This window comes from Festucalex cinctus, chromosome 1, assembly GCF_051991245.1.
Source record: "Festucalex cinctus isolate MCC-2025b chromosome 1, RoL_Fcin_1.0, whole genome shotgun sequence".
NCBI classification, from domain to species: domain Eukaryota; kingdom Metazoa; phylum Chordata; class Actinopteri; order Syngnathiformes; family Syngnathidae; genus Festucalex; species Festucalex cinctus.
In genome coordinates this window covers 23,861,839-23,974,198 of record NC_135411.1, presented here as the reverse complement: position 1 = coordinate 23,974,198, position 112,360 = coordinate 23,861,839, and the positions used below count along the sequence as shown (strand labels likewise).

The following is a 112,360-nucleotide window of genomic DNA, read 5'->3' as shown; positions in this document are numbered from 1 at the left end:
GTCTCATCAGCTGGCTCAAAAACGTCAGGAATTAGGGCTGCACAAAATTGGAAAATCATGCAATACGTGATTTTGCTGAATATAGCAATAGATATTGCAATATTTAATATGGATCTAAAGAAATGACTGATGATGATTTTATTATCTAATGAACAAATTATATTTCTCATGCAGTAAAATGTATTGAGTTATTTAATTGTAATGACTTCAATAATGTTCAACTAGTGGATGGTGGTGCACATTTTAGCAAGTGGCTGACTGGTCAAATTCAGATAAAAGCAAAAAATTCCATATGAAACTTATTGCATGTCTGTTATATGCATATTGCATGGGCCAATAGCACGATATCAATATTTTTTCCACTCCACTTCTTCATCTTCTGCTTCTCGTGGTGTTTTTGACACTTCTGTTGTGGTGTCATCAGGTGCATTCTGGGTCCTTTGTCATCTTTGTTGCCTGGTAATAAAAACAAAACCCAAGGTTAGCGCTCAGATTTTTAATTGTCTATCTGTTGTTATGGAAAAATGACAAGATCAACCATGTTTCTCACATTAGTAAAACAATTATTTTGGGCAAACATGTTTATTTCAACAGCTGCTAGTCATGGTGTATGGTTGTCTTGTAACCAAAATGAATTCAATTCTTACGTCAATAACTATGGCATTGGACTGCCAAACACAGTGCTCTTATGTATTCAATGTTTTCTGTTATTCACGATATACCTTTAGTGGTACCAGGCACTAATTACTAAAGAAAAATGGATGGTCTAACATTTTCTTTTCTACTTCTTATACAACGCCACTCATGATGGCATGCATTGTTTAAGATTGTAATGATAGTAGCACGATCAAAAGAGGACAAAACTATAGGATTTACTGACTTAAATACAGTACAGTATTTTGTAACTTACCATAATGAAAACGTAAGTAGCAGGTTAGCCTCTTCTCTTTTTTTTTCTTCTATTTTATGCCGTCATCCAACATCACCATGAGCGCTAAAACTTGTTTTCCCTCCTTCTTCCGCTAAGCAGGAAAGCAGTTAGGAGCTGATTCATCCCGTAACACAACAAAACTTCTATTAAGTAAATAAAAGTCAGCAGAAATACAGACAAAAATTCAAACAGGAAAAGACCGAGTGCTTGTTTAAAAAAAAAAAAAAAAAAAATCGAAGAAGCGCCCATGATGCAACGCGGCGTGACGACACGTTGTCAAAGTTCTGCCTGATTGGATATTAAACAGCCAATCAGGATTTGCTCTCCTGTCCGACTCCTGATTGGTTAAGAATTGTGGCACAAATATCACGCCTCGACCCTTGCATCGCAAGCGTAAATCAAAGTTTCGTACGTGTTGAGGAGAGACGAAGCAAGCGTGCGCGAGGACTGTTTTGTACGCACGAAACACATTTTGTACGTACGAAACACATTTTTGGTACGTACGAAACACATTTTTGGTACGTACGAAACACATTAATGTACGTACGAAACACATTTTTGGTACGTACGAAACACATTTTGTACGTACGAAACACATTTTGTTACGCACGGAATTGTGGCACAAATCTAACGCCATACTGTACTGGATCTCATTAGATTTACCAACTGTTGTCTCTGAGACTGTACATAGAGCTTTTTCTTTCTTTCTTTCTTTCTTTCTTTCTTTCTTTCTTTCTTTCTAAATTTCTATACAAAACATTTCACAGTCAGATGCTATTGAGCTGTGGATTAAATCTAGTGCTAGCAGCTCCCTCTTCAAAACTAATGATTACACGTAGGCCTATGTCTTCATCCTCAAAGCCTGTTTATTTACATGATTGTGTATGTACGTTATACAACCAAGGCATATTTTTCACCAAACGGTGTACAAACATCTTTACCAGCTAAAAATGCACGAAGCGCCTCTCGCTATTCAACATTCAACAAGAAAACGGTGAGTTATTCTGCAAGAACAGGATTAATTGTAGCGTCCATTCGTCCATGTTAGATTAGTTTGTTTTTCACGATGTGGACAGTTCCTGGTTTCGTCAGAGCTGCATATCTCGCCCCCAAACACAATGTCATTATGTGATTGGTCCGAACCAGCGGAAATCAAAGTGCTAGGTACAAGATGTATTCTCCGGAGTTTGTGAACTCATAAATACCGTGAGAATTCAGCTTGCAGAGCAAGGTTAATTGTCTACACTCATCTGTATAAGCGAAGTGTGCATGTGGGCAGCGCGGTGCATTATGGGTAGTCCGGCGAGTAGCCTGCTACCAACATTTCACTGAAAATTAATGGAGTCTAACGGAGGAAGCGCTGATTTGGACCATTTCAACAGTTTGAAAGTTGATGTTTTATGTTTAATCTATTTTAAACATGCATAGCGTGTCATTTCTGACTGCCATCTGCTGGGACACTACAGTTAAGCTTACTTAAGTGCTTAATATTTGGATGAATGTGTGCACTTTACCAGGTGTTGGATTGAGGACACAACACCGGGACACAATCAAGATGTGTAGGATCTTTCTTCACTGAAGGGGTCAATTGGGTCTCGAAGCAGGTTCTTAAATGACCGTCACTCAGTTTCGTTACATACGTCCGCTGGCAAAGCTTTGTGATGCTTCGGTCCGGTCCCTCGGTTTCAGGATATTGACAAAATAATTGTGTGAAAGAAATTTTCCTTTTTAGCCTCTTATATCCATTTGGATCTTTCTTTTCTGCAAAGGTGGGCATCGTCATTGACTGGAATTGACGATTGATGGAAATGCCCACCTTTTGACCTATCAGCGAATGCTTGATAATGCGAAGCCTTGAAAAAAAAAAAATGCACAGACTGAGCACCGAGTGAAGCAGGATTACTTCTGTCGATCGCGGTGAGTGCACACGTTCCTTCTCAATCCGTTTCGGGTAGCTGGCCAGAAGGAAATGTAGAACTGCTGGCTGCCTCCTTACCTGTCGGCTTTGCTTCGAGTTGTATCGCGCTGTGGCTGTGATAAGTCTTTCCTCAAAGTAGATGTGGAGTTTTTAGCCAGCGCAAAGTTTGCAACGCACTGGGTTTTGTAATCTTTAATGGACAAAAAATGCGAAGTAATGGCTGTATTTCCAATGAGCAAATGTACCCGTTTGTGGAGGTCCTCCTGCTCCTCCTCTTCATTGTTTACGTCGTGACGAGATAGGTAGTCTATTGTTTTGGCCAGACTCGTCGTTAGCGCTCGCCGCTCACACGTTGGTACACGTGACCCATCTTTGCGTCTTCCGCTGAGAAACGTGACATGCAATGTGACATCACTCCCAAATGCAAGAGAAACATTTTCTCCTCGAAATTATCTTCTAAATGGACAACAAAATTCTGCATTCTACATACCTTACGAGGTAATATTACTAGTTTGGAAAAATGAACGCATTAGATTGCTCGTTATTGAACGAAAGTAATCATTTTAAAATAACGCATTACTTAGTTAGTGACAACACTGGACGTGAGATGCATGACTCCTCACTTCTTCCCAAGACATCACCAGTAGATCGCAGAATGCTCTATCTCAACACAAAAAAAAAAACGCGTTAACAACTATTGATTGACAGTTAGAAAAATATGAAACATTGTTCGAAGAAAAAAACAAAACACAAAAACAGTACAATAACACCTACTGAAGTGGTTTAGTTAACTGAGGTGATTTTGCTCCAATGCAAAATTTACTGGCTATGCCTGCGACGTAAGCACTCTACCAGTCCCATTTGTCAACACTGCTTTAATTCTTCACGGTAAACTCTCTGGATTTGATATGGAGCTACAGTATTCATTATAGCACAGGCTGTACCGATATACGGTGAAATCACTATCTCATTAGCACTTTTTGAGATCAAGGACCCCTTTGATGTTCCGTAATATACCGCACACAGGTTGGCTAAAACAGTGGTCTCCAAATACCGGGACTGGGCAGCGGCGGAATTAAAGAATTAAAAAAATAATAATAAAATAAAAACTTTACAGTACTTCTGGTTTATCCGAGGCTAATAAAAAACATTTTATTTTATTTTATCTTGAAAAATGATCGGCTCTCACTTTCTATGACAGACTCGACACATGTCAGGATGTTAATTATTTTGGTTGCTAACACTAATACTAACCACTTACCACTGTGCTATTGGTGCCTACACTTTATCCGATTTTAATACAGTGTAGGCTATGTATGTTTGTATAGTAAAGTGGTATGTATAATGTGTGTGTGAGTAATAGAAGCCTTGTGAACGGCCCCCAGCAGAGGGAACTCGTCTAACCTTTATGGTAACCAAAACACCGACAGCTAGGGTTGCCAACTTTCCCATCCCGAAATAAGGGACAGGTGCACGGCACGGTGTCATGGTGGTGTGAGCATGATGTATGAAATCAGTGTATATTCTGATTAGATTCGAAATGCACAAAGTTTGTACATTCTCTTTAATCCTTACTGCAGGCCAACATTATGTAACATACTAAACCTCAAAGAAACCACAATTTGCCCCTTTCCTTAAAAAACAACAACAAAAACAGGTGCAAAAAAAAAATAATGGAAAAGAGGAGCATGACTCACCAAATGTACTTTTTCCATGAATACTTTAACAGCACAGTCTTTTCTTTCTTACAGGTTTATCCATTCTCTCTTCCTAACCGACCGGACAACACTACACATGATTATTATTATTATTATTATTTTCTAGTCACTTGTGCAGTATAAACCGCTGCAACAAATGCACGCGACGATGCCTGATGCCTGTGATTGGCTGACAGGTGCCGTGCTTAGTGACATTGCCGTTTTAGCTGATCTAGGACCTGTAGAGTGCAGTTTGCTGTGTTAAGCGCTGATTGCGAAACTTGCCAGCAAGCTAAATTATTGCAGTATTTGTTCATAAATAGTACGAGAATACATCTTGTATTGCTCCCGCTACGTATTAAGAGTGAGTGTAGGCAACATGAAGCTGTGACGAAACCAGGAAGTGCTTCTCTCTCTCTAGTTGCCTCTCTTACCTTGCAAGATCTCCACATAACGTCACACCCACCCATTTTATTGGCTACGAGCAACTTCCTTGTCACTTGTCAACCTACGGAAACTGCCGTGGTCCAAAAATGGCAAAGATGCCGTTTGCTGCATTTCGTGTAAGAATTGAGAATTATTTTACGGGACTTTTGAGGTCCCGTCGGGACATAACAATTTAGCCCAAAATATGGGGGGCGTCCTGGATAGTACGGTTACAGTTGGCAACCCTACCGACAGCATACTTGTGAAGCCGTATCATCGCCTTGATGGAGTGTGAGAAGACAACAAAAGGCTAGATCTATGCACAGACAGCATAGTACAGTACGTAACACATTGTAAAACTGTACATTGAATTTCATGTATCTTATTGTCATGTAGAGCAGAATAACTTGTCAAATAATAGATACCGTAAATAAAATCCAGCAAAGTATTGAATTCTGTGATTACCGTATACACACAGAAAGTGAGACGTGTGACACCTTCTACCACTCATATTTCCACACATACTTCTTTCTGCCTTGTGACGCCCACAATCAAATTGCCTATGAGTCACTGGCCATCAGTGTCTTAATTTGAGACATAAAGAAATAATCACGGCTGGTCAGTGTGGCCTTGCTAGCTTGTTTATGTATCATACAAGAGTTCATGTCCTTGCTGTTAGCTTTGCCTTTTTGTGTGTGTCTTGGCCCACCCTTGGAGGTGTACAATGGCAACACAGCAGTGAGGGTGTTTGAAATGGAGGAGGACCTTAGGTGGTGAGACAATAACAGAACTCGCTTAACACCACAGAGCTTGTGTTTATTTTTATTGTTAGCACGCCTACAAAATGCACTTGGACGCTAATCAGCAAACTTGAACCAGTGTACCATTGTTATCATTTTTTAAGCACTCATAACATGCAAAAACAATTACCCACTGGCTTCGATCTAGATTTGAGTATCCAATGGGATGTAATGCAAACCTAATATCACAATGTTCCAAAAATGCATCATGGCAGTTTCTGTGATTATTTTAAATTGCTGCCAAATATGCTTCATGATCAGATCTTGTTGAACGTGGGTTTATGTCAGTGCTTCTAATCATCTTTGAAAAATGAGAGCATTAGTCACACTGAAATGAAAAAAAAAAATAAAGAAAAAAATCCTAAATAACTATAGACCGCATGCGGCGTCCGGAAGAAATAGAACGCTTGCGGAAACCTTCCGCATCTCCGCAGTCGTTCCACACAGGAAGACGCACCGCAGACACAGACGCACCGCACCTGGTGTGAATTGACACGTAGACTTGAATGCATTCTATCCTTGTGGCGTCCGTACGGCCGCCGTACGGAGAACGCAGCGCGTCCGTTCTGCAGTCAGTGTGAATTGGGCTTATGGAAGGGTTGACAACCCTTTACTCCCTGTTGCTAACAAGTACTGTAATGTTATCGTCATTTACTGATTTGAAACTGAGAAGGCAGGAGAGAAATTGCAACCACTGTCTGTTCTCCAGCCAACATCTCCAGCTGCTCAAATCTCCATCTGTCCAGTCTCTCATATAACGTCAGCAGGAGGAAGCTGTAGAAAGGAAGGACTCAAGGAGCTAATTAAAATCATGCTTATGCTACTTGAAATAACAACTATTCCCAGGCTTGACTGAGGTGTATTGTACATGTATTTCATTGTGTTCACTTTGACAAACCTGGCAATCAATTCAGCCTTCACTCATACTGTATGTTATTTATAGCATTGAAAATGTGTGCCTCCTCACTTGGTTATAGCCACAGGAGTGTGTAATTAACTTTGGCTGATGCTGCTAAAAGCTCCCGCAGTCCTTCTTTCAATGTGATGTGAGCTGATGCCAATTAAGCCTAGGAAATGTTTTTATCGCTAAGAACAGAGAGAACAAATGCTCCTCCCAGAATGACAAACACTTCACCTCGCTCGTTGAAAAATGAACATTTAGCTATTTTGTATGTGTCACAGCCTATTCTGATTTAGCTGCTTAAATCCATCCATCCATTTTCTTGACCACTTATTCCTCACAAGGGTCGCGGGGGGTGCTGGAGCCTATCTCAGCTGGCTTTGGGCAGTAGGAGGACACCCTGGACTGGCTGCCAGCCAATCGCAGGGTACACGGCAAATTCCTAGAAGTGGGATCTTTTCTTGCTACTACAACCACGGATTAATCCCACAAACCACCAGAGACAGCATTCAGACATTGGATAAAGTATGAACTTGAAGTCAGCATCAACAAAACTCAATTAAGCGCGGATGTTTCGGACTGAGAATGATGAAACTTTACCCGTACCGACTTTAAGTTATTCAAAGGCTTCAGGTGGAAGATTATGACGCTGGTGTGGAAATGTGTGACTCCGTCCTCCACCAAGTCTAAGCTCCAGTTTTGGAAAACTTGTGCTTCACAGCAAGTCCATTTTTCACGAGTATGAACGAGACTGCAAAGCTGGTGGTTTGTTGTGTTCATTGTCTAGCATTGAGCTGTTGTACCATTTCCTCCCACGATGCATCCAGTAACATGACCATCAACACTTTTAAAGTGGTCCTAAACTACAGTTGGAGAGAGAGAAATTTTGCAACACTGCTCAATTATTGCTTGTTTGATTACTCTAAAGCAACCACTGGCTCTTTTGTTGATGCTGAGTTCTTGTACAGGTCTCCGAAATGACTTTCCCTGCTCAAGAAGTTTGGTGTTTACCACTGCTAGTAGTAGCAGGTCTTCCGCTGTGTAGTTTGTCAAGAACAGATCCTGTTTTCAGAAACTTGTGATCTGGGATTGAATGCATTGGAGAAGTGTGACAATTATAAGGCTTTTCAAACGGATGCTGAACAACAGTCAGGACAGAAAAACGTAAGCAATTTTGCAACACTGACTCAATGTCAGTTGGCAAGCTTAAGCTGTCAAATGTTGATGATGAATAAGCATCTGTTTCAGTGATACAACAAAATAGAAAAAAAATGAAGCGTATGGTGACTTTTGGGACACTATTGTATATCTGCATTCTATTTGTAGCCCAAAAACAAAATTTCAATTTCATTTTTGAAATCACAATATGGACACTATTCAGTCGATTACAATATGTTTCCACCCCACGAGCTCAATCAAATATTTATTTTTTTCGCCTTATGCAGATATTGAAAACACCCTTCAGAAAAACAAACAGTCTTGAAGACCTTTAACCGTGTAATGAAAAAGTCACATGCAGCCTGTGAGGTCTTATTGATATTTTGGGTATTTACCAAGATGTAGAAATATCACGAGACATCTTTCAATATTCAAAACTAATTATTAATGAATATACCTTCCTAAACCTCACTACATCCATATGCGACTGCCATGGATGGATTCAGTGGGGGAGGAAGAAACGCAGCAGGGCGCGACTCACAGAGAGCAAAGGGGCGAGTGGAAAGATGGAGGAATTGATAGAATGCAACAGGCAATATTCTGATTAGCCCAAGCATAAGTGGACTCAGCTGCAGAGGTCGGTCTTGCTGGGAGGCAGCAGGTGGACGCGAGGTTTTTCCCTTGCTTTTGTGATGTTTTAAATCAGAGAGCAGCGGTGTGGCGCCGTGAAAGGCTCCACCACATCACAACGCTTCACAGTCCAACAACAGGAAAAAAAAATAATAATAATAATACATTTCAAACTGAAGCAGTTTTCACCATGTTGCTCCGGCATGACTAATGTCTTTGCTCTCTTTTTGAACAATTGCCTGAGACATGAACAAACAATAACTTATTCACAATATTTTTCACAAAATATAAAAGTATTTCATTACTACTTACTCATGCTTATTTGGTACTTTATCAGAATTGATGGTTGAGGCATCGGAGACACATTGTGGTTATGTTCTATGAGTTGCTCTGTGTTTTTCCATTTGGCAACGACTGCTGGGTGTCTGAATCCGATGTTATTTTGGTCATTATTATCATTAGGCAAATTGCCAAAGGGATGGCAGGGGAGCGCGGGGGTGTCGGACTTTGTGGAGCTATGTAAAGCCTTGACTCAAACGACTTTGTATTGCTGTGGAGGGTAGATTAAGGTAAACGAGTCCAATTTTAGGCTGAGGTTTCTTCTTCCACATTCTTTGTAAGTTTGAATCGCACGTTTAAGGGCAGATATTGCTGCTATGAAATTGACCTACACTGCAGGTAAGGTTAAATATCTCAAATAAATGGAAGACATTCTTCTTCTTTGTCTAACTTAAAATGCAGATTTTCTTTTTGTACTGTATCCTAAGGTCACTCAGAAATGTTCATTTATTTATTTTTTCTATCAAGTTTTCCCTTCACATGACATTTCTTTACGTGGCTCATTCCAGTCGGCGCCACTCAACACCAGCAAGACGCTTCCACATCAGTGCTTCACAGTGGCACAGCCCGCTCAGTGGTTAATGAGCCGTGTCTGCTTTCATCCGGCATTTTCAATCACGGCTCAAGAGTTGAGTTCATTTGTCATCTGACGAAAGGGATGCACTTTTTTTGCTCTCTTTGTTCCAATGCAAGTGTGCAACAACATAGTTGTGTTTTAATTGCCATTATAACTACTGGAGCATTGTTAGCGCTTTTAGAGTGATCGACCTTTGCAAGCAATTAATTTTTGAACTATAAGATGTGCCTTTTAACCTGTCCTGTCTTTCACTAACACACTTTTTGTTAATTATGATTTTAACTGCTCGGTAAACTTCCATTCTGTATAATAATGTATAACTTTGCAAATGACTCACCTGTCACTTTTGAAGGGATAGTTTTGGCGACGTACGTGAAACAAAATAAGTTTCCTAATTTTAATTGGTTGTTATCTTGCACACTAGACTTTTGTTTTTCATTACCATAATAATAGCAGCAACGCGGTGAATGTTTACCAAGCTGTACATTTGATGAAGCTTTCAATTAAGTGGAACTTCACTTTTTGTATGACTAAAATGGAGACACTTTTTTTTTCCATCTAAATTTGAGTCCAGTTATTGAACCAAAAATGAATTTTCCCACATTCAATGCATTTTAAATTTTTCACATACAAAGCTTGAATTAAGGAATACAGTCTGTTGAATTGTTTAAACGTTTTACACAATATAACAGAAAGTTCAGAGTGTGTGCCATTTTTGATAAAGAGCAAAAGGAACACTAGAATTTTTAAAAAGAACTCTGGCTCCCTTCTCTCCCCTCCTCGCTGTGTACGCCATCAAGAGTCTTCAACATAGAGTAAGTAAAAGTATGACATGTTTTTGTATGGAGAGCTACACCAGGGGTGTCCAAACTTTTTCATTTGAGGGCCACATAGAGAAACTCAGAAGGACTCAAGGGCCACATAATGTTATGAAGAGAAATTGTGTTTAGTCCTAAAAGATTTACAAATAATTTATTTGTGCTTTTGCATATTTAGAAAAATGCTACAGTATATAAACCAATTTATTAGTAATATGGCAGGAGTGTTATTATAGTTTTGGAATTTTTCATTTTAATTAATTTCGATTAGTTTTCAGGGTGGTTCTGTTAGTTTTTATTAGTTTAGTTCTTTAAAAAAATGCTTAATTTTAGTTGAGTTTGTTAGTTTCAGTATTATTATTAGTTTTTTTTAAATGTGGATTACTTGTGCGCAATATTTAAAAAACATCATGGGAGCAACGTCATCTGAAGGTGCTTTTCTATTGGCTGCTGCTAGATGACATCACTTCTGTGTGACATACTTTCAAACGCCATTATTCCCGTTGATATCAAAATAAATCTACTAAAAATCACGTTTAAAATCATCCCCAAAGGCTCATGCGTTAAATTAATTACCAAAGACTAAAACGAAGGACATGTTTGCTATAATTATCATAGTTAGTTTTAGTTAGTTTTATAAACATAAAATGTAGTTTCAGTTTTCATTTTTTTAAAAACATTTTCGTTTTTATTTTATTTCGGTAACAATATTGTTTTTTTATTTTTATTTTAGTTTTTTAATTAGTTTTAGTTAACTAAAATAACCTTTAATGACACCTGTTTTTCGATACCCTCCCTTCATACTTTGACCATCTCCAAAAATTTTTGTTTTGTTTATTTTATTTGAACTGAGTCAAATGCCATTTTTAGCACATGTCGCGGGCCACTGAAAAATGGACGGCGGGCCGGAAATGGCCCCCGGGCCGTAGTTTGGACACCACTGAGCTACAATTATCATGAGATGTATTATTGTTAATATTTTTGGGTGCTGGAAGGGATTTATATTGTTTCCTATGGAACCAATAAATAACCAAAACTGAATACTGTATATAAGTGAGATTATTTAACATTTTCTCTGCACTGCTATCTTTCAACAAGCCTTTATATACTATTTGCTAGCACATTGATTTTGGAGGGAGATTTTTGTGATTTGGCTTTGAGGTGAATTCGGCCTGGCTGTTAATTACCTGTCAGATAAACGCTGAAGAGCTGAAGCTGACGTGCCAGCCTTGTCTCACGATGGTCTGAAGGAAGGTGAAGGATAAGAAGGCTGATGTGGACTATTGAGAGGCGCAGTCAGGGGAAACAGACTGCGGATTCTGTTGCCTTGCCAACCGAGCCCCTCAGAGTGCGAGGGTTAAATGTAAACGATTCTGTGCCAGTGCGAATATAGGTTGCCATCTGTTTTCTTGACACTTCCTTTCTTACAATTTCTCAAACATGCAAAGAATGTGTGCGTAGGTGTTTTCATTAGAACCCTCCACAGGGAGTTAATTTGATTTTTTTTTCATATGAAAGTAATGAGTGTGTTTAGTCATTTTTAAAATGGAAACAAATAATCAGTCTCATTCCAACTCTTGCCCAAGTTGTAAGGATTTTGTTTTCCTTTTAAATGAAGTATTCAGGTGGAACTAGTAAAGTTCTGCGGTCAGTTTGAAAATACATTTTTTTTCTGACATGTACTCTCCAATGGCGCTAACCGGGATATGCAAAGGCAAGCAAACAGCGAAGTTGTTGCTTAGGAACAGTAAGAAATTACCCAAACTTTTTCTAAACCATCTGATCTAATCTCCTGGAGCGGCATGTGCGTGCGCGTGCATGTGTGTGTGTTGTGGAGGGTGCGGATGGCAGAGTCAAGTTTAGCAGAGGTGGTTTCTAGGCAACTGTTTTGTTTTTAGATTTATACGAAGCGTGTTTGTTTTTCTGTGTCATTAGCTTTAATTTCTCTTCTTTGAGGGATTATTAACTTATATTTGGCGTATGAAGCAAAAGTACTCTTCTGCATAATAACTGTGCAACTATTTTTCCAGTAACATTAAGCAGTGGCAGTTTTTTTTATATATATATTTTTTAATAATGAACCAAATGTGTTTGTTTTGGAAATTACTAGGAATTGGTGTCGCCTTATTTGAACCCAATAAATAGTCTCCATATTCATCTGTAGACTATAAATGCACCTTGATTAGTTTGTTTTGACTACAGCAGTGCCTTTTGATTCATGATGTGAGCGTGCTTGTATCTCAAATCTACGGAAGTGTGGAACTGACAATGTGGAGTAAGCAGTTTTGACCGGGCTAAGTCATTTTAACGTACTGCAAAGTAATTTGAGCATATTGGTAAAACATAAAATAAATGCTAAATGCTAAAAACATTACAGCCCCCCACCCCCAAATAGTATTGACTTGTACATGTGCAATTGTGACATTACCTTATGGCATTATGGGAAAAAACACATTCAAACTACCTTCTCAATACATTCGAACAACTTTGCACTATGTTCGAATGACTTTAAAAATATTTAACTTTGACTTTGCAGTAGGTCGACGTTCAAACTGTATCGTCCAGACAAAACTGTTTACCCCACATTGGTAGTTCCATGCTTCCGTACAAATCATCTTTCCCCACTGAAATAAATGGAAATGCCATTGATCTGTTCCAGTAGTGTGTTTTTAGTAAGAAAAATAACAGAGTTAGGACATATATTAAACAGAATGTAAAGAATTAAACTGTTTTTGCCTCTTTTTTTTCCCTTTTTTTTTTAAATTTAAATATATATATATATTTCCAATTCAATTAATATCCTCCTGACTACCAGGAAAAAATATTGCCCAATAATGTTTATTTGATATTCCCCAATCTTGAAGTAACTGGAATACTGCAAAAGAAATTTTTGAGGGAAAAAAAAAAGTTTTTATTTTTAAACTATGATGTGTCCACTACAGAGGACATTTTTTAAAACTTAAATGCTAGGTTCAAATAGTTAAAATAGTTAAAACAATACTTTAATGTGTTCTTAAGAGTCTTATAGAAAACATGCTAACAACTTCCATCCATTTTCTTGACCGCTTATTCCTCACAACGGTCGCTGGAGCCTATCTCAGCTGGCTTTGGGCAGTAGGCGGGGGACACCCTGGACTGGTTGCCAGCCAATCGCAGGGCACACAGAGACGAACACCCATCCACATGCACAAGCACACCTAGGGACAATTCAGAGCACCCAATTAACCTGCCATGCATGTCTTTGGAATGTGGGAGGAGACCGGAGTACCCGGAGAAGACCCACGCAGGCACGGGGAGAACATGCAAACTCCACCCAGGAAGGCCAGAGCCTGCACTCGAACCTGAGACCACAGTACTGGGAGGCGGACGTGCTAACCACTCACCCACCATGCTAACATTTAAAGCCTAAATTTGTTCAATAATAAGTGTTATACATTTACTTTTCCTCTTCCCTAAAAAGTGCTTGCACTGAGGGAAGCCATTTTCTTTTATGATGCAATCAAATGTAGCAAAGCCCCACCCCTACACATTTGGTATCATTGGAAAGCTCTAAATGTTCTCTGTAGAGCACAAAATTAGTTAATTCAATCATATGCACTGTGTGAGAGTTATTCAGGTTTAAAAAGGTCCACTACAGAGGACAAATTTTAATTGCTGGTAGTCAGGAGGATACTGTGCTGCTCCTTCTGGTGTGTGCGCCTGGGTGCAATACAATACGGACACAGGGATCTACATGAAGGAAACAGTCACAACTGCTCAGTAAGAAACCTTAATGTTAGTTCTCAAAGGATAACGAATATTACTATATTACCTCTTTACGTGTTGCGCCACCATTTCTTTTTAACAATCAATTGTTTAAAAAGTTAAAACACGGTGATACCAATGCCATTAGAACATCATAGACATTTTTCATTGATGTTAGCATTCATCTAAATGAAGTCTCCTCAATCAAATCTATGTTGTTGCTTTAAATATACACAATTTAATTCGCTTAGTTTTAAAGTTTAGTTTGAGAGTAATCAGTTTGAGCCTTTTTTTTTTTGGGTTCTATTATCTGCCAAACTTTTTCTTTTTGTGACGCGAGTTCATTTGAGTTCACTGCCAGCATACAGCGCTCATATCTCAAACTGTTGCTCACAAGTCGAAAAAGGCTGCTCGTTAGCCTAACATTCACACATCTGGTAATACAACGGTACCAATGAGTCATCAAGCCTACAATCTGGCAGACGAAAAAACTGTACTTTGAATTGTTTTTGGTAGAGATAGACCGATAATCGGTCGGGCCGATAATCGGGGCCGATATTTGACATATTGGTACATATCGGTATCGGTCTGTTTTATTAATCTGACGGCCGATATGAGCGATCCATTTAAAACTCCGTCTTTTCGCTTCGAATGCAGCCCAGAGCGTCTCTGTCTGTTATGGAGTCCAACTCCAGCAATGTAACGCCCATAGCAGCATTTGATTGGTTAGCCGTGCAAGAGCCAGAACCAATCAGTAGTGTATGCCGTGTATCACAGTAGCCGGTCACACACGCACCCACGGACACAACGCGACAGACACATGCTTCGAAGGTAAGTTAAAAGAGAAGAGACTCCGCCGATCGTTTCACCATGATAAGCTAAACACATTGAATTATGTTGTGTATTAAATGCACTATATGAATGGAGCTGCATTGCCTTGCATTGAATCCCCGCTAGCTAACAGTGGTGTGTTCAGCTTAGCATGTAGGCTAACACCCAGTAGCTAATTCGCTACTTGAACTACTCGGGGAGGGTATCACACACATTTCCACTTAATTAAGTAAATAATGTTTGTTAGAAAGGTTCCAAATATTAACAGTTGTCATTATTATATTGTCTAGTTCCATGTTAAGAGTAGAGTAATGTCATTATATTTACCTCTCGTGACGCACACATTGCATTCTGTGGTCACGTCCACTACTTGTTGCATAGCGGTTATTACGCAGTGAGATGCCACAGTGACACTAAATAGCATTTAGTTACTTTATATTGTGTTTATTTGTCGCACTGGTTTGCCATTGTGTGCCTTAAGCTTCGACGTCGATTTGATTGACAGCTCGTTGTGCACCTCGTTAAAGTCCGCTCCGTAACTAATTAAGTGTCTCAAACACCGTTTAACTACACGAACGTGTTCTCTTCCGTATGTTTGGCATTAGTAGAGAAGTGCACTAAAGTATAGTGTGCTTATTTGCTAGTTTTGTCTCTCTTTTCACGTCATGTCTGCCGTCATTTGGGACATTATCCTCTCAATGGATGCCACTAATATGTAACATCTACGGCCGTAGTCGGCTACAATTAATGTTCAGTGATGTAATTTCGTTACGTGCATCATACTTTGAATAATGAGCTCATGTTTGGTGTGTTGTATAACTTTCTCGTGTGTTAGTAACTATTCATGTGGACAGCTAAGACAGTGCTTGTTAATGTGAATTAGCAATGTTGCAGCCCAGTTATTATTTAGACAAGTACATCTGTGCCATTAAGTGATACAGTACAGTACAGTAGTGAGAGAATAGTGTGCCCATATACACACACGTGTCTATAAGTGTAAAACACATTAAACAGCAGAAAGTGGCAGCGGTCCACCGCAACAATGTCTGTTTAACCAAGTTATTCTTACTATTATTATAACCAAGTTATTTTACTCTACCTTTTTCTGCATTGATTGGGGCATCCTAAGTGGCAGTAAACTACATGATGAAGTGTCTTTTGACAGTTCTCTTGTAGAGAGGAGTAGCATGATATTGCTGTTCTCGATTTAAGATCCTCAGCTTATCAAAACTGTCTATATGGTAACAATAACAATAATTATAATAAGGTCTACAAGAACTGTATGGTGTTCAGGGATGAATAGTTTTTCTCATGGAATTTTTTTTTTTTTTTTTTTTTGCTGTAGTAATAAGTAATGCCACAGCTGATGCACATTTTGAATGACAGGGTTCCTCCTATTACTTCAAAATATAAAAATATAACATTTATAGAATAAAACTACAAGTATCCCAAATGCTATAAAAGGTAATGTCACATTGGCCCCCACATTTAACTCCCCCCGCCACCAACGTCTTATTGCAGATAGAAGGATGTAAAATGAAAAGTGTAGTGTGAGAATCCATTGTAAAGAACGGTTAGGGTTTGCATTATTCAAAAATTTGGTGCCAACATTTTAACTTTTACTGCAAATGAATATCGGCTTCAAATATCAGTTATCTGCCTCCTTGACTACCGATAATCGGAATCGTTATCGGCCCTGAAAAAAGCATATCGGTCTATCTCTAGTTTTTGGAGGGTTTTTATAAAACATTTGCACATGTGCAACGCCAGAAATAGCCAACCAACTACTGTACAAAGGTGCGTACACACTAGGGGTGGGACAAAAAAACGATTCGACTGAACCATCGGTCGTTAAGGGGAGCTAAACGACCGTATCGGTAGCAGACTTGTCAACCGATACAAAATCCGCCGGGAATCCTGAGATACATTGCTTGTAAAGCTGTGGACCGGATATCGCGTTGCTGTGAATCGGTTGCGAGTGAGGCTTTATGGTTTTCATAACAATAGCAAGAGTTCTGCACCGTGCTCTACTTGTTTTGTTTACATTTCAGTAGCAGCACTATTCAAGCTACTTCCGTGTTTACAGAGAGCCAGCAAAGTAGCGCTCAGAGACGCTTCATTCCCCGGATGTTGTAAACATAATGCAAAGACGTTACGCACCTTTTTTGGGGGCCAAAAAGAATAACTCCCGTGACGATCCAATGCATGGATTCAAACGACACAGGTATGTCCCACAGCCAACACACCAGCTAAGCTAAACGCACACTGCAAGTATCTCATTTCTCAGTTTATGGCTCCCTGTCAATGTCTACAACTAGCATGAGCAGCAGGGAACTGAGACGTGCCCGCAATTACGTCCTCAAACTCAAAATGAACGACAGCCCAAAAAACAAAACAAACAGTCGTGATTCCGTTGTCATCATCGTGTCTCAGATTAAAAAAACAAAAAAGATGTCATACATTAACCAAAAATGAATGTGATGGCAAAGAAAAACAAAAATTGTTAAAAACAAAAATTGTTAATAAAAAGGGAAATGCACTTTTGTAAATATTTTTGGATATATTAAGTTGTTAAAATGTGTTTGATAGATTTATTGTTCCATAAGGTGGCTTCATATTTCTTTTGGCTGGGCGGTAGGTTTATTTCATGTCTTAAATTTATGTTTCTGAAATACTTCACAATGTGGACATATTCTGTTTAATTGTGTTGGTGTCTTTTTAAAGGTTAAATATTTATATTTCAAATTGAATTATCATCCTTTTGTTTTCCTGATCCTGATTTTGAATTAAAAAAACAAACAAAAAACAATTATAACTGTCAATAACAACTAATAAATATTTAAACTGATACATTTTTCAGTCATATCGCCCAGCCCTTTGTTCCGGTCCATTTAAATAATTGATTCAATATATAAAAATATAGAAGACATTGTTGTTGTTCTTTTTTTTACACATTTGTAGATACTGTAAAAATTTGTGGTGTTTTAAGATTAATGTTTACAAGCAACAAATGTCACTATAAGTTTTGAATATTGAAATTAATCGTATCGAATCGAAAATTGTATCGTCCCCAAACTTAATCGAACCGTATCGAACCGTTCTGTTCTGAAAGATAATCGTTTTTCAATCGAATCGCAACTTGTGTATCGAGATACATATCGAATCGGCCTCATGTCAGAGATTCCCACCCCTAGACTGAACCATCGTTCGTCAAGGGGAGCTAAACGACCGTATCGGTAGCAGACTTGTCAACCGATACAAAATCCGCCGGGAATCCTGAGATACATTGCTTGTAAAGCTGTGGACCGGATATCGCGTTGCTGTGAATCGGTTGCGAGTGAGGCTTTATGGTTTTCATAACAATAGCAAGAGTTCTGCACCGTGCTCTACTTGTTTTGTTTACATTTCAGTAGCAGCACTATTCAAGCTACTTCCGTGTTTACAGAGAGCCAGCAAAGTAGCGCTCAGAGACGCTTCATTCCCCGGATGTTGTAAACATAATGCAAAGACGTTACGCACCTTTTTTGGGGGGGAGCCTACCGTCAACGCCGTGCTCGCGACACGGCACGCGCGCAGTCGCGCACAACGAGTGACAACATGCAACAGTGGAGACAGTTAGCAGAAGCCGGTGCCGTACATCTCGGTATTTCCCATGGCTATCGAGTCCTCTCGGTGCACTTGTATGTCCCGGGCCGGCGTTGGTACTGCGCGCGAGCCAAAAAGAATAACTCCCGTGACGATCCAATGCATGGATTCAAACGACACAGGTATGTCCCACAGCCAACACACCAGCTAAGCTAAACGCACACTGCAAGTATCTCATTTCTCAGTTTATGGCTCCCTGTCAATGTCTACAACTAGCATGAGCAGCAGGGAACTGAGACGTGCCCGCGATTACGTCATCAAACTCAAAATGAACGACAGCCCAAAAAACAAAACAAACAGTCGTGATTCCGTGGTCATCATCGTGTCTCAGATTAAAAAAACAAAAAAGATGTCATACATTAACCAAAAATGAATGTGATGGCAAAGAAAAACAAAAATTGTTAAAAACAAAAATTGTTAATAAAAAGGGAAGGGCACTTTTGTAAATATTTTTGGATATATTAAGTTGTTAAAATGTGTTTGATAGATTTATTGTTCCATAAGGTGGCTTCATATTTCTTTTGGCTGGACGGTAGGTTTATTTCATGTCTTAAATTTATGTTTCTGAAATACTTCACAATGTGCAAATATTCTGTTTAATTGTGTTGGTGTCTGTCTAAAGGTTAAATATTTATATTTCAAATTGAATTATCAGCCTTTTGTTTTCCTGATCCTGATTTTGAATTAAAAAACAAAAAACAATTATAACTGTCAATAACAACTAATAAATATTTAAACTGATACATTTTTCAGTCATATCGCCCAGCCCTTTGTTCCGGTCCATTTAAATAATTGATTCAATATATAAAAATATAGAAGACATTGTTGTTGTTCTTTTTTTTACACATTTGTAGATACTGTAAAAATTTGTGGTGTTTTAAGATTAATGTTTACAAGCAACAAATGTCACTATAAGATTTGAATATTGAAATTAATCGTATCGAATCGAAAATTGTATCGTTCCCAAACTTAATCGAACCGTATCGAACCGTTCTGTTCTGAAAGATAATCGTTTTTCAATCGAATCGCAACTTGTGTATCGAGATACATATCGAATCGGCCTCATGTCAGAGCTTCCCACCCCTAGTACACACCGAAAGACATATTGACGCAAAGACACCTCATTGAACTGGTGCTTATTATCGTAACCCTGTCATTTCATTTTGAGTCCTAATTGGCGATATGAGAGGTGTTTAATTAGGGGCTTGCCAGTGGATGTTACACATGAAAAGGCCAAGTTTGATCATATAAATATCCTAATTAAAGGTCTCCGCTAGGATGACATGACCCCCACATCATCCAATGCCAATACTCATGCATGTGTGTTTGCAAGAAGACATCCCACTGCTTCAACTGCAGGGGATTCTAATCTGCAGTGTGCCTCTTTCTTTTTCGATCTTAGCGTGTCATTTGCCCTTGCGCTCCACACAGTGCTGCGCGTAATGTCAACGAGGGCCGTGTGACATTTTCATTAAATATACATATACCTCCCTTATTCAACTTGACTTGACAAAATCCACTAACATACGGTATACAGCGTAAGCACACATTTTAAACTGCACAACATCCAATTAAAAGAGGCAAATTGCTTGTCACATATTTTAAGTGTGGCCCTATCTGAGTCCTCAAATCTATTTCAAGATGCTGTCCTAGAACAGAAATTGAAAAGCAGTTCTTGACCCAAATAATACACAGCACAAATAATACAATGTTATTTATTATTATATAAAAAGACTTTTCAAACCTGAATCGTAGCCGTTATATTGAGACAGTGTAAGCGTATTGTGATGAGAGAATTACAGTAGGCTATGTTATGTATATAAACATGTTGCATATACACATGTACATATGTATATCAGTATCTATACAAGTGCCTCTCAACAAATTTTAAGAATACTGTACTTTATCTTTTATACTTGTTCATTTCAAACCGTGAATCTCAAACATGATATAGACTCACGAGTCTCGACACACACGGAGAAATACTTCATGATTTTATTGTTGTTATATTTTTGATGATACAGGAAATCAAGAGAGACCCATTGAAATAATATTTAATATAGTACTTTATTTTTAATTGAATTGAAAAAAAAACCCAAAGCTCTCATAAACGATGAAGTTTGAAGTTTATTTTGAACATGTCATTGTAAAAACAAAAAACACACAAGTAACACAAAAGCTACAATATAAATATTCCAAATGAAAACATGAACTCGTCCCAAAAGGATTAGGAAAAAGTCAAACTTATTTAGATCCTAACACTAGCTTGACATTACCAATATAATTTGATAATAAAAAACTGCAGACCAGAATACATACATAGCTAGCCAAAATAATAATCCCACATTTAATAAAATAAAATAAATACAAATTAATAAATAATAACTAAATTAATACATTAATAAAATACAATTAATTTAATGAGGAAAAATGATCCGAGAGACAAAGAGAAAATTGTCTGCAGCCACACAAATGTCCGTGTATTTCGCTCATCTTTTGGACATACGCTTGAACAATTTCTTACAGTTAAACGCCGCCATCCGGTGTTCAAAAGTTGGAACTACAGCCTTAAAAACAAACAGTACTCGACATAAATTTTCATATACACAAAATAATTTACTTATGCGTTTATAATGGCCATTTACGACGGCACAGCATTTGCATTTCTTGTTATTTCGTTATTTCCGAACAGTGTCACACACCACACATGCGCATTAGGTGGGGCTAGCAAATGACGTAAGAACGGTCGTTGGTGTCATCAGCATGTGGTTACTGCGAACGTCTTCCGTGTTATTTATTAGGCGTGCTCGGGAGCAGAGGAGTGACTCGAACCATGGTAAAGCATTTAATCCAATATGAATTACTGCATCTAATTGCGCAATTTTGTTGTTAATGAAACGATTCATTTAGCCACCGTCGTCAGTGCGGTTACAACGACTTGTAAGCTTTGCTGCTATTTTTAAAACGTGGTGTAACTAAAAAATAGATCCGACGTTGGTACAATTTGCTCTTTCTTTATTGATGGTGAACTGTATTCATGTTTGCACCCTGTTGTTTAGTCATGTAAAACGAGCTCTCGTCTCCTGGGTTTGTGTAATGCTTATGTCAGGATTTGTGGCGTTATCTTGTTATGCTAAATGGTGCTCGTAGTTGTACAGGATTTCCCAACCTTTAAAGCGCATACTCCTATTTTACATTGGAAAAAAAATCACCGAGGTTTGCAGTAAATAATTTCACAGCCAACAAACGAGCGTCACTAAAGTATACATATTGAAATAATTCTGTTCTTTCAATTTACTTTTTTTTCCCCGTATAAAATCTGGGCCTGTTTAGTTGAATATAAACCTGACATACATGAGGAAAGACACCCAGAGACAGGATTATCTCTAGATTTTGATTTCTTAACTACTGTAGAATGTAACGATGTATCAAAATGTCTTGAGATATGAGTTAGATGTATCTGTGCAAAAAAAAAAAAAATCTCTGAAAACAGATTACTATGTGGGGGGAGTCATGTGATATGACTGGACAAAAGGTTACTTAAGTTTTAGAGAAGTTATTCATGAGCAGGTTTACCGTATTGTTGACTCACTGGTTGTCTGTTTCACTATTGCACATTGAACTTGACCCTCCCTTTTGCTTCCTCAACTTTATGCAGTGTGCACAAGTGGGTGACTGGCAAAGTGCCAAGTCCGTTTATGAGTTCTCTGCCAAGGATATCGATGGCAATGAAGTGTCACTGGAAAAATACAGGTAAAGTGTCATTGTGCGTGACATCATGACATAATCTATTGTTATACTTGGACACAGGCTTAAAAAAATAGTGGCTTTCATACTTGGCAGATGTTCCCAAACCCAGATAAAAAAAAAAAAAAAAAAAAAAAAAACGGGCATCATACTCTGTAGCCAAACGTTAACACCTCTCACCTCTGAAATCATAAAAACAAAGAATCTCTAAATATATTGCTGATCTGTACATTGCTCTATGTTTCTATAACAGGGGTTACGTGTGCATCATTGTAAATGTGGCCTCCAAATGAGGAAAGACCAGAGTAAACTATACTCAGCTTGCGGAAATGCACGCTTCGCTTGCTGAGAAGGGTTTACGCATCCTAGGATTCCCGTGTAACCAGTTTGGAGGACAGGTAACTAGTGCCCAGTGTTGGTTTGCTGTGTTGCATTGGTCATCATTCATCAGCATCTGGTTGACATGAATGCCCGTTTGCCCTCGCACTGCCCCTTTTGTAATAGGACACAAATCCCATAGCTATTATATTAAGGGATGCACCGGAACTGTTCTTGGTGACAATATTGCTCGTCTTTACAGTACTTGTGAAAATACGGAAATAAAATACACCAATACTTTTAGGCATAGGTGCCAAACTCGGGACAGTTAAAGATTCTTGTATTAGTATCTTATGCTGTATATTTGTGGTGACATGTTTTGTTTCTGGTGATGGTCTAGGAGCCCGGAACGGAGGCGGAGATTAAAGAGTTTGCCAAAGGTTTCAATGCAGATTTTGACCTCTTCAGTAAAATTGATGTGAATGGGGACAACGCCCACCCACTATGGAAGTGGATGAAAGCACAGCCGAAGGGAAAGGGGACCTTTGGAAAGTATGTTTTCCCGCAAATAACATGAATAAATATTCTGGTGTGGCTATCAGAATAAACAACCAGTAATTTGATGTGTGTGGTTAGCATCATATTTTAGCAGCTTTGTTTAAATTACACTATAAAGTCTTTCATCAATGTGTTAAATGCAGCATAGAAATGGTAAAGCAATAGATTAGATGCTGATGGAATTGAATGCAACAATTTCTGCAAGTTAACCACATTATTTAATGAGGAGCAGATGCATGTCAGATCTTCAGAATAAATGTCATCACATGCACACTTTTAGCCACAGTGTTAGGTACACATGCAGAGACAGAACTGGACAAAGAAACTGCCTTTATAATGAAAATGACTTGGCAGAGGCAACATAATACAAAACTGAGCATTGTTTTTTGTTTTTGTTTTTTAATTCATACTTTGTACAGGTGTACCTTTTTATGCGTCATGCAAGTTTGTTACTATTTAACCAGTGCCAACAATAACTAATGACTAGAGTTGGCTCAAACTTATGGAAATGTAGACAATTTACATAATATTTTTCCTGTTGCTTCCTCATTCAGCCTCTCTCTTGAAAGTGCTGATCCTAACATGTCTGCCATACACACAAGTCCAAACTATTCATTTTTAATCTTGTTAGATTGCTGAAAATGATCATATAAAACTGATCAGATTTTTTTTCCCATGTTTTCACAGTAACATCAAATGGAATTTTACGAAGGTAATTTGCTTATTCGGAGCATTGTAATATTCATTCCCAGCCATTTTTTTTCTAGGCTAATCAAGCCCATTATTGTGACTATTTAAAAAAAAAAAAAATTCATTTCCTTGACAGTTTCTTATAAACAAAGAGGGTCAAGTGGTGAAGCGGTACGGTCCAACAGACGATCCCAACGTAAGTGGCAGTGGTTGTTTTCAAAGCTGTCGATTGTTCAATTCACATGAAAAATAAATATACATACTTGTTTTGTTTTTGTAGGTGGTGGAGAAGGATCTGCCCTCTTACCTGTAATCCGACCATCTCCGATGTGTATGATCACTTGCGGATCTCCCATATGGACTTGAGGTTGTTGTTTGTGGGTGTCTGGACGAATGACGTCCTGTCTGCGAACCCAATCATTGGGACGGACAGGTCTGATGACTCAGCGTGCAACTCCTCTCCAGACTTCCTGCGTCACCACCCTATAAGACCATATGAGAAGAGATTTTCTAGCGATCAAATACAAGAAAAGTTTGAAAAACTATAGTTATAACAGCCATTCCTTCTATGTAATCATTGCTGTGTGGTGTTTAGAGTTTTGAATACATTCACGATGCCAGCTGCTTGTTTCAAGAATTAGATGCAATACTCCACTGACATCTGCAAACTACTGATAATGGCTGCACTGCACCCAGAAGCTATTGCTGCAATTTCATTTCAAATTTATGACTTTTTGTTTGCATTCGCGTGCTTGTGAGAATCATGGGGTCTTGGCCATTATGGTTTTCATATACACATCAAGCAAAAATTATGCTGATCTATTATAATTGTCACAGTATGAATGTCAGTCAGTGTTACTTTGCAAAAAAAATAAATTTAAACGTGAATTATGTTTTGTCAGATGCACAGTTATTGCTTCATTCTCATTAATGGCCAAAGTACAAATGACAGATGTATGCAGCTTGGAACCTCTGTAAGACTTTTTGTATAGAGAACACAACTAGTCAACTCAACTTTATAAAGTACTATAAATCAACCATTGCTGCATACAAAGTGCTGTCCATGGAGTAAAAAGCAGTCATTAAAAAAAAAACAAATGTTAACTAGCATTATAAAAATAGTTATTTAAAACTGAAGTTGCCAGGGAAATATTTTCTTTCATCATATTCTGAATCTCATGTGCCTTACGGAGGTTCAATCCAAAATATTTTAATGCTTGTATAGTATGGGACAGGAACAAATAAATGCTCTTCTAGATGGCATGGCAGATGGTACAATTAACTACTGTATTTGCCTCTTGCTATTCACACAACAAAATAATAGTTCTTGTTTCTGTAATGTGTGGTCAGTCAGGGGAAGCAGTGAAGGCAAAGCCTCACCTGCATGTGAAGAGTTTAAAAAAAATAACTATTTACTACGTATGCCCTGTACTTGTGTTCAAATATATGAGATAGCATAGCAACAGCGCCATCTATTTATAATACTACTACAGTACAACAACTGTGGAGGCTTTTGGCAAGTGTTTTTTTCTCCCCATGTGTCTAATGTATATGTTGTGTTTTCATACACTTGGAGAATAAATGCAAAACTCCCGAACAGTTTGTAGTATTTTGACCAAAAAAGATTTGAGCCATATTGCCGGAGGCAACACTGTATGCAGTATTTGTCGACACTACTGTACTCTAATAAAGTCGGACTAGTTCTGAGGGACAAGTGCATGGACTTCATCTCGTAAAGGTAAGACAATAAAACGTTTTTAATTTTACATAAAATGAGACATTCGGAAATTCTAATTAAATACTACATTTTGATAATCAACATATTTTGATGACAATGGAAAAAAATACCTTCATCAAAATGGTTTCCCTCTTGTAGCTTTAATTTTATTCGTGTAATGTGACGAAAAAAAAACTTACCTGTTAGTGATTTTCATCGCCTGAAAGTTTATTTTTATTCATTTATTTATTTTTAGGCTTCTTAAAAACAGACCACATAAGTAGTATCCATGTTTTAAAATGCAGGAAGTAAAAGTAAAAAGTCAACCGAAAAACAATTACTCAAAAAATAGTAACGAAGTATTTCTACTTCGTTACCTTCCTCCAACGACAAGAAATATAATAGCTTCATTTCTTTTCGATCCGTCCTTGGATGTTCTAAACACATTTGTCTCATCTTTTTCATTTGCACATTCTGCTTGACTGTGGTTCGTCGTGTTAGCATGAAATGATGACGCGGTGATTAAACTGAAGATGTGTCTGTAACGCCGCTGTACGTGGACGAGCATCCGTCGCGAGTCAAGTGACGCGCAGTAGCAGCGGGGCGGCTGAAACGACGATGACGTTTCATTTCTCATACTGGATTCTGGTTCCGTATTATTGAACCACTTTTCATGTCCATTGTTAAAGTTATGTAGGCTGTAGTCCCGTGACGGTCTTTCTCCGACCGCCGCATCCGGCTCAGCTAACGTCATGGAGCTGGACCAAGTGACTGCGGAACCTGGCCGGAGGAATGACGAGGAAGCTGGGCTCAGTCTGCATCTGGACCTCGCCGACACAGGTGTGAATTTACACGTTTGTTGTTTTTGGAAACACCCCATATTGCCTCATATAGTAGTGAATTCGCCATTTTGTATAGTGTAGTCTGTAATGTTTACGGACTGTAAGGGTTTACTGTTGGGAAGGGAGCTGCCAATACTTATGAAATAACACATTTGCTGAAATTACTTTTAGTTATATTGATATTTATTCATCTCCGAGAGATAGTGATCATGTTAATTATTTCACGAGCTTTTTCACAACATCATATGAAATTTTATTAATTTAAGAAACTTAGTGGTTCTCCAACTTATACCAAGTACCAATGGCTCACATTAAATTAGCACAGTACAAGCCTAAAAGTGTTCATTAAAAAGAACGCCCCCCACCTTCCTAATGAGTAAAACTAATGCTATTTATTATTGTATGACACTGTTACATTATACAGGCTGAACATTAGATGTGTTTTGCTGTTTGAAATGCATATTGGTCAAGCTCTCACACTTTTATAATATAACTCAGTACGTGAGCTTGGTGACAGGGTGGACAATTTTGGTTAATGTTAGCATTTTAGGAGCTCATTGTGGCATGATTCAGTTAGCAAGGTGATTGTGTACTGTTTTTAACAAATACATTTCAAATTTCTGAAAGTGTTTTGTTTTTTGTTTTTTTACATATAGCATTTGATATTTCACAAAGACAGGGTGGAAATGTTAACATTGACAACATCCAACTGAATCACACATAATGTGATGTGATGAAAATTGCAAAATCTAAACGCATATTTATTCTGCAACTATCCACTGTTTTAGCCTCCATTGAAGAAAGCCAAATTGCTGTTGCTAATGTCATGAAAGGGCAGTTTGGGGACACATAAATATATTCAAATTGATTCTGAAAATAGAATATACATGATCAAAATGACTTTATCATAAAGCAATATATAAAAAGCAGTCTATTATTAAATAACTATTGTAGACAGTAAAACCATGTAAAAAAAAAAAGATCTAGTACATGGTAAATAAAAAAAAAAACGTAATTGAAGCGCCTATTACACTGTAGAAAGCACAAAATCAGGTACATCCAATGAAAAATGAAGGAAACACATTTTACGACACTTATCATTGTGCTGTGGGCAAATAGTTGGACACATTTACATGTTGACTGAGTGATATGACATAGCCTCTTATATTTGCTTAAAAACTCACCTAACTGTTTTTGTGCTCATTAGGCCAAAGCAACAACAGACTGGCTTTGTTTGGCACCATCTGGTGGCATTTTGGTGCTGAAGTTAGTTGAGGAGCTTGATTTAAAAAAACAAACAAACAAACAAACAAACAAACAAACTATTAAGGGTGTGTGTCAATTACTATTACTAGTTTATTAGGAAATATGTGAGGTATACACGAGGAAATGCCAATTTGAGGTACTGAAGCTGTTCAAATGAATAATATATTAGATTGTTAGATAAAAGCGTATCACAAGTTCAGTCACATCTGGTGTTCTGTTGCAAAATGGCCCACAGTGGCTTCTCCCCATTGACTTGTTTACGATGCTGTCACCGAAGACTTGAAAGCTCGGAATAAAATTAGTGGAGGGTAAAAGATGTGGACGGATTGGATGCATTGTTGTTGTTCATATGGATGCAGGAACATGAAACCTGTTCTTGACACCTCCCTACATACAGGATACCCTTTCTCACCCCCTCCTCATCTTTGCATGTCTTTTTTTCCTCCTCCCTGCCAGATCTGATAAGTGCCTTACGTAATGTGACATGGAATTATAGCATAAACCAAGCACGCTAATCCCCTGTTGGTATCTGTTCCAAGAACCACTGCAGATACTGAAGCAGAAATAATAATATGCAGATTTATGATGTTGGTGCAAACATAAATAAAGAGTTACATCAGAGATTTCATTGTGCAGTGTTAATGTGTATATATGCATAATATGGTGCATATGATTAGCATAAATATACTAGATTACGTTTCTTGTGCAGAACGCCAAATGCATTTTAAAACTATAGCAACAGGATGGCCTAAAATGTAGTGGTCAAAACAGCTTACACCTCATCATGACACAAAATTCTTTCTTAACCCTAATCCTCTGTGTGTGCCTCTACCCAATCTTAATCCTCATTGTTATGCTTGACAAGCTTTGTCTCAGGATTAATCTGCAGGTTTGCACGTCTAAGTGAATTGCATTACATAGAATTGCACCTTTTTAAATACTTCAATTAGAAGTTCAATTAATCAGAAATTGGCAGATAAAAGATTTACTTGGTTGTTTAGTGTTACACTTGATGTGTAGGAAGGCACTGCAGAGTCCTGAATAATTGTATGCAAGTTTATAATATTGTGAATAATTCAACTGCAAAAAAGGAGGTCATAGCAAAATGTTTGCCAGGAAGCTTTGGGGCGATAATTTTTCTATACAAGCTAATAGTTTTATTACAGTCGTACTCGTGCTCAAATTGGTGCAATGGAGTCTGTAAAAGACAAAAAAAAAAAAGATAACACAAGGTAACATATTGATGTTAAATAATTTAATCTAGCGTTCAGTGGCTAATTAGAGCATATTGCAATGCCCTCGTTAAGGATAGACCTAGCCACGGATGCTTTTTCATACTTTATTCAACAAACTGCGATTTGCTGGCAACCAGTTCAGGGTGTAGCCCGCCTGCTGCCCGGAGCCAGCTGGGATAGGCTCCAGCACCCCCGCGACCCTTGTGAGGAGTAAGCGGTTAAGAAAATGGATGGATGGATATTCAACAAACCTAAGCAAAGTAACACTTAAGCACATGTATACACAAAATGCAGATTAGTCTTCAACACTCATTCCTGACACCCACGTCACTCACCAGGCAAGGCACCACCATTTAAAACCATACTCATTCAAAGTCACAGATATCTATGATAGAGGACAAAAATAGTACTTGCAAACAAAACTTTTATTCGTTTATTCGATGTGATTTAATCATCAGTAGAAGCTGCAGGTGTTGAAGTTGTTTTCTTTGTGCTTTGTTTGCATCTGCATATCCACGAATGACGAGTTATTTCTGTTTTGTCGATCTGCCATCAAACCTCAGCGATGAAGCAACATCTGCTGCAAACGCTTTGCTTCAACATGGCTTAAAAGTTCATTATCCCTACTTTGTACTTAATCTTCACCCTGGCGTAGCCTAAAAAAAAATTGCGCATGACGCTGCAAACCAAGCAATTTGTTGTTCTTCGAAGTAGTTATTAAACCCTTTAGTTTCCCTTTGACTTCCTCCATTTCTGCTCTCTATTGCCATGCGAGCCAAAAAACAGGACAATCTTCTTGTTGGCTGGACAAACGTCCCCTAATCCATGTGTGTGGTTGGTTAGCAATGTGATCTGATCTCCAGACGTCAGCCGGTGGTGCGACTCAGATTAAGGAGGAAGTCAATCCAATAGTACCAATGTGATTCTTGCAAGAATAGTAATCTGAAGAGTGTCAAGAGCTCTGGTCTGATTCCCTTTTCATTGACATTTAACTGCTTCACATTTCTGTGTGGGAATATCAAACGTAAACACGGAACTCTTCTGCCGGTGAGTTAAGTAATAAGGGTGACATGAGTTGTGTTTCTGTTACATACCAATATTGCTAACCATGTGTATATGAGAGTAAATTCCTCCATTTTGACTTCCTCCAGGTGTTCAAATACATTTGTCCGTTTTTTGTACTTTTATTGAATGCCTTTGTAAATAGTTGTGCTGTGATATTTGTCATGTGGGAAGCAGGTGAATAAATATTGAATGATCCAACCATTGCTGCATGTAGCAGTTAGAACTGGACAAATAGACAAATAGATGCACAATTGTCCGCTTCAGCCTGATCGCATTAACATTGGATCTTGTATTTCCCCTCCTGTTTGTGTAGATCCAGCCAAAAGGGGTCAAGTAGAGGTGAGTGTCCTGGTTCATCTCAATATAGGCTAATGTCTTGTGTTATAAAAATAATAATGAACTCTATCTTTTGATACAGATGCCATCCCCATTTGGAGCAGGCCAAGCTCACGAGAAGAAGATTGGCCACAGGAGAGTAGATGCCTCAGGAGAAACAACATACAAGAAGGTTGGCTTTCCCTCCTCCTCATCTTTTGTTATTTTCTTCGAGTAAAACTGTCATTACACTTTGTGGTTGTTTTCACTGTTATTGTGTGGGATTGTGTCCATGATTCTCAAGTAATGCGATGTAAGATTGGCCTCAAGATTCCATCAGATGCCCTCCACCTACATGTGACAGTCTTGTTTTATCTGCCGCCCCCAGACCTCCTCCTCCGCCTTAAAAGGAGCCATCCAACTGGGGATTGGATATACTGTCGGCAATCTCAGCTCCAAGCCCGAAAGAGATGTGCTCATGCAGGACTTCTACGTGGTGGAAAGTATCTTCTTCCCCAGGTGAACGCTCGTGTATGCGCAGGGAACATGTTGGCCAAAGTGTGCAGCGTCTAATCCACTTTCATTTGATACATCCTGTTGTCGCAGCGAGGGCAGCAACCTCACACCAGCCCACCACTTTCCGGACTTCAGGTTTAAAACGTACGCCCCTGTGGCTTTCCGCTACTTCAGGGAACTGTTTGGAATCCGGCCAGATGACTACCTGGTAATGTTTTTAGTTGAAAGTAATGTTGTGCCATTGCAAAAAGTAACATTTTTTTTTTTTTTTTAAATCATATATGGATATATAAATGTTAAGTCAGCATTTCATTTTGCGTGTTCGTATTCTACCCTATACACCAGGGGTGTCCAAACTTTTTCCTCTGAGGGCCACATACAGAAAAATAGAAAGCTGCAAGGGCCACTTTGATTTTTTTTTTAAGTTATTTATTAACACATTCATTCCCAGACCAGCAAAAAAAAAAAAATGCATCATTTGATGTCTTTTTCCGTCAATGGCAGTGAATGAGTTAAACATGGTAAAAATCAGTGAAGCAATTATAAATTGTTGATATAATGTACAGTTACTTATTGAAAACTGCTAACAGTCACAAGGCAAATAGTGACCCCTGTGTGCCACTATAATAGATACGCCTCTCGACTGAGCAGCAGCTGAATCCCAATTTGACATTCTGAACCACAAGAACAATCGGTCGTCAACTGACCACACTTAAGAACCATTAATCTAATATGATGTTTTCACAAATTGGACCTTGACACTAAGCAACAAGTGGATGAAACAATTTTTATTTCTGAAACTGAATTATTAGCTGCAAATTGGTGTCTTTGCATAGCTAGAAATGTTTAATCCACCCTCTTTTTTTTTTTATTAAACAGCATTGAAAAATTATTTTTAGTATTTGCCGTGGGCCGCCAAAAAATGTATGGTGGGCCAAAAAATGGCCCCCGGGCCGTAGTTTGGACACCCGTGCTATACACCATTTTTCCTTTTTCATTAAAATTCATTCGGTCAAAAGTCTCATTCTACCCTAAAGTTGAGTTATGAAAACAATCTATATACCAAACCATCATTTGAATCAATCCATTGGATGTGAACTGCTTTACATCCAATAAAAAAAAGAAAAAGGAACATAAAATAGGAACATATGAGGTGTTCTTAAACTTTTGATTAGTAGTGTCCATCTGCACTGGGTGAAACTCTGCATTTTAATTTGTTGCACCGCAAAGCATAAAAACAGCATTAGTAATCATTGCTGCTTCGAGCAGCAATTAACAAGGCTTGAACTGATCATTTAATCCACTTCAGAGATCGACACAATTTTCTTTCATGCGCCTGATAGATTTCTTGATAGCGGCGTAATAGCTCTCACTCCATCACGAGCTAAATATAGTGCACATTTATGTGAAATTCTCTCCGAGTTATCAAATAAAACACCCCTACCCGTACGCAATTAAATGCAGATATCTCAAGCAGAGCTGTTTCACGTGCTGCCACACATGGATGTGGGGTGAGCATGCACATTTGCATGCATGCGCAGACACATGCGGCACTTTAAGCTCATGCTGGCTGCTTGTGCCACTGGAAGATTAGCAGACTAAAGCTTCCTTTTTTTTTTTTAACTCAACCAGGAGACAGACAGACAGTGCACAGTTTGGCATTTGTAACTGCTGGGGTAGTTTTCTAAATAAATCTAAAATTAAATTATATAATAATAATAAATTATAAATCTACATCTAGATTTTAGAAATATATTTTCAGAGGTTGGTGTGGGCGTACAGTATGCATCTGGCACGTAAAAATGATCGTAACATGCCTCCCCGCCATTGCCGATCAGCCCGGGTTACGTTATGCGACCTAAACCAACATAGCAAAGTCCCCCTCCCTCTTTCTCTCTTGCTCTCTCTCTCGTCCCTGCGTGAACAGCCAGAGAGGGCCGTGCATGTTGTGCCGCAAATGGCACGCACTGCTGTCATGATCCCGGAATCGAGGTTGCGGCAGGTTAATACATGCTTTCCATAAACGTTATTTACGTCATGCAAACTCCATGTGGCTATTTGCTCTGGCGTTAGTGAATTAGACGCCGTATATCAATGAGTCTCATTTGCATTGGGGTGGGCATATTTTGCGTCAAATGTATGCAAATTACCTAATTTACATACGCGCAAATAACACCGGCGCACCGTGACGCAATCTGGTTGGCAGCGCACTTAGTGACGAATTTCCCCATCTGCGCGTGTTTAGTGAATTAGGCGCTCCCGGATTGCTCCATGTTTTACCGGTTAGCACCGAATATGCTCCTCAGATTCTTAGTTGGAAAAAACATGAGGAAAGTCAGTTTGCCGGGGTTTTATGGTCTGTGTGTGCTCCTTTCCAGTATTCCCTCTGTAACGAGCCATTGATTGAGTTGACCAATCCAGGAGCTAGCGGCTCCATTTTCTACGTAACACGTGATGATGAGTTCATCATCAAAACTGTCCAACACAAGGAGGCAGAGTTCCTACAGAAACTGCTTCCTGGTTACTACATGGTAAGTCCCAGTCAAAACACTCACAATTGTAAGCGTAACGGAGTTGTAGTTCTACATTCTGCCAAGCTGCATCTAGCCAAGTGTAGAGGGGCTGGACCAAGCTAAGTACTTTTTAACAGGCTTAACGCACAGCAGCATGAGCTAAGACCTTGTGGATGTGTCACGCTGTCCAGCAGGTGCAAAGAAAAAAGTTGAGGAATTGATTGTTTTAAAAATTTTACACTGGGGAAAAAAAAAAAGACTTAAAATATGATTATTCTCTACCTTGTCCTTTCCCAGAACTTGAACCAGAACCCTCGGACATTGCTGCCAAAGTTCTTTGGTCTGTATTGTGTCCAGTGCGGGGGTAAAAACATCCGAGTTGTCGCCATGAACAATATTCTACCGCGCTCTGTACGCATGCACCTCAAATTTGACTTGAAGGGCTCCACTTATAAGAGGCGAGCGTCTAAGAAGGAACGGGAGAAATCCAAGCCCACTTTTAAAGATCTGGACTTCCTGAGTGACGTTCCCGAGGGCCTCAGTCTTGACCAGGACACATACAGTGCTCTGGTCAAAACCCTGCAAAGAGACTGTCTGGTAAGTGAATGAGTTGAAAGTGTGCATTATTCACAATTATCAATACTAGTAAATTGTGATGGTGTGTGTTTCATTCGTGTCAGGTGCTGGAGAGTTTTAAGATAATGGACTACAGTTTGCTCCTTGGGGTCCATAATAAGACGCAAGCACAGAGAGAGCGTCAGTCCCAGGGTTCGCCAGCAGGTGGCGTGGATGAAACGCGGCCTGCTGCGCAGAGAGCGCTGTACTCCACAGCAATTGAGTCTATACAGGGAGGGTCCACATGCAGGGAAACTCTAGACCACGATGACACGTAAGTCGTACAAAGCGCTTGCTTATCTGCATACAAGGGTAACTTTTCCCCTCGGTTGCAGAATGGGTGGCATTCCAGCTGTGGGAGTCAAAGGAGAGCACCTCCTCCTGTTCATCGGGATCATCGACATTCTGCAATCCTATCGGTCGGTATAAGTCCCGCATTTTAATGATTCATTTACTATTGATGCCAAAAGACAGTCACTTTGAAACGCTGTGAGAATTTTAACAGCTTTTCGAAACATTGTGTTTTAGAGGTCAGTCATTTAGGAAATCCCTTGACTCTTTAGAAACAACTAAATCGATGTAAGTCCGATTTTTTGTAACTTTCTATTGGCGTGTTTGGAGTATAATGATCACTATACTCCAAACAAATTTTGTTTTTTTGTTTTTTTTAATTTGCATTTTTTTCTATAAGAACGTATGCTTAGCTATTTTCTGAAAATAAATAAATAAATAAATAACCTATTTATGTTTTTGGAGCTATTTTTATAATGCCCTAATATGCCACCAGATGGTGACAAAGTACAGGCTACATAGGCAAGCAGTAAATGCTATCAAGTATATTTAAGTGATACATCTTACCAGATAATACAAGCTAAGTTTAGCCTGGGTTGTTACTTGAAGTTACGGAGAGTCTTTCTTGGCTCTTTTTTTTTTTTTTTTTTTTTGTGCCGGTATCCTGGCATGCCACTAGATGACACCAAAGCACTAAGATGCCACAAGATGGTGGCAAAGTATATGCTGAGCTAATAAGGCAAGGAGTAAATGGTGTAAAGGAAGTATAATAATGAAGTGATAAGTCAAGTCAAGTTAGTTGAAACTTCGGAGTCTTTCTAGCCCCCCTTTTATATATATATATATATATATATATATATATATATATATATATATATATATATATATATATATATATATATATATATATATATGTGTGTCTGTGTATATGAAAGTACTGTAGTAGCAATTGGTCCAAGGAATTAGCTCTGGGAGGAGCTAAGTTGCAAAGTTTAGCCTGGGTTGTTTGTGGAAATTACAGTGAGTCTGCAACACTTCCGGTGCTTTAAAAAAAATTAAAAAAATAAAAAATAAACAAATAATCTGTATGTCATTCATTTTTAGCGTTAATAAATAACATTGGGCGGCACGGTAGTCGAGTGGTTAGCACGTCCGCTTCCCAGTTCTGAGGTCTCCGGTTCGAGTCCAGGCTCGGACCTTCCTGGGTGGAGTTTGCATGTTCTCCCCGTGCCTGCGTGGGTCTTCTCCGGGTACTCCGGTCTCCTCCCACATTCCAAAGACATGCATGGCAGGTTAATTGGGTGGTCCGAATTGTCCCTCGGTGTGCGTGTGAGTGTGGATGGTTGTTCGTCTCTGTGTGCCCTGCGATTGGTTGGCAACCGGTCCAGGGTGTCCCCCGCCTACTGCCCAGAGCCAGCTGAGATAGGCGCCAGCAGCCCCCGCGACCCTTGTGAGGAATAAGCGGTCAAGAAAATGGATGGATGGATAAATAACATTTTTAGTATTAATGTTGTAAAGGGTATATTTATGTTTTTACCTATTAATATAGGGAATTCTAAAAATAAATAAATAAATAAATAAAGTCGTGGGACGTCAATTACTCACAGTTTTTCACTATTCACTGCAGATCTTACTGTCGTTAGACTCGGGCCGACATTAAGTCACGTGTAAGGAATTTAGATCAAATCAGATTTTCCCATTCCAAATAGATGTGAGCCATGCAGAGATATGAAAGGCCAAAGAAATCAATCCAGCTTTCTACAAGCTGTATTAAAATCTATAGTGTGACTTGTAAATCCATTGATTCTCATAAGTTAACAGTTAACGCCTTGGATAAGTTGACCTAAATAATTCGATTATCTTCCAGCTTGATTAAGAAATTGGAGCACTCCTGGAAGTCTCTCATCCACGACGGGGTGAGTAGCTTTGCCTCGCACGTAACAAATCAAACTGATAAAAGTGCCTCATTTATTTTAGTATGTCTTTTATGCAGTACACATAAAACACAGCGCTGATATCAGTCATTTACTTCCTTTAACGACCCTCAGGACACAGTGTCCGTTCACAGGCCGGGTTTCTATGCTGAGCGCTTCTACAAATTTTGCAGCGGCGTTGTCTTCAGGAAGAGTTGCTGTGAGTTTCAAAATGACAAATGACATTGTATTGCAATCAACTTGATTTCTTAGATACCATTTCTATGTGCACATCCTTCTCTTCCACAGCATTGCGACCATCTCCTTCCAAAAGGGGTCGAGGAACTCTCTCCATGTTGAAATCCAGTGCTGGCGGATCGGGGTTAGCCGGCCAGCGTCTGTCGCAGAGTGATGAGAAGCAAGAAAACGCCGACAACCTGAAGAGCCTGCGAGGACCTCACAGCTTCCTGGTGCTGGAGGACAATGGTAGGCACTCGTTCAACATATGTTTTCTGTCTTTGGCAGTCACATATAGATCATAGAGCTCGTTTAGATCCAACAATAACCCCTGAGCAACTTGACAGCAATCACAAGTAATCAAAGTGAAAAGATGAAGGGCTGTTTTTTCGCTTTGTATTTGCATTGTTTCTTTCTGAACTTTGGCACACTATTAACTTAAATCGTCTCCTCTTGAGTGTTCCATTTTCGGTTTAAATGGGATAAAGTCAACCTTTATTGATCCTCCGGAGAAAGAACAGCTCAGCAGCAGGGCAGCAGCTGTGCCAACAAAATAAAGTACAAGCAAAACTTTCCCAAACAAGAAGTGCATTCTTGAGAGTAGCTCAGGGAAATACATCAAATTCATTTGATTAATCGTCAAGTTTCGAAATCATGAATTCTGGATATTTAAAAGCTGTAGTTTTTATCTTCTGTAACATCCAAATGTTTTTGTGAGCTGTAATTTTGCACAAATGGCAGAATGTTGGACAAGGCATGTTTACAATAGCTACCAAGTACCAACTACTTAATTATGGCATTTAAGAGCAAACTATGAATGTTGGGTTTGTGTTAAAACTGATTTAGAATCAGTATACATTATTGTTGTCTGAAAATTTTGCACAGGAATTATTTTTGAATAAATGAAACCTTTAAATTAGGGATGTCAAATTTAGTGTGTTAATTTTGACTTCATTTAAAGTTCCTTTAACGCCACTAACTTTTTAATATGTGATTAATGGCCGCCCCTTACTTGGAAACCCTGTACTGCGGGAATTTCGCAACGTAGTAGACACGTCCACGTCAAGATTTAGCAGTAATAAAATTAATAATAATGCATATATTTGTGGAGGGTTATTACATGTTAAATATTAGATAGCTCAACATGAAAATAAAACTGCTCTCAGCTGTCTTAAAAATGCAATTATGCCATCTAGTGGCAGAAAAATGACCTAAACACAAATCAATATCACACAGTACAGTACATCTTTTTAATTTTAACCCAATTTTATGAATTATTATGAAATTACTGTATCAATTACTAAAAGATGCAGCCATATTTCTATTAGTTTATCACATTTTCCACTTTCATGTCAACAAGAGTATGAAAACTTAAAAAATATTTTATTGTACAGTTTATTGTACATTTAGAACATTTATATAATTTGCGATTAATCGCGAGTTAACTATTGAAGTCATGCGATAAATTACAATGTAAAAAATTTTAATCGCCTGACACCACTACTTTCGGTAAATGTTTTTTGGGTTTATGAGATTAAAATCAATTAATATTGTAATCATCCTGAATGACAAAAAAATCGAGGTTTTATTTTTTGGCTATATTGCCGAGCCCTACTTGAGAGTATTCTTACATCCAAGCCTCATTTTTCGGTTATGTTTTCCATACGTATTCAATGTCTAGGTTTTTACTTGGCCTGCGTGTTCTGAATGTAGGTTATATCAGTAAATGTTCATAAATTCCATTTTCACAGCGTATCCATTTCTGTCACAAGAATACATGCTCGATGGGCACACTGGAACATTGCAAGCTTTCCAAGTTTTGCCCGGTCTGTATAAATTCCCCTGAATTCCGGAGCTGTCATCAGCAGCGCTGCAATCACTCCCAGAATCGAAGCGGGAGAAATGAAAGACTGCCCTGTGCTTGTGTCTCTCTGCTAAGCTAACCCATCAGTGACTCCACATCTCTTTCTGAAGTTTTGATCGGCAGTTACCTTTTGCATTTTCACAAGTAGTATGGGAGCTGTGTTTATTCGTTCATCATTATCATATCATCTTCTCATTACTGTCTAACAAGTTGTTGTTTTCCAATTAGGGAGAGAGCCTCCCTGCACGCCTCCCTCCTTTGAAGACGCCACCACGGCATCTATCGCCACCACGCTCTCCTCAAACAACTCCTTACCCACCACCCCCTTCGATACACCCGAGCACCCACGCTGCCGGAAACTAATGCTCTCACCCAATGTGGCCAAGTGAGGAAAAATATTGAAAGATTACTCACAGTCTCTAAGCAGTGATATTCTGTTCCTACATGCCATATTGTTGAATCATTTTAGGTCCCACAAAGAGCTTGTTGAAGTTCATGAGAAGAAGCAGGAGACCATAACAGTAGAGGTTGAGCTCAGGTACACGCACACACGGTTTAGTGTGTGATAACATCAAGAGGCGTCTTAGGGCTGCTCGATTATGGAAATAATAATAATTAAATAAATAAACAATTATTTCCGCAATACTTGAAATTAGGGATATAACAATATCCAAACATCACGATACAACATTGTCATGATATGACGCTCACGATACAATAATCACGATATCGTGGGGAGGCTGGCGATATTAAAAAAAAAAAAAAAAAGAGCTCATACTAAAAAAAAAAAAAAATCTAAATATTGTGCTTTTGTACATAACAGCAATGCATATAAATCATCTACAATCGCTAATAACATTTAAATATTGAGGCACTTACTTGTGAATGCATGCACACATTGAGTTCCTCCACATATTGACTCACTTCACAAGTATATTATGTTCCCCTTCATCTGACAATTAGTGTGGATTTAGACATAGAAGGGCCAAAACATACCTGATGAAAATTAAACTGCACTAAAAAAAAACTAGCCACCAGAGAGTGCTAGAACTGCACAAATTAAAATCAACCTGACTTTTTTTTTTTTTTTTTTTTTTAACAGATGTGCCGCTTTTAATATCGTGACATGACGACGACGATGTTGTGGCAGTTTTAATATCCCGAATTCACAATATTGCCGCTATCGTTACACCCCTTATTGAAATCACGATTATTCAAATGTTTATTTATTTTTTGGTACAAAACAAGAAAATGTTTAAGCTTTTAAAATAGTAAGACTAATTAAAAAAAATATATAATTTATTTATAATTTAATAATAATAATAATAATAATAATAATAATAATAATTATAAAATTTATTTATTTATTATTAATAATAATGATATAAGTTCCTTTTGGATGACCAAACGGAAATTATAATAATATATATTTATAATATTAATAATATTAATAATAATAATAACAACAACAACAATAATAATAATAATAATAATAATAATATCTACCTCACAAGGGTCGCGGGGGGTGCTGGCGTCTATCTCAGCTGGCTCTGGGCAGTAGGCGGGGTACACCCTGAACTGGTTGCCAGCCAATCGTTGTATTTTTTTTATTTATTTATTTATTTATTTATTTATTTATTTATTTATTTATGTTGGCAAAAACTTGAAGTTGGAGTGCATCATGTGCACTGTGCAGTAGGACGATCATTTATTTTTTGGAACAAAATAATAAAATGTTTAAACGTAAAAAACAAATACAAAACTATGAAGACAAATAAAATTCTTTGAAACACAATAATTATGCAAGTTTCTTTTGGATGAAACAACATTTAAATTTTAATTAATATAATTTAAATTAAATTAGTTCAAATTTAAAAATTTTAAAAAGCTGCAAATGTATAAATTTAAACAACTCAAGAATGTGTATGTATGTATGTATATATATATATATATATATATATATATATATATATATATATATATATATATATTAGGGGTGTAAATAAAATCGATTCGGCGATATATCGCGATACTACATCGCGCGATTCTCGAATCGATTCAATAATCGGCAGAATCGATTTTTTTTTTTTTTTTTTTTAGGATTCACACCTTGAGCATGGAAGAATGTTATATGAACGGAACATTAAGCCTTAATATTTTATTTTAATGCTGTTCAAACATGAAACAGATTACAACCTCTATAAGACTGAAATTTCAGATAAATAAATAATACATTTTCATATAAATCTTACACTCTACAAGCTTACTGATTAGTATTTTCTAAATTTGAATGAAAAAAAATCGCAACAATCGACTTATAAATTCGTATCGGGATTAATCGGTATCGAATCGAATCGTGACCTGTGAATCGTGATACGAATCGAATCGTCAGGTACTAGGCAATTCACACCCCTAATATATATATATACATTACTATTATGCTGAATATTGTGCTTGTGGCGTATAATTGAAATTGTAATTGAATTTGGATTAATTGCACAGTCCTAAGGTGTCTTAATAATAATAATAATAATAATAATAATAAATGTTTGTCTTGTTTCTTCCAGTAAAATTCCATCCAGCACAGAGCTCACACAGAGGACAGAAGCAACCTCGCCAGCTGACAATCAGCCCAGCTCCGTTCCTCCATCCAATCCTCCTCCTTTCAATCCCTCATCTGCACATTACTCGTCTACCCTTCCTCCCACCTTCCTGTCCTCCTCCAGCGCCGCTCAATCAGCTTGCCAGTCCTCCTCCACACTTTCCTCTTCCATCCGCCCCTCCACCAAAGCACTCACCTCTCCATCCTCCCCCCTCACGCACACGCAACCCACACGTTCCGCTCTAGTGAACCCTTCGGCCCCAAATGCACCCGCGCCGCAGCCGTCCTCGGCGTTTACCCCCGTCCGTCCCGCGTTCCCTTACATGCAAGCTTCCTCTCCCCATCTCCCTGCAGGCGAGCCAATGAGCACTCCGGTGCCACAAGACGCGTGCAATCAGCTGTCTGTCTCCAGCAGCCACAACTCACTGGATGGGGAGGTGCAGGTTTCTGATATCTACTTTGTAAGTTCTCATCCTCACTTTGGTTTTGTGTGTTTTCCACATGTGTGTATAGGGGAAGTAAAAAAATATCAATTATTTCCAGGAAAATATTCAATACGCCACCAGTATTCTAAGGATGGTTTGTGGAACATTAATAAAGCAGCAGAAATACACCCGTTTTTTGTGGCCATTTTGCCACTTGCTGTTGACTGAAAATGACATCACAGTGCCCCAAGGCTATCATGGCCCACCTGTTTTCTGAGTTTTGTCATGTGTTCGCAAGCTGAGCCATGATTGGTCTCTACCGGAGCCTTGATCAACTGTGATGTCATTTTCAGTCGACAGCGAGTGGCAAAATGGCCACTCCGTGATATGGATAAAAAGGGTGGATTTTTCTCCGTCATTCATATTCCACAAACAGAATATTAATCAGAATTAGACTTGTGGGGGTGCATCGACTATATTATTGTAAAGAAAGTTGTTGACTTCCATCTGAAAGCTGGAAGACAGAGAAACTTGAAGAGGGCATCTTGATCAGCAGTCTTTTTCATGCCATTGACAGCTTTCACGTAAGGCAATATTTTCATGCATTGGCATAGAAACAAACAAACAAAAAAAAACAAAAAAAGTAATGTTTAAAAATACTCTGAAATATTTTTTGTAATTTCTTGGAGCCCAATGGTTGATTTTTTTTCAACAAGACAACTTGGGTTAATGGGAGACAATGACACCAGCAGTGTGTTACGTATTCCCAGTGGAGTCCGTAATTTTGTTTTGGTCAACAGAATTGCAGAAAATCTGCTTCATTTACAAAGATAGGATGTTGGAAATGGAAGAAAGGATTTGGGGCATTCTGAAGCGCACCAACATGGTCTAAAAATAGTTTACCAAAAAAAAAAGTACATGTGTGTGCATTTAGTATGACGGTGTATTAGGGCCACGTATAAATATTTTAGAGGGTGGGGGCAATATTCTAAGACAAAAAAACTTTGCGACTTTATAAAAACTCAGAAACTTACGAGAAATACATACAACTTGGACGTTTGTGCCAGCCAATATTTTTCGGTCGGGTTTTCAAATAAGGAGTTAGTAATTTCTTTCGCAGAGATTAACCACATAAGCGTTCACACTTTGAAGCGTTGGGTGCTGCCAGGAACAAAGACGCCTCACTTTGCAAAGGTCCTGGTCCACACCCCGAGGATCAAGCATTTAAGTTAATTTGTACATTCATCCATCCATCCATCCATCTTCTTCCGCTTATCCGGGGTCGGGTCGCGGGGGCAGCAGCTTCAGGAGGGAAACCCAGACTTCCCTCTCCCCAGCCACTTCAACCAGCTCCTCCGGCGGGATCCCGAGGCGTTCCCAGGCCAGCCGAGAGACATAGTCTCTCCAGCGTGTCCTGGGTCGTCCCCGGGGCCTCCCGCCAGTGGGACATGCCCGGAACACCTCCCCAGGGAGGCGTCCAGGAGGCATCCGAACCAGATGCCCGAGCCACCTCAGCTGGCTCCTCTCAACGCGGAGGAGCAGCGGCTCGACTCTGAGTCCCTCCCGGATGACCGAGCTTCTCACCCTATCTCTAAGGGAGAGCCCGGACACCCTGCGGAGGAAGCTCATTTCGGCCGCTTGCATCCGGGATCTCGTTCTTTCGGTCACGACCCACAGCTCGTGACCATAGGTGAGGGTTGGAACGTAGATCGACCGGTAAATCGAGAGCTTTGCCTTTTGGCTCAGCTCTTTCTTCACCACGACGGACCGATACAGAGTCCGCATCACTGCAGACGCTGCACCGATCCGCCTGTCGATCTCCCGCTCCATCCCACCCTCACTCGTGAACAAGACCCCAAGATACTTGAACTCCTCCACTTGGGGCAGGATCTCATCCCCGACCTGAAGACGACACTCCACCCTTTTCCGACTGAGGACCATGGTCTCGGATTTGGAGGTGCTGATCCTCATCCCAGCCGCTTCACACTCGGCTGCGAACCGCTCCAGTGAGAGCTGAAGGCCCCGGCCTGATGAAGCCAACAGCACCACATCATCTGCAAAGAGCAGAGATGCAATGTTGAGGCCACCAAACCGGAACCCCTCCACGCCTCGGCTGCGCCTAGAAATTCTGTCCATAAAAGTTATGAACAGAATCGGTGACAAAGGGCAACCTTGGCGGAGTCCAACCCTCACCGGAAACGAATCCGACTTACTGCCGGCAATGCGGACCAAACTCTGGCAACGGTCGTACAGGGACCGAACAGCCCGTATCAAGGGGCCCGGCACCCCGTACTCCCGAAGCACCCCCCACAGAACTCCCCGAGGGACACGGTCGAACGCCTTCTCCAAATCCACAAAACACATGTGGACTGGTTGAGCGAACTCCCACGCACCCTCGAGGATCCTGCGGAGGGTGTAGAGCTGGTCCACTGTTCCACGGCCAGGACGAAAACCACACTGCTCCTCCTGAATCCGAGATTCGACCTCCCGACGGACCCTCCTCTCCAGCACCCCTGAATAGACCTTACCAGGGAGGCTGAGGAGTGTGATCCCTCTGTAGTTGGAACACACCCTCCGGTCCCCCTTCTTAAAAAGGGGGACCACCACCCCGGTCTGCCAATCCAGAGGCACTGTCCCCGATGTCCACGCGATGTTGTAGAGGCGTGTCAACCACGACAGCCCCACAACATCCAGAGTCTTTAGGAACTCCGTGCGGATCTCATCCACCCCCGGGGCCCTGCCACCGAGGAGCTTTCCAACCACCTCAGTGACTTCGACCCCAGAGATAGGAGAGCCCACCCCAGAGTCCCCAGACTCTGCTTCCTCAAAAGGAGACGTGTTGGTGGAATTGAGGAGGTCTTCGAAGTATTCCCCCCACCGCTTCACGACGTCCCGAGTCGAGGTCAGCAGCACCCCATCGCCACTATAAACAGTGTTAACGGTGCACTGCTTTCCCCTCCTGAGACGCCGGATGGTGGACCAGAATTTCCTCGAAGCCGTCCGGAAGTCGTTTTCCATGGCCTCACCGAATTCCTCCCATGCCCGAGTTTTTGCCTCAGCAACCGCCGAAGCCGCGTTCCGCTTGGCCATCCGGTACCTGTCAGCTGCCTCCGGAGTCCGACAGGCCAAAAAGGCCCGATAGGACTCCTTCTTCAGCTTGACGGCATCCCTTACCGCTGGTGTCCACCAGCGGGTTCGAGGATTGCCGCCACGACAGGCACCGACCACCTTACGGCCACAGCTCCGATCGGCCGCCTCAACAATGGAGGCGCGGAACATGGCCCATTCGGACTCAATGTCCCCCGCCTCCCCCGAGACAAGGGAGAAGCTCTGCCGGAGGTGGGCATTGAAACTCCTTCTGACAGGGGATTCCGCCAGACGTTCCCAGCAAACCCTCACAATACGTTTGGGTCTGCCAGGTCGGACCGGCATCTTCCCCCACCATCGGAGCCAACACACCACCAGGTGGTGATCAGTTGACAGCTCCGCCCCTCTCTTCACCCGAGTGTCCAAAACATGCGGCCGCAAATCCGATGACACGACTACAAAGTCGATCATCGAACTGCGGCCTAGGGTGTCCTGGTGCCAAGTGCACATATGGACACCCTTATGCTTGAACATGGTGTTCGTTATGGACAAACCGTGACGAGCACAGAAGTCCAATAACAGAACACCGCTCGGGTTCCGATCAGGGGGGCCGTTCCTCCCAATCACGCCCCTCCAGGTCTCACTGTCATTCCCCACGTGAGCGTTGAAGTCCCCCAGCAGGACGAGGGAGTCCCCAGAGGGAGCGCTCTCCAGCACACCCTCCAAGGACTCCAAAAAGGGTGGGTACTCTGAACTGCTGTTTGGTGCATATGCACAAACAACAGTCAGGACCCGTCCCCCCACCTGAAGGCGGAGGGAAGCAACCCTCTCGTCCACCGGGGTAAACCCCAACGTACAGGCGCCGAGCCGGGGGGCAATAAGTATGCCCACACCTGCTCTGCGCCTCACACCATGGGCAACTCCAGAGTGGAAGAGAGTCCAACCCCTCTCAAGAGGACTGGTACCAGAGCCCAAGCTGTGTGTGGAGGCGAGTCCGACTATGTCTAGTCGGAACTTCTCTGCCTCACACACCAGCTCGGGCTCCTTCCCTGCCAGAGAGGTGACATTCCATGTCCCAAGAGCCAGTTTCTGTAGCCGGGGGTCGGTCCGCCAAGGTCTCCTCCCTTGGCCGCCACCCAGCCTACACTGCACCCGACCCCTTTGGCCCCTCCCACCGGTGGTGAGCCCGTGGGAAGGGGGACCCACGTTGCCTCTTCGGGCTGTGCCCGGCCGGGCCCCATGGGTGCAGGCCCGGCCACCAGGCGCTCGCCAGCGAGCCCCGCCTCCAGGAGGGGACAGTGTTTCCCAGAGTTTTATATGTATTTATTTCTCTATCTTTTTTTGCTTTGTGGTAGCTCTTTCTTCCTCACTCACTTCCCTCCTCTGTTGCTAGGTCGAAAAAGGGGTTTTGTTACCTTTCACGCTTGCTGCAAAAAAAATAAAAAATGTTTTGAAATGCGCTTTCGTGTTACTGAGGTGTTGTTCAACAAGCTTGGACCAGACAAATTAATGTCCCAGTTCCATCAGTTTCTTTTCTACTATGTGGCAATGTATGGTATGTACCGTATGTATGTATGGTATTGTACATTCATGTTTCCAGAATTATTATTTACACATTTATACTTTTTGGTATTTATTTTTTTTGTACAAGTATCCAAGTTGATGTGTCGAATCTGCTATTCTCTGTCATTCACTTGCATTTACCGAAAGTATGCTGGCTTCTGATTGGTTAGTGTTAGTCAGCTGATAGGGCATCAGGAAGTGTTGGCGCTCTAGCTGCCGTGTATGACCAGTAAAGTTTAAATTAAGAATAAATCCATCTCCATCCTGCCTTTTCATTTTATAAACAGTGTCCCATTAACCACTAACGAATCCTCACATTCGCTCTGCTACGTGTATTTGTCCTAAGTTTCTAAGTTTTTTTTTTCAAGCAAATTTGCCACTTTATAAAGTGGCAAAATTGTGACTTTATAGTGGCAAATTTGCGAGTTTTTTTTTCTCTGAATATTACCCCCCTCTGAAAAAAAAAATAATAATAATAATTAGGGATACACGATAATGCTATTTTCAACCGATACCGATAAAGCAATCATTTAGAAAGTGCCGATGTCGATAACCGATAAGTAAGCCCATATCTGTTTGCAAAATTAACTTGAATACAATTGAAATCAAATTGGTCGATTATTGCCAATAATTATTGGCAAATTTATTTATGATCTGGTTTATCTGTATGACGTCAAATTGGTTGATAATTGCCACTAATTATCGGCAGATTTCTCTATTATCTGGTTTATCTGTATGAAATCAAATTGCTCGATAATTGTCGATAATTATCGGTGGATTGCTCTATTATCTGGTTTATCTGTATGACGTCAAATTGGTTGATAAGTGCCGATAATTATCGGTGCATTGCTCTATTATCTGGTTTATCTGTATGACGTCAAATTGGTTGATAATTGCCACTAATTATCGGCAGATTTCTCTATTATCTGGTTTATCTGTATGAAATCAAATTGCTCGATAATTGTCGATAATTATCGGTGGATTGCTCTATTATCTGGTGTATCTGTATGACGTCAAATTGGTCGATAATTGTCGATAATTATCGGTGGATTGCTCTATTATCTGGTTTATCTGTATGACGTCAAATTGGTTGATAAGTGCCGATAATTATCGGTGCATTGCTCTATTATCTGGTTTATCTGTATGATGTCAAATTGGTTGATAATTGCCAATAATTATCGGCAACTTTCTCTATTATCTGGTTTATCTCTATGGAATCAAATTGGTTGATAATTGCCGATAATTATCGGCGGACTTCTCTATTATCTGGTTTATCTGTTTAACGTCAAATAGGTTGATAATTGCCGATAATTATCGGCAAATTTCTCTTATCTGGTTTATCTGTATGAAATCAAATTGGTTGATAATTGCCAATAATTATCATCAAATTTCTTTATTTTCTGGTTTATCTGTTTGACGTCAAATAAGTCGATAATTGCCGATAATTATCGGCAACGTTCTCTATTATCTGGTTTATCTGTTTGACGTCAAATTGGTCATTAATTGCCGATAATTATTGGCCACCGATATTATCGTGCATCCCTAATATTAATACGTGGCCCTATTACGCCGCCATATTTTAGAAATGACAATAAAAAAAAAAAATGGAATTGTCTTCTAATGTTGGTTTGCCAAAGCAGTTTAGAAGGCTTCATAGCCTTGTTTGTGCCTCTGGCCACATCTTACACAGAGCGAATCGCCTGTAGCGATGAACGTGCATCCTTAGTAAAACTGCTAATATGTCTACATACAGCTTTTTTGTAGGCTCTTCTTCTTTTGCCTCATCATTTGGCCTTTTAAATGTTTTTTTTAACTCACTTTTGCTAGCTTATGGGCTTACATTTTTTTGCTACCGTATCACATGACCGAAACGTGCAGCTTAACATGTATGCAGCGGTACATGTGGCTGGAGACTGCTGGTCTAGATGCCAATTGAAAATAATTGTGGTTGTTTTTGTCCACTGTTAGTTTCAGTGGCTCACTGCAGCAAGGGAGTGAGTCTGTGCTTCCTTTTTGTTTTTCTTTGCTCTGCTGGGTCTCCTTGCAGTGGCCCAGTCAGGACAGCGTGATAGAGTTATGATGGTGAGAAGGAAGGAGGGCTTGCGTTACGGTGTGCACGCACTTAGGGGAGTTTCTCAAGCATGAGGCTGCCACTGCCAGCGGTTGCTGTTTTCAATGCATCAGCAAAAAAAAAAAAAAAAAAAAAAAACTCTTTCCTTCACTGCATGATGTTTATATCTGTCAACCTGCATTCATGGGGCCCGGTCAACGTCATGTGGAGCTCACCATCATACCACCATTTTTACAGTTGATTTTAATTTCACTTCATACTTTTATTTTATGCATCTGGTTTGATCATCTCATTTTTCTGTGTGTGCGTGTGCGCGTGTGTGTGCGTGCGTGGGTGCATCCATCCATTCATTCATCCGACCATCAGTACGCAGATGGCAGATATTGGGTGTACTCTCCTGTTCTTGGCCGCCGTAAACTCAACTCGAGCTCAAGCTACACTGTAAGTTACCAGCATGGGAGTTGGAGTCGTTTGACATGCTGGACTGATCATGCCAGCACTCTGCTATAGGAAAGAAGCTCTTGGACTTGTGGCTCTTCAGAAGTGCGCCAGTAAAATGTTCAAATATATGTAAAATACCTCCGATTTGAGTGAATGTTGAGAGACAGTCATTCAAAAATATAGCTTAGGCTGCAGCAATTATTTCAATAACTTGAAAAATACAAAATACGTTGAAGCTAAAGCTCATTTCATTTTTAAAGCCGTACACATTCAAAGTCACAGATACCACAGTAGAATTTTTAGGATGGTTCCCCAGGTGGACAAAAATAATATCTGTAGCTCACATTTATGTGTTTAATCTTGACTGATTTATGGAATAATAATCAGTAGCATTTAATAACTGCGACCCTACATACTAATATTATGCTAATTTTAACTTTGTATACAGTAATCTCACACCAATTAAATTTTCACAAAAGTACATGCGCACGATGGAGGATTTTTCAAAATTTAATCATCTGTGAGCCATTTAGTTTTGAAGAAGAAATGCATTCCCCCCACCCCCAAAGTAACATATTTAACTGATCATCTCACAATATACATCAGGCATGGATGCGGTCTCAGCAAAAATTGATTATTATTATGTTTTTTACTGTTATAAACAACGATGAGCATTTACTATCATCCAAATAAATAAATACATTTTGAAAAATTCCACACAAAAAAAGAAAGAAAAGAAAAAGAGTACAAAAGTACCGAAAATTGGTACCGTATTGATTCCCAGGTACTGAGTTATTGGAACAGAACCGGTTCAAATGTGGAAGGTACCCATCCCTAGCGACAGCACACTGGGGCAACCTACACACTCACACCCATCAACGGGAATACCAAATTGAGGGCCACATGGGTGGAAGTGCGAGTATTGGGACAGGGCCATAATAATCTTCAGCAAAAAACTAGGTTAAGTGTAAAATACTTACTGTTTTCACTCTTCTTCTTTCAAATTTATAGTTAAAAACAACTGTGCATTGCCATCTAGTGGCTGACAGTGGAATTACACCCAAAATGAAAAAAAGGCCTAACAAAATAGTTATTAATTGTACAAAAAATGGTGGTGATGTGTTAAACATTTTTATTTCATTTTAAATATTTAGCATTTTAGCTCAGCAAGAGTGTCTCTCAGCATTTACATACACAGTTCTGATTCTGAATGAACTTTAAATTTGTTGAGTATTCCCCAGGCAGCTTCTGAAGGACTGTCATTCGTCTTTTTACAATCTCGCATTATGCAACATTTCAAATGTCCTGCCATGTTTTAGATTGCATTTTAATCGGCTTTGGTGGCTTTTAACACGTCTGAGCTGACAAAACGCAGTAGTGAGATTTGAATCTTGTGCACTAAAATGGACAGTCACGTCATAATTAAAGCTGCACACCTGGAACGTCTCATATCGCATGAAAAGCTGGCTTCATATTATCACACGCATACCTATAATAATTCACAAATCTACTGTAATGAAGATCAATTCTGGAAGAAAAGTAAAAAAGTGTAATATTTACAAAAACAAGTTTGCAGCTATAAATGAAACTGACGAGGAATATCTCTGCTTTTCAAGAGATTTCTTCATCCTCTCATTTCTCGCATCACTCTCTTCCTCCTTTCCCTTATCGCTACCCTCTGCTGGCCAAACTTGGTAACAACAGACTCAGGAGGACCGGAGCTGTGTGCATTCTCCTCACTCCGGCTCAGAGGATGACTCATGAGGAATGTGAGACAGCAAGTGCCTATGCTTTATTTGACTTTATTTCGATGTTATCCAATTGTGTCTCTCATGACTTCCTGATTATTGCCTCCTGTACTGTATTTGTCTTTTCAGTCGCTCAGAGGGGATGGCAGCAAGAAGCAAGAATTGTGCGTAGCGCACAAGCTGTGTGGTTTTATGAAACCTCCTAGGCAAAATGCTGATTTAATGATCCAGCACTCTGCTTTGATGCTGAGAGCTTGGGTTGCAAACTTGCATGTGGACTTGCAAACAGATTGACAGAACAAGCTCACATTAAAAGCATTTAGATAGCCAAACTATACTCATGTAAAAAAATATTTATAAATATATGCAAGTAAGAAAATAAAATGCTCAGAGCTGAGATTTTGGACAGTTCCCATGTACACTGTGAATGGTGTGAATATTTTGAGCATTGATGGCACTTTGCCAACAATGGCTATGCAATATGGACACATTCTGTGTTGATTTTAACAACATGAACATTCAGGATGTATCAGTTATTTTTTTGCACTTTATTAATGCACTTTTGAAAAAAACAAGTATAATTTTTCAATCTAGAGCTATTGTATTTATTGTTGTTTTGTCATAATTGTTATAGACAGATATTGTCACAATGTCTACTGATCCACTGTTCAACATGCCTTATTGACTAACTAAGAGCGGGGGGGGGGGCTTCAAATTTAGATCTACAATACAGTATGTATACATGTTTATTCTAAGATATTTCCAGTTTTGAATAAAAGCATAACAGGAGCCAATGAACATCCTTGTATTCAGGTTTCATTATAAAAAAAAAAAATGTTTTGTTAATTGTACATACAATGTAACACATTTGTGTAAGTCTATGTATGCCTCTACATCTGTAAATAACATGGTGAGACAGTCGAAAATTGTATGTAAATGAAGCACGATACTATAATCACCGAGCCTGTGCAAGGGCAATAACATTCATTATGAAAGCTGAATGTTCTCATGAGTCGTGTATGTGCGGTACTGTGCTTGCTTTTTGTTCCTGCCTGTTCGTCAAAATGTTGGACATATTTATTGGTGTCAGCCACCATATTAGCATGTCGACTATGTGAGAAACTGGATGTATCTAATGTTACAAGAGCAATCATGTAGTGAATAAAGGGCATGTAAATGTACTTTAAAGACTTGATTGTTTTGTAAGACAAAAGCATGAAGAAACACGAGCTACTTAATGAAGGTTACAGTTTGGCAGACCAAAATAAAGCAACAACAATGTTACTGTGTCTGGTTTCAGTTTTAGGAAGAAGAAGCAAGATTGGAACGTGATATTTTAACTATAAAAATCACAACACACCTCCTAGCCTCCATAATGGTTTGTTCCACCGAGCCCTCCCACCTCTCCCCGAGTCCCGCCCGACCGAGCGCCATATTTAAATTGCACAGATACCCTTCCGGTGATGAAAAAGACCGTGCAGTCGTGGTAAGTCGTTTAAACGACGACATAAGGAACTCCTACGACTCAATAACGTCACACTATTATCATACCAGTCCTAATTTTTGCTACATTTGATCGTAACTCACTGTTTATATTATTTAGCTGCTGTTCTTTTTTTCTTTCTTTCTAGCTAGCAAAAGTTTTAGAGCACCACTATGCAAGAAGCTTTCAAGCTCTGTGTTGTGTCTTGTTCGTGTGTTAATATTAAAGCAAATATGCTAATTGAAAATCTAACCAACTGGGTGCCATTAACATTATACAGATAAACATTATATTTACATTAGCAGGAGTAGCAGAGTGAGGAGTTTATATATTAATGTGCAAACTAGTATTCACAGAAGAAATGAGTTAATGTGCTTTGCATGTTGTGCATTGCATCTCATATGAAAGTCCAAAAACTACAGTACTCCAAAATCCATTTTTGGTATTTTAGTACTTAAGGCCTGGTTTAGGTCAGAAAAAAATGTATACTGTACTGTTGTATGTAATGTAGAGGTGTTGATGTATCAAAATAACTTGTCTTTCATTTGAAATTAGTAAAGGCTACAGGACCCTAGACTGAGACACTCACCCTTGATGAACAGTATCAATAATTGAATCGGAAGAGCTAAGTTCTTTTCACTTTTTCTCCCAACCCAAGGAAAAGCGCTATAGAAAATTGATGACCAGCATTTCTACTGTATACATGGTGTGATAAATGGAGTAAACTGTTGAAGGTATGTTTCAGCTTTCTAAGAGGTGATGAAAGTAAAGAACAATTACAGCATGGCGGCTTGTGCACCTGTTTTGGAAACGGGCCGTCACAAAGCTGAGCTTTGATCCGCGGGAACCACAAATAAATGCCTTTGTTCTTTCAAAGGAGCGAGAGGCACGGACACCCCAACACGCACACATTGTGTGCGTGTGTGTGTTTGAGGAGACAAAAGGCGAGAGCAAGCAGGCTCAGATCAAGGGTACGTTTCTAAATGTCTTTTGAGTGGGAGACCAAGGCTCACCTACCCAGAATGCCTTGCCTCACCTCTCACAGCCCACTCAGGTTTTTGGGAGCACCTCTTTGCCTCTTCTTCAGTCATCTCCAGCTATTCTCAGAGAGTCGGAAGATAACTTGGCGTGAACCTGCAGTCGGTGGCTCTCTGATGTGATCTCCCTCTTCTGCACGTTCGCATTTTCTTTGGCAAAGTGTGCACGGATCGTGGTTGCGTGCCACTGCGGAATCAACCCCCCCCCTTCCTCCTGCTGCATCTCACTGGGGGATAAAACGTGTCTCTTAAGTTGCAAACAGATGTGTGTGTCTTACCAACGAGAAAGGTAAGCCACGACCTCTCTCTCACACACATGAATAGTCCTCAAAAGTCTGTCAGTGTCTTACGGCACTGTTTATCTCTGGCAGAATGAAGAAAACAACGCCATCGATTTCTAATCCTAATCCCCCTCTACTGGCTCGCTGCTATTGATCATCTATCCATCCATTAATGAGATGGGGGAAAAGAAAAGTGGAGGGCTGATGAAGGACAAACCCAACATGTCTTTTGTCTCCAGCCGAGCGTCCCCCTGTCACTCCCGCTAGCAGCGTCACGGAAAATGCATGCAGGCGTGCACTTTTGATGAGCTTTCGCAAACACAGCTGAGCCGCTTTGCCTAAATATTGATAGTCCATGATATGGATGAATGCGCTAAACATACAGAGACGCACTTATGTACATAGATCCACAGAGAGAGGATTCGATTTCGGGTCCAAACAACAGTGACGGTATGTTCTGTGATAATGAGCCATTTCCCCCTCAGTGGTGATTTCACACAATCTCAGGATCATTTTCTCAACAACCTGATCCTAAAACAACACCAGTGAAGCTGTGCAGATAGAAGGTAATTGCGAATAATAACGTGTGCTCGCCCTCAGTGGTCTGTGTCTTGCTGTAATTGGTTTAAGTTCACTTTGAGCGCTTCGGGCACAAATTTAAGGATTCAGCGTGGTCAGCACCGAGATGAGGAAAATAACTGCAGTGGTCACCTGGTATCTGCATTAGAGATGGGGACACCTAATGACTGATTAAGTAATTGTTGAGAATTCAGTGTGGAATTATTGTTGTACACTGAACTTGAAGACCGATTCTTCAAAAATCAAGATTCAAGAAGTTTAACGCCACTTCAAGTTGACGTCTACTGTCAAACCAAACAGAAAACAAACACAAAAAAAAACATATAATTGCATGTTATGGATTTCAAACAAACAACCACATACGTTGTCTACGAACATGCAATTAGCTTAATGCTAACAAGCAATGCAAATTACCATAGATATGCTAACAAATAACATTAGTGGGTTCTAACTAGGGGTGTTAAAAAAAATCGATTCGGCGATATATCGCGATACTACATCGCGCGATTCTCGAATCGATTCAATTAAAAAAAAATCTTTTTATTTTTTTATTTAATTTTTTTATTTTTTTTAAGAGCTCAGAATTGTTCATTCGGTAGTCTTACCGATTCAACGTCTTATCATCATTGCCTTTTTTTTTTGTGTGTGTGTGTGTGAATCGATTTTTAAACTTCCATTTTTAATGGAAAAATATTCAACAAAACGTCTGACTTCGGGTTAGGATTCACACCTTAAGCATGGAAGAATGTTATATGAACGGAACATTAAGCCTTAATATTTTATTTTAATGCTGTTCAAACATGAAACAGATTACAACCTCTATAAGACTGAAATTTCAGATAAATAAATAATACATTTTCATATAAATCTTACACTCTACAAGCTTACTGATTAGTATTTTCTAAATTTGAATGAAAAAAAATCGCAACAATCGACTTATAAATTCGTATCGGGATTAATCGGTATCGAATCGAATTGTGACCTATGAATCGTGATACGAATCGAATCGTCAGGTACTAGGCAATTCACACCCCTAGTTCTAACCCTCTAAGGCAGTGATTAGTAGGGCTGGTACCATATCCAAACAACAATATGATAAATATTACAATATGAATCTCACAATACCATAATTATCATGATATTGTGGGGAGTTTGGCGATATAAAAAGCTCACAATACTGTGTAAACGCTCACAATATTGCAAAATAAACTAAAGTTAAAAAAAAAAACTCATATTGGGGAAAAAATGCACAATATTGTGTTTTCTTACATAATAATAGCAGTGACGGATAAAGATTCTAGGCCATGTTATTGTCATGCTCTCCTATTGGCTCAGCAGCGCAAAGTATCATGGTCTATGTAGTACCACTAGCAAAAAGTATGGAATCACCAGTCTTGGAGGAGCACTCACTCAGACGTTTTATTCTGTAGATCAAACTCATATAAAAAGCTTGAAACAGTCGTAAGGTCATTCCAAAGTGCAACATCTTGGCTTTCAGAAACACTAAAAGAAATGAAGAGAAATCATTGTGCTGTTCAGTAAATGTTACTTGTATAGGGCAAGTGCAGGGAAATAAATATGGAATCACTCCATTCTGAGGAAAAAAAATATGGAATCACTCCATTTTGAGAAGAAATAAGGACACACCCAGTCAATTTACTTTCCTTCATTGCTCGTTAAGTCAGCAGTTAAAAACAGTGCAGTTATCACACCTTAGAGGGCTGCTGAACCAAGTGGATGGGCAATAATCATGGCCCCAACAAGGGAGATGTCTCTTGAGACCAAAGGCAGGATTATCAAACTTCTTGAAGAAGGTAACTCTGCACATGGTTGCCAAAGATGTGGGCTGTTCACAGTCAGCTGCATCGAAGATCTGGACCAAGTACAAACAGCATGGGAAGGTTGTTCAAGTCAAGCGTACTGGTAGACCAAGGAAGACATCTAAGCGTCAAGACAAACAACTAAAGGCCATATGTCTTGAAAACAGAAAATGCACAACAAGACAAATGAAGAAGAAATGGGAGGAAGCTGGAGTCATTGTATGTGAGAACTGTGCAAAATCGCTTCAAGGAAATGTCAGGCAAAGGCACTGGGGAGATGGCTGTGGTTAAATCTTCAATAAATGCACAAGTTGACATTGACATTTTGGACAGCTTTCTTATCCCTTCAATTGAAAACATGTTTGGGGATGATGAAATCATTTTCCAAGATGACAATGCATCATGCCACAGAGCAAAAACTGTGAAAGCATTCCTTGGAGAAAGACGTATCCAGTCAATGTCATGGCCTGCAAATAGCCCAGACCTCAACCCAATTGAAAACCTGTGGTGGAAATGGAAAAAAATGGTCGACAGCAAGGTTCCGACCTGCAAAGATGATCTGGCAACTGCAATCAAAGAGTATTGGCACCTGATTGATAAAGAATACTGTTTGTCACTCATCAAGTCCATGTCTCAGAGACTGCAAGCTGTCATAAAAGCCAGAGGTGGTGCAACTAAATACTAGTAATGTGTTTTGGTTGTTTTTTTCTTTGGCTGTTTTTCATGATTCCATGTTATTGTCCTCAGAATGGAGTGATTCCATATTTATTTCCCTGCACTTGCTCTATAAAAGTAACATTTACACAACACCACACTGTTTTTTCTTCATTTCTTTTAGTGTTTCTGAAAGCCAAGATGTTGCACTTTGGAATGACCTTACGACTGTTTCATGTTTTTTTATCTTGAGTTTGACCAGGACAATTACAGTTAAATTTGAAAAGTACAAAGATAAAATAAAAATTCTACAAAAAACAAAACATCTTAAGGGCACAAACATATACATAAATGAGGATTTTACTGATATTGTTCGAAAAAAACGGAAAGAACTTATACCAGAAATGAAAGCAGCACGGGAAAGAGGAGATATTGCCTACCTAAAATACGACAAGCTTATAATTCATCCCCGTACAAGCACACCCAGACACTTGCACCAACACAACTCATCAATAAAATGAAGGAAGACACAGTACACTTGATGACGAAAAGTTGACAAATACTAGAATGGAAAATCTATACCCAAACACAAAAAAATTACAAATATTTGATTATACGGAACATAAGACATCTGATCCAGAAAATGGCATTGATCCAGATAAATTTTTATGTAGTAACAACTATGACCTTGCCTGCGAGTACCACACTGATGAGCAATTCAATGTAAATGTAAGTAAGGATTTTCGTGCATTCTCAATCATACATTTTAATAGTAGAAGTCTATATAAAAACTTTACAGAAATTAAAAAATGCTTGAGTAAAATAAATAAATTCCAAATTATAGCCATATCAGAGACATGGCTTGATAATGAGAAAATAAGCGATATAGAAATGGAAGGATATGAATTGTTTACAATGAATAGGGAAAACAGAAGGGGAGGAGGAGTTGCAATATATGTTGATAAGGTTTTCAAATGTAGTAAAATTGAACATCTAACTACTACTGTGGATAATGTAATGGAATGTGTAACTATTGAAGTTCACATAAAAAATATATCAAACGTAATTATAAGTTGTATATATAGGACACCAGGATCATGTCTTGATACATTTAACGATAAGTTAACAGATATCCTTAGTTATACAAATGATAAAAAATTGCGAATATTGTGTGGTGATTTTAACATTGATTTATTAAATCCTAATGGACATCAGAAGACAACTGATTTTATAAATATGATGTATAGTAATAGTTTATTTCCTGTTATTATAAAACCTAGTAGAATAACAATCGATACAGCTACACTAATTGATAATATATTCACAAATAAAATTGACCTTAAAATAGAAAGTGGACTCCTTATTAACGATATAAGTGATCACCTCCCGATCTTTGCAATTTTTTATGATTATTTTGATAAAAAAATGAAGCCGACTACTTACACATTTGAAACTAGAGTAAGAACAACACACTCCATGGCTGCCTTTAAGTTGGATTTAGAGAAACACAACTGGTCTGAGGTTTATTCAAATAACGATCCTGATATTGCATATAGTGAATTTCAGTCAATCATTATTTCTTTATATAATAAACATTGTCCATCAATTAAAATTACAAGAAAGTATAAAGGTCCAAATAAGACATGGATGACGAAGGGAATACAGAATGCATGCAAAAAGAAAAATAATTTAGATAAAAGATTTATTAAATTGAGAACTGTGGAAGCTGAAACAAAGTACAAGATCTATAAAAATAAATTAGCAAATATTATTCGAATAAGAAAGAAAGATTATTACCATGAATTATTAGAACAGAATAAAAGCAATACACAAGAAATATGGAAAACACTAAATCATGTAATTAAAAAAAGTTCTAAAAAAACAAATTTTCCACAATATTTTATAAAAGATAACGATATGGTAATTGATGAAATTTCTGACATAGCTAATAATTTTAATGAATATCTAGTTAACGTGGGCAGTAACCTGGCAAACAAAATCCCAGAGCCAAGAAACAAACGTGAAATAGATAAGAACATTGTAAATAATTCATCCACAATGTTTCTTAATGATGTTAATGATATAGAAGTATTAAATGTTGTGAAAACATTAAAAAATAAAAAGTCTACTGACTGTCTTAACATTGATATGACATTAGTTAAAAGTATTATGAAATATATTGTACAACCTTTTACATATATTTGTAATTTATCATTTAAAACTGGTATATTTCCATCAAAAATGAAGATAGCCAAAGTCATTCCTGTTCATAAAAGTGGAGAAAGACACACGTTTAATAACTACAGACCAATATCATTGTTGCCACAGTTCTCAAAAATTCTAGAAAAATTATTTTCATATAGATTGGATAATTTTATTGAGAAACATAAGCTCTTAAGTGAAACCCAATATGGGTTTAGAGAAAAACGGACCACCTCAATGGCAGTCATGGAGCTTGTAGAAGCAATATCTACCGAAATAGATAATAAAAAATTTACTGTTGGGATTTTTATGGATTTAAAAAAAGCTTTTGATACTATAGATCATTCTATATTAATGAATAAATTGAATAAATATGGAATAAGAGGTTTAGCTTATATGTGGATGAAAAGTTATTTGGAAAATAGATATCAGTATGTGCAGTTTAATAATGTACAATCAGAACACATGAAGATCACTCATGGAGTTCCCCAAGGGTCTGTGCTTGGCCCTAAATTATTTATACTGTACATAAATGATATTTGCTATGTCTCAAAAATATTGAAAAGTGTCTTATTTGCTGATGATACAACTTTCTATTGTTCAGGAGAAAACCTGAAGCAGCTTCTGACTACTGTGGAGTATGAATTGAATATAATAAAAAAATGGTTTGATGTAAATAAATTATCATTGAATTTAAATAAAACCAAGTTCATAGTTTTTGGCACTAGACAAATCACTCATCAAGTTAAAATTATGGTGAATTCAATTGAAATAGAAAGGGTGAATGAAAATAAATTCCTTGGAGTTATTATCGATGATAAATTATGTTGGAAGCCACACATAGAAACTGTTAAAAGGAAAATGTCAAAAATTATAGGGATACTCTATAAAGTAAGGATGTTTTAAACATGAAATCATTATATATATTATATAGTTCATTATTATTACCATATTTGACCTATTGTGTAGAATTATGGGGAATGGCATATAAAACAAATACTAACACCGTTTTCAAATTGCAAAAGAAAGCTATAAGAATTATTAATGGATCAAAATATACAGAACCAACACATCCACTATTTATTAAATTAAATGCAATGAAATTTTATGACTTGGTGGATTTTAAAATAGCACAAATAATGTATAAAGTTTATAACAATTTACTCTGCCACAGTACTCAGAAGTTATTTGAAATTAGACACAGTCCTTATGATATAAGGGGTACAAGTGTGTACAAAAAACCCAAAATAAGAACAAATATTAAGCAAAGGTGTGTATCTGTAAAAGGTGTTGATCTGTGGAATCATCTGGAAATTGCTCTGAAAAATTGTGACTCAATGCTGGAGTTTAAAAAAATGTTTAAAAGTAAAGTTCAAAAAAATTATCTATGTCAGACCAGAATATGAAAAATGTACATGTATGTGTAAATGATCTAGATAGGTATTATGGTATATGTTTAGTAAATTTATGTATATATGTTTTTGGTAAATGTGAATATGTTAAGTGCACTTGTGTATATGTATGTATGTATATGTGTATATGTATATATATATATATAACTTGGATTATATATATCATTTATTATTATTATTATTTTTTTATTTTTTATTTTTTTAATAATTAGTCAATTAAAATTGTATTAATAATGAAATAAGTTTAAATATATTGAGTAAAAGGGGTAGGACTAGATAAGTTTTTAACTTCTTCCTACTCCCTTTTGAACATGTAAGTTATGATTGATTGAATGATTATTTTATTGGGATTTTCTTCTCTTTTGATTGTTGTTGTTTTCTGTTTTATTTCTGCTGTTCATCTGTTTATATGTTCAAATAAATGTACAAAATTTCAAAAAAAATTTCAAATCTAGAGAATAAAACATTGAGTGAATGGTCGTCCAAGACTGCTGATTCCATACTTTTGGCTAGGGGTTGTAGTTCACAATGTTGTGTTCGGTTGAAGTGGACCAAAAGTAATGTTTTGACTGAGATATTGTAAAATATTTGCTGGAATGACTGATTTATAGGAGTGATAACCACCATAGTGGCCAAAAACATTCCTAATTAAAATTATACTGTACTAATAAACTAACCACCAGGGGGTGCTAGAACTGCACAAATGAAATACAAGTTAGCTCACCTTTTTAACAGATGTGCTGCTTTTATTATCATGACATGATGATGATGAAATTGTGGTATATTAATATCGCGATACCGCGATATTGCTGGCTAGGTTTATATGCAGTCTGTAACCCTTTCAGAACCCGAAAATTGGCAATACTTGGGTTTTGAAAGGCCATGTAAACACACACAAAACTCCAAATATGCTCATATTTTGAATACAAACCCTTGGTTACCCCCTTTTCTAAACTGAATATTTGACCATATAAACACGATCAGGGTACCTCCATTGAACCGAACATTCATCAGAGGTGAACAAATGACAGCCTGTCGGACAGGTGCATTCTCTATGACTAATTTTACTGCATCTTACTGATCTTATTTGTCCATCTCCATATCTATGGACATATCTGTATGTCTCTAGCATGTCATATGTAAGCGGTAACCTGCCTGGCCCAGCAACATTTCGCATCCCCACAGTAGGTATTTTGGGTGAACTATGTAAATGACAAAAACAAAAAAAATCTCCTGTTCAAACTTTACAATCACCACAATATTGCAATTGTTACCTTCAAGTAAAGTTATTAACTTATTGTTTTAAGTCCCAGATTGCATTCTACCAGCCGCCATTGGCCACTAGCCGTGGGGAGCGACACCAAAATTGAGATCATTGATTTCCTCCAAGGGGGTGTCTGATCCCTCTCGGTGCTAAACTTTGGAAGCCTGCAGGGCATCAGCCATCATCTCGTTTTTCACAGCCACCACCTCCCACTGAAAACCTCCCCGCTTCCTTGACCTGTCACCTCACGAGGAACAAAAGCATTATTTGCATAGCGGACAATGTGCTCACTAGCTTGCGTGAACATTTTGCAATTGAACCATCATCTTTCATTGACAATTTTTACTGGACTGTGAAGAATTTTGTCTTTCAGATTATAGCTTTTTTTTTTTTTTTTTTTAATTATTCATCAGCACATTTTACTGCCCCTGTTTTTCTGTGATAAAACCTCCGTCGCCAAAGTTGGCAGGCAAAGCGCTGCATTAATGCAGGTAGAAGTTGTTGGAGGTCGAAATAGAGGTGGAATGAGAGTAAATATTGGATTTTGCGTGGCCGGGAACATGACTCCAAATTAATGCTAATGTTGCTACTCTCCTACGGATGTGTAAACAGGCCAGATGCTTTGTTCACAACTGACAAGCACATGAGGTGATAATGTGTCAATGTTGTGTTTGCACATTTTTTTTTTTCATAGCAAGCTGTAAGAGCGCATTACTTTGGATGAATGTTGTTGTGATTCAATGAATTCTACATGCATTTATGACGGTGGTATTTCCTAAAAATTTTACATTTGTGTCCTTTTAGGAATTGGAGTATTTGGCTTCAGGTGGGAAATTGACAACACACTGGTTACATGTTTTATCAGGTATTTATTTATTTATTTTTTTGCATTTGAGTTGTAGTCATTCTAACGTCAAATAGACCGATTGACTCGACTTTAATCTTGTTATAGTCAACTTCAGGAAACTGTTCAGTTGTTCAACCCTTAGTGCTCACAGATTTATTCCCCCTGCCATAAACTCCTGTCCAAACAAGATCCACAGCATCATTTAAAATCTAGGGTGTAAAACAGTCTTTGGTCCCAAGATGTATTATAACCATTAGTCTGTATACACACAGTGTCAGTGCTAAAAGAGCTTGTGAGGGAACACCTGCTGTCGATGTTGGAGATCCCAAGCTGCCGTCTGCTCTGTTTGCCCACGGACTTGTAGGATTAATGTTAATCGCAGCGGTATTCCTTTCGCGATCCGTGAGCAAACAATCCATGCGATGTTGGAGGCCCGGTGTTCGCAACCCACATTGTTTAAAGATGTCCTCACTGACATGCATATTGTAAAATTTTAGGATGATTCTTGTGAGGCTGAAAAAAAAAAAAACTAGAATAAACCAACCTTTGCTTTTCACATTTATATTTCATTATGCGCAAGTTTCAATGTGTAATAGAATGACTATGCGTATTTGGTGTTATAAAGTAATTCACTTTGCACTAATTATACAAATATTACAAATTATACACTGTACAAATATTATGGGAACATGATTAGACTATTTTGTACTTACAGCAGTGGCGCCCAAGTCCGGTCCTCGAGAGTCCCTATCCAGCCTGATTTCCACGTCTTCCTCCTTCAACACAGCTGAATCTAATGATCAGCTCATCAGCAAGCTTTGCAGAAGCCTGATAACGATCCTGATTATGAACCAGGTGTGTTGGTGGAGACTAACATGGAAAACAATTTTCTGTCCGATCACTGAACTCTGTCCTGCCGATCTCGTTTTGCAGATCGCGATTTCTTTCATAACCAACAGTAGACACTTTCAATATTCCAATCTTGTTTCATTGTAACATTGAACAATACCTGTGAAACAAATCCCACTGAGCAAGCAGACGTATAAACGACGTCGTTTCTACATAATAGGCATGCGTAGAAAAGACGTTACATTTGGGTGCAGATTGTGATGTCAGATTACGTAATTTCATCAACGTCATTTCAACGTAGATTCGTGACATAAAACGTCTATTCAAAGTTGAAATCTGGTTCAAAAAAGGTCTTGTGGACGTCCTTTTGGCACTTTATACAGACCAAAATTAAATTTGGCCTATGTTCATCATTTAAAATTACTAAGATAATGGTGTGAAATCATGCATGAAATGCTCAATGTTAAATAAAAAGGCAGCGTACTAATCCAGTTTGTTAAAATAGGTTTATTGTTTTAAAGTCACATGTGTGCTTTGCTACGTGGCCGTCAGATGGTTCGGTCCAGATGAATGCCCTCCACTTCTTTGCCCTCCGCCTCCCACACTGCTTTAGCGTCGATGTGAAAAGGAGAACATAAAAAAAGGTACTTTACCAAAGTATCTAGAAATATGTAAACAGTGGCAACGAACACCGGCAGTGGCGTCGGTGCGTGGCTAGCTCTAGCTCCTAGCACCTAGCGTAACACCCAGCCGAAACATATCGGCCTACCATTTTTCAGCTACATGGCTAAAAAAAACGGAGCTCAGCAGGCCCTCCTGCCATTGCTAGTGTAGTGACAGACCACATCACAAAACAGCATTAAAACGAAAAGTATAAATGTGGCTATAAGAAAATAAAAGGGGTAGCTGAAAGAAAAGAAAAAAAAACACCAATAAAATATAAATTCGTATATATATTTTTTATTAACTAAAAAAATATATAATAAAACAAATAATGCAGCATATATAATACTTTTTTGTGCTCATGTACAAAGTACAAACATGGTGAGTATGGGATGTCATATCAACATCCATATAAAAAGCCATGGTTAGACGTCAAAAGTCAACTTATTTTGGCGGTCGTATGGACGTAGAAATACGGTCCACGACACGACATGATCTGGAGGTCCGTTGGACGTCGGACGTTTAGTCGTGTTTTAACTGCATGAAGCAGTTCTCGTAAATAAAAAATAAAAAGCCTATTAGTCACAACAGAAGAAAACAGTGGCTAACCTTTTTAAGAACTCTGAGGAGGGAGACAAGATTGGTGGCCAAGTTTTTTTTTTCTTCTTTTTTTAGGGATTGATCACGACCCCCCAAAATGAAGGAAATCGGGACCAATGCGGATCCCGGCCGATGTCTGTTTATAATTACGTAGCTAGCTAGCTAGCTAGCTTTTTAGGCTTTCCTTGTCAAAAAATGACAGCAATATCAGCATTATTTTACCCCTGTCATCTATCTATCTATCTATCTATCTATCTATCTATCTATCTATCTATCTATCTATCTATCTATCTATCTATCTATCTATCTATCTATCTATCTATCTATCTATCTATCTATCTATCTATCTATCTATTTAATTCTTTCCTGGCAAAAATGACAGCAACACCAGCTTTAAAATGCATGCCAAAGCACAAAAAAAAAAAAAAAAAAAAAAAAAAAAAAGACAAAAAGAGAAACGGCACCCCGGGGTTGTTTTTCTCCAAGTGGGTAATAATGACTGCAGCAGAAGAAGTCATTATGAGCAGGCTAATGCGTGTCAGATGCTACCTGTCCGAAGCAGCAGCAGCAGGGGAGAGCGAGCCAAGACTTGTGTGCCTGGCCAGCATAATGAGAGAGACGTGGCCTGTCATCATGACAGCTGTGTGCGCGCATCCTCATGTGCCAGTGCGGCATACTCTCCTTGCCCGGCAAAGTGTTTCTTGGCGGTACTTTTGGAGAAATACACACACACAGCCTTGTCAGGGTTGCCGTGGGAATGCCTGCGGCATTGTGTCCGTCTTTGAGGGCGATGCCTTTAATCCTGAAACAAATCTCGACTTTGTGCTGTGTGTCTGCGGCTGTGTGCGAGCGAGCGTGCCCGTGTGCAAAAACTCAATCTCACAGCCATTAAGTTACGGCTGGCTGTGCAGCAAAGACGCCCCGCTGCCACTCCCACATGGAAGAGCAGGCAGGATTAGCCGGATCCATACCAGCCCTAATCTGGGGACAAAAACCCACAATGGCCTCCCACTGTGACATGGAGACAGAAAGATTCAATTTGATCTGCCCTCCTCCATACATCAAGAGTGTCTTTTGGGGTGAACATTACTACGGCTCGCTCGACCGTCGGTCAATGAGGATTTAGGGTCGCGTTGTTATCCAATTGATCGATTCCTTTTAGCACAATTTGGAACACATGCGGGCCTGATTTGTCACAGTCATTGCAAATGAAAACGATCTAACTTCAAATTAAGGCAGGGTTTAAAAAAAAAAAAAAAAACAAAGTCGTCAGGCCTTGAAAGAGTTGAGATGAGAAAGCATGATCGCACTGTTTGTGTGCTTCTCTTTGGGTTGGCAAGAGTTTTATTGACTGTGTGTGAACAAACCCTGACCCTATGAACTGAGGTAAAATAGAGTTACAGGGACGCAATCTACGTCGTTTCGACTTTACGACACCCGTGCCTCGTCCGTAGCATCTTCTTTTTTTCTTAATTTCCCACAGTAATCACGCTATTTTAAAGTTATTTAAAGTTGTGGTGTTGTTTACCTCCAGCAACGGGCGTCCACGAGCAGGTCGGCTCGCCATCAGGTGCGTCACATTTCCGTGCTTAAAGGGATTACAGGACAGTATTTTAAGCCCTTCCACAGTTCACGATAGGTATAGAATGATTACATCTTACCTTTGACACCATGGCGATGTAATTTTTTTAAATGAAATATTAGGTGTTTTGCTGGTTAGTTTTCTAACGCGGAAGTAAAACGCCAGGTTCAGTAAAACCCCGCCTCTGTCCTCGGCGAGCCGACTGCGGTCTGCTGTTGGAGATCTACGTTTGAGCACTCCTCTGAACGCAAGCCACCAATTATTGAATAAACATTTGAAACAAAACGACCCCTTGCCACAAGAAATTGTGGAGGAGGAGGGGAGGAGAGGGAAAATGAGAGAGGAAAGAAGGAGGGGAAAAAATAAACCTGGGTTGGTTTTGAACCAGGGACTTGCTGCTTACAGAGAAGCACACTAACCACAATTTTATTCGTTCAGTTAGGTTCAACAGTGCAAATGTTTTAATTGTAATTTACACAAGTGTCAGCCAAAATGATTTTAAGACATCCAATTGTCATTGCAGTTTGGCATTGCAAATGTGAGTGATAATTGATTACTTTGAATCCATTTCAACAGAATGTTTACTGATAAAGGCTACTTTTGTCACTAACCTATGGAGGTCTCAAAGAAAGTGCAGGGATGTGCGTTTAGTCCGCCAATTCGGTGTGGGGGTGTGTCCGCACCTTATAACGTCAAAGAGTGCAAACAACTCGTTTTCTCAGGTTGGGAGCTTGGGGAGCAGAATGACTTTGAATTTCTCAGAGAGGGGCGAATGCGGGACAACACTTCGGTCATGTGTTTGGTGACATGGCAAAAAGCTCCAAAAAGTTGATTTTTCATGTTGCTGTCTCTTTAAGTTTCCATTTGCTCTGCTTTTCCATCCGTCAGCAATGAATGTCCGTGCGGAAACATGAAATATTAGTCCGGCTTCTTCCGAATGGCCCAAATATGTTTTTTTAAATTATTGTACAATGTATTTTGCCTGATACATGGCCTATCAATCATCCACCATTTTGTAGCTATTTTACGATCAGGACAAATTAGAAAAATAGAAAATTGCCCTCAATTTCATGTAGTTTTAAGGAAAACTGTTTTTTTGGGGGGGATTTATAGGACTGTCTGTTTATCATTTACATCAAAATCGTCAGGATCCGGTCCTCGAGGGCCTGAGTCCTGCATGTTTTTGAGGTTTCTCTACTCCAACACACCTAATTCAATGATCAGGATCATTATCAGGCTCCTGCAGAGCTTGCTTATGTGCTTAAATATGAATCAGCTGTATTGAATGTGGGGAAACCTCTAAAAACATGCAGGACTCAGGCCCTTGAGGACCGGACTTTGACACCACTGCTTTACATAATGACACAAAATTGTGGACAAAGTCCTTACTTTCTGACGCAGATGTAGGTTTTTTTTGTGTTTTTTTTTGTTTTTTGTTTTGTTTTTTTTGGGGGGGGGGGGGGGGGGGGTCCCCCTTTAGTATTGGTGTGGCTGGTTGTCAGCAGCCTCCATGAGTGGTTCTTCAAGTCACATATCTATTACCTTTTTGAAGCACAGAGTGTGAGTACTTTTGTCTCCCTAACAGTTGAATTCCCAATGTGATGCACCGCCACGAAAGGTGGACTGGTCATGTGACCTCACTTGCTCATTATGGTTAAGGAGCAGCAAGTTTCAGTGCCCGCAGCCAAACGCGGACCACTCTTCTCTCTCTCTTCCTGTCTGTCTGTCTGTCTGTCTGCTCTCTCTCTCTCTCTCTCTCTTTCTGTCTCTTACTTAGCGGCATCTGCCTCATTAACCACCATCAGCATTTCATTTGGGGAGTCATTGAGAGTGAGTCATAGGAGGGAGGCTTGTGTTTGTGTGTGTGTGCGTGCGCATTTGCATGCGTGTGTATGCAGCCAACTCTCATTAGGCTGGAAAAACATTGGCATATTTGCCAGAATCCAGATTGTATCGTCCCTTCCTTTATGTATCAAAAGCATCCTCCAATCAGCTCCCGAGTGTGTGTGTGCGTGCGTGCGCGCGCATGGCGTGGTATTAGAGGACAGATGTGTGCTGATTGGACAAGTTTGCACAGTGAACTCAGCCCAATTTGTCCCCGGCAAAAGACCGCGGCAAGACAGCCCACAGCTTTTTCTCCCCCTTTTGATTGCGAGATCTCGTCTTTCTTTCCGCCTGTCCTCTCGTTCACACACAACCGTGAGCGAGCGTGATTCCACTCGCAGCTTCCACCACGGCTTTCTTCTGGGGTTTGTTTTTCTCGTTACTGGCACAGAAGCTCCACGTTCAGTGGGAATGCATTCTTCAGTCAAATGAGACAAACAAATAAACAGTTTTAATATTTTGCCCCTTTTCTAAAATAAGATGACTGTCTGTTGGAAACACAACTCACTGAGAAACACTGTAAAATGGAAACTTCTGTCAGTGTCAGTCATAACTAACTGGTGCTATTTTCATTATGTAGCATTCATTCGCATCATTATTATTAAGATAAGTGCTGTTGTTTGCAACCCTTACGCTTGGTTGGTTTATTTGTTCATTAGCAATATGATTGGCTTGTTTGTTCTTAATAGAACCAACCTCTGCTTCATGTTCATTTGCTGCTGTTTTGTGTCTTCTATAGTGATAAACACATACAGCGTTGCCTTGTGATATGAGTGACTCGACTTAGTGTTTTTTTGCGGTACGAGCCATCGTTTGACCAGTTTTTTTGCTTTGACTTGCAAGCACAGAGTTGAGATACGAGCGCTGTATTGTGGCAGTGAACTTGACTCAACAACAACCTTTACATTGAACCGCAGTTTGTTCGAGATAAAACAAATAGTTAAAAAAAAAAAAAAAGAGGCTTCATGCTGGTTCATGCCAAACCCATTTGAAGTTTACTGTCAAACAAAATATAAAACAAACACAATTACATGTTATGTATTTAAAACAACAACATAACTACTTTGCCTTAAAGCTGCTAGCTTAATGCTAACACATGGTAAATGTGACAGACAGGTTAAATAGGGTCTTATTTTTGTGGATATTACACCTTTTAATCTTCGTTTTTTGTTCCAGGGCAAGTCTAGTTTAGAGTATTTATGAATTTGTTAGACTAGACACTAAATGGCTCGTGTACGCCTGTGAGCCAATGAGAAGTAATGTACGTCATCACAGGGAAACATTGCAGTCAATGGAACACGGACTTTGATATAGCTGTAGATTGCTCAATTCTCCCAAATTCTCAAACAATTTTCATTTTTGTTGTTGGATATGACATGGGGTGACACAAACAACAATGCCATGTTCTTTCATCAGAGCAGTCCCCGTTCCTAAGATGGCCGACCATTGACGACACTTCACCTTGAGCCATTAGTATTCTTATATCTATGAACGTGATTTTGGTGGATTTGATCAGGGCGCAGACTGACAGATTCGGCGATCCGTGTATGTGTGCGGTGGACATCATCGTGTTTCATTCATGATTATGACAACTGCGTGGGACAGTTTGAATCATTGTAGAAAGCAATTTGCAATGATGCGAATGATATCTAATAATTTTCTATTAATTTTAATGGGGAAATATGATTTGAGACATGACCGTTTTGAGTTACAAGATGGCCACAGAGCAAACTCCTATTGTAAGGCACCACTGTATGTTATGTGGAGACAGTATTGTGTAAAGTTTGAGAAAACTTGTTTTGGCCTTGTGGCCGATGAGTGAATATGAAATCACAGAGGAAAAAAACCAAAACAACTTATATGCAGTATTGCAGTCATTATTGTACAATAATGTCCACTGATGGAATTTGGCATTTATTGTAATGCAATATGGCAATCATTTCAGTTTTTCCTCAGAGGCTTCTAATTTACAATATACAGTGAAACTACATAAAAAAAAAAGACCATAAATAAAATATTTCATGTCGCTAATGATGAGAGACAGTCAAGACTGACGTGACATTCTAATGTAAATGTCTAATTAATATGGTTCAACCAAGCGAACTATAAAAACAAAAGTAAAACATTCGGTCCATTAGTTAGTAACAAGTGATGACATTTGTCCTGACGCCTCCCAATTTCCCCTTGCATATCAAGAATGCTCAAAGACGTGCGACACTTGGACACGGGAGAGTCAACACTATTTGTGAATTTACACTGTACACACACACAACACGCGCGCACACACACAGTTTTCTTCAAGTCAAGCCCAAAGCAGCGAAAAAAAAAGTCCCAAATAAAACTGGAAGCCATTCTGCTTTCATGTCAGCTTTCACAAAACCCAATAATAAAATAATGCAAAATAGAAGTGAGGAAGAGGATGGGGCTTCAGTCTCAGTAGCAATGTGTGGCCACGTCCATATTGTGTTTTTCGAAAACTCCACAGGATGGAGATTGGCAAAAAGTGCTGCTTTCTCACTTCTCACATATACTGTACTTTCATTCCACTCCTTGTTCTGCTCCACTGGTGAAAAGTCCCCCTAAAGTGCATGGATGAGGTAAATGGAATTCAGGCATCCGTCCTGCGACTCAGACGGGAACCATTGTATGTTGCATGTGCTGCATTTGAGACAAGATTTCTTGCTGTACACTGGCAACTAGTATGTCCTGGTGCGATGGTGTGAGGATTCCCAATCTGTCCATCTCCCTGGGGACACAGAGGGGACAAGACACAAGCTATGAGAAAAAAAAGAGGGGCACTGAGAGGGCAGCAGTGTTAGTATGGTTTTGGAATTTTCATTTTAGTTTGTTTTTAATTCATTTTGAGTTTTGTTGTTTAAATTTAGCTAGTTTTAATTCGTTTACAGCTTGGTTCTGTTAGATTTTTCTTATTTAAAAAAATGCTTAGTTTTAGTTCGTTTCAGTGTTAGTATTAGTATCGGTGTTTTTTTATTTTAAATGCGTATTACTTGTGTGCAATATTTAATACACACTATGGTAAAATACAAAAATGACCTCATGTCTTATCTAGCGTTACATTTCGGTTGAGTTAAATGAAAAAGCAGGCGAGCAGAGCATTGGAGCCAAAAGTCAAGCAGGCAAAATTGATTTTTTTTATTGGCTGCTGTTAGATTACATCACTTCTGTGTGAAGCACTTTCAAACATCCTTGTTTTGGTTAATATTGAAATAAATATACTTAAAATCACATTTAAAATCATCCCCAAAGGCTCAGGCATTAAATTAAATACCAAAGACTAAAACAAAGACTAAATACTAGACTAAAATACTTGTAGTTAATTTTAGTTAGTTTTGTAAATATAAAAATGTAGTTTCAGTTAGTTTTTGTTTTTAAAAAAGCATTTTTGTTTTTATTTTGTGAACAAAATTATTTTTTAAATTTAAGTTTTAGTTTTTTTCCATTAGTTTTCGTGAACTAAAATAACCTTAGAAGGCAGTGATCAATTAGAAAGTCTACATACCAAAAAAAAAAAGTATATTATTTATTAATACTCTTTAATGTGCCCTAAGATTGTGAAAAGTCTGAATGACTGTTTCACTAAAGATAATATGTCACATTCATCACGTCTGCCTGGAATTTACAATCAGAGGTTAATGTTTTGACTCGCTGTACATGAAAAAGAGAAAAAAAACCAACTACCTGATATAAAATGATTTGAGCATATCCTCGTACTTTTTGTGGGTGCAAAGCAGTTGCGTGGCGGTTTCGCACTAGCCACCCTGCTTGTCTTTCACTCCTGACTGTCATCCGCCTGGTTTAGAATCACTGCCGGCAGCCGAATGAATGATTTCATCTCTCTTTGAGCGATAAGAGCATCCGTAGTCCGCGCACAAAATCACCATAGCATTGGTCTGTGATTTATCAACTGTTTGACCCATTTTCTAGCTCACACTGATTGTTTTCTAATTCACTCGCGTTGTCCTCCAGCAAGGGGCGGCACCCAAACGTGATGTCACACTAGAAGGGTCTATAAGAAAGCTCGATTACTATTTTTTTTTCAAGCAAAATCTTCTCAAATTGATTGCTTGTGCCCTTTAACTCATTGACTGCCATTGACGGAAAAAGACGTCAAATAATGCATTTTTGCTGGGCTGGCAGTGAATGTTTTAAACACAATGTGCCAATATATTTTGTGATTATATCGCAGCATCCTTTTTTCCCTTTTTCTTTTTTTAAGGCAAATTTTGCTTAAAAATCCGTCAATTTTGGTTACATCTCATCTTAACTCATTGACTGCCATTGACGGAAAAAGACGTCAAATAATGCATTTTTGCTGGGCTGGCAGTGAATGTGTAAAAAAAAAAAAAAAAAAAAAAAGACTCATTTTGGCACTCCTCTGGGGAAAAAAAGGTGTTGCTACTAGGCAGCTTTAATGACCTTTCCTGTAACTTACCACTACACTACAAAACCTGTTGAGTGTTGTGACGCCATAATGAAATCAACACAAAAGGTGCACTCACTGGTGTGTGAGTGCCAGTAGGTTGTCCAGGCTGGAATATCCTCCCGCCACCAGTGTCTCTGTGTACCTCTCCAAGCCAATCGACTGCAGCCACTCACACAGCGACCACTTGGACACACACACTTCTGGTAGGACCGACACACACACCTCCGGACACGCTCCTGACTCCAGCACTGCGGGCCTGTGAGCACACAGGGAACACGCCGAAATGGTGTACTGTAGAAAAAGATTACAAATCAATAAATAAACGCAGACGATTATTGTCTCTACTGCACCTTTCCCCTCCTGTTCTGCGCAGAGTCCCGGGGTTCCGAATAAGTTTGTCCAGCATGTTGAGGATCTGGCTAAAAGTGGGTCTCTCGGCTCGGTCTCGTTCCCAGCAGTCCAACATGAGCTGGTGCAGGACCAGCGGGCAGTCCATGGGAGCGGGAAGGCGGTAGCCCTCCTCGATTGCTTTTATCACCTACAGGAAGGACGTAGGTGGAGGTGAATAATTTTGATTGGCTAGAATAGCTTCGCAATGCTAAACCGTGACAAGCAAAATCACTGGAAGATGTATAAGAAACAACAAAGCAGTTTTCGAGATTTGGTAATAATTTTTGTACGTTTGTTTTTCATGCGTGTTGTGCAAAATGACCCCTTTCAAACTTGTAATTGATCAAAGTATGTTTACATTGATTTATGCTTGTGCTCCTGTAAGCTGTCAAGCTTCATTGGCCTCCCTCGCTTGAAAGCAAAAGCAAGAAAATGTCTGCGAGGGTGCAAAGGTTAAACGCACACTCTCGGCTTTGTTTGCCTTCAGAAGTCCTCTCCCCAAATATCAGACGTGCAGCCTGTTTCATGTATTCTTCTACATCAAGGGGCCTCGTTGAAGTTGGCATAATTGCTCTCCACAGGAATAAACGTTTGAACAGAAACCAGTTGCGCACAAATCGGGGTTTGCCAGAGTAATGTTCGAGTGAGAGCTATTGGGAACGTCTGTATGTGGCCTCGGCTACCTCATTTTGCCTTCGTGATGAAGTGTCGCCTCCATGAGTGAAATTACAATTGATTGGAATTGGGGCTATTTAGAAAACGTGGGTTTGAACAAAAGAAGTTTTCACTCATTGCTTCTGTGTGGTAAGACTTTCAAAATTTGAATTAAAATACAGAAATGGTTAACCATTGTGACTCATTTCTTTGTGTGTGTGACACAAACAAAGAGGATTCTCACAAGTAGTATAAGGACGTCAGTAAATTGCGGTAATATTTTTTTTCAGATTTTTCACAGACGATGATGAATGTACATCTTTAAGTATATTAGCTTGTCCCGTTTTGGCAAAACTTTGGAATTCGTATTGAGATCATTTGTCATTTTTATTGATAAAAATAAATAAATAAATTTTCTGAATTTTCACACCATTTTTGACCGTGTGCCGCCATTTAGAAATGTTTTGAAAATAGTTCAATTTCACCAAAATGTGTATACTGCTACTATTTGCACATTTGTTGTTTCTGGGTATTCCAAAGGGACCTTTATGGACTTTTATTTACATTCTAAATGGTCATTCACATTTTGCCTCCAATTTTGACTGTGTGCCGTTTTGAATTTCTTGAAAATTGCAACATTTCGATGTATGCTCCGTCCACATAATAAGATATTTGTTGCCGTTTTCCAACACTAATGAAGCCTAGTTTGTATTTCTCTTTCATATACATTGAAAACATATTTGCATTTACTGCCAATTTTCCTTGTGAGCTGCTGTTCAGAATTTTCCAATAGTATACATTTCACTTTCCATAGTAATCATGATTCCTTTTTAGAACCCTCGGATGGCTCAAATGTCGTATAAAGTCCCTTATCAACATCTTCAAAAGGAAAAGGAAAAGCTATTTGGTTTAAAATAAACAATGCAAAATTGTTTTTGTTTTCAATTTGAAGTGGGTGCAGTTGAATGGCTTATTTGCTTCAAACCATTTCTAAATAAACAATATATTGAAACACTCTTTCATAGTGGAGATCCATCATGTGTGTTTAATTTTTGCTTCAAAAGTCTTTTGATGTTACACTGATTGACTTGTAATATGGAACTTTAAAGTGTTTTACTAATTATGTATTACAAAGAAGTCTTTGTTGTGCTGTTTTCCTCACTATGCCAAAAAACTACCTATTAGTCTATTTATATCCCTGAGTTAAAATCTACACATTCATTTAGCCTTTTCATGAGTGTACCAGTCCAAAGTACATTTCCAACTCTCTTACTCGTTCTTCTGATAGTAAGATGACTTGAAGGTCAGAGATAATAAAAAATACTCACATCCTGGTTGTTCATGTCCCAATAGGGCCTCTCGCCGTACGAAATCACCTCCCACATGACGATACCGTAGCTCCACACGTCACTGGCTGTGGTGAACTTCCTGTATGCGATGGCTTCCGGAGCCGTCCACCTGATAGGGATCTTCCCACCAGGGGAGAGGTAAGTGCCGAGGGCTTCCTGAGAAAACAAAGAAGCCATATATTTCGCTGTCATTCTGTGAATCAAAGTCATGTGTTGATTGCTGCTATTTACAAGCTTACACTTTTTTTTTCTTTTTTTTTTTTAAATGAGATACAATTTGTGTTTGACTTATGCGCAATTCATGTTAATAATATTTAAGTACAGTTTTTTTCCACACATTTTTATGTTAACACTTAAAATGTTACTGTTATGTGCTGGGCTTGGATACCAAAAACGCAGACACAAATAAGATTTGAACTATTTATTCACATCGAGAGGCGTGGAACAAACTTGACGAGACGAGAAAATGAGAGTTGCACAAAGGAACAGAGGTAATAATCCGACAAAAATACACACTTCTCAGACAGGCTTATATAGACAGCGAATCGATCTGATTGGTTGTGGCTAGACATGTGGGTAACAGGACTGACATGGAATTATCTGATTGGCTGTTGACCAGATAAAGAGATTAAAGAGATTAAAGATTCCTGACATCACATAGCTTCTTACCAGTTGAAACTAGATGCTGGTTACATCAGTTCAAAACAGACACTTGACCTCACGCTCATGACCCAAACATAACCCTTGCATGGCCCTAGCATAACCCTTGCATGACCCTTGTCATGACAGTAAACATAACCCTTGCATGACCCTAGTCAAGACAGTAAACATAACCCTTTCATGACCCTAGTCATGACAGTAAACATAACACTTGCATGACCCTAGTCATGACAGTAAACATAACCCTTGCATGACCCTAGTCAAGACAGTAAACATAACCCTTTCATGACCCTAGTCATGACAGTAAACATAACACTTGCATGACCCTAGTCAAGACAGTAAACATAACCCATTCATGACCCTAGTCATGTCAGTAAACATAACACTTGCATGACCCTAGTCATGAAAGTAAACATAATCCTTGCATGACCCTAGTCATGACAGTTACAGAGGTTTTCAATACAGTAATAGTCAATATCATTACTTTCAGGTGGAAACACTTCAAATATGGTTGCTTTACTATCCCCACAGCATTTTTTATTAACCATTTTAACGTCTTTAAAATAGCTAGGCAACAAATCTATTAACTCTTGAAAGACGTTGTAACTCATCCACTGCCTTTGATGGCTATAGATGTCAAAGAACCATTTTAACTGGTCAGTTAGTCGGCTCACATTTATAAATTAAAAAAAAAAAAAGGAGTGCCTAGGCCAAGGTAGGCCAGCATATTTTGTTGGAGATTTTTTGCAGATATTCATCACTAATATGTGACCCCCTGGTGCCATTTGTCCATCTGTCCTTAGTCATCCTCAATGAACCAGGAAATAGCCACAACTGAATAGCAAGACAAATATAGCACTCCACATGTTGCCGCTATTGTTTGGCCTTGGCAGATGTCGACTCTCTGGTAGGTGCTCTTTTAACTTCATACTGTGTTTATGAAACATGGAGTGTGCAAAGCAGAGAGGGGGAAATAGCATGTAAACTAAAAAAAAAAACTTTGCACATGACAGTGCTAAGTAGTCATAGGCTACTGGACACAACTCAGCATTACTACTAACAGCCACTGCAATATCGCAAGTTCGCAACCACTAATAATGCGTCTAGCTTGATATAGAGTGGAACCGTCGTTTTTCTTGTCAATATGATTACACATTAGTAATCAAGCATACTTGTAATTCTACATTCTTGCTCGTCTTTCTTTGTATATTTATAAATTTCTATATCACACATACACCTACACATACATACAGCACAAAGTCATCCGGGATAGTTTTGCATAAGAAATCAAAGGGTGGATATATATTATATTAATGTGATGCACATTCCTACCCTTGTGGTGTACGCAGCCTCCGGGTCGTCCTCCAGAACCCGACTGAGGCCAAAGTCCGACACCTTGCACACAAGGTTGCTGTTGACCAGGATGTTCCGCGCCGCGAGATCTCGATGGACGTAGCTCATGTCTGACAGGTACTTCATGCCGGAGGCGATGCCGCGCAGCATGCCGACCAGCTGGATCACTGTGAACTGGCCGTCATGTTTCTGAGTAGTGACAAGAGCCAATCAAATGTGATCAACTTCAAATTCTAGCTTGCTGCAATACAAAAAGAGAGTAAAATGTACCCGAAGAAACGCATCCAGGGATCCATTTTCCATGTATTCCGTAATGATCATAAGTGGCTTGCCTAAAAAAATAAAAAAATAAAAAAATAAAAGTTATTTTCAGTGGGTTAATTTGTTCCATATACTTGTATTATTATTTTTCCAGTCTATTCTTTTCATTTTGTAGCATCTTTCCAATTCATACAGGAATATACGTGGATGTTGGATTTTTCCCCTGATTGCTTAGTCTCAGCAAAACTGTTAGAGCCAAGTTTGACTAGCAAAACACTAAATTACTTTTCAATGTTTTTGTCATGTATGAGATAAATATTCATTTTGAACTACTAATTCTTGTGACATAAGATAAGATAAGATAAGATAAGATAAGATAAGATAAGATAAGATAACATAAGATAAGATACACCTTTATCCCAGGGTGGAGAAATTCACAGCATTACCAGCGTTACCCCCATTTTTGTACTACTGACATAAAATCCACATAAATACAACAGGCATCAAGTAAAAGTAAATATTGAAAAGCAAATAACACAGTTATTTAATATTTTAGTTGGCTGCTCAGAATGTGGAAAATTGTTGGTGTTAAAGCTGTCAAAATTAATCGATTAATCGACAACTATTTTAATAACTATTAGAAATAGTTTGAAGTTTTTTTTTTTTTTTTTTTTTTTTTTTTTTTTAATGGTCCAAATCCTCTGATTCTCAGCAGCGATTTCTGGAATCCTTCATGAAAGAAGACTGATTATCTTCTGTGTGTAATCAAAATAAGATGTTTGCAAACACCTGTTTTTACTTTTACCTTATTTAATCACTCTACGAATACAAAGTACAAAATAAACACCAATCATCGGTTAATAAACAGTAATCGGGAGGAAAAATGCTTTTGTAATAAGCTTTAATCCAAAATTAAAATGAATCTTATTAGTCGATTTTTTGAATTATCGATAGATTAATCAATTCTAAAAAAGAATTGATAGGGAGTAGTGACAGCACTAGTTGGTGTTCCACAAGGCTCTATACTCAGTCCACATGCACTAAAGACAAAGACTCCTTTGCAGTACTGTGCATTATATTTCACTTCTTTCTTTCCTGTCTTTCTTACCCTCTTCTGTCACTTTTTTTTTAATCCCTTCCTTCTTTTCTCGATTCATTCCTTTCTTCTTTACTTCCATCCATCCTACTTCCTTCCGCCCTCCTTTTAACTTCTACATTCCCTCCATAAGTCATTTTTTCCTTCATTCTTTCCTGGCATATTTGTGTAGTATTGATGATTTCTACAATTGTGACATGATAGTGGCGCTATTACAGTAAGATGGCTACGTCCCCACTGACTCAATGATCATAATGTCATTATGATGCAATATGCCACCGTTGATCAACGTCAACTCACATCTGGTGACAACTCCCTCCAGCCTGATGATGTTGGGGTGGTCAAACTGCCCCATGATGGACGCCTCCGACAGGAAGTCGCGCCTCTGTTTGTCCGAGTAGCCCGCCTTCAGACTTTTAATGGCCACGTACACTTCTCGCTTCCCGTGCACACGCAAGCGCCCGCTGCACACCTCGCCAAACTCTCCTACGCGGCAAACGGCAAGGTCAGTGCCAAGTAAGCGCGTGGGCGGAGCTTTACGTGTGTGCGGTATTAGCGGGCTCACCCATGCCGATAACTCTCTCGATGTGAATGCAGCTCACGTCGATCTCCTTGGCAAACTCGTGGATGGCCTGATCCGGGTCCTCGTAGGTGAACGGGTCCACGTAGATCTTCACGCCTGACGTGGAGGAAAGCAAACAAGGGTTAAAGTGACTTAGGGGTTGGAACATCCATCCATTTTCTTAACCGCTTGCTCCTCACAAGGGTGGTGCTGGAGCCTATCCCAGCTGGCTCTGGGCAGTAGGCGGGGTACACCCTAAACTGGTTGCCAGCCAATCGTAGGGCACAGAGAGACGAACAACCATCCACACTTACGAACATACCCAGGGACAATTCGGAGCACCCAATTAACCTGCCATGCATGTCTTTGGAATGTGGGAGGAGACCGGAGTACCCGGAGAAGACCCACGCAGGTATGGGGAGAACATGCCATCTCTACCCAGGAAGGCCGGAGCCTGGACTCGAACTGGAGTCCTCAGAACTGGGAGGCGGACGTGCTAACCAGTCAACCAGTCACCCACCGTGCCGTCCGGGATGGAACATTTCAGAAAATGTCTATGGGAATTTAAATTTAAAGAGTAAGTCAACCCTCCAATTTCTTTTTTTTTTTCTTTTTCCAATAATATGTTCTATGCAGTCCCACTGGTCTAAATATGTTATTCTGGTGAATATTGCGTTTGTGGAATAAGAATTAAGCAGCAAAATTCAGCCGTTTTTATCCCTCTCAGGAAGTGGCCATTTTGCCAATGCTGTCAACTGAAGATGACATCAATTATGCTCAGGGCTCAGGCAACGACCAATCACAGCTCACTTGCTTTCTGAAACTGAGCTGTGATTGGTTGTTACCTGAGACCTGAGTAACTGTGACGTCATCTTCACTCGACAACAAGTGGCAAAATGGCTGCACCCTGAGATGGATAAAAATGGCTAGATTTTGCTTCATAACATTTATTCCATCCATCTATCCATCCATTTTGTGAACCGCTTGCTCCTCACAAGGGTCGCGGGTGGTGCTGGAGCCTATTCCAGCTGGCTCTAGGCAGTAGGCGGGGTACACCCTGAATTGGTTGTAATATTAATCAGAATGTCATGTTTAGACGAATGAGGTCACATATAACATATTATGGTCAATACATTTTTACGTGTGACTTCCACTTTAAATTTATGTCCAATTTGGAAACTTTCCATGGGAATGATGGGAACTTAGGAGAATTTTGGGGAATCGAAGATGATGAAAGGTGGGAGTTGTGATACAGCTTCAATTTATGTAAATGTCTTGATAGGATAAGATTTTAAAGTGGTCGATAGCTCGCATCAATATGTGTGCATTTACCTGGATTAAGATGTTTCTCCTCCTCTGAGTCCTGCTTGGTTTTACTGTACTTGCTCCTCCTGGTCACAAATGATAATTATACTTAGCATACATTAAAACAAGATAGTGATTTCTCCCATATTTACATTGACGTTTTTTTTTTTCCTTTTTGGGAAAGTGATGACAATGAGAAGAGAGAGCAGGAAGGACGCGGCGTGAGCACATGAAAGCGTTTGGGAAACAGGAGGAGGGGATTGGGTTGACATCAGGTAGTATGAGATAAAAGGTTTTTTCCACTAAACAAAGAAAGTATTCCAAAAAAAACAAAAAAAACCTTTGTGGATGAACAGGAACAGGTGTGTTTAATGTGCATCTGTGCGCACCTGCTACGGCTTTGTGTGCATGCGTGTGTGTGTGTAAGGGAGAGAGCGGAAGCTGACACACACACACACACACACACAGAAGAGGAGACAGTGATGACAAGTCAGGGACAAACGGATTATCACTGTCTCCATGCTAATCCCCTTTCAAAAACTGCAGGTAACACACACACACCTTATTTGGCCGCACAATATTAGCGCTAGCGTGGGCGTCTCTTAATGATAGTGGCGGCGTTTAAGGCAAATGCATTATGCATTAAGAATACGCTCAATGGGCACTTCATTGGGCACACCTGCACTAGCTAATGAGAGCCAATGCAAGCACTGAATCAGAAACTGGGCTTCATAAAGAACACGTGGTATTAAAAAAACATTAGAACATGTTTTTGTTACAATTTGTACACAATTTAGATGAAATTAAAGAAAAAAAACATTGCTTCTTCTATGGACCCTGACACACTTATACTGTAATATTAAAAATAAGGAAAATGTTAAAAATAGCATTTAGAATTCATTGTATTTTAAATGTGTGTGAATAAGTTGAACACAGCAACATAATACAATAAAATTAGCTCTTGACTTCTCAGGAAAGCAGTAATATTAGTCGTTCATCGCAGAGGATAAAGAATATGCCTGTGAGTATTGTTTTGTTGTCTCTACATATGTTTGTGCTCATTTGTATTCAGACATCCATTGCTTAAAGGGTAAAAAGTAAAAACACAAATGCTAATTGTTAACATGTGTACTTTTAGTTTTCCCATTGCATGTTAGCAATTAAAGGGAAATAAAGTCAAACATTTTCTTTACAATTAAAGTAGTCTATGCGCCCCCACTAGTCTATAAGAATTCTGATTTATTTTGTGTTTGTGGAATATGAATGAAGTAGCAAAATCCACCCGTTGTTATCCATATCAAGGGGCGCCATTTTGCCACTTCCTGTCAAACGAAAATGACTTGACAGTTGCTCAGGTAACAACCAATCACAGCTCATCTTGCAAACGTCACATGACCAAACTCAGAAACCATGTGATCCATGATTGGCTGTTATATGAGTCCTAAGCAAAATTGGTGTCATTTAAATGGCTGGATTTTGCTTCTTAATTCATATTACACAGACGCAATATTAATCAGAATGCCGTGTTTTGTAAAGAACATTAATTTTTGGGTTGACTTCCCTTTAAGATAGTGGCACCTATTTGGTTGTTTAAATACACAATACAGGACTGTCTCAGAAAATTAGAATATTGTGATATATAATATTGTGAAGTCCATTATTTTCTGTAATGCAATTAAATAGGCAAAAATGCTATACATTCTGGATTCATTACAAATCAACTGAAATTGCAAGCCTTTTATTATTTTTAATATTGCTGATTATGGATTACAGCTTAAGAAAACTCAAATATCCTATCTCAAAATATTAGAATATTTCCACAAACCAAGTAAAAAAAAATGCCATATTCAGCAATATTAAAACAATAAAAGGCTTACAATATTTCAGTTGATTTGTAATGAATCCAGAATGTACTGTATGGCATTTTTGCTTATTTAATTGCATTACAGAAAATAATGGACTTTATCACAATATTCAAATGATCTGAGACAGTCCTGTATATAATTGTCTTTGTCTTGTTTTCAGTTTGACAGTAACTGCTGAAAGTGGCAATAAACAGCTTGAAAGCTCTTTTGAGAAGCAAAATTGTTCCAAGAAGCATCTCAGCATCAACCAGATGTGAAATAATTGCTGATGTTTCTATGCAAAAATTGCTGAACTGTGCAAAAACCATTCACAACTCTCACCTATTTCGTTTACTGTTCTTATGTACTTGTACAATTCTGAAGCACACATTCTCATTTTTTGTAATTTTATTATTTGATTCCATGTTTTTGTTTCCTGTCGAAGTTGTAGACAGCAAGCGTCAAGTTAAGGCTGCACTAATTGGGAACCTACAGTTCATTTCACAAAAAGTGGTACGCGTGTTCATTGTGATTGAACTGCTCATGGTTGACATGGTTGACAGGAAACAATTCACAGATGCCTCTCGGTATCACGCAGTGCACTTCTAACTGGAATAATACACACACTGAACACAATTAAAATAACTTTGACAACATCAATCAGAACATTTTTATCTTCCGGCGCTCTGCATGAGATCCCATTGTAAGTCTACTGTTGTGGCCAGTGAGCACACATCAAAGTTAGCGAATGTGCACCTGGTTGCATGGTGCGGGTGTGTGTGCGTGTGTGTTTACCTGCGACTAATGATGAAAACAGCTGCAGATATAAGCAACAGAATTCCAACCCCGCTCACGGACAACAACAGGAAGGCAGAGTTGACGCCTTCTCCAATCAGAGGGAAGGGATCTAATAGGAAACAACAACATTATTCCTCACTACAAACATAAACGTGATAACACCAAAACGGGCAATATCTGCACACCTGAATTGGTGGCAAATTCGAACGGGGTGCTGAACTCTCCATATCCGGCGGCGGTGCGAGCTCGCACGTGAAACACGTAAACGGTGAGCGGGTTGAGTCCCGTGACTTCCATGCTTCGAGAGAAGGTCCTCATTATCCGGTAGGACCTCTCCCTCTGATCCTGATTAGATGGGACAAAGGGAGGCCTCCTTTGAATGCCTGACAACAAACCCGTCTGACAAAATATTGGCATTCCAGACAACTGGCCGGGCTCCATTAACCTGCCGGACGCTCACCTTCTCATAGAACTTGACCTCATATTCCAGGATGACCCCGTTGGGGTGATCGGGCTGTTGCCATGACAATGACAAAGTATGCCTGGTGACATCGGTGACTTGAATGGAGGACACAGGAGAGGGAGCTGAAAGACACGAGGAGATCTGTATCATAACACAAGAATTTTGTGAAATAGCATTCCGTTAAATGCTGTGAATAACATGCGCCCGTGTATAACTCGTCCCCCCCCTACCAAAATCACCCTTAAAAAGCATTGTTTATTTTTTTTTTTTATGTGTACGTGTTTATAATACGGTCCCCTGATTTGCTGGTATCCTTTATTATCAGAGTGAATAGCACGAATGAATAAAGATTTTAAAAAATAAGTGCAAATGCTTTTAGATCCAGATTAAAATCTAAGCACTTTTCCTATACCTATCACTAATTAAGGTCTAATTAAGTATTTTTTCATCATGTGTTTGAAAATATTTTCTTGCACTGTACACTTTCTCTTTTAGTCATTTTAGTAAGTGGTTTTTTATTTGTTTACTTTGCTTAACTATCTTTGTAACTGAATTTAAAGTGAAGTGTATTGAGTTACATTGTGTATGAAATGCGCTATAATTCAGTGATAATATATATTTTTTAAACCCCTATAGGAGTACTTAGTAGGTACTGCTAAACATCTAAAGTTAATGTTAAAGCTGTTCATTTCTTATTAACACCCCCCTAACTTAGTATTATTCACAGGATTTTACTGCCCTGCGATTGGCTGGCAACCAGTCCAGGGTGTCCTCTGCCTACTGCCCAGAGCCAGCTGAGATAGGCGCCAGCAGCCCCCGCGACCCTTGTGAGGAATAAGCGGTCAAGAAAATGGATGGATGGATCACAGGATTTTACATTACATATTATGCACCATGCATAGGTATAAACTAGAGCTGAGGGATTACCGATACCAGGTATCGTTATCAGCCTTATTTCAAGGTGATATTTTTGAGTGAAATCAAAACAATAGAAAATTACCATGAATTTCATGAAATTTTAAGGAAAAACGTTATATCGGGATGTGTAGGTCTCTCTTTGAAATTATCTGTCTGGGGAAATTTTATTTATCAAATATTCTAGCAATATTGGTACTTGGTATCGGTGACTACTCAAGAGAGTTGAGTACTTTTACTGGTATCGGTCTGAAACAAGTGGTACCAAACATCCCTATTTTAAAGCGTGCAATTATATTCAATTATAGAAGTAATGTATGGTGAACCTTTTCTCCACAATCCCATTGACCCAGTGCTCAAGAGAACTAACCTAAATCTTATTCTGTCCTATTCCAGTGAGGCAAAACGCCTCGCTCACTCTATAGCTCCCCATCGCTCCATTTTCCACAGCTGACGCGCGTCGTGACGCGGAGCCATATGGCTGTGCAGGTCGAGCTTGACACATCCCAGGCACGCGCTCATGTTGTGCACTCGCAGCTAACTTATTTCCCCGGGGCACCTCCAACTTAGCAGGTGTGCCACTTTTCAAAATGCCAATTCTAAGTCTGAAAGCCAAGATAGTTGAGCAGAAAAAAAAACTAATGGAGGGCATGTGTGCGGGAAACGCCACAGAGTCTCAGCCAACACCCTCGCAACTAAAATGAAACACACCATAAAAACAAAACGAGTCGTTTTTAAGTGCTTATCAAAGGACACAAGGAAGCAGTCCCTTTTCGATACATTTATAGCTTCCTGGAAGTATTTATTTAGCTTTGTGTGTTTCGTTTTTGTGTGCACAGCGCTCACTATTTGCATTGAAGTCGGTGATGTGCACTTCCCAGATGCTTTCTGACATCTGCTTGAGAAGACCCCTATAATTAATTCAGCCATTGTTTCATGTAGGAGGACAGTGTAATAACTATGGCAACAATGAATGAGATTATGCTAAGGCAGTTGCTAGTGGAGAGAACGCAATAGGATGTTTGCATTGTCCACATTACAGACTTGTTGCTGCTAAAAGCCATTAAAAAAAAACAAAAAAAAACATTAAAATGCTGATGATGTATTTGGCAAACATGTGTAGTTTTTTTGCAAATAATACTCGTTTCAAAATAACTCTTTCCTGCAGTATTGATTTGCCATATAAGAATGTTGCTACATAAAATTTATAGCATGCTTTTGCAGTTTGGCTAATCCGCATTCAAGCATAAATTAAAAATATATGTCCCAAAAGTCACTATACAATATCTTTTCTTTTCTCTACTATACAATTTCTTTCATAAACTTATTAATTCATCATTGGAGCAGTGTTGCAAAACTGCACTTTTGTGCTACTTTGAGAAGATTTATGGCCACGCTGCTCCAACGAGCAGTAAAATTTACACTATCTATGGAAAGTTTCTCGAAACAGGAGGAAAAGCCGACTACTATGGCGGACCAAAACTGACAAAAATTACAAATAAATACATAAATAAAAGTGAAAATAAAAACAGATGTAAAAAATATAATTCAAGAATTAAATGCAAAAAATAAATATAAATGGAAATAAAAACATATATCTATCTATCTATCTATCTATCTATCTATATATATATATATATATATATATATATATATATATATATATATATATATATATATATATATATATATATATATATACACGAAAAACGAGATTCACAAAATAAAAATAAATTTAAATAAATGTGGAAATAAATGCAAAAGTAAATATACAAATAGAATTAAATATCAGTCAATAAATAAAAACGCTCTGCTCTCGTATTTATTTATTTCATGCTACAGACGCTCTGTCAGCACGAAATGTTATTCAAATGAGGGGGCGGTCCTAAACGTTCCTTGGGTTGGTTGCAATGGTTGTTTGCCTTTCAATGGTCAAGTGAGCGGGTCGGCTAACAAGGAAGTCTCGCCGGCTTGCATGGAGAGCTTCAGCAATGGATGACGATCTCGTCCACTGTCACCACAACTTGCTCGAAGAAAGGACAAGATAGTCGTCCATTGCTGGACCTCTCCATGTAAGCCGGCGAGACTACATTGTTTACCGACTTGCTCACTCATCTAGGCAGTTTGCAACGGTTGATGTTGTTTGCAATGTTTGCAACATTTGAATAACATTTCGTGCGGACAGAGCGTCTGCAGCATGAAATAAATAAATGTTAGAGCAGAACGTTTTTACATTTCTTTCCACATTTACTTTTATTTTGTGAATCTCGTTTTTTATTTTTGTATTTATTTTAATCTTATTTATGAATACAGATAGATTTTGTTTTTATTTCCATGTATATTATTTTTAATTTTTATTGATATTATTTTATTTCTTATTTTATTTTTTATTTCAATTTTGAATGATATTTTTATATCATTTTTTTCCCCCCACTTTTGTTTATTTATTTATTTATTCATTCATTCATTTTTAATGTTGGTAGTTTTGGTCCTCCATATACTACTACGACCCATACACTCTCCTAGAGCAGGCATTTGTGAAAAGAGCCCTCCACCGGAACTCATCGTTGAATCTCGTAATCATCAAAAATCCCACACATCATTGGCAATCAAACAGTTCTTACCAGCTTGATTGGTTGTTACGGAGACAGACACACTCTGGGCGGCCCCAGCAGCAGCACCCTGGGACACCCCGTTACGTGCCTGCACGATGAAAGTATAGTGAGTGTGGGCTCTGAGCTCGCTCACCACCACTCGGGTGCCCCTCAGCCCGGTCTGGTCCGGAGAGAAAAGCACGTCCGAGCTGCAAGGTTGGCACAGTTGAGAGCCTGAGGCCACTCTGGCGGAATCTCTCTGATAAACGGCTCTCCCCATCTGGACTTCAGGTCCCACAATCCCCTGGTCTGACTGCATCCCCTGGCCGGCGTGCTGAGCATCAGGTTGGGAACTCGTATGATTCCTGGGAGTGGTTTTATCCGAGCCGCCGCTTTGACAAACGAGACACTCCAGGTTGTAGCTGATGTCGCTTCGACCTCCCAGCCGGCGAGGAGGGCTCCACTCCAGAACCACTGAGGTTTCATTCACCACTGAAATCAGCTGCTGTGGTGCTGATGGAGGCTCTGAGGAAGGATGAATGAAGGTTCACAGTAAAGTTAAATGATCCGAAGGTTGAAGTCTACAATTGTGGCAGAACGCTAAAGTTTATACTGTTGGAATGTTTTGTTTTTTGGTGAACAAATTACAGTTGGCATTTTTTTTTTCCCAAGCCAAGAAGACCACATGCTCCATACAGGCATAATTAAGTTTTACGACGGAGCTCTCCAACTTCACTGGAGAGGCTTAGATAAGCAGACAAGGAGAAAGAGAACATTTATTCACGTCAGAGTCCGAACTGCCTAACAGGATGTGGATGGCGGTTTAGTCACAAGTAATAGGATCACGAAACAAGACTGCCATTTAGACAAGTGCGTGTCTACTGTTTGGTTTGCATGTGGAGGAGGGGATGCGTTGAGTTGGGTTTGCAACGTGTTGTCTGTGTTTTGACTAAAAGTCATTGTCTCGACATGTTTTCCATGATTGCAATGAGTGGACCAATGTGTTTTCTTACGGGAACAAGCCATGGACGGAGGGTCGCTGTCAGCTCGAAAGTAACCAGTGTGGCAGTCACAAACCGTCGACCCTTCTCGAAGGGAGTAGCTGTGTGGAGGGCACTTGGAGCATCCCACGTCAGATGACCTGGACTTGTAGAAACCAGCGGAACACGCTGCAGAAAGACACAAACACGAGCTACGTCATAATCCAATACCAATTTTTTTCTGGCGTCATACCAAAGTTCAAATCCGTTTACATATTTTTGACTTATGTGTCTTCTAAAGGTGGCACACCACAGAGAAGAGTATTGTTAACATTGTCACATTTGAATGATTCAAAGTGTATAAAAAGAGACTTCAAAATGATGAAAAATCAAGCAGTTAATATCTCTGCTACAACTTGGAAGGCCTCGGGTGGCTAAATATACTGTATCAGGGGCTTTTCCATGCTACAACGAGGCACTCTAAAAGCAGCCACAGACTGGGTGTGTCATAGCGTGTGGAACGAGGATGTGGTGGATGGACCCAATGGCGAAGAAACAAGGCAGGGAGACAGATAGGAAGGGAAACGTGAGGAACTTTATTTACAACCAAGATGGTGATGGACACGACGGGACAGGACGTGAGCAGACTGGTTAGGATGTGGACAAACTTGGCAGGACTGACTTGGCCGAACGTGGACAGACTTGTCAAGATGTGGACAGACTTGGCAGGACAGACGGGGCATGATAGGACGACTTGGCTAGACGTGGAGAGACTTGAATTGACGTGGAGAGACTTGAGTTGACGTGGAGAAACTTGACTAGACGTTGAGAAACTTAACCAGACATCGACACTACGAACATGGCTTAGCACACCTCAACTGGACAAGACAAGACAACACTAACGAGACACTAACAAGACACACCTGGGAAACGCAGCAGGCAGAGGGCACTAATTAGCAACATACGGGGAGGAGAGACACACACAGGTGGACGAGGTTAACTATAATGAGACTAGGGGAGACAAAACCTGACAAAAAGACAACATAAACACCCAAAACTAAACCAAAACCCAACCCCCCAAAACTGAAACATGTCAAGTTAGACAAGTTGCGCTTTTTCCTTTTGACATGCGCACACTCATGGTTGACAATGAGGCACTCTAAAGCGGCCACATCAGCGGGCTAGCTGTTGGGAAGATGCATTTTCGAGTGTAGGCACTAACGAATGAACAGATCAACGAAGGTGCTTAAGTTCTTATACAGTATGGGCGACCCAGGTCAGAATTTAAAGTTTGTTACGTGGCGCTGTTGTAGCCACGCCCCCTAAAAAGTTAGGTAAACCGAAATGGTGAAAAACAGTTTAACGATATAGCTCCAGCCTTTTTTAGCAATTATCTGCAAATGTGAATCACTCTGAATTCACTTTACAGGGTCTTTAAGTCTCTGTTACAGATATAATCCAGATAATTACCAAACGTTAATGAGGAAATTAGACATGCAGGTAAAAAATGGAGCCTCCCCTCCCCTGCATCGTGTACTGTGGGGGCTTTGGCCACCAGTGTAGCATTTTGCCTGCATCCCAAGCCGAAGCGGCACTGATGTGCCAGCAGTTTCCTGCAGCTAATCATCACTGATCATCAGTGAAGCTGTTAAAACATGAGGAAAGGCGGCAACGTGCCAGCTAGATCAGGCGGAGACAGAAGACTGCCGGCGAGCTGCTTGCTCACTCTGCATGCTTGAAAACACGTAATAAAGGGGGTGGAAGAAAACTCAGCAAATGGTTTTGGAGGTCTAAATAGTATTTAGAAACATCAAACAGAAATGTATGGTGAATGTATTGGAAAGGTACACCTTCTGTACTTTTTGGAACTTCAACCTGGTCACACACGAGTATATTTTTGTGACTTGGAAATGAGCCAGTCAACTTGGAGCCCAATTATAGCACTATGGGCCGGGTACATTTGTGTAGCATTTCATCAAAAGTATGCATAGTAATTTGTTTTGTTAATTGTCATGCAGGGACAGTATTTCTTGGACACTGATTAATGTTAGTTGGAACAAATCCCTGTTTTCGGTTATTTATTAAGAATAAATGTCTATTTTATCTCTAGTGGGGCTGGGAAATTAATTGAAGTTTAATTTCAATTTTGGCTTCTCACGATCATAAAAATATGAAAATTCAAAGAAAACTAATTAATGTGCCGAATAGTATGATTTATATGCAAGGTCCTGCGGTTTTGAAAGCACCTTGAATGTAACCTGTTGCTTGATACAGCAAGCGTGTGACGTGGATGTCATTTTGGCCTCCCTTAGTGCACTTTAAACTGTTAAATGACGTCCCAGTTAGGGGTGACTGGAACACTAAACACACAACAGTAAGTATTACACGCATTATGAATTTAAATACAAGACAAGTTTCGTTTTTAAGACATTGCTAGAGCTAATACTAAAATCAATGTAAAGTCCCATTGACATGCTAACAGAAAATTAGCATTGACTTTGAGGACTGATATTCCTTCAAATAACCAATGTTCACAAAGAAAGGCACATAGTTTTTCAAATTTGTGAAAAGTGAGTTATATTAAAACTCAATCACAACTTTTTTCTTCTACTCTTCTTATGTTATTGTATCATGTATACTCCATACATGCATGGCACTACACGACCTCTAAGAGGACAACACACAGCAGGAGCAATTTATTTTCATTTATTTATTGTTGTTTTTATTGCTACTATTTTAGTATATTCTTATATTATTACTTTGTTACTAATTTACTTTTGTGGTTGTTCTTTAGTTATATTGAAAGTTGATTTTTCAATGATTTTTTTTTTTTTATTGTCATACAGTGCCAATGCACATTTTAACATGAAATGGCACAAAATGATAACCAAGGTCCCTGTTTAGGCCATTAATAAGTAACATTACTAGATACTTATTTATGATTTCAACGTGTGTAAAGGCACAATTCAACAGAGTGAAAATACAAGAAGCCTGAATTTCACATATTTACAATGTCATTTTGTATTTGGCAAAATGTAATAGAGTGTTAAAGAATAAAATGTTTAACATGTAGGGACAAACAGGCTTGAGGGTATGACCGTAGTTTTAAGTATTTGACTAAATACTAACTTTTGAAATGAATGAATAATCATTTTTTATAATCGTGATTTCATTATCAATCAAAACCAATTATGATTATTAGTTTGCTGCTCTGCAAATACAAGGTGGTAGGCAAAGTTGTATTAATGGATGTTTGGGGTCATGGGGTGGAACCATTTTTTTCTTTTTATTTGTTTGGCCGAGTGATGCACACAAAAAAAGAATTAGAACTACAGTGGGTCATTATAAGCCCAAGAAGTGCAAGAGGCAAAGCTTTTTGTTCCATTCAACAATAAATGTCCCTAAAAAGTAAACAGTGGACATGCAAAAAAATGCTCTTTTCACTCTTTCACGTTTTATCTGCCCTAATTTTGTTGGCTATACTGTATTACATTTCCCAGTGATGTGTGAAAGAAGTGCAGAAATGGACTTCTCCCTTTCATGCCAGAGAAAATACTGAATTTTGCAGTAAACAAGAGAAACATTCGCATGAGATAACGCAACAGTCTGCCATTTTTGATGCTTGTTTTTGCCCTTGAGGGGACAACTCCACAAGACACCTGTCATATTATTGTGTATGTGGCTTCTAAGCCTTGTGGCGAAATGACAGCCCACCCTGCAAGCAATATAATCACAAGCGACTCAGGCCAAGTGACCTTTGACCCGTCATACAGTTCTCTTTTGTCTTCCATATTGACCAGTCAAAGGTCAGACAATAAGATAATTGACGCACTTTGCGCTGCAAGACAACCTCAAGAGTTTCCAAAGAGACGTTTCGACTTTCACTGAACAGTCCAATGAAATGCATCCAACCGCAAACGCAGTTACTGACAGCCCGCACAAACGTAAGTGACATTTACAGAAGAGAAGAGATGCGTAACGAGAGGAGGATCTCTCCCTGCTGTGTACTGAGGGATTTGTGCATTGACAGGGCAACAAAGCAGTAAATGAGAACATAATTATCCATCTTGACATTCACTGGTGGAGCCAACGAGATTGGAGAGCAAAGGGTGAATTTTCCCCTTGTGAATTCCTGAGGGAAAATCCTCAATTTGCTTCCATTGCAATCATTCACCTTCTTCATCATCACGCCACATTCATCTTCGCTGGTGCTCAACCCTCTCACAATTCCAAAGAGATGGAAACATCCCAGTGGCTGCAGGAAGAATGTGTGAGTGTGTGCTCGAGTGCGCGTTAAGATGAGTGGATGAGAGGGAGGAAGTCTTGACTCACACGGACCATCCTGTCCCATCTGTGCGAGCCTCCGTCAATTTAGCCTTTCACACACTCGCTTGCCCTCCCTTTCACACTTTTCACAACCTCCTTACTCGCTTCCTGCACATTTGCTCCACGACCTCCATTTTTCATGCCTTGAATCCCTGATAACTCCAAGTGGATATGAACGTTTCTCTGCCCTGTCCGTGCGCCAAACAACCAGGGAGGCAGCCTTTATAGCTTATTGATGCCAATTTAAACGAGCCCGCGCGGAAAGCTGTTCTGTAAATTCATTAACATGAATCCAATAAAACAATAAAGATAAAATACAGCCAGGGCGAGTAAACAGCGCTTTGAGGGAAAGAGAGGAGCAGTCTGACAAGAGAAAAGAATCCGAGCTGCCGAGGATTTGGGGCTTGATTGCGGGGCTCAGCAAGGCTGTGCCGGGGGGTTGGCGCGACGTCTTTGTCTACATCCAACCCAATCACATATCCCTTTCACCAGCACTCAGGTCTGAATAAGGGAGGATGACAAAGAATGGAAAGCATCTGAAGCTGTAAACTTCCTTCAGCGTCCTCTCATGTCCGCCATTCTCTGTTGTCTGTAGGCTTTTTTTTTGTTGTGGACATCATTAACCCAGTGTGAACTCTCAGGCTGTTGAGAGCTGTGTACAACCTGCATGCTAAACTGATGGATTGTCAACGCATAGTGCATCGTTGTTTCATTAGGCACATAAGGGCTTATCACTAACATCCGCTTGAGTGCTCTTAACACTTGGGAACATAAACGAAATTGATTTGAGACACCTCAAAAACCTGGAGTAAAGAAACTACCCAAACAGATGGTTGATATCAGGCTTAAAAACAGAAGAAGACATGGAGATTGCTCCTCCCACACATCTGGGAAGGCGGGAGTTTGTCTGTGGGATTTTCTGTCCATTTATTCAGAATTTGTTACTGGAAGGGAATCAGGGGTCATCAAAGGGGTCTAGTCCAACCTCGGACTTATAACGCATGATGTTTGTCCATGTACATATTATCTTCAAATCCAATAAAGGTATTGTCAGTGGTTTTGCAACAGTCCTTAAGATCCTACATGGCCACAAATGGTCCATCTTTCTTCTTATTTGATTAGGTTCTGGCACTCTTTCATGTCATGGACTCATGGTTATTCAGAAGAACTTCATCTCAGCTGATATTGGAATCTGATTGTTTTGTTGATGGTACAGCTACAACATTTGATGTACATGTTTTGTTCATTCCAGATACATAATGTATGTACTGGTAAATTGTACTTCATTAAATAGCGCTTTTCCACCTTACATGGTCCTCAAAGCGCTTTACGTTCGACTACTCGTTCATCTACTGATGACGTAGCATCAGGACCAACTGCGGGTTCAGATACTTCAACGTGGTCACAATGGCACGGGATTGAACCCGCAACCTCTGGGTTGTGAGATGACCACTTTAGCCACTCCCCCCCGATTATTATTCATTCCAGATATATACTGTATGCATCTGGAATAGTTCATGTGAATCAGTCTTCACACATCAGGGAACATAACAAAAATGTCCAAAGACTGGGGAACCTTGCGCTGAGAAAATAAAGAAGGAGGCAAAGATTTCTGAGATTAAAAAAAAAAAAAAAGTGAGGGGAATTTCAGAACTGGGGGAGGGACGAAGGGATGAAGAGATGCGGGAGAAGGTGCCCTTTGATTACTATCAGCATTGCCGACATTTGCATATGCATTCTTCTTCCTTCTAAAATGCAAATGTGGCTCGTTGCGAATCCGACTAAGAGCCTAGTCGGCACACTGTATGCATGCGTGCATGTGTGTGTGTTCCTCTTGAACCCATATCATCCGTCAACAAACCCTTGTTTCCACCCAACGGACGGTTTAGGTGCAGGAAGTACCCCACGCCGTTTCGTGTCCGACACCCGTCTGTGTGATGGATGGACGGAGGGAGGGAAGGTCGGATTGATGGATGGATGGGCCGACTGATAGACCCTCACTCGAGAAGGAGCCACACAGTTAATCACAGGGGTCATGCCCTGTTAATTGCAACCTACAGAATGCAGGAGGAAGGGCGTGATTCTTATCTTTCCTCTGCTGCGCGCCTTCATTTAATAGCCTGAAAGTGTGACCCTCCTACAAAGCTTGGCGCTAAATCCAAATTTACATGAATCAAAGGAATGTCTTCAGTACATGCCACAGTGTGTTGGCCAAATTTAAAAACTGGTACTTTCCAACAGCTCCAACATTAGCATGTGAAAGGGGGGCTCGACAACAATGACCCCCGCAAACCCCAGCCTCCCTCCTCTCTGCCACACAAAAATCAACCCTCCAGTCGCACCCGCCGCCCCCCGTGACCGTGGATCACGGAGTTGGGATAATGAGAGAGTGCGGCTTGTTGCGATGCCAGAGAGCTACAGAAGGGTTGACTGGTGGGTCCGATACAGATCCTCTACGTTAACCTGACATGAGAACACACACGTTTGATTGTGATGGAGGAATGCAAACTCTTAGCCCAACAGCTTAACAATCACTTCTGCCACTCCGGTTTCTTTCCCAGTTTTGGCACCTACCATACACTAAGCCCGCACATTAACACCAACATTATGCACTCTTGTCCTCCTACACGCACTTCTGTAGGCATCGCTGGGCAGTGCTCCAGAGTGTTGTGTGTGCACAGACACCAAATCAGCAATCCAAAATCATTTTGTGGCCAAAATGCAATGCAAAAATAAAAAAGGAACGTTCAATACAGCATTTTTTTTTTTTTTGCTCTCTCAGAATCCTCTTGTTGTAGAGACCAAAACATTAGTTTAGAGAATGAGACAAGACCAAGACTACATACATTACATTTGCAGCAAAAACAAATTCTGCTATGTTGCTTGTGAAATAGAGCAATGAAACAAATGTCAAATGTAAGCTAATGCGTTGTTTCACATCTGGCCTGGTCTTGACCGGTCTTGATTAAAAATCACAAGTCTACCCTGTCCAAAAGTAAAAATTCCTTTGATTCCAAGACGAGCACAAGACCTTTAAGGTGGTCTTGAGACCGGACTTGAGACCAAGATAAATCTCGAGAACTACGACACTACGGTCTTCCCTCGCTATAACGCGGTTCACTTTTCGCGGTCTCGCTGTATCGCGGATTTTTTTTAAAGTGCAATTTTGCATATTTTTTTACAGTAATAGACCCATTTTATAAAATTTATGAAGGTTTGAACATTGTCAATGTTTGAACAAGAGAGAAATGTGAGAACATGTAAATGCCTCAATGAGAAAAGTGTATAAATTGTGCGGTCGGGGATTTTAGAGCCTTAAAACATTTATAAGAGTTGTAAAACATAAAGCTAACGACTTTGCGGATTTCATTTATTGCGGGTATTTTTTGGAACCTAACCCCAGCGGAAAACGAGGGAACACTGTATAGATCCCACAAAACGGATGCCAGGGCCAATGGAATGCCAGTATGCCAGGATAGGTGTGCGAAGTTTCGCATTTCCAACCACCTGATGGCGTTGAAAGCAATATCGCTATCTGACAAGTGTTGACGCTCTCACACATCTAATCCTAGCTTGATTTTGGAATGCCGTGTCACTGTGTGAAAGCAAACTGGCACTGGGTTCTGTATAAAAAGCCAAATGCGGCTTATAGTCTCTTCTGTCATGGCAAAGTGATGCGGCTATTTTGCTAGAAGCTTTTTCACACAGCCTCTTTCTTTGGATCTGTCTGTCTGTCGTCTCACTCCATTTTCTCTCTGCTGCCGATGAGACACTGCAGGTGCGCTGGAAAGAAGCACAAGCATGAAATCTGTCTCGATGGTGGGGATTGGGAATGCGGAGACTGTACACAAAGAGGCATTCCAAGCCTCCCAGGCAGTGAGCGGCCCCGGGCAGCATCAGAAAGCCAAAAGCGAGGAGGAGGAGGGGAGGCAAGAGTGAGACAAAAAGCAGGAGGCTCCGCTTCCATTCTTCAGCCATTCCCATTTCAAATTCTCTCTGTTGTTTCTCCTGCGCTCGCCTCGCGTTCTCTCCGCCCTCGTTTCCGATCTTTCCAGACGGATCGCAGCTGTCAAACCTTTGACGACTTCATCTCGCTCGGTCGTGACCCTGCGCTCCGCCTGTATGGGAGTGTGTGCGCGGCTGTCAGTCAAGAGTGTTTGACGTCTTCATCGGGCCCAGTCGTGACCTCAGTCTTAAAAAAGAGGGGGAGTTCCTGCACTCTTGTGTTTCTCGACTCGTCCCCTTTGCACCCTATGATGACCCCCTCTGACGGGGGAGGGGCAGCTCTGCCTTCTGCTGTCACTGGCCCTTTTTCAGTATCTCACCATTCAACATTTAATCCCTTCTTCCTTTCCACAGCTCCAGCTATTATCCACGTCACTCCGTATCAACAGTGAAAACAAGCATTTAGCATTTCACCAAGATGGCTGAGTCTCCTCTTGTCTCAACAATCAGAAGCAGTCTGGGAATGGAAGGTTTGGAATTGCTGGTTGAATTAGCATAAACATAGCAGTAGAAGAACTTCCATCAAGTATCCAACATGGTCATTACACCAGCGCTCTTTGTTTGCTCTTGTTCTCATTCGAGAACGCTGGCTTCAAATGATCTCAAATTGATGCGAAACTACACTCCAAAAAATTTGCACCATAAAATCTTTTCCCAAACATTTCGAAACGTGTATCTACAGTATACTGTTTGTCATATTCCGACCTGGCCTTCATATTTGTCTTGCTAGTAAGTGTTTTAATCTTTTAGTGTAGCATCTGCTCAAGTCTTCCGTATGCCCTCTATATGTTGTTTTAGCGTTAACATATGTATTCTCATAAACGTCTGTTGTTTGCCTTGATCCGTATATTCGACATCTGTTACTTAGTACACCAGTGGATTCTTTTTTCTTCAGGGCATGACTAATCCAAACGATTGTAGTGCCGATGGTTGTAATGACTTGGATTGATTTTCTATCTTATCTCAGCTTCACAATTGCTTGCTGGTTGCATCTCCAACTAGGAAAAGCCCAAATTTTAAACTGAGCGTAGACATTCGCACTAAAAAACAGGAAATAAAAGCTCAAATCTTCAAGTCTTGTTGCATATTCACCTTTTGAAATCCATTTTTATGTGTGTAGTGTCTTCATCTGATGAAACATGCTAAGTTGGAAAACTTTTTTTTAAACTTAAAATATTATATTTAGCCATGAAATTGTTATTCTTATGTTACTAAGTGGTGCTCTGACAAGGCATGAGCAATCATTCGAAGAACAGGGTGTGAACCAGAAAAAAAAAAGAAAAAAAAAGGCCAGCAGCAGAAAACTGAGCATGTCTCGACCAACAATGGATTGGTTTTAGAGTGGTTCATAAATTATACGAGGAATAACAGAGGTTTGTGTTTCTTTCTGTCTATGGGCCTTGATGGAAAAAAATAAAATAAAATAATAGAAATAAGTAATAACGTGTCATTTGCTCCACTTTGGGTACCCTTTGCATTTTCAACAAAATGTTGGAAGAACAATTTTTCTAAATTGATTTTGAGTTAAAAAGTGTGGAAGCCCCAATTCCAATGAAGTTAGGACGTTGTGTAAAATCTAAATGAAAACAGAATACAATGATTTGCAATTCTTTTTCATTCAGTTGAATACACTACAATGACAAGATTTAGGTTCATACTGATGAAGGACATTGTTTTCCGTCAAATATGTAATCTCACATTTGAAATTTGATGCCTGAATGATTGGAAAAGTTGAGGAATGCTTAAAAAACAACAACACCTTTTTAATTGGAAACAAGTGGGTGTCATGATAGTGAATAAAAGGAGCATCTATGAAAGGCTCAGTAGTTCATAAGCAAGGTTAAGGTGGCGTTCGCCAGTTTGTGAACAACTGCTTGAGCAAACAGACCAGTACTGTTTATCATTGTATTTGGGATTTCATCATCTACAGTCCATAATATCGTCAAAAGTTTCAGAGAATCTGGAAAAATCTCAGCACGTATGCGGCAAGACTGAAAACCAACATTGAATTGCCTTTTATTCCGCAGGCTCATGCAGCACTGCATCTAAAAAAAAACACATGATTGTGCAACATATTTTGCCACACGTGAGCTCAGGAACACTTCAACGAACCATTCAGTTAACACAGTTTGTGGCTTCATCCACAAATAAAAATGAAAACTGAACCATGCAAAACGATATATTAACAACACCCAGATACTGTTAGCTTTTCTGGACCTGAGTTCATCTCCGCTGGATTGACGCAAAGGACAAAGTGTCCTGTGGTCAGACGAGTGCAAATTTGAAATTGCTGACGTTCTGTCCTCCGGGACAAAGAGGAAAATAACTGTTCGGACAATTATGAACACAAAATTCAAAAGCCAGCATCTGTGATGGTAAGGAGGTGTGTTAGTGTCCATGACATGAGCTGTTTTTCCACCAACAAGACCAGGAACTTTGAGTTCTGAGTAAAGGGAGTTCTTGGTTGTAAAGTTCAGCAGGGAATTTAGAATTGTGTTTCCACAGCGTCTTCGGGTTCTCTGTAATTAATTTAAATGAGTTTGATTGAGTCCAGCCGATGTAAAAACAACGCCCCCAAATTTGACCAATCAGCTGTGGTCATTGCAGACCGCCTCCTCAAAGTTCCTGCCTGGCTCAGCAAGACCCTGCTGCTGAGATAGTACTTGGATCAGATGCCCCCTGGGGAATTTAATTACCCTGGTAATTGTTGTTGGTGGAAAAAAAGACCAAACTGAATTTTACTAAGGTAAACTGAAAAGTTCTCCAAAAGTTCCGGCGGTGGGAAAACGCCGATGGGTAACTTGCACATCTGTGAAAGAACCATTAATACGGAATGCTATGTACAAGTTTTTGAAGCAATAAATCGGCGTTGCTATGTGAAAAACTCCATTTTCATTTTTTTTTTTTTTTCTTTTTAGATTTTTTATGTTTTGGGGATGAAATTATAAGCAGACGTCCCAAAAATGTAAAAAAAAAAAAATAAATGGACATCAGTATCTGCTATGTTTTCATATAGCAACTACAATCCAAGCAAAGTCTTTTTCAAGGACTTCCCTGCTTAACTCAACAGTCCAATGCCACATTCCGTATATGTTACAACAGCATGACATCATAGTAAGAGAGTGTAAGTACTAGACTGGCCTGCCAGCAGTCCACACCCGTCTCCTTTTGAAAAAATGGGGCCCATTAGGAAGCCCAAATGCTGATTGAGTGTTGTTGCTAAAAGGAAAGGTGATGTCACACAGTGGGAACATGCCCCGACCTCAGCTTTTTTTGAGAAAATGTTGCATGATTGAATATTTGCGCAAAAAAAGAAAAAAAACAACAACTTAATGTCGGACCATAAAATATACTGAATTTATAGTGTAACTGAATATAGGTTGCAAGTAGCTGCAACTGATTGTATTCTCTTTTTATTTACGTTTTACACAAGGTCCCAACTTGGAATTGGGCTTGAGGGAAAACAACCCACTTTGCACTCCAGTTCAATTTACCGAGACAAATTTGCATGCAGCCTTTAAAAGAACTGGTGAATATGTGTCACGCAACACGCTCCGCTCGAAGTACACTTGAAGTAGCAGGTGTCTTTCAGCCTGTCTCTTACGCTGACAAAGCGCAGGCGCGAGAGTGACGGAAATCCAGAAACCTTTTGACCTTGACGACGGGTGGAAAGAGAGAACGTCTAAATCTCCTCTCCGGCGTCCCCTCCCCGCACCGCTGCAAACTTAAAATGGGAGACGGTGCCCGTCCGACACCGCCGGGTCACAGACTTCACTGCGGCAGCATTTGCTATTCACACGCACTTTGATGGATTCCCGGCCAGGCGAGCTGAGGCCGGCCGGCGAGCTGACAGGCGGCGGGAGGAAAGGCAGGAAGAGAGAGCGCGTCTGACAGATAGATGGCACTTCACATCTGCTCCGGGTTCAACAGAGTCAAGGGTTTCTCCTAAATCTCGTCGAGGAGAAACATCTTTCAGACCTCAGAGGCCACCTTGCAAATCTCCTCCCTCCTTTCAGAGCCAACAAACGGGGTAAACGAGGTGAAGGTCTTTAAGAACATTTGTCACACACACAGAAATTTGGCTACTGCTCATCTTATTGAAGCAGAGAAAAAAACGAACGCAGTTTTCCAGTCCATGTATTGCCAACTGGCACCAACTGCAATTCTCCCTTTATGTCCTTGTTTTTCTCTTACGCTTTCTCTCTTCTTTTAAACTTTGAGTTATGGCACTGTTTGTTATACAATTAGCCTTCTGGGATAGGCCCCATAAATAAAAAATGGAGGGAGACGTTCAGTGAGAGACTCCCCCGTGTCCCCCGACCGGTCTCGGTCCATCTGTGTGGGAGTGAATAGGGGGAGTGACACCATGTTGCATGAATGTCTCGTCTCCACATAAGACTTTTGTCTAACAAACACGCACATTTGAGTTGTTCTCCCTTCCACGTCATCCACGCCTCAAGTATGATGGTGAGAGGTGTGAACAGCTTGCATATTTGCTACTGTAAAGTTCGGACCACACTTATAAGTGACAGAAAGGCGGGTTTTTTTTCGTTTTTTTTCCCTTCGCTTTCCCATCCTCTTTGTCCAGATGGCGATTCACAATGAGACCTAACAACTTTATTGTGCAGGAAATGGAACACCAATTACTAAACTATTTCAGCTCAAGACATAAAGCACATTGTAAATTTAGTCTAATTCCTCCTCAAGTAACCTATTAAAACTATGTGTAACATTGACTTACACTGTATAAACTAAATGATTGGAATTCAATTTATATGAATGAAAAATTGATTTGCCAAGAAGTGACTGACCCAAATATGGTCTGTTTTGGTTTCTTATCCTGAGTTTGGGAAAGTATGATTAGAGGATAAAAAAAATAGAACAATTCCTTTTAAAAGACAGCCCCTTGACAATGTGTTCCAGTTATTCGCTAATTCACATCTCCAAAAGATAATAATGCTTACGTGCAATGAATCATTGAAATGATTTGAAACAGTGTTCAAATCAAAGGATGAAATTTGCTGTTTGTGTACCAAAAAAAAGAAGACGCTAGTAAAAATTGTTTCCACCACATCTTGTTGAGGATGGCGAAAGTGTTGCTTTTGTGCAGTAAACAGAAAACGTTTTTTTACACGTCTTATTTGTATGTTCAAATCAAATGTTATGAGGAGATACAGTATGTGGATGTGTGTGTCATGCCAGCAACATACAAGTTTTGTTAAGATGGATACATTGTGTTAATTATGCAATCAAGGTGCCAAACTGAGAGCGCCAGACTAGCTGTTGCCATTTTTCATGCTAGACTAAAGCTAGCATTTCAATTTAGGATAGAAGCATATGTTTATAGTGCAAATACTGTATACAAAATGAATTGAATGATTGTGACCACTTAGATACAGTGGTTGGAAGTAACAAAGTACAAATTCTTATATTATTGCGCCTTAGTCGTTTTAAGGTATTTTACTGTCCTTTTACATTTGAAAGCAGATATTTGTACATGCTATTCCTTACGTTGCCTGTTTAAAAAAATGGTGTAAATAGTGAGCGGTAAAGTCAACCATCTTGATTGACTGACCCTTTAGGTCTTACAGACAGAAACAAACTTTTTTTTTTTTTTAACAGTTATCTTTAGCTAATTTAGCATTTTTGTTAGTCAGTTTACAATGTTAGCAAAGCTATGGGAGCATATTGTTTTAATAGCATAAAAGTCAACGCTAGCTAGCTTAAACAACAACAACAACAGCAGCAGCAACATATGATGTGATTATTCTTTAAGTTAATAAAAGAGGGAAACTAATTTGGTTGCGGCAAAGGTTGGTTCATTTTTACTTAGGCTATGTACATTTCACTGTTTAATTGTATTTTTGCCACCTCTGCTCGACTATGTTGTCAAATCCAGTTTGAAGAAAGTAAAGTGCAATGTTTATTGCTGTCATTAGCGGTTCAGCTATAGATAACAGACTTGCATTTGTCAGCCATCAACCCAGTTTACTATGTAATGACAGTGTGAGAAGAGCAGCTGAATTAATGTGCCGTTTGCCGCTAAAGCCTCATCACTGTCACGCGGATGAGTCATACCATAATAATAAAAACAAGCAAGCTGCTTACCTTTACATGAACTTCCCTTTTCTTCATATCCTGAGGTACAAAGACATCCACCAATCGGAACCAGCCACTCTCCATCAGCACCGCAGTACATTTTCGGCTCTTCTCTCTCCTCTGATTGGTCGACACAGGACCCCCTAACCTCCACTAAGGACGAAGTGTCAGCCCCTGTCACTGTGTCCGGGAATGTTGCCAGATTCCGAATAGTCAGGGGGCAGGTTTTGTAGAAAACCCGAACAGACACCAAGGCGATGCAGGCGCCAACATCCTGGAAGGCCAAGTAGAAACCCTTCCTGTTTGTCACCTTCACGTCCCGCACCTCAGTGTTGAGTTTCATGATGCGGTCTCCAACGTCCACCTGGAGACAGAAAAAGACGATTGTTTACATTTCTTTGGGATTTCGTCACAAGTCTAAGGGGCCTATTCACTAAAGGTTTGCGTCGCCTTTGCACTGCGCTAACCGGTAAAAATCCAGGAGCGCCTAATTCACGAAACACGCGCAGGTGGGGAAATCTGTCAATAAGTGCATGCCAACCAAAATGTGCCACGGTGCGCCGGTGTTATTTACATGTATGTAAATTAGGTAATTTGCATACATTTGACGCAAAATATGCTCACCCCAATGCAAATGAGCAGCGTCTAATTCACTAACGCCAGCGCAAATAGCCACACTGACTTTGCGTGACCCAAATAAAGTTTTTCGAAAGCATGTATTAACGTGATGCAACCTCGATCCCGGGATCATGACAGCAGTGCATGCGGCACGGTGCACATCACTTTGCTGTCCACGCAGAGAGGAGAGAGTGAGAGGGAAATTTTCTTTGTAGGACACATAACGTAACCCGGGCTGATCGGCAATGGCGGGGAGGCATTTTACAATTATTTTTACGTGCCAGATGCATACTGTACGCCCACGCCAGCCTCTGAAAATATATTTTTAAAAAACGATCGCACCGATAATTTGTACTTTATGAATGAATGACATCGTTGTCGTCCTCTCTGCTGTGTACAGCTTAATGCCGCTCTCAACGTTTACTCTCGGTCCAACTTCACTTTCTGATAATGTCATCTTTCTCGCAACTGTTCCTATAACAACCATGTTCTTGGCGCAAATCCATTGCCATGTGTGGTAAATCAGGTGCAAATTTGCTCCAAGCTGTCAGTTTAGTGGGCGTGTTCGCGCCGCTATATGATTAGCACAATATCCTTCGTGAATAGGTGGGTAACTGGGCGCAGACTGCGGGTGCGGTTGTGGTGCAATATTTCGTGCTATTACCAAACGCAGCACATTCTTAGTGAATATGCCCCTAAATTGTCCATCGGTGTGAATGTGAATGGTCGATTGTCTACATGTGATTTATAACCAAATGGCGATCAGGCCACATTAACAGATTCCCTTTTCACATTTTTGTGTTAGACAGAGGTAAAATCAAATAAATAAATACAAATCCTGGATTCACACTTTCATCCTCAGCAAGAAGTAATTCATTTAATGGAATTTAATGGAAATCAGTAACACGGTGGTCTGTAATTCTCCTTCCTAACAAATAATCAAATACATAAACCCCCTTGGGAGAGGTAATTAGCAAGGGCTAAGAAATATTCCGGCATGGTCCGGCTAAGATAAAAGTGCTTGTTCCGCAAATAAAAACATCCCAGCTAAGTGCCGCAGGAGGCTTTTCTTGCAGATAAGAGCGAATTAAAGTGAGCGGAGGCGGGAGGATGAAGAAGTCGCTCGTTTACCTGAGTGAAGCTCTCGTCTGCCGCCACCGTGTCCACCTTAATGAAGCTGCTCTCTTTGATGAAGTTCTCCCTGTCTTCGTTGGACTCGTGGTAGTAGAGATTGAAAGTCTCCTGCGAGACAAAAGGGATTTCAGGAAGGGAGAGATCTATTCATCTCTGTCGCTGCTCATTTCCTCTCTTTATATGATAATGAGCCAAATTGAGCAATGGTGGGTGATCCAGTGGTGGTAAAATATAATAAATATCCATCAGGAGCAGAACTTAAGACTTAAAATTCCAGGATAACACTGTAATCGAATGATTTCAAAATGACAGACACCATACTCCAGCAATGATTCTAAGACTTGATACCTTGCAAGTGCCGGTGACCCCAGGCAGGCTGTTGCAGTCTCTGAGGGTAAACTTGACCTCCACATAAACCCTTTGCGCACCGGACCTGGGGATCCAGTCCGTCCTCAGCCAGTTGTTCTGATTGGGTTGCAAGACGTTACACACCTGGTACGTCCTGATGGGGATGTTCTTCTCGTCCATGATGCTCACTTCTTCCCACTGCAATTCCACACCCACACATTAGTAGGGATGTCACAATAGGGGCAATATCGTGATATCATGATATTAAAACTGCCACGATAATGTCGTCGTCATGTTCACAATATTTAAAAGGAACACCTGTTAAAAAAGTCAGGTTGATTTCCATTTGTGCAGTTCTAGTACCCTCTAGTGGCTAGTTTATTAGTGCAATGTAATTTTTATCTTTAGGGATGTTTTGGCCTTCTATGTTTAAAATCTAGGCTAATTGTCAGATGAAGGGGAACCTAATTTGCTTGTGAAGCGATCAATGTGTGCTTGCATTACCAAGTAAGTGCCTCAATTTTAATATTATGCTCTTTTTTTTTAAGTATGAGCTATATCTTTTCTTTTTTTTTTTTTTTTTACAATATTGTGATCTTTTTTAAATATCGCCAATACCCCCACAATATCGTGAAAATTATCGTATCGTGATGTTTGGATATCGTTACATCCCTACATATTAGTATTCTCAGGCTCTTTAGCAGTAATACAGTCAGTACATACAGCATGTAAGTCAACAGAGTGGAACAACCTTGAGGTGGTATGAATCAGAATGTTATCAAAATTTAACTATTTCTGGAATATAAACAATGAATATATATATATATATATATATATATATTCACTTTTAGTCATTTATTTATTTATTCATTTAGTTATGTTTTTTCCATTTATTAAGTCATTTATTTATCTATTTATTTATTTTGGTCACAGTTTTAGGTTACAAAAAATGAAAATAAAAACGGATTTATTTCCATTTATATTTATTTTTTTGGATATAATTTTCGAATTATATTTTTACATTCATTTTTATTTTCACTTTTTTTGTCAATTATTTATTTATTTAGTCATTTATTTAATTTTCATTTTGGCAGTTTTGGTCCTCCATACGGACCCTCGTGAGGATAAGCGGTTAGGAAAATGGATGGATCCAATTTGTTTGTTCAAACTTAGAGGTTCTGTAGTAGTTTTTATTTTCTGACAACAAAAGGAAAAAGTGGCAGAAAGTGAATGGTTGGATGGATGGATTGATGACAAAATGAAAAAAGTATGTCCCAAAGTTATGAATAATCAATGCATTTATTCCAAAAACTCAAGACTGCCAAATGGAGACGCTTTGAAATGAAGCTGCCAGAAAATGAAACCCAGGAGAAAAATAATAAAATGCTGTTAAAAACAAACCTCATGAGCATGAAATTGTCTTTTGTTCTGCAATTTCAGTCGCTATCTCTCTAGTCTAAAAGCTCAGAAATAAATAGTTTCACAAAACAGTGCATGCTGGATTTGGCGGGGGGAAAAAAAAACAACAAATAAAAAAAAACATTTGACCTAATATTCATTACGTTATTGCAGTGGTGTCCAAACTACGGCCCAGGGGCTATTTGTGGCCTGCCATCCAAATTTTAGAGGCCCTTAACATATGCAAAATCTTAGAATCGACACGGCCCATGACAACGGCCTGCATTGCACTATTTACTTTCTACAAGATGTGCTAAGTAGGGGGAGAAAAAAAATTCCTTCTCCATTCTCACTTCATTTTTACACACACCTAAAACTGTGAACACAATTATTGAGCTTCTGCAGCAAGAATGTCAACGTACCCCTTGCATTATTTGATTTTCTGTATGGGACCCTTGGGGGGGAAAAAAAGTGTGGACATCTCTGCTCTTTCTAATCAGAATACAAAACCAATTGACAGCCAAGTCCAAAAGTTAACTATTGATTTTAGTCTTAGTCGACAAAATCCCAAGAAGTGTAATAGATGACCTCCACATATTTCCCATGCTGCAAGGTATAATTGAATACAGTCGTTCAATGTTGCATCACTATTCTGCAGCGGTATCGCGTTTGTTGCCACTCAAGATTTTTTTTTTTTTTTTTTTTTTTTTTTTACAGCCACATTCCCATGCAAGTGAAGCAGGCTCAGCCTTCACTGCACCATCCATCTCAATCGAGGCAGCCACTTGCCTTGTACCGTGACCCCTCAAATGACCGCCGAGCCTCCCAACTCCAAATTGGCTTTTTATTGCCACTGAATAATAATCTGCTCTCTGCCTACAACCGAGAGCCACACAAACTTAAATGTGCCATGTCCAATGAGGGGCAACGGGAGGGTGTGTGCGCGCGTGAATGGCGGCGTGAGCGGGTGCGCTTGTGGGAAGGCGTGTGTGCGTGAACATGCGCGCGATGAACTTTCATCAATATGTCATCAGTGCTTATCTCGCCAGTTAGATAATAATAGCCTTTAGTGCTACAAGTCTATTAGTGAATTGACGATTCGACATTGTGTGTGTTGGTGGGGTCATTCGACAAAATGACAGAGTTTAATATGAAACTACAATATACTTATTACAGTCTTGTTAATGTGATTGTCATCTCATCCTTTGGGATGCCAGTAGGTCAATCTGTAAGGACTTAACTTAAGACAAGAGACTGGAGAATGGAACAATTAAGGTACTGTAAAGTTGTTGATTCAGTCTCTACATTGTTGTTGTTGTTACATTCACGCAGACCTCCACTTAGGGTTGCCAACTGTCCTGTTTTAGCCGGGACGCCCCATATTTTGGGCTAAATTGTTATGTCCCATACGAGACCTCAAAAGTCCTGTAAAATAATTCTCAATTCTTACACGAAATGCGGCAAACGGCATCTTTGCCATTTTTGGACCACAGCTGCTCCCGTAGGTTGACAAGTGACAAGGAAGTTGCTTGTAGCCAATAAAATGAGTCGTTGGGTGTGATGTTATGTGGAGATCTTGCAAGGCAAGAGAGGCACTTCCTGGTTTCGTCACAGCTTCATGTCGCCTACACTTTAAACACCGATCTGAATACATCGGCTGCAAACGTATCAGCGGGAGCAATACAAGATGTATTCTCGTACTATTTATGAACAAATACTGTGAGAATTTAGCTTGCTGGCAAGTTTCGCAGTCAGCGCTTAACACAGCAAACCGCACTCTACAGGTCCTAGATCAGCTAAAACGGCAATGTCACTAAGCACGGCACCTGTCAGCCAATCACAGGCATCAGGCATCGTCATGTGCATTTGTTGTAGCGGCTTATACTGCGTTAAGTGGCTAGAAAATAATAATAATAATAATAATAATAATAATAATAATAATAATAATAATAATAATAATAATAATAATAATGTGTAGTGTTGTCTGGTCGGTTAGGATGAGAGAATGGATAAACCTGTAAGAAAGAAAATAAAGAAAAGTCTCCATGTAAAAAGTAAATTTGGAGAGTCACGCTCCTCATTTGCATTTCATTTTTTTTGCACCTGTTTTTTTAGGTAAAGAGGCAAATTGTGATTTCTTTTAGGTTTAGTATGAGGTTACATAATGATGGCGTGCAGTAAGGATTAAAGGGAATGTACAAACTTTGTGCATTTCGAATCTAATCAGAATATACGCTGATTTCACACATCATGCTCACACCACCATGACACCGTGCCGTGCACCTGTCTCTTATTTCGGGATGAGAAAGTTGGCAACCCTACCTCCACTGTCGCATTATTCTTTCTGTAAATGGCATAATGGCAATGAATGGCATAGAAACAAGTTTAGAACAATCAAAAGGGTTTCAGCTAACCCTTGAATGCAGCCCGACACACTGACAGTGAGTTATACCCATGCTAGCAGGCTATCGCTAAGATAGCTCATCAGCATCTCTACATTACTTCTGGTTTCACTTTTATTTTTATTTTTTATCTATATGGCTGTGCACAAGTAGGTAGTAACTCAAATTCAAAATTTGTCGTATGTAAAGCCGGCATTTTTTTGTGCTTATTTGGGGAATATTTCCCTTGCTATCGAGCATTAAATTCAACAGCTAAGCAGCCAATAAAGCCCATCTAGACAGTACATCAATACCATTATCTTTGTGACTTCACTGCTGGCCTCTCACACCGTCACAGCAACATACGAAGGGAGTTTGTCCACTTGCGTGCCGGCGCGGGGTGGAGACAAAACTACAGCGCCCAGGCTAGCTTAGCGCGACCTAGAAGCTGGCGCAATTAAGCGGTTCAGAAAATTGATGGGTGGGTGGTTGGAATAACACCTTGGGATCTGCCATTAGTGTATGGGGGATCCTGGAGGTTAAAGTAACTTATTTTGAACTAAAAAGGAAAACCTTTCGTAGGTTACCACGGTTGCATTGCCATTAGCGCATCGGATACACACTGTTTTCAAAAAAGCTAATGTGGCTTGGCAACGCGCTTAGTGTAGATTATATAGCACAATTTACCATTATTATTAGGGGTGTGAATTGCCTAGTACCTGACGATTCGATTCGTATCACGATTCACAGGTCACGATTCGATTCGATACCGATTAATCCCGATACGAATTTATAAGTCGATTGTTGCGATTTTTTTCATTCAAATTTAGAAAATACTAATCAGTAAGCTTGTAGAGTGTAAGATTTATATGAAAATGTATTATTTATTTATCTGAAATTTCAGTCTTATAGAGGTTGTAATCTGTTTCATGTTTGAACAGCATTAAAATAAAATATTAAGGCTTAATGTTCCGTTCATATAACATTCTTCCATGCTCAAGGTGTGAATCCTAAAAAAATAAATAAATAAATAAATAAAAAAATCGATTCTGCCGATTATTGAATCGATTCGAGAATCGCGCGATGTAGTATCGCGATATATCGCCGAATCGATTTTGTTTTAACACCCCTAATTATTATCAAATTGATTTTTTAGGTATTTGATTGTGAGATGTTTTTAGGGAAAGTAAAATGAGTAACCCATTCAAATGGATTTAGGATTCGCAGTAAATGAATAGCAAACGTGGATTTGTGGTCCAAGTCCGTGTAGTTGAATTTCCAAATCCCCCAAACAACCTCCAGCCATCATTTTCTTTTTGTTTGGCACTTGTCCTCAAGGGCGACATGGGTTAGCTGGAACCTATCCCAGCTAACTTTGAATGGGGTGGGGGATACCCTACACTGGTCGCCAGCCAATTGCCAGGGGCACATATAGACAACACACCATTCACACAAATGGACAATTTAGAATCTTCAATGAACCCAACATGCAAGTTTTTGGAATGCCTGAGGAAGCCGGATTATCTTCAGGAAAGCCACTCAAACACGGTGAAAACATCCAAACCACAAAGGAAGGACGGAGCCAAGATTCAAACCTTGAACCTCAGAATTGTGAGGCAGACGTGTTAACCACTATCCAGCTGCCCCAGAACAAACTTCCAAAGCAGCGACAATACAGGCAAACAAAAATCAATAGTGCATACCATAATTGGTGTGTTTATGATCTATGTCAAGTAATATGTTCACGAAGAAATAAAATGTGTGTTGCTCATCAACTGAGAACTGTTTCCCACTCTATAACCCCCCTCCCAACATTATATTTTGTACTTCTTCAAGTTAAAATGTGCAATAGAGAGTTGAGCTTGAAGAGATGAAAATTTTATGACCGGTGTATGATGGGCCATGCTTGGGAGGGTTAATGCGCAGCACAAGAGTGTGCGTGCGTGTACAAGGGCATGAGCACGCTTCTCGCGTGGCATGCGTGTTTGTATGTGTCGTTGTTTGGAGGCCGGGCTGTAAAGAAAAATGAGGTGTGATGCCTCCTTGTCTCGACTCATTTGGAGTCTTTGTTAGCTGAATGAAAATCGCAGCTGCCAGGGGGGGGAGAAAAAAAAAAAAAAAAGCTTTAACCCTGCAAAGAGATCCCCTGTGATATGTGTATGTGAAGCAAGAAGATGCTGAAAGTGTCAGAAGGGGTGAGGGGAGCGGGGGGAGGGTGGCGGCTGTAATCAAAAGCTTGGTGTGTGCGGACCAGGACCCTGCCAATCAAGCGGCCTGCGAGAGAAAGAGCGTATAGAGAGCCAAGAAACTGGTGTCAAGTTCACCAATAGCTCTTAAACCAACAACGAGGTGAGAGAGTCAGCGCACAGTGAAAGTAGACGACGCTGAGGATTTTTGACGACGGATTCTGGCGAACGCACGGCAGGGAAAAATTGTCTAAAGAAACGACACCCACCAGCAGGCTGCTTTATGCCACGTGGCGTGCCAAACACAATGCCAACTAGCTCATATTAGCACTTAGGCTGGGTGGACAGCTCATTTTCAAATCTGTGGGATGAATATTTAGTTTCCAGACCTCATGCGTGCATGTCTGGGTGTGTTGTCCAAAAAGACAGCAGGTTGTCCAACGTGGATCTGATGAAAAACTAAAAAGGAAAAATAGAGAGCTCCCACTCACCCCTCCTTCTGAGGGACTCGCTGCCCATTTCAGCTCTCCTGGCACCGTCCTGGTATCCAGCAGGGTCACTAAAATGACACATACACTGTCAACAATGCTTAACAAAAAAAATGGTGGAAAAATACATTGTTCAGCCAAATAGTTGTGCAGCCACTAAATCAGCTAAGAACAAACGTGTAATTCACAGAAAGCATAAACATCACTTTATTAGCGTCTATGTGCATTTACATTTCTATACCATTATATTTTTCATGTACAATGATACCTTGAGATACGAGTTTAATTCATTTTGTGACCATGCTCGTAACTTAAACACTCATTTCCAAATCATTTTTTCCTTTTGCAATAAATGGAAATGCCATTAATCCGTCCCCCCCCCCCCCAAATAAATAAATAAATAAATAAATAAATAAATAAATAAATAAAATGTTTGTAATGCATTTTTTTTCTTTTTTTTTACAAACCCCCCAAAAAATTATTCAAAAAATTGCTGATAAACATTCAAAATGAGGGGACAATAGGGAAAAAAAATTCCAGGAAAAAAAAAAAAAAGGTAAAATGTTGGTGGAAAGTCAATGAATATGCCAATCTGCGGGTGCCAAATCGCGAGTATGCGTTGGTCAATTGCAGATGACTGTTAGTACTGTCTGTCTACATGTGCTGTTACACCATTTCTGTTCAAACATCAATCGCTTTAACATTGCCATATTGATGCTAGCCCACCTGAGGTGTTTTGCATTGTTTGTTAGCATTAAGCTAAGTGGACTTTCCTAAAGCAAAGTGTGATCTATCTATCTATCTATCTATCTATCACACGGCACAACTTTATAGAGAAATAACCCAAACATATCAACAAAAATAAAACTATTGGGTCACCTGGCAGAGACCAGAAGGAACATTTTGTAATTACAACCACACTTGTGGCAAGACTTTCTACAAATTAGAGAGTGTCTGAGGGAATTTTGTAAGTTCTGAGGTCACTCATGATGTTGGATATGAGTGAGTTTTTTTGGCTCAGCATTTCTGTTCTCATTCATCACCAACATGGATGACGCGTTGAGTCAAGTTCTTCCCGAGCAAACCCAAAATTTCTGGACCTTCGACAAAAAGGCTATTCCCATGCTTGATCAGATAAAAAACAGATTTTTTTGGCATGCATACATAAACGTGTCCCAAAACTTTTTGTCCATTTATTTTAAATTAATAGGTTACAAACTATTTCAAGACAAACCCACATGATACAACCCCAAATTGCATATAGGCAAGGAAGCAAACGCATCCCGGGCAAACCGGAAGTCCCGACTCCCAAAATAAGTCAACTTTTTCGCCATCCCAACCTCATGTAAGGACAGTCCCAGTCACGCGGACTTCTTACCTTCATTAGCCGGGTAAATCCTCGTCCTGGAACTTGAAACTATACTTATTATCCACATCAACGTCGTGAATGTTCGCCCTATATGCGCAGCCATGTGTGACCGAGTGAAGCGTGCGTGTTGGCTGCCGGCTGTGCGCGCTGGCTGCGGAGGATCCATCCCGGTGGGAAAAGTGTGTGTCAATGAAGAAGACGAGGGTGCAGTGCGTGTGTGCGTGTATGCGCGTGCGTGTGGTGGAAGTGAGTTGGATGCAGAGGATCGTGGGGCGGTCTCACACTCGCGTGCTTGCCGTAATGGTCATTCAAACTGCACGAGCCAAATGATATGCAGGCACCAGACAGACAAGAAATACGTTTTGAAAATGTGAAGAAAATATATAAATCTACAATAATGTTTTCTTCGAGTTCTTTCTCTCTGTTTTTTTGTTTTGTTTAAACACCCCCAAACTGGAAGATAAATATTTAATTCGCCCTATTTCTTACCCTTCCTTTATTTTTTATGTGGCGTTTCATGGAGAGGAATCCATAAAACTCCGCACAAAAATCACACGATTAAGCTTTTTAGGACATGAGGAAAAATGTGTCATCTCAGGCGTTTTAAGGTTTGAGGTGACTTACTGGTCTACTTCCACCGCATCACGAATGCTGCTGGCCCAGTATACATAACTACAGCGCCCCCTTTTGGTGGCTGTTCATGGAAGCTTTACAAGTGCCAATCAAATCTCTTCTTTGACGATCATCTTTTCTTGTGTGTAATCTTACTTGTAATAAAACACTATGTAATATAAGGGTCCATCTTGGAATAATGTACCACAACAAGTGAGAGCATTTTTTTTTGGGGGGGGGGGCACAAGACAGCATGCAAACACTACAAAGTGAAACAAAGAACAAGAACAGCTTCATGACCTGTCCTCCTACACTGTCCCCTTCCTCAAAGAGAGCCGAGAACAATCGCTCTTGTGAAATCACAGCATAATAAAGTAAATGTTAAACTACAGCAATTTTTTGTGTGTGTTTTTCGCTTTCCTCTCCGTTAAACTGCAAGCAGGAAAACATAGATTAGGATAACATTGATTGGGGGTAATTTTTTATGTAATTGACTATAATCTGATGAAAGTCAAGT

General features: G+C 39.6%; 3 protein-coding genes and 1 long non-coding RNA gene across 20 annotated transcripts; 3 read left to right on the top strand and 1 right to left on the bottom strand.

Annotated features, from left to right (window-relative positions):
- Window positions 1-21,163: 21,163 nt before the first annotated feature.
- Window positions 21,164-24,619, top strand: LOC144020668 (phospholipid hydroperoxide glutathione peroxidase-like). Its single transcript, XM_077524370.1, is given in 8 exon segments — window positions 21,164-21,208; window positions 21,210-21,251; window positions 22,074-22,168; window positions 22,416-22,560; window positions 22,881-23,032; window positions 23,726-23,750; window positions 23,865-23,924; window positions 24,009-24,619. Coding segments are annotated over 8 exon segments (582 nt in total). The 5' UTR covers window positions 21,164-21,178; the 3' UTR covers window positions 24,042-24,619.
- Window positions 24,620-25,244: 625 nt separating this feature from the next.
- Window positions 25,245-51,335, top strand: LOC144020606 (phosphatidylinositol 4-phosphate 5-kinase type-1 gamma-like). 15 transcript variants are annotated; one of them, XM_077524254.1, is made up of 19 exons: window positions 25,245-25,466; window positions 26,135-26,285; window positions 30,167-30,192; window positions 30,272-30,361; window positions 30,557-30,687; window positions 30,775-30,892; window positions 33,063-33,215; window positions 33,495-33,794; window positions 33,878-34,086; window positions 34,148-34,231; window positions 35,971-36,019; window positions 36,152-36,236; window positions 36,326-36,502; window positions 38,346-38,502; window positions 38,587-38,655; window positions 40,685-41,180; window positions 48,232-48,306; window positions 50,011-50,075; window positions 50,184-51,335. In XM_077524254.1, exons 2-18 carry the CDS (start codon window positions 26,198-26,200, stop codon window positions 50,068-50,070), a joined length of 2,367 nt encoding a protein of 788 aa, XP_077380380.1. In that variant the 5' UTR covers window positions 25,245-25,466; window positions 26,135-26,197; the 3' UTR covers window positions 50,071-50,075; window positions 50,184-51,335. The 15 variants fall into 15 exon arrangements, 13 of the variants coding, with proteins under 13 accessions (XP_077380380.1, XP_077380393.1, XP_077380403.1 ...); XR_013283938.1 differs by lacking the exons at window positions 25,245-25,466; window positions 48,232-48,306 and adding an exon at window positions 47,842-47,876 and having other exon boundaries at window positions 25,888-26,285; window positions 50,017-50,075; XR_013283937.1 differs by lacking the exons at window positions 25,245-25,466; window positions 48,232-48,306 and adding an exon at window positions 47,842-47,876 and having other exon boundaries at window positions 25,888-26,285.
- Window positions 51,336-51,488: 153 nt separating this feature from the next.
- Window positions 51,489-76,379, top strand: LOC144020596 (uncharacterized). 3 transcript variants are annotated; one of them, XR_013283927.1, is made up of 9 exons: window positions 51,489-51,540; window positions 52,196-52,271; window positions 52,415-52,863; window positions 52,946-53,421; window positions 61,591-61,651; window positions 62,349-62,488; window positions 74,053-74,186; window positions 75,512-75,615; window positions 76,058-76,379. It is a non-coding gene; the product is annotated as an uncharacterized LOC144020596 (long non-coding RNA). The 3 variants fall into 3 exon arrangements; XR_013283928.1 differs by lacking the exon at window positions 52,946-53,421; XR_013283930.1 differs by lacking the exon at window positions 75,512-75,615.
- On the bottom strand, window positions 68,184-111,764 carry LOC144020589 (ephrin type-A receptor 4-A-like). Its single transcript, XM_077524217.1, has 19 exons — window positions 111,241-111,764; window positions 109,866-109,933; window positions 103,410-103,607; window positions 103,059-103,169; window positions 101,319-101,673; window positions 86,913-87,068; window positions 85,930-86,424; window positions 82,388-82,512; window positions 82,113-82,272; window positions 81,925-82,036; window positions 79,313-79,371; window positions 77,984-78,097; window positions 77,719-77,904; window positions 76,332-76,393; window positions 76,041-76,250; window positions 74,028-74,204; window positions 72,006-72,193; window positions 71,732-71,911; window positions 68,184-69,957 (listed from the first exon to the last, which is right to left on the bottom strand). Exons 1-19 carry the CDS (start codon window positions 111,395-111,397, stop codon window positions 69,840-69,842), a joined length of 3,231 nt encoding a protein of 1,076 aa, XP_077380343.1. The 5' UTR covers window positions 111,398-111,764; the 3' UTR covers window positions 68,184-69,839.
- Between the last annotated feature and the right edge of the window lie 596 nt (window positions 111,765-112,360).

Excerpts from the sequence above, each read along its gene's own strand:
- LOC144020589 (XM_077524217.1), bottom strand. The coding sequence starts at position 111,397 with ATGGATCCTCCGCAGCCAGCGCGCACAGCCGGCAGCCAACACGCACGC. Across the intron at positions 109,934-111,240 it reads GATTTACCCGGCTAATGAAG|TGACCCTGCTGGATACCAGG; the intron begins GTAAGAAGTCCG and ends GTGTCATTTTAG. Across the intron at positions 87,069-101,318 it reads AAAGGGAAGTTCATGTAAAG|CGTGTTCCGCTGGTTTCTAC; the intron begins GTAAGCAGCTTG and ends GTCTTTCTGCAG.
- LOC144020606 (XM_077524254.1), top strand. The coding sequence starts at position 26,198 with ATGGAGCTGGACCAAGTGACTGCGGAACCTGGCCGGAGGAATGACGAG. Across the intron at positions 36,503-38,345 it reads CCTGGTGCTGGAGGACAATG|GGAGAGAGCCTCCCTGCACG; the intron begins GTAGGCACTCGT and ends TTTTCCAATTAG. Across the intron at positions 41,181-48,231 it reads AGGTTTCTGATATCTACTTT|TACGCAGATGGCAGATATTG; the intron begins GTAAGTTCTCAT and ends TCCGACCATCAG.